At 41.4% G+C, this 124,859-nt stretch overlaps 1 protein-coding gene and 1 long non-coding RNA gene across 13 annotated transcripts; one reads left to right on the top strand and one right to left on the bottom strand.

The window, feature by feature from the left end:
* On the top strand, nucleotides 4,985-97,092 carry ZNF462 (zinc finger protein 462). 12 transcript variants are annotated; one of them, XM_021379549.1, is made up of 14 exons: nucleotides 4,985-6,026; nucleotides 44,708-44,959; nucleotides 45,529-51,011; nucleotides 51,937-52,101; nucleotides 53,662-53,933; nucleotides 57,265-57,383; nucleotides 61,157-61,348; nucleotides 73,321-73,401; nucleotides 80,106-80,367; nucleotides 82,487-82,623; nucleotides 88,088-88,311; nucleotides 90,699-90,831; nucleotides 95,572-95,686; nucleotides 96,844-97,092. In XM_021379549.1, exons 2-14 carry the CDS (start codon nucleotides 44,740-44,742, stop codon nucleotides 97,043-97,045), a joined length of 7,605 nt encoding a protein of 2,534 aa, XP_021235224.1. In that variant the 5' UTR covers nucleotides 4,985-6,026; nucleotides 44,708-44,739; the 3' UTR covers nucleotides 97,046-97,092. The 12 variants fall into 12 exon arrangements, 11 of the variants coding, with proteins under 11 accessions (XP_021235224.1, XP_021235232.1, XP_021235231.1 ...); XM_021379546.1 differs by lacking the exon at nucleotides 4,985-6,026 and adding an exon at nucleotides 6,312-10,936; XM_021379550.1 differs by lacking the exon at nucleotides 4,985-6,026 and adding an exon at nucleotides 6,312-10,936 and having other exon boundaries at nucleotides 53,665-53,933.
* On the bottom strand, nucleotides 30,365-44,701 carry LOC110389330. Its single transcript, XR_002433150.1, has 3 exons — nucleotides 42,470-44,701; nucleotides 38,824-42,298; nucleotides 30,365-31,911 (listed from the first exon to the last, which is right to left on the bottom strand). It is a non-coding gene; the product is annotated as an uncharacterized LOC110389330 (long non-coding RNA).

A 124,859-nucleotide genomic window follows, 5' to 3' on the forward strand; every position in this document is an offset into this window, starting at 1 on the left:
AGAAAGAAAGAAAGAAAGAAAGAAAGAAAGAAAGAAAGAAAGAAAGAAAGAAAGAAAGAAAGAAAGAAAGAAAGAAAGAAAAGGAAAAAGGAAAATCTGATATTTTTCAAGCACATGCAAGAAGGAATAGCTTTGTACTGAATTGCATATGCCTAGTAAAACATGTAGGGAGTGCACTGAAAAATGACCAGTAAACATAGCCAGAGACCATTTATATCTGATGGACAAATACAAAACTATTTCACAAATCTCTCAGTCTCTATTTCTTCTGAAGACAAAAACTGTTTCTTTCCTGAAGTCTTCCCTCCAGCGAGTGCAATATTATGTTGGGATATAATGTAGCTATAGTAATCACCAGGCAGCTGTCATCCAGAAGGTCAGATGCTGTAAAGTGACTGCAGTTTCAATCTCATTGACTCCATCTAAAATCACACAGAAGTTGAATGAAATCCAGTTGTGTATCTGGAAGAACTGAATTTCACAAAATTCAATCTGCCTTTATAGCAAAGAATATTTTGCATCTAAAGATTCCAAAAGTCCCAAGTGAAATTACTTCACCTTCATGTTCACTTTTTTTTTTTTTTTTTTTTTAAGTAAGAAATAAAATAGGTCAGAATACACCTTTGGTTTCTTAGGAAAGTCTTATCACTGTAATTATGGGAAAAAACTTTCCCCCAGATCAATTTGTTGCCTGTCCTCTGGTGATGTCTAGAACACTCTTCTGATTGACTGCTTTTTATTCTTCTTCTGCTAGATCAAGTTGATCATTTCAAAGAGAATAAACACCACCAAATTACTTACTATACATCTTGGGCCATTTGTGATTCATGTTTCAGTTGCTAAGTATGTGCTTTGTTTGGTTCCAGCCCTTAAGGAATTTTTTGTTGCCTCCAGTGGGAATTTGATTGGGCTCTAAATACAAGAATTTCTGCTGCCTGAACTCTTTAGACATGCTCTGAGGCTGGAGAAGTGATGTTCAGTAGCACTCAGCAAGTCCACCTGGATGTTTTATGTAGCCATCCACCACCATAAGTCCATTGCTCTTTGCTTATATCTAAATCAAAAGGTTTTGAAGCAAGGCTGGTTCTCTTTGTAAAGCAACTTACTGGCACTTTGTCCTGGTGTAGAGTTATTAAAATAAGCTGACAGTAGCCATAAAAAATGTCCATGAATTTACCTAAACATCTGACAACCGAAAATTCTATTTTCTCAAAGGAGCAAAAATTTCTGCTGTTGCAGCATACACATCTGTTAGATAATAAAGTAACTTCCAAAACCCACTGATACAAGTTCACCAGCACACTTCTCTGAAGTTTCCTGCCAACGTAAAGGTCTATCTTTCTACAAGTCTGCAATGTGCACTGTTTTCTGAGTTGGCCTTGCAGATAGCAAAGTGATCTTATAATGGGCAGCTTGCTCTTGGAGATTTCGGTCAGAGATCTGCCAGCAATAAAATGTTTCAAATTTTATTAGTAGGCTGAAAGTTTTAGGTTGAGATAGAAGAGTCTTCTGATGGGTACATGGTAGCTTGGATTTGGATTATTTGGCTGTAAACCCCCTCAAATGCACTGTCCTCTAAAAGACTGTTGGCTAAAAGAAAATTCACTGAGTAGATATCTCTTGTCTTTCATAGATTGGAGTAGGATTTCTCTGCTTCCAACCAAGCTGTTTCTCCTCAAAGTTCTTCACAATAAGGATACCCTTAGAGGTTAAATAAGTAAGTGAGTTGCCAAGCTAAAGGTCAGAACAGCACATTTCTAATCTTCTTAGATAGGAGAGCAAAATTCTCTCAATAGCTGCAGAACATAATATTCTAGAGAGAGTGATATTCAGTTCTCCAGTGAGCTGATACAATGCTTGCTTCTTGCATAAGGACTGCCTTGCTCTGGTAGGGTAAAATAGCCATGAAGAAGTGAAGAATAAGTAGGAAGTTCACTCAAACTTGCTGCAGGAAAAGGAAGAAAATCTTCCAAATCTGGGGAGAAAGAAAACAGCCACTTTCAGTTCTGTGAGAGGACATGAACAACAGTGCCTCGCTGTTAACTATGTATAAAGAAGTGTCCTTTCAGAGTCTTATTTTCCACATTGCTTTCCCGATGTCTCCTGCTCACTGAGGCTGTGTTCACTGTCCATGCTAAATGTACCACTTCCCCACCCTGAAGAACTAATTAGAGCCTAAGGATAAATGTGTTTTGGAAAAAAAAAAAAAAAAAAAAAAAAAAAAAAAAAAAAAAAAACCAAAAACCTGAAGGCATCATCTAGAGGTCTGTTTGCCAGTCTGCCAGGGGCCTTCCTGCTGCGGGGCAGCACCCATGGGCTCCCACTGCCCTGGAACTGGGATGAGGGTGTCACTGCTAACCCAAACCATTACACACTAGCAAAGACCTGGGCTGGGGATGAAACACTTGGACCCAGGTCGGTCAGGTTTCCTGGGTAGGCATGTGCAGTCTGACAGGCTGGAACCGCTTCCTCCTCCGCCTTCCCTGACCGCACAGTGGATCATCATCTACCAACCCCAGGTCGGGGGAGGAAGGGGGACTTCACTGTTTTGTACTACTGTTGTTTCCCAGAACATGTCTTCCTGCATCCTCAGCCAACACGGCACTGGGACATCAAGGCAGGCAGAGGCCGACATCCTCTCTCGACCCCCGCCCTGCCACGGGCTCCGTCCCGGCTTTCCCACCGAATCCCGCGGCGGGAGCCACCGCCGCCTTTGTCCTCACCCCGATGTCCCCCAGCCCCGCACGCCGGCACCGGCAGAGGGGCGAACCGTCCGCACGCACACGAGCGGGACTTTTAGCCCGCAGAGGCCATCAGGGCACCGGGGCGAGACGGGGTTCTGCCCGTAGCTCAACCTCCGCCCCGCGAGGGTCCCGCACACCCGCACTTCCCCTCCCCACCGCTCCAAGACCCGGCGGTCAATAGCCGCAAAACCCAAAAGTCCGTGGGCGCGGGGGGCTTCCCCGCTTTTTCCTTTTATTTCGGTGGGCTCTCCCAGCCCAGCGTGGCCACCTCGGGCAGCGCTCGGAGCGCGGGACGGGGGGAGGCAGAAAGTCGGCGGGAGGAAGTTATGGACTAGCAGACCCCTGGGGAGGAGCCCCCCGCCCCCTACTCCCCGCCGCTGCCCTCCGGCGCCGGGGTTCCTCGAGCCGCCGTGGCCTCCTCCAGCTCTCTCCCGCGTGGGTGGCCCGGGGTTGGGAGCCCCGGCACCCGCGCTGCCCGCCGGGCACAGAGCTCCCCGCGGGACCGGCGCAGCGGGGGACCGGCCGCCGCCAAAGGACGGGGGGAGAGAGAAGGGTATCGTTTCCAGGCTACCTCCGCGAAGATACATTTGTTTATTATTGATTTGTTTGTTTGTTTATATGATTTATTTCATTTTTATTTTATTTTACTTTATCCTCTTCTATTTCACATTTTATTATCTTTTTTTTTTTTTAATTTTAATTAATTTATTTATTTAATTTTTTCTCCCAGGTTTGATGCCCACTGTTTCCAAAGAATCCTCATTTTGAAATGAGATTGTTGTTTCCCTGGGGGTGGCTGGTCAGAAGTCAGGTGTTTGGGGGTTTGTGGTTGTGGGGTTGTTCTATTTCCTTTTTTTTAATTTAAAACGTAATGCTGGGAGACAAAGAGGTAAATTATCTGCCTCGGCGTTGATGGTTCGTCTAAGATTGCAAAGCCCAGGCGCTTTCTTCCTGCGAAGATGATGATTTATAGAAAATTGCAGGCAGAACACATGCACATTCTGGCAGCCGTAAAGACAGTCCCTCCCTTTTCCTTAATGTTCTTTTATCAGCTTCTTAGGAGGTGTCCGCTTCATTTGTCTGCATGAAACCAGTAGTCTTACTAGGAATCTCCAGTTCTGATGTTTTTTCCCCATTTCCTTAAGAAGGATTCTCTAAATCCAACAGTGCTCCTTCTGCCCAGATATTATCCTTCCTCCCATTTCTCACAGCACTTGTTTGGGGCGAAGGGGGAGCGGGGGGGAGGGGGGGGGAGCGGAAAGAGGAGAGGAGGAAGGAGAAGATCTTTCTCGTGTTTAGTGATTAACTTGCACGGCTCAAAGAAAGAGAAGGTTTAATGGGAGAGATCCTGCTTGTGTGCTTTGTGCTCACGGCAGTCTTGTGGATGGAAAGATCGGAGAGAGCATGAGTTTAATGTTTGACTAGTACCTGGGCGACCGATTTTTGTTATTTTATTTTATTGCTATCGTTAGCTTTTCTGCATTTGGTCTTCAGCTGAGCTGGGAGAGTTCAGACAATGAAGTTCTAACATGCCTGACCTCTCCCAGAGCCAGTAAAATCTGGACTCCTTTAAGAAGATCATCTCAGCTTCACCACTCATAAAACTTCCTCGGAGCAGGGGAGGGATCTCCCCCTCCATCTGAACCGGAGCTCTGTGGTTCTAGTCTCTCTTCCACCCATGCAAATTGCAGTGCTTGAGGGCTCGAGAAATCCCAGTGATGTTCCAATACCAGCCATGCCCTTGCGCTTAAATTGATTTTGCCTCACTCCCGTGCATTGATTTTCTGAGTCTGCACATAACTCCTAATCCTCCCACCCCTCCACCCCCCTTCGTGCTAAGCATAACCCTAGAAAGAATCTGACCTGGTGTGGTGGAGCTTGGAGGGCTGGGGGGGAGGGGGTCGCGCAAAAGAAGGAGCTAAGCACAAAGCTTAATAGAACGAGGCTAAATATAAATGCAGACTACAGCAGCTTTGTCTTTGCTGGCTTGCCTTCATCACCAAGATACCTTCCTTTGTGAGCCTTGATGGTTTCTTTCCTCTGCTTTAAATAATCTGTCACAAAAGAGCAGACAACTAGGTGCTGGAAGGCACAAAAGTTATTTTAAGTGGGATTATTTATTTTATTTTGCAGCCAGAAACGTCTCACCAATGTAGGAAGTGATTTTGGTGCTCGGTAGTACAAGCTCTCTTTTCTCCTAAATGCTTGTGAGAAATAAAAAACCTGGAGATGACTGTCTTTATTTCCGGGAGTAGACTTCAAAATACGTGCCAGAAATGGACAATTCGAGTCTCCTTTCTCCACATCAAATGCGAGCTGGAAGGGGGATTAAAAACCAACCACGTGGTAGATCTGGTTTTATACTTTGCAACCTCCAGCTCCATTTATGTTCTTTACCCTGCTCAGGGAAGATTAGTCTCTAGATGGATGTGTCTGAGGGATCACCTCAGGGGCAGATCTGCATGCAGAAACCGGTTTTTGCCATGGCTGGAAGAAAGCTATGACCCAGCAGAGCGCTCCATCCCAGCGGCTCCCCCAGCATCGCAGGAGCTGCTGAGCGCTCCTGGGCAGGAAGCTTTGTGAAGGCAACAGCTTGGAAGGGGAAGCTCTTCAGATCTTTCCCCCTCCTTCTCCTCCTCCCTGGCCCGTGAGTGATTCAGTGTCCCAAACCTTAACTTTTTGTTACCACCTTCCTCCTCTTAATCTCCTTCATCTTCAACACCGCCTCCTCTATCACTACCATCTTCTCCTCCATCTGTCTGCCTCCTGGATCTCTCTTGTTTGCTCGCTCTCCCCCCTCCTCTTCCACCTCCCTCCTTCTCTTTCTTCTTGCCTTTTCCTCCTCTCTTTTCTTCTCGTTTCTTTCTCCTTTTCCTCCTCTTCCCCTACACGTTGTTGTTGTTGTTAGAAAGGATTCTTGCACCCCCTGGTGCTCTTGCGTTTTGTGTGGTAGGAGAGGAGATTGTCTTCTTTCTCTCTCTCCCTCTGGTTGCTCATTATTCAGAGAGAGACACAGAGGGTGAGTGAGAGAGAGAGAGAGAGAGAGAGAGACGGACGGATATCTCAGGTCATCTGCAGCTGCAGCAAACCAGTGAAGGAGAGAGAGAGAGGGAGAGAGAGGGGGGGAAAGCAGGGAAAGATGGCGATCCTCCATTGCTGAGACCTGGCAAGGAGCACATGAGACTCACAAAACAACTTCCACAACAATAACAAGAAGAAGAGCTAGACAGAGAGGAAGAGGAGAGGAGACAGCAGCAAGAGCAGCAGTGCCGGGACGCTCCTGTAAGTTCTTGCAATTAAAACCCATCTCCGGTTTGGCATTGGAGAGATCATCTCTCATGTGTGTATCTATATACCTCTTTTTGTTTGGTCTTCTCTCTCTTTCTTTCTCTCCACCACCTTCCTCTGAAACCCATTCATTCGGCCAACGGAGGAAGGAGGAGGAAAGAAAGGAAGAAAAAAAAAGAGGAGAGGGAGCGAGAGAGCGGGGTGTTTTGTTTGAGAGAAGTCTCTTGCATGGAGGAGGAGAAGAGGAGGAGGTGCTGGTGGTGGTGGTGGTGGTGGTGGTGGTGGGAGGAGGAGGAAGGCGGTTAATTAATTTTTGTTCTTGCATTAAAGGGGGGGTATGGGGAGATAAGTGAGATATCAGCCGAGCTTTCGGGGCGGGGGGTGCCCGTGTGGATATGTGTGTGTGTGCGAGGTCTGGATGGTGCTGTGCGTGTGGACTTGGATCAGAGACGGGAGAGACACGGAGGAGAGAAAAGCTCCGTGCTGGCACGACCCAGGCAATCGGGTGACCTCTTTCTTCCTTTCTTTCTTTCTCTCCCTCTCTCCCCCTCTCCCTCTCCCCGTCCCCTCGCTGCCCCCGTCTCGCCGCTGGTCCCTCACCGGCGGTGCTGCCCCCGCCGCCGCGCTCCTGGAGTTGGGATGCGGGGGTCCCCGGCGGCGCGGGGCTGGGGGGCTGCTGTGCCCGCAGGAGGCTGCTCGCAGGAGGACAGCGTTCGGCTGGAGAGCAGGAGCCATTACACACGCTTCTGCTCTCCTTTGAGAGAAAGAGAGCGAGAAGGGAAGAAAGGAATGGGAAGGAGCCCACTTCTTCTCGCTCAGTTCTCCAACGTCCCTACCTTTAAACCAGGCAAGGGAGAAGGAGCTTTCTCCCCTGCCCCTTTCTCCACCACCCGGAGCAGCTTTCTCCCTATCTCTCCCCTTCTTTCCCTTTCTTTATCTCCCTGTCCTCCATTTGCAAGCTGTCTGCTTTGGTTCCAGTCCAGGCTCCACAACACAAAGCTTCTCCTTGCTCTCGCTCACATGCACACACACAGTCCACAGGCTCTTTATGTCTTCTGGAGTAACCTTCTTCTTCCCCCCCCCCCCCCCCCCCCTCCGTCCTCCTGGCTTTGTGGTTTCTATTCTCCACACAGAGAGATCCTCCTGGAGCTTCATGTGGTCGTGATCTGATAGGATTCCTCCCCCCCTCTCACACCCCTCTTTTGGGGGAGAAAAGGGAAAAGTTTCATTCGTTTTTCTGGTGTTTGGAAGGAGAAAGACCTTCAAGTTTGAGTGCTTTCTGCAGCTGCTTTTGTGTGTGTGTCTGTGGGGGTCTGTTTGTCTCATGAAGCTGCTTGCATGTCTAAGAGGAAGTGACTAGTTTGGCAGAGAGCTGTGATCTGAGTCAGGTAAGCCATGTCATGTTCTCTAGCTCCACCAGAAAATGGAGGAGAGAGAGAGTAGACAAAGCTGAGATGGGAACTGCTCCTAACATCGTGGATGCCTCTCCATGTTTTGAAGCTTTGCTGGCAGAAGCTGGCTTAATCATGATTTTTTCCCCTAGGGTTTCTTCAGTTTTTTCAATGTACAACATTGTGATGGGTCTTCTCTCTGACTTCATGCTATCAGGAAATGAGGATTGGAGGAAATTGTTCAGATTCTCCTTCACACAGAGAAACACATCCTTAGCTTTTTTGCTCTTATGCTTTCATGTGGAGGTCACCTTTCTAGACATTTTTCTTTGGTTAAAGACCACAGAATTTAGGAGGTTGATCGGTTGACCAAAGAAATTGTTTATATGTGCATATATTTATAGATTTTTGAAAGCATTTGGAGGTAAGTGCACGCAGCTTGAGGCTGCTCAGGTTCTTCCAGAGAATATCATGAAATGTCATTTTTTTTTCTAGGTGATGCTGTTGATGCCTGATTTATGGGATTTTTAACTTCTGATTTTCAAGAGAATTCCTTCTTTTGGATGTATTTTAAATTAAGATGGAATATTTCTCCCCACTCGCTAGGTTGCATTAAAATGATATTGGCAAGCTTTTAGTAGGTTCCTCAGAGCATCATAAAATACATAATTTCTCTTGGAAAATATGAAACAGTTTTCACAGCTGTCTATTTTGGTGTCTTAAATTCTATTTTCCTTTATTTTTTCCGAAAAGTTGTGGCCGCATTTTTGTTACGATTTTAATGCAGTTATGGAAACCTAAGATCTTTAAAGAGAGATACCACTTGAAAAGGAATTTGTTTGATTTTCTTAAGCCACCCATTTATCTGAAATCATTTGGAGTAGTCTCAGACCAGTCCTCACTCTCTTCCCACCAGCCTCGATTTGCACAACAGTTGCACAGTAGATACAGTTGCACATAAAATTCAAACTACAATGCTGAAATGCATGAAGGGGATACCAGGAAGAAGTGTGCTGAGTTTGAAGGCACAGCTCCATAGAAAGGTAATGTTCATATGTAGACTGTCCTGAAGCATTTAAGAAGGAATGTACAACATATAGGAAGTACAAGTGACAGGACAGGAAATTGGTGACTCTGAATCAAAACACACCCCAACATGGCCACCAAGAACTGAAATATTTGGTAATTGTTATGACTAGTGTTGGAGTTGGGATGCACCTCCTGCAAGGTTAAAATCAATTACTTTTTTTTCTGTGGAATAAATTCCTTAATATATAATTTAATGCAACTGGAAAGTATATTACATTATCAGATGCACATTGTGTTACTTCTGGTAGCTGGTATGTCACCTAAATTACTGAGATACCATGATAGTCTCCATCTTTCTGAAACACTTTCAGAAGTGGGCCATGGAACATACACTACTTCAGGTATGCTTCACCTTATGCTTTAACAAAGTAAGGAGTGGGGTCAACTATTCAATTTTTTTTTCTCCTTGAGGTGATGTCCACTGATGCACTTTACAGTTTCTGTGCAGGTCTAAATCTGCAGCCACTGAAGGTGATGAGAAAGTCCTCACTGATCTCTGGTGGTCTGATCAGATCCTAAGTATCCATCTCCTCTATTAGGGCTACAGTCTCCTTAGGTATCTGATTGTGTTACACAGTTCAAAATACGGACTTCCCTCTAACTTGAGAGGCCCACTCATTGTTTGCCTGCAGACACATTTTTCTTGAACGTGGCAATATAAGAAACAAGTTTGAGATTTAAGTTGGGGATCTTCATGGGAAGGCATCTTGGCTCTCTGCTGCAGTGGCAGGCACCCTACAGGAAACCAGACGTCATTGCAATGGTTTATGTTGGAGTGTGGCATAACTTCTGTGGGAGTTTTCTTTATTATCAGACTGAAATGTCATTAGAGTATACTATATTTTTAATGATGGTCCTTGTTGCAGTCTTCCCAGATTGATATCCACCTTGCTTTTAGAAGACCAGCTGAGTGACTTCTTCTATTTTTCAAAACGAGATAAATAAACAAATAAGAAGTAGCTCTAGAAAAATAATTTTAATTAATGAGATAGTGATGACTAGCACGCGTCTTGTCATAACGCACAAATTATCTTCATTCAGATAGTGACTTTCAGTTGCTTTTGATTTATGAGCAGTGAGCACCCAGAGCTTGTCTATGGTGCAGGCTCTAAGAGAAACCGCATTCTTAGGTTATTCTTAAGTATGTAGACTTGCTTTTCTTAATTGCTTTTCTTAACCCCATTAGACATAACCTATGGACTACTGCTTTAAAAATATTTAAACAACTAATCGATTTCCTTATACATTTTTATTAGGTTGATAGTGAACTACATTCTGGAGAAACTTAAAATATCATGTTTCCCTTTTTTTTCCCCCTTCCAATCTTTATTCCAAAAAGTATTCCAAACATTACCATGTTAAAATACAATTTTTTAGTTTACTTCTTGTATATGCTCAGGCAATGAAGAATATGAATACATAGTTGGATGGTGGAGATGGAAAGTAGAACAGCTGCAAACACAACTGGGAAAAAAAGATGGTCAATTTAATCCAGAAAAGTTTGTAACTATTTTTGGAGTATTGTGATTGACTTTTATGAAGATGTGAGTAACTGAAAAGATAGCTGATAAGGATTGAAGGAAAACTATGTTCAGCATAGATGTCTGGACATCTGGCAGACGTTACTCTGGGCCCCAAGGAATGGGCAAGTTTAATTTTAGTCTTAGAAAGGAAATGGGAAGAACCGAAGTCTTATAATAGTGCGAGTTACAGTTTAAGGAAGGTTACTTCAAAAAAAGCCCAAAGATGCCTCTTGAAATTTGGAACTCCCAGAAACAAGTGTGAATGAACTTTTCCAGTGAACTTTCTGATAATTCCAAACAACATGTGGATGTACAGTGTAAGCTGAGTTTGCTCCAGTTTGCTGTAACACTTTCTCTGCATGTTGTTTTGGATAATTACTTAAATTGAGCAGAATAACATTGCTTTGTAGTAGGAAATTGCAGAAAAGGAACTTCTGTCCGTGAAATTAGTGAAAAGCTATGTAGCATTCATTAATTAACATTGCCCCGCTATGAAGCTATCACTAACCAAACCTAGTGACAAAAGTCACAGAAGAATAATTGTCCAAAAACACCCAGTGAGATACTGAAATGAGTGACTGGAAGAAGCACACTGGTAGAGGAAAGAGATGCTCTTCTGACAGACCAGAAAAGGTGGTCCATGGAGACCTGTCTGACTCTTTTCAGGTATCATACTTCCCTATATTTTGCTGTGTTTTCTGTGCACTGTAGTAGAAAACCACATAAAGGCTTTTTTTTGTTTGTTTGTTTGTTTGTTTTGTGGATATTTCTCTATTTTGAACTGAAATCATGCCTTTTGTGAACTTCTTTCAGGTGAAAAAGGTCACCTTCTGCTTCTATATCAGGACTATATGATATCCTTGAAACTTAAAGGATATGATCAAGCATGAACTTCTAACTGGTAAAATGTCTTAACTTCACCAACATAAATGCTTGCTGTCTTTTCAAACAGTTGATTCCTTCTAGGGAAGTAACTAATAGACCTGGTCAGCAGGCACTGAAATAGGAATTGAGGAAGACTGCCACTTTACAAGGAGTGAGTAAATTTGAGGGGAGAGAGGAGAACAATAAGAATTAACGTTGTTTAAATATCTGCTAAACTGTGGATACTTAAGTTCCTCTGGGAGAGGGACTCAAAATTTTTAGTGAAAGAAGTGCTGGAGAAGGTGGTGTTGGTGCAAGTCTTCAGCTGCTGGCAGAGACACAGTTAACATTGTAAACGGTTGAACTTCAGCATGGCACTTCTCCAAATGAGTTGACTGTTGAAAATAAAATGTTCCAGAAGAACTGGGAGAACAGGAAAGAAGTTAAAATAGAATGGCTTGTATGCCAGTGCTGAAAGAAGAAAAGAGGGGAGGAAGGGAGATAGCTCAACTTATGATAATTATCTTGTTGGCTGTAGTGAAAAGGCTTTAGCAGAAGATTCCAAATGAGGAGACCAGATTTAATACAGTCTTAATTAATGTCCTGAGTTTTGGAAGTATTCTTCTACTTTCAGATTGTGTTTGGGAAGTTGAAAACACAGGTAAATAAAAAGTCACATGAGATTGCTTTGAGTTCTGTTCCTTTTTTTTTTCCACTTTGGGAACAATACAAAGATCTAAAGTGTGCCACTCATCTCTCAAGTTTCATGAAGCTGTGCCATATGTTGCAGTACAAACACAACTCTGGAGGGGTTTGAAAGAGGGGTTTTGAGATGGGGTAAGAGGAACCTTTATTTCTGGTGGGTCTTATAGTTGAAACATGCAGGCTTATGTACAACATTTATTCTTTAACCCGGGTTCTCTTCTGCTTTTCAGCAGTTGCATATTGTTGTACAGTTGCTTTGTTCAGCTTGAGTCAGTCTGTTACGGCTCTCATCTCAAAATGTCCTTACATAATCACCGCTTGAAGGAGCTTCCCTCCACCACTGGTTATGATTGTCTGTAGTACTTTTTGAGACACGCTCCTTATCAGAACATCAGTCCTAGTAATGCTGTGCCTTTTGTTTCTGCTTCATCTTCACCTCTTTGTTTTTGGCTAAGTGTTTTTGATACAATTACAGACCTCCATAACTGCTGTCTACAGTGCTTTTTTGGCTATGGCTAGGAATAGTTTTCTGGGTAGAAGATGGTTATGATCCCTCAAGAAAAACAATGTTTGTTTAGTAATTTAAAGAAGATGGAAATGAGACATCTCAGGACGTGCTGTCATTGTTCTTGAGTGGAGTCAAATACAGTCTCTTTAAGAATACATGTTTAATAATGCCAGCATAGAGCTGTAGGCACAGCGTCAATGTCATGAGTGATTAGGAAGGACTTACTGAGAGCTTATCAGGGCAGCAATCATTGCAAGGCCACTGTGTTGAGGACAAATAATTCTGAGAAAGCGCTGGATTCACTGGGCTACTGTTAGCTTTCATTGGTTAAATTCAATAATGTAGTTGAATTGTGTAGCTTGTTTTTCCATGGTGGAAGGTAAAACTATCTAATTGGGAATGTGCAGAAAACTGAGGAGTTATTTTACATCTAGCTTCTTCTCTCCCAAAGATGCTTGTGTTGTATGCCTTTGTTTTACTTTCTTCTTCCAGTGCCAAGAAAATGTAATTAACAACTTGCTGTTCAGTTACATAATGGGTGGTCAGCAGGACTGGACAGTGTATTTGTGGCACCTTTTTTTACAAGTACAGCTTCCATGCTGACCTGAAGATTAAGAAGTAGGGTGTTCAGCACTGGCATTATTGCTGCTATTAAAAAGCTCTGGAAAGGGGCCTGAGAATCCCAGCTGCTGCTGTGGTGGAGGAAGTTACGCCTTCAAAGGATACAAGGATTAGAGTGTCAGGAAAAGTAAATGGTAGTATCAGCACAAGTAGAAAATAGGCATAGCTATTCAGCAAACAGGAAAGTAGGGTAAGGCATGCCATAATTATGTGTAGTGGAAACTTGCTGCTAATAGAGCAATTGCGTGGGGTAGAGAGGCAGGAGACTGATTTTTCAAGACAAAACAAAGCAGACATTGCAGAGAATGGTATAGGAAGACTGAGGATTCAGTGTGCTCATGATAATGTGAAAGAGAAGACTTTGTTTTGGAAGATGCTAAAAATGGAATCTTCTGATGTACATGTGGTCACTGTTTCCGTGGCCTTGCAGGACAATAGGGGTTTCTTTGCACTGCCCGAATGAGCAAACTCTTCCTTCTTACTTTCAGCTCTTAAGGTTCAAATAGTGCTGCTTCAGGGTGGTACCATTAATTATGGAAAGAAGGCAACACAGGATATTCCTTTTGGGAAGAAGATGGGTCATACTGGGTTGGTTTGTTGTCATGCAAATATTTCAAAATAAGATAGCTACTTATCACAAGAGCCAGGCAAACACATACCTCCCACACATTGTTCCTAGATCTCTCATTGCTGGCAAGGAAAAGAGAAGACCAGGCAAATGTGACACCCAGAACCTGAGCTCCAGCAGCCCATATTTGGAGTTTTCTCCCAGTTTACAAATAAACAGTAGCTAAGGACTACATGTGCAGGAAAATTAGGGTTCAGCATGAGTTTGATGTGCAGGGCAGTGCATTTACCTTCTTAACAAACTTGATAGTTGGTTGACTTGCTGAAGACTTCAAATTATTGTCTCTCTGGAAAAGGGATCATTACTAAAGCGTTCACTGTAGATCAAATGCCAGAATTCAGATGTCTTATGATACTAAAAAGTATTTTTTCCTCTCCATTTCTCTTTTGTTGATCTGAAAGTGACAGCTCAGATAATTTCATAATTCCCAGCTCAGGCTGGGCAGAACTTTTAGCAGGATTGGTGGAGGTAACTTGCTTGTATCATTGGTAGCTACCCAACAACTCCCATTTCCCTTTTCCCTTTTCCCCTTCACTTGGATTTAACAGGGATATTTGAAATTAAGGTGCTGGTAATGGATTCTGGTGCTTTGTTGAAACAAAGCCATTTGTAGATAAGAAAAGGCTCCTTCTGGGAGAGGTTCTGGTGTGAGACTGGAGCAGATCTCTCCTGTTTGCAAACACAGGGAAATGGCAATTGGAGTTATCTTCCACTTTGCTACTGTGTCACTGCTCTTGTTCTGATTACTTTTTTTCTTAGGTATGTTGCTGCTTATGGTGAGTATGGAAGAAGGGATTGATTGTATATATACAGTATCTACTTAGTTTAGTTGCTACTGCACTAAAGTCTGAGAAGGAAATGGACATAAGAAGTCATCAAAGTTTCTTCTGCGTTGTATGAGAAATAGTTCTGTCAGAAACATAAATAAATGTCAACATGAACAACTTGGAAACGATTTATCTTTTTATTTGATTGGAAGCTCTGATCATGCATTTCAGTTTGCCCCTTCCTTCTCTGCATCTGGGTAGCTTTGGCTGCAGGGTACAGGACCTCCAGCACTGGTAGGCCCTGAAACTGTGCTTCTATCATGCCCAGATGAATAACTTGACAAGTGTAAAAATGGTAACAAATGGCTGATGGAAAACTGAGGGCAGCCAGACAGCTCTCAGCCCTGTTAATTAGCTTCCCGACTGCTGAATTGTCTCTGCCCTCTCATATGGTCATAGCTTGCAGCCTTACAAGAAATGGTTTGGGTTCCCAGCCAGGAGTGCATCCTTAAAGTTGAATTCATGTAACCTGAAGTCAGCCCAGACTAGTTCTTTTTGGTCTAAATGACCTTTTATCTTCGGGGGGGGAGGGCAGTGGGGAGAAAGCATATCAGCTTTCAACTATGTCAGGTCGTATAGAGGTCAAGTTCTCTTGTCTGTGATCGAGCATATGGTGTAAAACAGCCCTGTGCACGATAGCACCAGGACCTGAGGAGAGGAGGACCTTATCAGGCCTTCAGGAGTAAATATGACTGAAGGCCATTGTGTGAATCAGCGTATCTGATGGCTCTCTGCTTCGGGACTGCAGGATTCACGTTTGTAACTCTTTGGTGGTGCTGGACACTGGTGCATTTCCACTCTGTTAGGCTGAGGAGAAGCAGTTGTTTCTCAAGAGCATGCAAGTTTCTCCTGCCAGGTTATCTGCACCTGTGTGATACTGGATGAAATCCTTGGCTCCAAGGGCATAACTGCATTACTCACTGGAGCTGCTGAAAAAGCGAGTCAATATATTTGGGTCTCCCAGCTGTGTGAACAAATGAGTAAACTTGAATTATATTTAAATGATCAGATTACAAAGGTGATAACATACTACAACGAATTTTCCATTCCACATTGACTCCACAAATACTCTGCTCTCTTTCCTGGTCCTGGTGGAGGACACGAATAGGACAAGAATTTCTGCGTGTAGTGCTCCCAAGGAACCACATTAAAAAAAATGCTGAAGTTGCACTCAGAAAATGTCTTTGAGACCAAAAGCCTTGAGTCAGAAGTTGCTTGGCAGGATGACAGGCAGGTTGACCATGTAGTGCATGTAGAGTTCTCTTGCAAAATGAGCACAAAATGCTTGTTACCCTCCATAGTTCTTCAGAGCTTCCACTGGTTCACCCATGTTACTTCAGTGGTGCACAGAAATATAATTTGCTTACTGGTGTTATGGTCTTATCTCTGAAGATATTTATTTTAGGAATTTATGTCCACATAAGGTTTGTTAATACTGTACTGTAATATCAGATGGGCTGCTGAGACCTCAAGGGGGTGAGCAATCTATTTTTAGTGTGTTTGAAGGGTAGATGATGTTTCAGGTTGTGGAATGACTTTCTGGAGGGCCTGTTACCATACACTGAAGTTTTGTATGTCATGGCAGTGGAGAGCAGTCATATGATGATGAGGTAGTAACTTAAATGGGATATTAAAAAAATCCTGCTCTTTGGGGACATTTTAAAGATGGAGGTAAAATGCTGCATAGTCTATTCTTATGCTTGTTTCCTTAATATACTGAAGACATCTAATCCTCTTTACAGGTGAAATGAGCAGCCTGCTTAAGAGCTGAAGGCAGTGCTTGCTGATCTGTTGACATCCAGGTTGGAGAGTTATTCACGCCTAAATAAGAATTTCAGTACTGAATGACCAAAATACTGTTCAGTTGCCCAAGTGGTGTGAAAGAAGATGGTTTATGATCTCCTTCCACATTAGAAGTTACTGAAATGTGGGAAGCTGGATAGTAGTAGTGCTGCCCTATTTAAATATATTTGAGATCCCAGCCCTACAGAGGCTGGAGGTTTGGGTTGAGAAGACTGCCTCTGACAAATGTCTGCTCGCAGCAATCTGGGCAATGACCCCAGCCTTGCCTTGGAAGAACTGCACTGTAGTGGTAGCCCTGGAGAGCCAATCTTAATGATTTATTACGGTTAGATTTTTTGTGAATTGGCTTCCTATTTTCTTTGGAAGGCAGTAAAACTGCAGCTTCTACAAGATTCTTCTTACATTCCTGGAATTTTGTTTTGTGTGCAGGCATGTATGTTTTATTTATTTATTTGATAAAGCCTTGCTACCACTATTAGGAACATTAACAAAAGCTTTATTAATAGGTCAGACTTCATCTACCATTGAGTTCTCTTGTTACTGCAGTACCTTTGGCAGATAATAGAAGATGGGGGCTAAAGCCCTTTTCCTGTAAAAACCTATTCATTTGAATAGTCCCCGTGTTCTGATTTTGAAATTCACTGCAGTTACTCCTATGAATAAACATCTGAAGACTGAATCTTCAGCCACATAGACTAATTCTTTTGGAGTTCTGAGGAAAGCATTTGGAAATTGCATCTTACACAGAAGATGCCCTCAGCTTTCAACAACTACCACCTACATAGACAAGATGTTCATTTGTTGTTGTTTGCGATGGCGTGGTTGTAGCTGATTGGCAAGCACTAATGGGAGGTAATTCAGTAGGTTATTCTTTAACTCTCATTTATGTGCTCCTTTTCTTTTATTCTCACTTTTTAATATATTGACAGGGGGAGAAAGTGTGTTGTAGAATCTTAAATTTGACTTCAACTAATGCTGGCATGTACCTGAAGAAGGATTACATATGAAATTGGGGGGTGTTTTAATGATAAGAGTCGTGTTGCTGTGCTGCCTCTAGATGATCCTCAAGCATTTTGGATCCTCATCACTAACTCTGGTGTTTTTGGAAGCCATGACCTTTCAGATATTTTTGCCATTAAGGGAATTGTTTTAATAAATACTAATATGGTAATTGCTTGTTAAAGACAGAGGTGCTTTGGATCAGGGAAAATGTAACCTAGACCCTTTTACTATGACAGGAGTAAGTACATTTGCATATGTTTATATAATGCAAGTTGCTATCCATGTGGTTCATACTACTATGGTACTTTATCTGGCAGATCATTTAAATATTTACTCCAAAAGATCTTGTTCTCTGTTGGTTTGAAGCAGCACTTCCAGTTATTTTTAGGTCATTTTCATCTTAGCAACCCTGCTGGAGATAAACCAGACACAAGTGCAATAAACTGTTCCTGCGTTTTGGTAGAAATTAATAAAATAAAGTTTAATGATTTGGTCCCAAGGGAGGAACAGACCATCTGGTTAGCAGAAGGTTCAGCCAAGTAATACAGAGCTGAGAGTGCCACAAACCAACCTAGAATATCTGGTAATGTGTCCGGTTGCTGCATGTATTAAGCATTGAAATGGTGCTTTCAGATCTGCAGAGCCAGCAGTTCTGTTACCACTGCTGTGACGCAGGAGATAATTCTGTTGGGCAAGCATCAGCATGGGGGTGGATCTACAGTACAGGATGTGTAATGTCAACATGAAGCATGGGAGCTGGCAGTAAGAAGGAAAGCAGCCATTTCATGCCAGTGCAGGAAACCTAAATAGACCTTTTCTTTCTCTGCATCTTGTCCTTTTATGCTGTTTTCATACTTGGTATTAAATGATTACCTTCTACTTTGTCATCTAAAAACTCCAGCCCAGCAGGGTTTCATTTTGTTCTCTTTTTGAAGCTGTTTGTTGTTTGTCTGGTTTTTTTAAACAAGTGAAGTGCTCTCCAAAAGCATGTCTGATGGATTTTAAAAGGGGCAGGGGGGAGCTGAAGGGCTAAGCAGATCTGGAGAAAGAGAAGAGTTCAGTCATGTCAAAGTCCTAAGCTTCAAATGAAGTTTCATTGTAGATCCTTTTGGCTCTAGTGCAGAGACAGTTTGTTCAAAAGCTGTAACCATTTAAGAACACTGTACTGCAGCTGAGAAATGCATAAAGGTATGAAATACTACAAGTGATAATGCATAGCCTTCAAGACTGCAATTACCAGGAAACTATAGGAATCTATTGTAATTGTTTCTGCTTTCCTTTTTAGCAGAAATATCTTATTAGAATTTCATTTTCCCATTAGGTTAAAACTAGTGACAAATTATTGTCACGCTGTTTTTAAGTGCCAAACAGTTAAATTACTGTCCAGAAAAAGAATTTCTAAATATGCTTGCCAGGCATTCTATGGACTTTTGAATCTTAAAAATGTAGTGATTTGTCTTCTGTCAGTTCAGTCATAGACTGGTCTGCTGTGGTTTTTTTCCTTTTTGTTTTTGGCGGCGGTGGTTGATGTTTTTGTGTCCCCCTACCATCCAAATATTTGGAGACATCTTCCTGCAGAAGAAGAAGACCAGAGCTTGCTTCCTGACAGGGATGGCAGAGCTATACTTCATAATCAGAGCTTTCATGATTTCTATTGCCTGTTCAGCAGGATTTTCAAAGAATAATATTACAGCTCCCCTTGAATGAATCCTTGTCTTAGATGCTATTCTGTGGTAGCCCTGCGAAGGTATGACTTTCTTCATATGTTCCTAAGAACTGGAGTGGGAGTCTGGGAGTAGTCAGCCCACAGGTATGTTTTCCCAGTTGCAATTTAGTGATGGGAGGAGGGGATGCATATAAAACAAGTCTTGTGTGTGAAGACTGTTTGTTCTGTTATACGGTAACTTAATCCTTGAGTGGTATTCCTTGCTCCATTGGCCCCATTCAGCAGATTTTTAGGTTGAAGCTATGGAGGTCTAGTGCTTCTCCATAGTGTTCTTGCAAGGAAATACACCTGAAGAATTATGTGAAAGTTGAACACCAACTCTCAGGCAGAACTTTCTCTTGATTGCATAGATAACTCCATGTTGTAATGGCTGTTTAAGCACCAGAAATATTAAGGATGCAGTTAAAGTAATAAACTTCTTCAAAGATATAGTTGCTCTGTATATGTAATTTCTCTTGCAGGTTTTATTTTATGGAAACTGGAAATTATTTGGCTTCTCCAGTGACGCTGAACAATTTCTAGAGCATGCTGGAGAACATTCATCAGAAGTGTTTTTGCACAGACAAAAGAACAATTCTGCTAAATTTTGTCTACACCTTTTGTCACTACAACTAGAACATCTCTATAGTGCAAAGCAAATGCAGTGTCCTTGACTTTTTCATACCCCAAAAGGTGCTACTTGCTGAAGATAGTTTATTATAAATAACTACTAAGATGATAATCTCACCACAGCATGCTTGGCAGTCTTCCACTGAGTTAGCCTGTTTCAGCAAGGAGCTGTCGCTGAAGAAACAAAGCAATCTGCAGGGACATATGATCACACACACTGACTGTTCTCTCTGTCATCATGGATGCCTCATCATTTCCTGTGTCTAATGACTAGGAAATGGAATTATTGTCTGATTCTAGCAACCTCTAGCACCAGAAAGATGGATTTGAGTTCCTCTCTCATAAATACCATGTGATAGAGAAGTTTTCAATTTTGGAGACTCTGGTAGGAGAACGTTTGTTGGAGTTGGCTGTGGTTTTTTGTTTCTGTGGTTTTGTTTTGTTTTAGTTTGGTTTGTTGGTGTCACAAGGATGGACAAGAGTTTCTGGGGAAACTCTAGATATACAGATGTACACAATTTTCCTGTTACAAGTGGAGGAGGAACGTATGCCTACAACTGTCAGTGAAAATGGGGTAGAGATGGGGTTTTTTTGGGGGGGGGCTTTGATTAAATGACTTCTACTCTCCTGATTATTATTATTTTTATTTTTAAATACACAAAGACTATGGAGAATGAAATAAGACAACATATTCTTTTATTATTCTGAGGGTATCAGAAGACTAATATTAATACCCTCATAGGTTCAGTGTCAAGATTTGACTGTAGTCACACAGCTTGATGGTAACTTATTTTGAGTTAAAAGAGTTGACTGATAGTGCTTTGTGGTATGTGGGTGTGGACTCATTGCAAGAGTTGTTCAATGGGTATCACTGACTGTTTTAAGCAAAAACCTTTTTGAGTAGAGTGCTGGCAATTTTTGTGTTTTATTTGTTTAGGAATAATTTGATCAGACCATCTCTTCCGCTTTGTTAACAGAATAATATGAATCAGAACTTCGTCTAACCTCCATATTGAGGTTAGACATATTGATACCTCATGCTTTTCAGAGGCCTAGCAACTTATATCTCAGACCTATGCTTCTTTGATTCTTCAAAGATGTAGAAAGCAGTCTTTAGAAAGAAACTGGTAAGACTGAAATGGAACAAATGAAGGTACAATTATGTAATTTTTTTCCCCTTGATTTGATAGATCACGTTAAATACTGTGTGTATTTCAATAAGAACAAGGAAAAAAAAATGAGGAATTTAGTCAAACATTGACTTGGAAGCCTTAGTAATAGTCCTTTTTTTTTGCAAACCTGATACATGTTTGGAGTTGACTCTCATCTGGGAAGTAATTTGCTCTCCTCAGTTAAGAAAACATGGAAGAGGTAGAGAGAGGTTACTGCTCTTTATCTCACGATGGTATTCCACCCCATAAGCCCTACAAAGGCAAATTCTTGTGCTCTTTCCTGACATTGTGGGAATGGATTAATGATGAAATGGGTTCTGCTCACTCATAAGATAGAGAAAGGACTGGAACTGGCTCCTGATGTTCAGTGATTATGGAGCGTTCTTCATCTCTGAACATCTGACCTAGATAGCTGCCTTTATACTTAGAGATGGCCGCTCTGAATCTGTCATGTCCAAGAACTGCCTAACTTGGATGACCTTGCGGCTTTAAAGAAAATCCTGTGGAACTGTTAGTTGCAACCTTACTGAAGGACACATTCTGAAGAGCTAGCTCATTAAGCAAGCTTTGAAGGGTGTGCTCTGCAGAGCAGCTTCCTGTTATTTGGTTAATGGTTGACCTAGTTCTATTGCCATATGCTTCCTGGAACGCATTCTAATATAAAATATGTGCTAAAGCAAGACTGGGATAATAAAAGGAAAGTCAAAGCCTTTATGAAACAGAAATCATAGTAGTTGGCAGTTGTATTGATGATGATGAACCGTACTGAGACTGACTGCAAACTCGGCAGTGTTAAACAGACCAGTTTAGGTATTTTTTCAGATTTGTAAAGAAGGCTTGTATCAGTAATTCCCTTTGCTCTTTCTGTGAAGCTGAAGTTGGAGAGTGAAGCACTTGGAATGATATTATAATTGTGAGAAAAGATTAGATGAGATTTGGTTAAAGGCAGGAAGACTGTTTGTCCCCTCCATACAGCATCCATAGTTGCACTTAAGCATAAACACCAGATTTGGAGGTACTAGATGAAAGTTAAGCCTGCAACCTGACAGACTGATGCTCTGAAAAATCTACAGGCAAAACCTTCTGATTTTATGCCCTAGGAAAAAAAGGGTGTGCAGTAACAACAATTTCATTTGTAGTGTACATAATGGTAAAAGAGGGGGAAAGGAAAATTAAAGCCATGCTTTGTAACCTTTTGAGCGCTCATGACTGTATGAATATATGTGGTGATTTATTATTCTTTGATAGTCTGGGAATCTGAACTGCTTACCAGAGGTATTGCTTTGAGTATTTACTCATACAACCTGACAGTGGCTAACCTGTGTCTCTTCAGTTGCAGATGGTTTGTAAGCATTTCAGGTGTGAATTTCAGGCAAAGGTATGTCATGACAAGTAGTGGAGGTTGCTGTGGCCACCCCAGTAAGTCAGTGTAGGAAGAAATAAGGTGTAAGAACGTGTAAAGGCAGCTGTTGCTTATCAGCACAGGAATCATCAAACCTGCAGAGAAGTGGTGGGATGTCTTGGGATTCATAATTTTCTTCTGTCCCTAGAAATCTTATGACTCTGGGATCATTTGTAAGGATAAGAATATTTTGGCTTATTTGACTAGGATACATGTAGTGACAATGTTGCATGGTTTCCCCATCTTCCTTAGTGTATGAGGCTGAGTGGTATTTTTGTAGAACTACTGGATCTAGGCAAAAACAAACCACAACATCTTCAGGTGGACACCATGTGTTGTGTGAGATGTCATCATGCTGGTCATGAAAAAAATATCTGTTCTGGGGACTGACACAAGCGCAGCTATTTATGCAACCTGATCAGAACAAAGGATAATGCTTCTGCAAGATCAGACAGATCTGATGCTTCAGCAGGCTGAGCAAATGAATGGAGGGAGGTCTTCTCTTATCCACTGTCTTGAAGATGTGGGCTGGTAGGAAAGAAAGGGAGGTTGAATAGAGCTTCTGAAGGAATATGCTGCTTTGTGTTCTGTGGGAAGAGAGCAAGCAGGAGTTCTCGAAGTTCTCTGCATTGGCAGGCTGACAAGCTTGTAATAGAAGAGTGTGGCAATGGACTACTGGTATTGAAAAGTACTTTCTCCTTGGTAGCCTGCTTAAAAAATCTTAATCGTTATTAGGAAGCTGAGGAAATGTATCAGGCTCCAAATATGGGACCAAACCTAACATGAAAGAAGCTCAGAATAGACTAATTAATCCTGACCTGCTAGTAAAGGATGATAAAATACATTTTCACAAATGGAATTCAGAGTTTTCTGTCATTCCCCTTCCCTTTTTCTCTTTTTTTTTTCTCTCTCTTTCCCTGAACAACCCATCTATATGTTCTGGAATACCTCTCACTTGTGTTCCTGATGGGATTTTTATATAGGGAGAGCTTGGCTGATCAAATTAATGGGACAGTCAGAATCATCTTATGCTTGGGAGAATCCTTCTGCTTCTCTTGCTCCAGCTGTCAAGCTGTCATAGCCAAATTAGCCCAAGTCGGATTTTAGTACCAAGGCATAATGAGGCCAAAGAAATGTGAGAAGAGAGGGAGCAGAACAGGGATTTTTGATAAGCTGAGTAGAATTGAAGGTTACATCATGTTCCAGAGCTATAATATTTGACTTTCAGTGTCAAGGGGGATTTCAGCTGAGAAATGAATCCTTTAAAGGGAGGACTGTAGGAATTACACCAGTATTATGATTAGATCTCTGTTACCTTTTTGTTTGGTCACTGGGACTAGCAATTACTGGCAGTTATGTTTCTGGTTATTTGGAGACTTCATATGTAATCAGTTTTCTTTAAAACCATGCTTTATTCAGGGGCCCATAGCATCGTTTTTCCAGCAAGCATGCTATTTTTCCTTTCTTTAAGTTAATGGACCTGAGATTTGTATGTGTAATAACAAAATCTGCCTTGGTGATTCATGAGATCTCTTCCATCCTTTGTTCTTCAACATACTGTCTAGAAGGTTATATGAATTCTAAAGAAGTGTAATTACTTCCACAAGGTATAGATACAGTCCATCACTACTATGCACCGTGGATGAAGATGATGCTTTAGAAGCCCACTTAGAAAAGCACATCAGAAAGCCATCTGACCCCAAGAGGAAGCCTGTGTTGATATTTTTAAATATGTGGTCACAACATATTTAAGGCCACAACAAGGCCACAACAATCACCTTGAATGGAATCTAAAAGCAACTGTGAAAATTCTCTTATTCTAAGGAAGGACTTAAACACATTCCCAGTGGATGTGCCATGATGGATCTGACCCAGCATATCATTCAGTATAGGTTTCCAGCTGCTTTAACGTAGAGGAATTTCTGTTGGAGAGAGGAAGTGATGACACTGGTTGCTCAGTGGCTGAGCTTGTATGCCTCTGTTATTCAGTCACTGCTACACCACATCTATACTAAAGTGGTGTTGGGCATGGTGACCAAGAATGCATGTAGTTTGTTGGAAAAGAGTTAAATGAAGTTTCAAATAATAGCTGGGTGTGAGGACAACATAAAAGATTTCCTGAGCAGGCATAAATCTCAACAAATAAATCAAGGAGCGTTCTTCCAAATGGGTCTGAAAGTGAGCACTTTATGAACAGTGTAAGCTTGGTGGTAAGCCAAGACAAAAAGTCAATTGTCTATTGATGAAGGCTGCGAAAGAATTTCTTATTATCTTCTTCTTACCTTTTTGGTAACAGGAGACACAGCAGATGATCTTGATTAGTTTTGGAGATCCATTGAAACTGTTACATTTTCCTTATATTACATTTTAACCTTACATTATACATATTTAATCTTTGCTTTGGGGGACTTTTAAAATGTTTTCTTAACAGTAGAATTCCTTAGGATACAAGAAATGTATCCTAGAAAAGAAATACAAGAAATGATTCCTAGAAAGTAAGGACACCATACCAATCATAATTATGATAACATTTTCACAAAATATAATCTACGTTATGACTTAGATAACAGAGCAGACACAAAGGGTTGGCTTGTATGGGACTTTGAACTGTGCAATAGCAAGAGCGATGTGTCATCCATCACTTTAAAGAAGGCAAATATCTGAAGTTCCTGTGGCCAAGAGGTGATTTTTGGAATGCATCAATTCTTCTTAAAAGACAACAGGAATTTTTGGGGGGCTGTCCTCAAATATGCACAAGGGAGTCAAGCTGAAGAGGGGAAATTATCAGAACATGTATTTGAACAATCTTTAAATTCTCAGTCTAATATCTTTTGTGTCCCTTCAAGTAAGAGGGATTGAGAACTGAGTCATTTCCTCAGGGTTATCTAGACAGAAGTATCTGCTGTTGCATCTCCAAAAGAAGGGGACACTGGGATAAGAAAACCTCAGGCAGTTAGCATGAAGGAATCAAAGGTCTCATTGACCGTTGGCTTTCTAGTGTATTTAAAAAAGATTTGGGGGGCTTTTCATGACCAAAGCGAATACTGACCTTGCTTTAATAGATCAAATAGATAAAACCAGCATTGTGCTTTTGAGAGCTCTTGATCCCAGAAAGAAAAGAAAGGGTCTCCTTTTTCTTTCTTAGACCCGTTCCACTGCAAACAAAAGCATCCCACAAGTGAGACAAGAAGAGTATCTGACAGGATTTAAAGAAACTTTTCATTTTTCCTTCTGTTCTCTACACTGGTAAGAGGCTGGATATCAGGAAAAGATTCTCCACAGAGAGGGTGGTCAGGCAGTGGAACAGCCTCCCCGAGGAAGTGGCCATGGCACTAAGATTGCCAGAGTTCAAGAATCTTCTGGAGAATGCTCTCTGACATACGATCTGATTTTTGGGTGGTCCTGTGTGGAGGCAGGACTTCATGATCATTATGGGTCTCTTCCAACTTATGATATTCTATGATTCTAATTTATATTTAAAAATAAAACAGACCTAAAATCTCCTAATTTATTTATATCTGTAATAGAAAATATGGAACAGAAATTGCTCTGTGACTCGCATGAGAAATGTCTTGACTTTGAAGCCAGTGTGGGCTTCAAGAGTCTTGTCTTTTTCTTGAATTGTAAAACAGCAATCCTGCAAAGCAGGAGATATCATTCAAAATGGTTAGAATAGTTAATCAGACCAGTACAGCACTGAGATGTATACAACGGATATACTGTCATTCTGCTGCTGCTCTGTGTAAGTACTACTCTTGGAACACTAAATTCACTCCTGAAGTTGGCATGTCTTTAAAAATAAGGGTGGAAATGCTGAAGATAGCAATGATCTGAAGTCTGGAAAATTGTTCTTCACAGTGAGAACTTTCAGATAGTCCATTCTCCCCTTTCAGAGTTTTTCAGAAGTGACATTTACAGGGCTAAAAGCAGCTAATTTGCCAGGCTATGCTCGTAATTATAGGAATCTGGACTCTGTACCAAACTGTAACAAGATGCAGAGCCTGGAATCTAAGACTAGAAAATGTTTGCTATATAAATAGTTCTTTATTTCTAATTTAATAGTGGAAAAAGATTAGGTGCTATTGGAATAACTAATGGACTCAGTAGAAAGTCCTAATGCGTCAAGCCTGTAGTCTCTTCAGATGCTGTGCTGAGAGACAAGCTTTAGACCGTTACACCTGAGTTGGATAGGAACAACTGCCTAGTTGTACAAGGTAAACTTTGAGCAAGATGACTGCCCTTATCTCATGCCATGGCAGGGGTAAGTTCTCTTAAAGAACCGCTGATGAGAATTCTGGAACTTTGCTATGTAGTATGTCTCAAAGTGTTCTGAGTTTTTCTGGAACATGCAATGAGAATCTTTGTCACCCAGCATAGCAGAGAGAAGCAAATAACCAAGTTAAGTGAAAAATAAAGCAGACTGAGGGTTTGTAGTGTGAATTGATGCTTGGTTACCTCTCTCCCAGTTTTTCCTCCATTTCCCTGTTTTAGGCTTAAAACTATGAATGAATGATTTGCACTTAGTTCTCAAAGTGGAATCTGTGCACAAGGTTGGTGGGAAGCTGCCTTGCTCTTACAAATAGCTATATTTTCCTGTTGTCTCCATAGAGGAAAACAAGAAACAAAACAGGGTTTTTGTAGTCCTTGACAGAGCTGTGACAGACTCGCACATTGTGGTTTCTAAAGGACAGTAAATCCCCCAAACTAGAAGACCTCAAGTTGCCTCTGGACTCCACAACCCAGTTCTTTGGTCACTGAGAATTTTAGTCCTGGTTTTACAGGCAGGAACTAGTTACTTTGGTCCTGTCGTTACCACAGAGGTGATTGTGGCATGAAAACCTAAACAGAATTTGTGAACATGTCCATGTCCTAGGGCAACCTAACTTTGTATTAAAAATACACCACAATTATATTATGATTTCATAGTAACCAGTTTTCGTATTAATAATAATTTCACAAGAACTAATCCACAATACCTTTCAGTAGTAATCTATCAGAATTTTGTTAGACACCTCTCAAAATTATAGACTTCCATTAAGGATGATACATTTAGGAAACTTAAGAGATTAACTCTTTTGTCTTCTGTGCTAATCAAAAGGCTTTAACAATGAGCACTGTCATTATTTCTTCTGGGTTTCTTGGTAACTGATATACAAACAAGTCAATATTTGGAAAAAAGTGGTACATTAGCTTGGCTTTGAAGGTCACTCCACACAAAAGGCCTCACTGTAAATGCTTTTTAAACTAGTTTATAAACTAGTTACCTTTATAAACTAGTTACTGTAAGAGGATGAAGGAGTTTTGATTCCCTAATTGACAAAATATTTTCAGTCCTCAATTTGTAGTTTCCATTTTGAAAGACTGCTTTCAAGACCCATTGTATTGCAGCAATCTAATTGGAGGAGTTAGAAGACAATGGCAGAACAAGGAGCTCATGAATGAAGAAGGGGGAAGAGGTCTGAGCTGTTCTTTCTGCGTTACTTTGTTTGGGAATGGGTGATTATTTTGACTTGTAAGTAACAGCTGTCTTCCAACATGAAATGCAAGATAAGTTAATATAGAAGGTGACTTCCTCTATTCTAACTGTTCCCGCTCAATTTCTCTCCCATATTCTTTGTCAAACCTTTTTTTTTCTAGTCATGGCTGCAAAGGAGTCTTCTCGTCTTTAACATGAACATTTCCTTTCTTCTACTAATGAAGCCTACAGATATAGACCCTGTGTGCTCAGCTGAAAAGGAAACCACTTTTTTTTTTTTTTGACAGTGAAGCTTCACTGCCAAAATGATCTTGTACTGCAGGTGGCTAGAGGTATATGATACAAGTTAGTCTGTCAGCTTTGGAACACATCTGAAGGGCAAGCTCTTCAGGAAGGGTGAACCGTAGCACCAATTCTGTGATTAGCAAGTCTAGTTCTGCCTCCTTCAGCTTCTGAGTTCTTGAAGATCCATTGCAAGCTCTGCTTTCAGGTAAGGATAAACTTAATCCTATTTTGACCTCTGCTTCATAATAAAAGGCAGCAGTTAAGTACTGATTCACATAAAGATCTGATTCTCAGCTGGAGAATACTGGCAGAACTCCAGCAAATTTCTAGAAATAAAAAACTGGTGAAATCTCTGAAAGCCCAGCAAGTACTGGGACTTGCATAATATTCTGTAGGTCATAAGAATATGGGAACAGGAAGTTGGAATAATGGCTTAATCTTTTTTTTTTTTTTTTGGTAAGAGGGAAAGAAAATCTTTAGGAAGAACTCTGCTCCTTTTCTCTTGGTGGTATTGGCTTGCACAGCTTTGTTTTTCTTTGAAAACTGATATCAGAAGAGTATCCAACCTTCAGGAGTGGAGCCATTATATGTGGTGCGGTGGAATAGGAGCCAAAGTTTATAAATAAAATACCAGGCTGCCTTCCTCAGGATCCAGACATAGTGTACACACACACACGTATGCAATATTTTGACTGACCACAGTTGTATCAGTTACTGAGTTCAGAGCAACAGACAATGAGAACCAAAAAATGAGTCCTGTTCCTCAAAAAAGAAAGAGGAAGACATGTCAGACTTCTGCAGTCTCAGATACCAGATTGTGGAGTGCATGGGAGGCCCCTTATCACAAGCAGGTTTGAGACAGCAAAACCAGATGACTTTTTGGTCATTCCTGGTGGTGTCTGCTGCAGCTCCCTCCCAGCCCTCTTTTTTCTCTCTCATTTTCTCTGCCCTACAGAGTAGTGGTTCAGAGCAAATCAGTCTTCTTTGGAAAAAACTGTCTTAAGATGTGAAGGCAGTGTCTTTCATTTCATTCTGTGAGCTGAAGGATTAGCACACCAAACTTATTCAGAAGAAATGAAAGACCAACTCCTCCAACTTCAGAGCTACCTTAAAGTTTTACATCACCACCACTAGGCTGTGGAAATAGCAGTAGCAGATAACCTGCTTGCATCTTTCCAAAAGACCTGAAGAAGGTGTGGCCTAAAGAGGAGGTAGTAAGTAGACTGGAAAAAATTATCTCTGGCTGAAAAGCAGAAATTCAAGATTAAATGGTAGGAGTGCAGATAGGAAGGTAGACATCTTAAAATGGAATGATCTTTTGAAGGAAAAGATGACACTAATCAGAGGGGAAAGAAAGCTGGCAGGGATAATCCTTGATCTTGTGTGAAGCTAGACAGATGAAGAAAGTGAAAGATTTAACCTTTTTTTGTCTGCTTCCTTGAAATGCTGATGTCATCTCTACTTCCAGACTTTTCCTGGTAAATGTGAGCGGGATTGCTAGAGTTGCGAAGTTGGTTTTTTTTTTCAGTGCTTGATGAGAGATGCAGAACCTCTGCTACCTCACAACTGATGATGCGAGGGATGGAACACCTCCCCTGTGAGGACAGGCTGAGAGCTGGGGCTCTTCAGCCTGGAGAAGACTGAGGGGACCTTATAGTGGCCTTCCAGTACCTGTAGGGGGCCTACTGAAAAGCTAGAGAGGGACTTTTTATAAGGACATGTAGGACAAGGGGAAATGGCTTTAAACTGGAAGAGGGTAGAGTTAGACTAGACATTAGGATGACATTCTTTCCTGTGAGGATGGTGAGACACTGGCACAGGTTGCCCAGAGAGGTTGTGGATGCCCGCTCACTGGAGGCATTCAAGGCAAGGCTGGATGGGGCTGTGAGCAACCTGCTCTACAGGGAGGTGTCCCTACCTGTGGCGGGGGGGTTGGAACTAGATGATCTTAAAGGTCCCTTCCAACCCAAATTATTCTATGTTTCTATGAACTAATGTGACGGGAGAGGTGTGCAGACACCAGCTGTGCACAGACCATCTGCCTGTGTGCTGCCTAAAGCTTGGGTACCGACTTTTTTGACTCCATGGATAGATGCAGGTTCTAGAAAAACTTCTGTTCCTGAGACTCCCCTCAGTCAAGAATCACACTGGATTTTTAGCTAGGATTTTCCCAGCTGCAGCAAGCATGTTTGTATGTCTTGGTTGACAACTACAGGGGAAAAAAGAAAACAAAGATGAAGTGTTACTGCTATATATCTCTGCCCCAGCTAAGTAAGTCACAGCTGCCCATGACACAGTTGGCTTTTCGCAGAGCTCAGTCTGTCCGTGCTCTGCAGTAGTAGGAGAAAGTATGCTCAGTATGCTTCCTTCAGTAGGAATGCCAGCAGTATCTTGGATTACAACAGAGAATGTTCTGCATCTTTAAGCTCCTTCTGCAGAATTTAGGTGCTTGTTAAATGGGAGTAGGAGTTGTTGGTAGGTTGTATATGTACCGCACACAGGCTAATTGCCATTTTGGGGGAAATCCATGAAAACTTAGATATCCAGACTGACGAACTAGGATGCTTATTTTATTGAAGTTTTTCAGGAAGAACGTATTAATGGAACATACACTGAAGGAGATGCTGTAGACTAGAGGTTTTGAATAACTTGATTCTCTTACAACCTGAACTTAAAAAAAAAAATCCATAATTTTTTTTATTTTTTTTATTTTTTTTTTTATTTTTTTTGTGGTGATAACCTAACAACGAAGGGTAGGTGCAACTGTCAGTACATGAAAACTAATTGCCCGAGTTGTTCTCATAAATTTTATTAGCCAGGGTCAAGTGGTGGAAGTGTGCACAAGTTTTGTGGCTCCAACTAGCATGTGCAAAAGAGAGGTCTGATTAAATCATACTTCCCCTTCTTTGGTCATGAATATCTCCTGCTCACAGAATACATTGAGGAAGATCTAGAGTGTTCCTCTTATGGTATTTTTAAAAAGGTGCTATAAAGAATATTCCCTCTGTTGACTTCTACTAAGTTTTTTTTGTTGTTGTACCTTCCCTCTTGGTATTTGCTAGAACAGAACAATCATGAATATGTTGTCCAATATTTAGAAGAGTTTGGTAAGAGAGTAGGAGGATTTGGTGGTTTGGGTAAAGTCATCTCAAGAGAAATGCCTCACAGATGCTACAAGAATTTGACTTTTCCAGGTGTCGAACCTTGGAAACCAATATCCTTTCCCATCCTCTGTAAAGTTGAACTGCTCCCTTTTCTCAGTCTCCTTTCTCTTTTAATATGAGTTATTTCAAATCTCAAGCAAGATAGGGGTTAGACCATGACCACCATCCCTAACCTCCATCTTCCCTGGTATTCTCTTCCTCAGCCCTTCAGGCATTTTGCTGAGTTGGCCTAAATATTTCAGCAAAAGACCTGGATTCTATGCAGAGAGATGGAAATGGCAATCCAGAGACAAAAAAGTAAATACAAAGATGATTAATAAAGGGAGTCAGATATATCCTTGTGTGTGGTGTATGATACACCTGTGCTACCAAAATTTTAATTTCCGATGTTCTGGAGAACGTTGTACTTGCAGTTGCTGTGGAAAGTTAGCACTGGGATTTCAAAGCCAATGGCACAGAAGGCAGCATGGTGTAGCAGGGAGGGGCTGGAATCTGGGAACCTGCTTTCTTTCAGATCAACTACGCAACTTGGAGTCAAGCCACTTCACCTCCCTGTGTTTATTCATCCTAAAGTTAAAAAGGAAGGCTCTTCACAGTGAAGACTTACTCATCCTGCTCTTCACACAGGTAGAGTCTACCGCAGTGTGGCCTGAAAGTGAATGATTCAAATAAATACATAGCAACTGTGTGGATCAGAGTATCAGTACCGGTATTGCTACTTGACAATTTAATTCTGCCTTTGTGTCCCTTACATATTACAAGTTGTGAGTCTTCAGCTAATGTCCAGTAATTTGTAACTGCTTGAAAACCACAGAACTACTTCAGTCTTCAGTATCTTTGAGAGCACGTCACTTCTGCTGATTTATATGACTCGTTCATGATAAATGAATGGAAACCTAATACATATTATGTTGTCTTCCATCACTTTGGTGTTCCAAAAACAGAAGAAGTAAAAACGAAAGTTCTGCAGAGATGACTGTATACTTCTGTCATGGTCTCTTGTCAATGAAATCCTAAATGAATGTGAAAGTTTCACTCTGCATACATTCTTGTGAACAAGAGCCCACGCTTGAACAAATGCTTGCTGCAAGAAACAAATAAATGCGTATAAGTGCCTTTTACCTAAATGAGTTTTAAAGTAAAAAAAAAAAAAAAAGCCTAGAATGGACTACAAAACACATTACTTTTTTTCTTCCCCATAGTATTAAAGGATGTTGGCTAACATAAATTAAGTCCTTCAAAATATTCATTATATTTTAATGTCATATGGCTCGTGTGCATTGGATCATATACTTCTGTTAATATTTTATTAGTTTGAAAGTTCTGTTGGGTGCTAATACATCATCTTACAGCTTGGATCTTCTGGATTCTTTTAGTATTTCTTCATAGTATTTTTGCCATTTTTGTTAACGTAAAATGTATTTTTGACTATCTTTTCCACTTTGCACACAAAGTAAATGACACTGTTCATATATACGTGTAGTTATTCAGACAGAACTAATGCAGTTTTGATTAACTCTTAAGTCCAGAAGTGTGTTCTCAGACGCATGGTTTGCCATAATATATCAATGAGAGAACTGCTGTGCAGACTCCTTTTCTAGAGCAAAGGGTGAATGGGCTTCTGGTGGTAGCCAGAAGCAGAGTACCTATCCTGTACAACCACCATCCCATGTATTTTAGTGTATCTGGATTTGCATTGACCTAAGAGAGATTTTCTGAGGACAAAGCTCAGAAGACCTGAGAAGGCCATTTCTTGGCTTTTAGTATAATACTTCTCTCCATAGTTCTCTTTGTTGCTTCTTAGTATTTATGTGCAAAACCTAAATCCTGGTGAAATCATGGGTTCTCATACTGTTGGGGTCTCTGCCTTCTCCTGAATCTGTCTAAATATCTTCTGAGATTTTTTTTTTTTTTTTTGTCAGGGTATTTTTTCCTCTTTAATTAGGCACATCCATGAGAGCTGTCCAAAAAGCCCTTACTCCTTAAAGTTGCCCAAGAAGTCTCTTGAACCAGAGAAACTGAAAATCCCTTCTACACTTTACCTTGCTTTAGACAGCACTCTCTAAGGACCTGTGCAAAGTTTTTTATATCCTTCCTCTTACAAATAATTAATTTGTATTCAGATTACAGGTTACACAGATTTTCAAAGGTTATGGAATCTAAATTATCTTGAGCCTTTCTCTGAATTGGATTGTTCTATGCTTCTCTTTTTCAGTGATGAAAATATGCTATCCTCTGATGGAGTGTTTGAATAGAACATGATGGCAAATTTCAAATCTGTGGTGGTCCAAAGTAGCTGAAATCATTGATGATCTATTCATAAATTATGAGAAGCTATTGGTTTAATTAATTGCATTAAATGGAAAGAGAGAATGGCTGGAAAATATAAGAACAGGGTGTTCATGGTCTCACTTTAATTTCTTTTCAACTGAATACTTTTTATGTTCATAAACTAGCCTTGAACTGAACTCTCCTTGTAACAAGTAAGATTATTTTTATGTTATTTGGCATTTGTATGCATATTCTGGGCTAAAGTTTTGGAAATTGATTTCTCCTTTATCCGCTTTTACCCTGCATCCTTACGGTAAAACCAGAGTGGTCCCACTTTCTCCACAAAAAGGGTACTATTAGGACAATGGTTAACTATCTTTTTTAATTCTAAAATAAGATTTTGTTACCTTATTAGTTTAAAATGGTTGAGATTTTGCCAGCTTTAGATTCCTAAAGGTAAAGCATTTACAATAGCAGAAAAAACAAAATGTCTATTGGACTTATCGAAAAGAAAAAAGCCACAAAAGTTCTGTAGTGTCTACATAATTGCAAGGATTATAGCTTTTGAAAGATGTAGTTGGGTTATAATTTCAGCTCTCCTTCCCTGTGGGCCATATTACAAAGTCTTAGTTAATTTTCCTTTATGGTCCATTTCCTGTTTGGGCTTTTCTAAGGAGAAATAAAAAATAAATGTATTTTAGTTGTTGAGCATGAAACAACTTGTTTAAAGGAAAAGAGAACAGAGTAGAAGAACTTCATTAGAAGCTTCAACATCTTACTGCTTCTGATGTAACTTAGCTTTAAAAATAGTTTTCTTCTTAATTTGAACATGCTCAGTATAGCTAGTACAAAGGACTGCTTATTATTGGAAAGATGAAAAATAGGGTTAACAAGGGGTATTTTTTTCTTTTTGTGATTGTTCTTAATTATTACCCGTGTAACGAAGTGTGCATCTTTTGCAGACAGGCAATAACAACTTTTTCCTGTTTTTAAGGCAGTATTTTCTAATGCCTGTTTGATCCAAATACCATCTGGCTGGACAGATTCCATTAACCTTGGTCAATTCATAGATACTGTGAACCAGAATACTGGGATCACTCAGAATTATGCTGTTCTCCTTTGAAATAAACTGTAGCTGTTCCACTTAGTTCCTTCTAGATACTGATATCCACAGATATCCTTATTTAAAATACTTTGTATTTCATATTCAGGCTGTATATATTACACCATCTGCAAAAACTTGTTTCCTGGAAGGGCCAAGTGGGTGGAGGTGGAGGTTGAAGAGGGAGTAAAAGGAAGCAAATTTGGAATCAGGATACTGCATTCCAGTGTGTATATATTGCATCCCAACATGTAATCCAGTGGAGTATATACCCAGTTTAGAGGGCAAAGCATTCTGGACAGCATATAATTGTTAGCTGCATCTTGTTCCTTTTTTTCAGTGGTATCACTTTTCAGCAAATTCAGTGATGGGACCAGCACCTTTCTGCTACCATCCCAAATAGAGGATCTTCACTTGCACAGGTGAAAAAGATCTTGTAAGAAGGGTGGCAGAAAGAAGGGACACAGACAAGTTGTCACTAGTCTTAGAACTGTCAAATACTGGAAAAGTGTATATTCTTCTACCTGCAGCAAAGATGCTGGCTGCCATACTGTGCATGAGTTAGTGGGCAAATAAAACTATGAATTCTGTCTGGTATTATGAATGGGTCACTTATGGATTCGTATTACCTGAGGAAATGAACTGGCTGACAGAGGCTTCTGATGGCTGCCCAGCAAATGTCAGATACAGCAGGAAGCTTAGAAGGAGGAAATGGATAGCTGGAGACACAGGCAGTACTAAAGTAGCTATGTTGTTGGTGGAGCTCCTCAAATGAACGCATTTCTGAGGAGTTTACTGGGAATGCAAAACAATCTTTAAGCTCTGCTAATTAGTGTTTTCTCATCCTCCAGCAGAATTTCAACCATGGATCCTGCTTTATAATTAGAGAATAATGCATGAGATGGGTTTGGGTCTGCATGAGATGATGTGCTGGTCTTCTCAGCTTTGTTTGCTGGTAAAGAACAAGACCTCTGGTGCCTTGGTTTTGTAAAACCCATTCTTCTGACTGCCCTTTTTCATCCTGTCCACACACTGACTGCGTGGGTTTAACCCTTTGAAGGAGGACTCGTAAGATGCAGTACCTACAGAGCATGTAAGGTCTCAGGTCAGACTAAGAATGAGCTGCATCATCCCCAGGGTCCTTCCTAAGCTGAACCAATGTTAGTGACGAAATCAGACAATGGCCTTTCCCTGTCAGATCTGATCCATGCAGCTCTTCTTTGGTTCCCAACTGTTCTGTGAAAATTTTCTTACTTAGAGAGTCTTGTATTTCTACCAATTTGGGTGCTGGATTTTGGCAATCATCTCTGGAGTTTGAACCAGAGGCTGAAAGGTTACTCTTCCCATCAACCCAATTCAGTCTCTGTCACCACTGCTATCACAGAGGACCAGTCTGCCCTTCAAGCAGAACACGTGTCTAGCAAAGCAGCTTTTCACATCTGTCTTTCCAGATGGTGATCTCTCTTCATTTTAGCTTCTTGAAGTCAGTTTCCTGTAGCAGACCCAAAACAGAGCTTTACCCTTTTTGCAGATGCTTTCTGAGTGCTTGTGTCTAGGTGTCCACCTCTGTGACTTTGATGAGAATGGCTGCTTGTGTTTTAAACCAACTGTGTTGGCTGGTCTAACCTCAGACCTCTAAGATTAAAATTCTGTGACCTCTAAAACAATCTAGCAGTTAACGGTTTCCCATGGTTTAGCTCTGTCACCAGTTTTTAAGCTGTATTTACCCTTTGTAAAAACACCATGCTCCTTGCAAACTAAGATCTGTCCTCCCTAAAGCATGTTTGTAACTGACCAGCCATAGCACTGTAAGCCATCAGACCATTCAGTGCAGCAAGTATTTTGGGTGATCGGCAATATTGCTTTTAAAGGCACAAAAGGCTAGGAAGTCTGAGGGTTCATTTAAGGGCAGATGGCCATCAGGAGATGATCTTTTTGTCTTCAGCCACTGCTCTGCTCTTTTCCTCTTCAGTTCATGTTATAGCAGGGTACATAGTTGATTTTGTTGTATCTCATTCACTACTGTCAGGACCCCATTTCTCATGGGCCTGACTTTCCTTGGCAAGAAAGAGAACTTTGCTGGAGCTATGCCAGGCTGAGGAGTATGCTCCTCCCCTTGCTCCTGCCAGGATGCGGATAGTAATGAACCCTTTGTGTAAAGGGCTGCAAGAAGATGTTATTTCCAATGCATTAGAAGGAATTGGATTGCCTCTAGAGTACCCAGGGAGCATGCTGCTGTGTTCTTCAGCACCACCTACTGACATCTTCCTCTCCCAAGTCCATGCACAAGTGGGAGTGCACTTGTCTTCAGTCACAGGAACTGGATTTTTTGAGGTAATTGACAATACACTCTTAGCTGAAAATGAGTAACCCCAGATCCAGTGCTTTCAGTTGCATTATGCAGTGTGAGGACCAATGAGAAGCAGCCCACAAAAGCAAAGTTGCTTTGTTCTGGTATCTTGTTTTCCTAGTGGGCCAGCACAGTTTCCTCTTCAACACACATCTCTATACAAGAGTGTTTAGAGTTTGGGTTGTGTCACTGAGGTGAGCATCTTCACTTATTTCCTGTGATCATTCAGTACGGGAACCAAGTGGCAGATGTAACTTCTACTTTGCTCTGTGCTGTTGCATTTTCCCTTTTTTATCAGGTTAACTTCAGAATTTAAACACATCTTCTCTTTGAAAGTTTTGAGTGGAAAAATGGCTTAATGCCTTTTTGTGTATGTGTGTAGTCTTTCATTTTCTTCTTCTCTTCCTGGTAAAAAAGGAAGCTAAGTTTATTCTGTGGAAAAGAAGGAGCCTATCTCATAAGAATTACCCTCTTTCCTAGTACAGTTGTTACATCTTCTTGTAATACGTAGCCAGAGCAGTGCTTTATTTATTGAGTCCGGTGGACTAAAGGAGAAGTTGACAAAACTGTGTCTGTATTCACACCTCCACAACTAATTTTGTACAGCAAATGAAATAAGCAGTATACTTAATAAGGAAAAAATCCTACTCTGATCATTCAGTTGTTCAGCCTCTAAAGAGCCTTGATTTCTATAAGGATTAATAATTTGCCATGAAGGTAATTTAGAAGACAAGAAAAGCATATCCTAGTTTTGTTTACAGCAAAAGCACTTGATATTTGATAACCTTCCCACAGGTCTGAAGTTCTTCTTCCTACAACTCAGCTGATCATGCTATGTACCATAATGTCTGACAGATAACCTTCATGAAAGGAACATACACGATCAAAGATGCTTTCTTCATTTGTCTTTCCATTAAGTAGTGGCATCATATTTGCAATCTTTTATTTAAAAAGTTTGAAAGTATCCTTCAGGAATTTAGATTTTATTTTTAAGAATAAGTATATATTTATAGACTAATATACCAAAAAACTAACACACAAAACCCAAAACAAATTACTTGTGAGAACTAAAAATTAAGGTAACAATAGGTACCTTGTAACGATTATGCCCCTCCCCACCTCATGGCTCTTCGTATTTAAGTCACTTATATCTTGGTTTGAATTTATTGTAAGTAATACTTGGGTTTGAGATTAAATACTCCATCTTTGACCTTCCTTCTAGGAAAGTTTGCCTTTTTTTGCAGTGGGATAATCATCACTTGCTATGTCTTCCTGAGGCTGGGGTCTACAGTCTTTTTCCTCAATATACTGCTTAAACTGACACTGTGTTCCTGTATTTTATTTCATTTTTCTAAAATCATAGGCTTAAGGAACCAATAAAGCTAGTAGTGATGAATTTATCATTTAAAGCCATTTCAGGTTATTTTATGTATTTATTAATATTTGAAGGAAAAAAAAAAAGACAGAGGTTCTATAATTTTTTTTTTTCCTAGAACCGAAAAAGCCATCTATGTTTCTGGGTAGCTATTAGCACTGTGCAGCCACCTTCTACAAGCTTAAAGAGGAATGTTTATATTTCATTCAGCGCAGAAGGCTTTGAAAGCTATGCTGTAGCTTTGTAACAACCCAACCCGTAGTATGGTATCAGATATGTGAAATGAATACATGCATTGAAGTATGGAGATGCAACAAAAACAAATTATGACTGAACTGCTGCAGAGGGTTCAAGAAAGTTGGTCATCCAGTTTTCTGTGACAGAGAGATTTCTGACAAGTTTCTGGTCTTATGTATGAAAAAAGTATAGCAGGAAGTTTTCCTCTTGTGGAATCCAACCTGGAGCTCACTTGAGGTTCAGCATTCCAGGTATATATTTTAGGAAATATATATATATGTAATATATATAAAATATGTATATTTATAGATCAGTTTAGGTAATTGTTTTTATCATTGAGTTGTAACGCATCTCTAAAAGAAGTTTATTTCCTGAAAAGTTTGACAATCTTATATTTTAATGTGCTATGAATGTCCTTGTAGGTCAACAGAAACGAGAACAGACTGGTAAAATATTTACTGGAAGAAACTGGCAGCAGGATTAAGAATCACATATTACATATACTAACATATTACTCTCATGGGTGTAACTGTTGAGTTTCAAACTGTAATAAATGGTCCTAAACTCAACATCAGAATGGAAATTTTGACAGTAAAACCTATACCTGGTGACAATATTTTACTGTAAGTACTTTATATGAAAATAATAACTACAAATTTACCATATATGAGTGAATGGTTGCAACCCAATTCATGGAGTCTCATCAGTGTTAAGTTCTGTCAGATTCCTTATCCCTCTTCCCCATCTACCCTGGCAAAAAAAACAGAGTAGAAAAGAAAGAGTATTAGTTCAGTTTATGAGTTTGGACGAGCAACTCCAAAGTCAACCATCAGAGGACCAAGAATCTCCATAACTTGACTGGCACAGAACAATTGAAAAAGACCCATGAGTTTACGAGGTATGCCTGACTTGAGCTGAAAGCTGAATTTACTCTTGGAGTTTCTCACTAATTTATTCTTATAAGTTAAAGATGAAGCTGTCTTCCTGCACTTAGAAGGGCCTTCGGGTTTCCAGCTCCTCAAATTTTGCACTGTTCCTATGATTTTACTTGTTTTGCCTATTTCCTCCATTGCCATCTTGTTTTATAAAGAGTCTTATCCTAAATAAATAGATAAGGCAAGAGAAACTCAGTGAGACCATCAAACCAGCAGCCCCTCTGTATGTGAGTGGAACCAAGCACTGAGAGGAGCGCAGGTGGCACCGCTGGCAGGGGCCACCATAGCTGTAGGCCGAGGTGCCTTCTGAAACCCACACCTATGCAGGAGGGAGAATGCCTGGCCTGTCGTGTTATCCATGGGATTTCTTAACAGCTTTCGTCTTTGGTGAGCTGCTCATGAGTCACATTTCTGTAGTGTTTTGGTAGTTTGTTTCTGGTGGCTTAATCTCCAACAACAAAAAGAAAAAAAGAAAGTCAAAACCAACACTGAAGCTTCCAGTGAATCCAGTGTGATGTGCGACTCCAGTCTTGATGAGTGCGCTTCGTTCACACACTGACAAATCAGGGGCCAATGGGACTCCCAGAAGCCACAGCACAGGGCCTAGGCATTGACGCATCACCTTGGGGTCAGGGCTAAGGGCAGCTGTAGACACAGCTGGACATGACTGAGGACCTAACTGGAAACCCTGCACCTTGGGTGGAGTGATAAAGGCCTCAGTGGGGCTGGAATGGGTTTCTAGTACATGGACAGCCTGGCAGAGGCCCAGGGTGCTGGGCAGCAAAGCTAGTGGGTGCCTTCAGGGTTCTGACACATGCTGCGCCTCCTGGGGAGCCCTGTCAGGTGACAGCAGGCTTGGCGGTGTTCCTGCTTCCTTTGCTGTGTGGGTAGTGCTAAGATGGCTGTGTTTCAGCTCCACCTCAATAAGTGAAAACTCCTTGTGCAACATGCCTGTATGAAGTAGGGATGAAGAGGTGTCTGATCATCTGTCTGTAGGAAGGCTTGGAATTATGGAAATTTCTTTATTTTAAATGTAATGTTACTGATACTGAGCTGGATTCACACAGTGTGTGTGGTCTGAGTGACCTTTTCAGTTGTGGTTGTGCATGTGCATATTCTTAGCTTCTAGAAGCACTGCTGACTCCTTCTGAAAATACAACGGGTGGGTAGTCAACCACAGAAGCTCAATTTTGAGGTCAGCGCCTTAGGCTTCACAATTAATTTTGTATTTTGAAGCTTTAAAACCAAACTTAAACATAATGATTTGTACTACTTTGGCTGCTGCCAAATTCAGTAATGACTGTTGTTCAACAAGCACAATTATCTTTTGTTTTGGATTTTTAAAACCCTAGAAATGTAATGCAACTGTCTCTCGGATGTTCTCTTCACATATATAGGAGCGTAGAGAAGGATGTCGAAGACAATTTGATACCTCAACTCTGCTCTTTAAAATGAAAGCTACATGGCTTCCAGAATCTCTTGTGCTCAATGTTTTGGGAGCTTTTTCTCCTAAGGGAAATGAGTATACCTCTTCTCCACATTAAACATGAAAGCCATATATTTTAACAAGAGGTTCTAAATGCAAATTAATTCAGACAATGGCATTTTAAGAATCTGGTGAGGTTAGTATCATGTTAGTAAGAGTATTTTAGAAATCACATTATCTTTGGGCAATGTGGTCTCGAGATTGGTTGTGAATACGTTAGAGGGCTTGTAGGATCTATGGATTAATTTCATGGTGGTTGTGTTTGTTTGTTGTTGTTTAGTTTGTTTGTTTTCTCTCCAGGCTTCCTGTTCTGCTTTTGAGCTTATAGTTTTGGTAACTCTGTTCTCACCTACACCGCCATTCCTCAATTTTTTTTTATGCTGCTATTTGAAAATTTAAGGAATTATGGAATGTAGATTTTATTAAGCAAATTAAATACAGAAGGTAGTGTTGTTTGTATATATGGAAAGTATTGTCTTAGGCGGTAATGACCGAAAAACATGCAAATCTTGCTCTACCTCTTTTGCTTGGATTGTGTATCTTCCAGTGTATTAACATCTGCACTGACAATGCTCTTCCCTGGTGGGTAGGTGGATCTTTCTGTTCCGTGTTCCATGCAGACAATGAAGAAGAAAGACACATTGTGTTTCAGATTCTTTTGATATATGAGCTCAGAGTGGCAGTTTATGATTTTCTTAGTCTTTGTGAAATGCCCAAATTTTAAAGAAAAATGTGGGAACGGTAGGGCAGAATTCCTCACAAGACCGGTTCATCTTGCTTTCAGCACAATACTGGTGAAAACATAAAGCAGAAATTCATGGAGCTGTACCTGATGTTTGTTCCTCATAGCTGCAGTAATATTCACCTTGTCTATGACTTGGTGCTACCTTTGTGAGATAGCTCCTGCTGACATTACAAGCTAGAACCCATTAGAAAGTCCTCATTAGATTTTAATCAGCAGCTATTAGTGATTTCTCAACTGCTCCTTCTGATTTGTAGCAGAAGGGTACTGTTGTTGACCTAAGATTGTCTAGACAAAAGCCAGCATCCTTGAGGATACCTTCTCCAAGCGTCAGCGTATGAAAGAATTGTGGCTGCTGGAGATGGGGATGGTGATGTTTTTTTTTAATCTCTTGAAGCTCCCAGCATTCTATTTTTTTAGAACTTCAGGTTTGCTCTCCTGGTTTTCTATTTTGTAAGCTGTCCTGAAGTTTCCAAAAGAGACACAAAGCTGAAAGCACTTTGTGATGGTGTTTCTGAAGCTTTTCGGGGGCTGGGGAAGCGGAGGGAAGAGAGATTTGTGTGCGTGCGTGTTGTTTTTCCTCTCTTCCACACAATGGAGTTTTTAGAGAACCTCTCTTAAAAGGCATAGCTACAGCCTTTGTGTTGAAGGGTGTGTCTGCTGGCAGGGTTTGCTGATGCAGACGGGCTGGCTGGTGATTAACAAAGGTCATTAGACTTTGGAATCTGGCAGGGGACTGGGGTGGTGTGTCTTCTGCGCCGAGCAGGAGGGCTCCTCAGTTGCTGGAGGCACCCCCGTCCACTTCGCCCCCCCGAGCCCTCCTCCTGCTGGGAGGCTCGGCTCTGCCTTGCCTCTGCCTGTAGGACAGCTTGGACCGGAGTCTTGATGCTGTAATGCCGTGTTTCTGGATTGAACCGTCACATTTGTCATCCATGGGACAGGGAACCAACCCTGGGAGATACTTGCTGGCGCTCTGCTCAGGGAGAGAAGGTGCTGCTTGGGCAGTGCAGGGGAACAGCAGCGATGTGGTTCGGGGTGCAAGGCATGCAGGAGAAGGGCAGCTGTGTCTTGGAGATGCTGATTTTTCAAGCATCACTCAAGGAAGAGGAGGAAAAAAAAGGGGGAAAAAAAAAAAACAACAAACCTGGTGTGCTTGAGATGAAGCTGAGATAAGTGAGGCCATGTTGTGCACGGGTGAGAAGCTATGAGCCTCTCAGTGCTGGAGTTGTCTGAGCTAAAATGGCTGCTCCCAGAGCTCAGAGGACTAGGGCAGCTTAGTGAGTCTTAAAGCTTCAGTGACGCAGGGGCTCATATCTCTTGAAAGTGTGATAAACACATTCAGCAGAGCTGTGGCTTGTTTGGCTGAGATGAAAGGACTAAGCTTGGGGGGATGGGTAGTGAAAACTGGATGATCTGCTTTTCTGTGAAGTGCTCTAAATGCAGGAGTCGTCTGCTCCATGGAAAAATTTGTTTTCAGGTCTAATGGACTGTGCTAAAGGAGACGTGGGGTGGGGCTTCACTCACTGCTGTAATTTGATCCAGAGCAGATAGCAACCTCTTCCACACAATTTGGTTTGGTGCTTGCACATAAAGGCTCGAGTATCTCGATTATTTTAACTTTGTTAGCCGAAAAGAAGCTGGTACAGCGTTCATTTTCTTTATTGGTGGTGGGAGGGAGGGGCGTGGAGAGGAACGGAACGCAGTGCAGCCTGCAAAGTACCGTAGGTAAATATGTGGAGAGCCTATGTGCTCAGACTGTCCAGAATTTGACTTAGTAGAAGTTTATTTTAGCAGGCTATCAGAAGAAACATTCTTTCATATAAAATCCTGATGCAATATACTCTCTTATTTCAGTACATTAATGCTTTGGAGCCTTCTCACTGTAGAAGTAGCTCTGTACTCATCACAGAATAGACACGTGGAATTTTCAGTGTTTTGAGCTGCTCCTGCATCTTGGACCTCTGGAATGACCAGATTATCCCTAGCCCAGCAGAGCATGTGGAAACTTAAAAAGTAATTATTTTATTACTGGTGTCTAAATGCTGCATGAAGGAGGAGAGTCTAAGGCTTTTGTGTTGGTTGTGTTTTGTGTCTCCTCACCCTCATGGCAATGCATAAGTATACAACTCTGACACAGGATTAATTGGTTCACAAGCTAAACCTCTGTCCTTCATGTTGCCATGGCTTATATTACTTGGTACTTCAAGGTACCCAAGGCATTTGGGTAAATCAAAGAAGCTGGGGTGTTTCTGAGATAAGTCTTTGTTACACATTTGCATTGTACTTCAGCAATATTCTTATTCCCATTGCTGTCCCTGTTTTCCTCCAGTCCTCACCTTCTCGCAAATATCTCACAAAGGTGATGTCTCTAGAATATACTCAAAGCAGTAAACATTTTAACAAAGAACAGGGTCTGCAGAAGGGTGGGGGTTGGAAGGGACCTCTGGAGGTCATCGAGTCCAACCCTCTTCCCTACAGTAAGTTACACAGGAAAGTGTCCAGGTGGGTCTTGAATGTCTACAGAGAAGGAGACTCCACAACTCATCTGGGCAGCCTGTTCCAGTGCTCTGTTACATTCACAGTAAAGAAGTTTATTCTCACGATCAAGTTGGAACCTCCTGTGTTCCAGTTTCTGCCTATTGCCCCTTGTCCTGTCACTGAACACCACTGCAAAGAGCCTGGCCCTGTCCACTTCACTCTCACTCATTAGATATCTGTACACAGTGATGAGATTCCTTCTGTCATCTCTTAAAAAGCCTTGGTGGAGGTAAGGCTGAACAAAGCATTCTGCCTTGAGTTCACAAAGTAGCTGCATCTCACCTTGCAGTTATGTCTACGTTTTCCACCACCATCAGTACTATCAGAATGTTGATCAGAAAGGCGGTTGTCTTCCTGTGGAGGTGTTTAATCTCTTAATAGTAAAGCAGACAGTGCTTTTCATCTTCCAACATGTGTTAGAGTGGGACGTACAGATGCAGAAGCCACTGTTTTCTGATTGTAATTTTGAGTGTGTGATTGTTCAGGAGTAATTTGCTGTTTCTGTAGTGTACAGGTTCTGGTCTTTGAACAAGACAAACTTCAGAGCAGTGGCTCTGTCCAGTGTAATGGAAAAGCCAAGGGGACAAAGTCCATTGAATCAGTAGTCAATTGTCAGAAAGTTGACTATAGTGTTTAGTCAGCAACTTGTAAGCTACCTAGGTAGGACTTGATGCGAATCCAAACCAATGCCTCTTCTTGTAGTAATTACAGGTTGAGTTTTGCACTGCAGTAGTTACAGAATCTCTAGAAACGAATTTCTTTACAAATATGACTTTACCTATTCTTAGAATTACTTTAAATGGCATTACTGTAAAACAGTTCTTCTTCACCTCCTCTCTTGCAGAATTTTCTCATGTAAAAGATCATCCTTGAAGCATGGAGGTGCTGCAGTGTGATGGCTGTGATTTTCGAGCTCCATCTTATGAAGACCTAAAAGCTCACATCCAGGATGTTCACACTGCTTTCCTGCAGCCAACTGATGTCTCTGAGGAGAGTCCTAGCCAGCCAAGGTCTGGTTCCATGAATGCTAGCAACCAGACTGAAGTTGAATTTTCTTCTGTAAAGGATGAATTTACAATTGCAGATGAAATTGCAGGTAAATCTCAACTCTAACCTCTTATTTCACGTGTGGCTTACTTCAGTACATATTAGCTAATTCTTTTAATGTGACTGTAAAAATTATAGTATCCTTATTGCTGTGGCAACAAAACAGGTGTTTAGCTTTAGCTATATTGGTTCTGACCACAGCTTTTTCTGTAAGTACAAATATGGAGGGTGGTTTTATTTCTTAGCTGTTTTTCATCTGTTTCTTCAAAATGCTTTTGTTTGTCAGCTTTTCATTGTTCTTCGTCACCATGAAGCTTCTCAAAGTTTTCGATTCTGTTAGTATGCTAGATTTTTTATTTTCCCCATAAAAGATGATTTTGCAAATGGCCTATCCCAGTCTGTACGCAGTATCATGTATGTGTACATGTTGTGCCCAATGGTCATTTTTCTGAACATTGCCAGATACATAGATCTCACCATAAGTAAGTGAGAGAATCCTGGTGTGATTATTACTAGTACAGGGTGCAGCTGTATTCTTAAACATACAGGGTGGGTGGAGAGAAAGCCTCTCTATTATTTATTTGCTTATTTATATATTCACCTTGATTCTCATTTTAGGGCAAAATGCAACAAGTCAGATGGGGACTGGAAGTTACTATAGCCAGAGCCAGACTTTCTATGGTCAGCATATGGCTCCAAATCCTAAACCAACCAACAAATTTTTCCAGTGCAAGTTCTGTGTGCGTTACTTCCGTTCCAAAAACCTCCTTATAGAGCACACACGCAAGGTTCATGGAGCACAGGCTGGGGGGAGCTCAGTGGGGCCACCATCCGCTAGTTCCTTAAATTACAACATCATGATGCATGAAGGGTTTGGCAAAGTTTTCAGTTGCCAGTTCTGCACCTACAAGTCACCCAGGCGTGCAAGGATTATTAAGCACCAGAAAATGTATCACAAAAACAACCTGAAAGAGAGTTCAACTCCCCCCGCAGCTTCCACTGCTATATCTGAATCGACATCTGCTTCTGTGCCAGTGCAGGAACCCTGCAAGGAGCTGCCTGCAGAGGTGGTGGAACGGAGCATTTTGGAGTCCATGGTCAAGCCCCTGACAAAGTCTAGGGGCAACTTTTGCTGTGAATGGTGCAGCTACCAGACACCTCGAAGGGAGCGCTGGTGTGACCACATGATGAAGAAGCACCGCAGCATGGTGAAAATACTGTCAAGCCTGAGGCAGCAACAAGAAGGAACCAGTGCACCTGATGTACAGAATAAGAGTGCCCAGAATGCCTCCCCAAACTCTAATTATATTTCCATGAATACAACAGGACGTGAGATGTCTAATGCCAATGTCTCAAACTTCAGGAGCTCTATGGGCAATTCCCTTATCAGGCCCAACTCTTCTACATCTTCCAAGTTTTCTTCTGTGTCTTACCCTCAAATGAAGCCTAAGTCACCTCACAATTCGAGCATAGTTAATTTGTCTGACAGATCCCGCTATGGAATTGCTGATATGACAAATTCTTCTGCTGACCTGGAAACAAACAGTATGCTAAATGACTCCAGCTCAGATGAAGAGCTAAATGAAATGGACAGCGAGAATGGCTTGAACTCCATGGATCACCAGACCACAGGAATGTCTGCAGAGCAGCTGATGGGATCTGATGGCAACAAACTATTGGAGACAAAGGGAATTCCCTTTAGAAGGTATATGAACAGGTTCCAGTGTCCTTTTTGCCCTTTCCTGACAATGCACCGCCGAAGCATTTCACGTCACATTGAGAACATCCACCTGTCTGGGAAGACAGCTGTATACAAATGTGATGAATGTCCTTTCACTTGTAAGAGTTCATTAAAACTTGGTGCCCACAAGCAATGCCATACAGGTACAACGTCAGACTGGGACACTGTGAATTCTCAGGCTGAAAGCATTGCCTCTTCTTTGAACGACAGTGCAGTGTCATATGAGAGTGGAAATATAAACGGTAGGAAGTCTGCTGGGATGATGGAACCAGTGCAGCAGCAGCAACAGCAACAACAGCAATCACCCCAGCCCCACTCACAGCATCCACACAAGTGCACAATGTGCAACTATTCCACTACGACTTTGAAAGGCCTCAGAGTTCATCAGCAGCACAAGCACTCATTCTGTGACAACTTGCCAAAATACGATGGACCACCATCCAACACACCACAAGAGAGTGAGGCAGATGCTCACACTTCTGCCAGCACGGTGAAGAAGAGCCAGACCTCAATCCTTGGGCTCTCATCTAAAAATAATTTTGTTGCAAAGGCCCCTCGGAAGGTGTCAAACGATTTCCCTTTAGATCTCTCACCAGTGAAAAAGAGAACTAGAATTGATGAAATAGCGAGTAATCTGCAGAGCAAAATCAGCCAGAACAAACAGCAAGAAGATGCTGTGATTAACGTAGAGGATGATGAGGAAGAGGAGGAAGACAATGAGGTGGAGATAGAAGTGGAGTTAGACAGAGAAGAAGAGCAAACAGAACCAATGATAGAAGTTTCCAGTTCTTATGCACCACAGCAAATGTGGGGAAGAGAGGCTAATGATTCCCAGAAGGAGACGAACTTCAGAAGCTTGCAGCATGATTACAATTCTGCCAATGGAGCAGAGATTGAGCTCACTCTATCAGAAGATGAGGAAGATTATTATTCTTCCGTCAGCATGAAGGAACATCAGAGCCCTAATGCCTCTGTTCTGGGGGGCCAGTCAAACATGTATGGTACTGATCAGAACAATGAGAATGCAGAGTTTAACGACTCTGGCAGGCTTTACTATTGTAAACACTGTGATTTCAGCAACAAATCTGCCCGGAGTGTTAGCACCCACTACCAGCGAATGCATCCCTATATTAAATTCAGTTTTAGGTATATCTTGGATCCCAATGATCATAGTGCAGTATACAGATGTCTTGAGTGCTATATTGACTACACAAACTTTGAAGACCTGCAGCAGCATTATGGAGAGCATCACCCTGAAGCTATGAATGTACTGAACTTTGATCATTCTGATTTGATCTACCGCTGTCGCTTCTGCTCTTACACAAGCCCAAATGTTAGAAGCCTGATGCCACATTACCAAAGAATGCATCCCACAGTGAAAATTAACAATGCAATGATATTTTCAAGTTACGTTGTTGAACAGCAAGAAGGACTGAACACAGAGTCTCAAACACTAAGAGAGATCTTGAATTCTGCTCCAAAAACTATGGCAACCTCTACCCCTGTGGCTCGCGGGGCCGGTGTGCCAGCTGGCTTTAACAAAAGTGCTGCCAAGAGTTTTAGCCCCGAATGTGAAAATCAGAAGGAACCTTCAGTCAATAGCGTGGTTGTTTATGACTGTGATGTGTGTTCATTTGCAAGCCCTAACATGCATTCAGTTTTGGTTCATTACCAGAAAAAGCACCCTGAAGAAAAAGCATCATATTTCAGAATTCAGAAGACCATGCGTGTAGTTTCTGTTGATAGGGGCTCTGCCCTGGCTCAGATGTCTTTTGAGATGGGGACACCCGTCTCACCAAAATTGTCCAACTTGGCTTCTCCACCTCCCCCACCACCACCCCCAGACCTTGCTACTGAACTCTACTATTGCAAACACTGTTCATACAGCAACCGCTCAGTTGTGGGAGTGCTTGTCCACTACCAGAAAAGGCACCCAGAGATAAAGGTCACTGCCAAATATATCAGACAGGCACCTCCCACTGCAGCAATGATGAGGGCTGGTGAGCTGCCACCTGGTATACAGAGGCCACCAGTGTCAATGCAGCAGTTGAGCCGAGGTGGTTCTGATACCTCTGTTAATCCTCCTGAGAATGAAATGTTTTTCTGCCAACACTGTGATTATGGAAACCGAACCGTGAAAGGCGTGCTCATTCATTATCAAAAGAAGCATCGTGACTTCAAAGCTAATGCAGATGTGATTAGACAGCATACAGCCACCATTAGAAGCCTTTGTGATCGCAGCCAGAAGAAGTCATCTGGCAGCGTGTCTGCTCACACCTCTGGCACTGAACGGGACAAGTCCAAGCTGAGAGCCCTCAAGTGCAGGCAGTGTAGCTACACATCACCTTACTTCTATGCACTGAGGAAGCATATTAAGAAAGATCACCCAAATCTGAAGGCCACGGTTACATCCATTCTGAGATGGGCATTTTTGGATGGTTTGATAGAGGCTGGTTATCACTGTGAGTGGTGCATTTATTCACACACAGAGCCAAGTGGTTTGCTTGTGCATTACCAAAGGAGACATCCTGAGCATTACGTTGACTATACATATATGGCAACTAAACTCTGGGCAGGTCCTGATCCTTCCCCTCCTGCCCTAGTGTTGCCAACAGAGGCAAAGACCTATAAATGCAGAGACTGCATTTTTGAAGCATCTTCCATTTGGGATATTACTAATCACTACCAAGCTTTTCACCCTTGGGCCATGAATGGGGATGAATCTGTGCTGTTAGATATCATCAAGGAGAAAGATGCTGCTGAGAAATCTGGCACACAGCCTGATGAAGCTGGAGTCAGGATGGATTCTGAAGACCAGATAACGACCTCGCAAATGGACCAGGAATCAGAGTGCGCGGAGGATCCTAGCCTTTCCCAGGAGAAAACTGTACAGCTGGCTTCTGCAAACCCTGCCATCTCCTCTACTCCCTATCAGTGTACAGTCTGCCAGTCTGAATACAACAACTTGCATGGACTTCTGACACATTATGGCAAAAAACATCCTGGCATGAAAGTGAAAGCTGCAGACTTTGCTCAGGATATAGACATTAACCCAGGGGCTGTGTACAAGTGTAGACACTGCCCGTACATTAACACACGCATTCATGGCGTTCTCACACACTACCAGAAGCGGCACCCATCAATAAAGGTCACTGCTGAAGACTTTGTGCATGATGTGGAGCAGTCAACTGATATTGCTCAGAATGATGTGGAAGAGACAAGTAGGATTTTCAAGCAAGGCTATGGTGCTTATCGATGTAAACTGTGCCCTTATACTCATGGTACACTGGAGAAGCTCAAAATTCACTATGAGAAATACCACAATCAGCCTGAATTCGATGTTTTTGCCCAGTCACCACCAAAAGTGTCTGCTTCCCTGGAGCCAGACATGGTGACTGAAATCAAGGCCTCTCCAGAAATTGCTGCTGAGGATGTCGGAGAAATCTCTGTTGCAGCACCTCATTTCTCCAGTTCTCATTTAGTGTCTCACACAGTTTTCCGGTGTCAGCTCTGCAAATATTTTTGCTCTACCCGGAAGGGGATAGCCAGGCACTACCGCATCAAACATAACAATGTCCGGGCACAGCCAGAGGGCAAGAACAACCTCTTCAAATGTGCTTTGTGTTCGTACACCAACCCTATCCGCAAAGGGCTTGCGGCACACTACCAGAAAAGACATGACATTGATGCTTACTACACTCATTGCTTAGCAGCCTCCAGGACAGTAAGCGACAAACCCAATAAAGTGATCATTCCATCTCCTCCCAAAGATGACACTCCTCAGTTAAGTGAGGAACTGAGGAGAGCTGTAGAGAAGAAGAAATGCTCGCTTTGTTCCTTCCAGTCCTTCAGCAAAAAGGGTATTGTGTCCCACTACATGAAACGTCACCCTGGTGTTTTCCCGAAGAAGCAGCATGCAAGCAAACTGGGGGGTTACTTCACTGCCGTGTATGCTGATGAGCATGAAAAGCTGACTCCATCTGAGGAGAGGAATGACTTCGAGAAGCCTGAAGTGGAGAGTGAGGCTCAGGAAATTGAGTGGCTTCCCTTCAGGTGCATAAAATGTTTCAAGCTGTCCTTTAGCACAGCGGAGCTGCTGTGCATGCATTACACTGACCACCACAGCAAGGATTTGAAGAGAGACTTTACCATACTGGGAAGTGGCACCCGCTCTCAGAATGCTGTCTACCAGTGCAAGCACTGTGATATGAAATTGCATAGCACAGCAGAGCTGACTGCACACTTGAATGGTCACAATGAGGAGTTCCAGAAACGTGCCAAACGTCAGGAGAGGAGGAAGCAGCTTTTGAGCAAGCAGAAATACGCAGATGGTGCTTTTGCAGATTTCAAACAAGAGAGGGTAAGGAACTGTGTGTCTGGTCTCTGTTTTCTCTTCCCTGCCAATGGAGAAAAACAAAAACATTACCCTTCTGTACCTCAAGAGGCTGCCTGTTACTAATGCCCGCTTGCGTGTTCTGTTTGACAGCCAAATGACCACAGGCTAATGAATGACTCAGCTTACCAGTGAGCTCCATAAGTCAATTACACATTCTGCTTTAATTTCCTCATCCTTTCCTTCATCTTCCACCTCTCCCTAGATTACGTAGGAGGCCCTGTGCCTTCTGACGGCTTCCTTCAGCATTCTCCATATCTTGCCTTCCTCCTGCCCTTCTGGAAGGCTGTCTGGATCTGACAGTTCCTTGTTCTTTTGTTGCAAGGTGGCCATGTACTAGATTCTTTATAAAATGTCCCAGCCCCATTTTAAGAGTACCACTGAATAACACTTTAGTTTACTTCTCAGTCTTGTTTATTCTGGTACTTTCTCTTACAAAGCACTAGATAGATTCCTGTCATGTTACTACCTGATGACTGAAGCTTTGGACAAGTGCCCCATAACCAGAAAACCAAATTGTGTTCTTTTGTCCTGCTCACTCACCCCATTCTTTTTGCTTCAGTGTGGAATACAGTTGCTGCAGAAAAGATTCTCACAGCTGTTGGGGAAGCGCTGATGTTGTGGAAGAGCACAGTTGCAGGCCAGATTGCATAGTCTTCTGTAGTACCACTGTTACGCAGAAACTGAAAGTTTCTGTTGCACAGATGTCCTGCCCTCTTATTCTGGAGGCATAAGTAGACACCAACAAAAATTGACCTTGCTGTTCCTCAAAACATGACGTGTACATCAAGCAGAATTTCCCTCCAGCTGCAACATGTAGTCTGTTTTCCTAAAAATGAGATAGCAAAGCACACTTCAGTGTATGAATTGATTTATGCTTGTGTACTCGTAGGCTTTTGGACACCTGGAAGATGTTTCAAAGCTTAAAGAACGGAAAGTGGTTGGTTACAAGTGTAAATTTTGTGTGGAAGTCCATCCAACACTTCGAGCCATTTGTAATCACCTCCGCAAACATGTCCAGTATGGGAATGTCTCTTCTGTGTCAGCTACAGTAAAGGTGAGAATTTTAAAACTCCTGACTACAACTTTTTGCATTGTTTAAAATTAAGGGCTCATTGAAAACCTGAAAGAGCCTGGGGGCTCTTGTGTAGTTGAATGGATTTTGAATTGGATATTCCAGTTCAGCATGATTTTTTAATCTAACACTTTTTGCAGTGCACTTGGTTTATTTTAAGATGTTTTAACTTTTTTCCACTCTTGATCTAGGGGCACGAAGACTATTTAATTCTCATTTCTTCTCAGCCACAAAGGAGTTGATGTCGTTGATGACCGAAAGACTTGGTTTATGAGCAGGAGACTTTCTCTCAGCTATTCTGGGCTACTTTTCTACTTAGTTAAACCATAAAAGAGCTGCTTTCTTTCTTTCTTTTTTTTTTTTTAAAGAAGAGTAAGTGTGCACATTCAGATGGATGAAGTTGCTTATGGTTTACCTTTCCACAGGAAATTTCCTTTCTGGCTCCAAACAAAACGTTCAAATGGCCAGCTGAGCCAGTGGCATCATTCAGGTGATTAGCTGTAAGCATGTCGTTCTTTTCTCCTTGTGAAAGAAGATGTCTTCTAGGACATATCCAAGGATAGGCTGTGCTACACAGCTTGATTTCTACTGTATCGGCAGAGACAGAGCAAGTACAATAAGGCTGTAGGAAATAGCTGTGTATTCCTTCTCCTCGTGCTGCAGTTTGATAAAGATTCCTGCTGCAGGTCTCAATGCCTGACTTAGCATGCTTCCTTCGTGACATGAGCTGTGTTGTAAGGAAGCAGAGACCTTCAGGGCCTAGCTCATGCTCCCTCCAGAGAGCTTTCTTTGCCCTACAACTGCCCTTCCGAGACAGTATTGACATACTGGGAAGCTTCCCTCCTTTCAGACTATTTTCTCTCTTCCCTGCTTCTCATGTGAAGTTAATGTGGGATCAATGCCATCTTTGAATAAAAAGATACTATGCAGCTGGGAACAAAATCTGAAATCCAAGGCTAAAAGAACATGATACATACACTCTTACAGGTTTTTAAAGTTGCTACAAAAATACACGCTTTGTTTAGAAGAGGGAAAAGACAAGAGAGTTAAGAAAGTGAATAAGAAAATACTTCTTATGTTTAGTTTCTTTTTTCAAGGTTTCTAGAATCTTAGAGCTCCTGCTTCTTTCTTGTGAATTTGACACTGATGGGCAGCTACAAAGTAAAACAGAACAGGCTATTAGTTTGTAGAGTAGCTGCGCCGTAAGCTACAAGAAAATGAACTAAAGTGAACTTACTCTATATCTTAGCAAGTTTTCACTGATCAAGTATAGAAGATTCATATAAAGACTATTGAGAGAAAATTGATTCAGTTTCTTGTCTCTTTGCATTATTTTGACTATCAGGAGAGTTTTATTTTGACCTGTATGTATGTTACATTTTCCCCTCAAGAGTAGGCCCGTTTGTCAGGAAGCCATGAATAGGGATATATTTAGAAAAATAATGAAGTGGGAAACGTAGGTATTAAAAAGAACACGTGGGAAAGCCTGAGGGGCAGAAGGGAGAGAGAATTGATGGCTTTGGGGTGGTATGTGTTTTTTAGCAGGAAGCTGAAGATTCTTCAAACACAACTTTGGAGGGTTTTGAGGGAGCCAAAGACCCTGGCATTCTGGAATTTGCAGAAGCTGAATCTGGAGCATCCTTGGAAGATGAAACCAGGCCTGGGGGCTACCACTGCAGCCAGTGTGACCGGGTTTTGATGTCTATGCAGGGTCTGCGATCTCACGAGAGGAGTCATTTGGCTTTGGCCATGTTTACCCGGGAAGACAAGTACAGCTGCCAGTATTGCTCCTTTGTCTCTGCTTTCAGGCACAAGTAAGTTGTGGCTTTTAATTTTGTTTTCAAAAGAAGCACAGACTAAAACTACTGTTTCATAGGTTGACATTGAAGAGCACCCTCAAACTGATCTCGAGCAACACTTTTCTCAGCATTCAGGTGACTTCTGCACAGCAAAACCTGTGACCATCATTGCGTGTGATTGCTTATAAAAGGTCACATTTTTATATCCTGAATTTTTTTTGAGCCTCTTTTTGTTGCATGTAGAGGAAAAGCATGCAAGCAAATAATGCAGCTTCTTTCAGTAGGTAAACAGTGGATCCCACCACTTATGAAACCTTGCCAAATGCATGAGACTTGGCAACTCAATAAGAGTAAAGTATCTTTCTTTTTAATCTTTAATATATTGTGAACTTCTGATCTGCATAACTACATTGTTTATAATGACTACAACTTTTTGACAATTGAGTTTTCATTTCTCATGTTAAATAGCTATTATAAATTTTCCTAAAAAGTTGACACTTTTCTTTCTTAAACATGATGTGCAATTTCACCCTACAAACATTTCAATTTCATATCAGCATGGCATACATCTGCCTTCATCAGCCTGTTTCCTTGTCTCATGCATCATAATGAAAATATGAGGTCATCATAAATAGTCAAGCTCCTTATGATTTTCTTCCAAGTGATTGATGTTGCCATCATCTAGGTAGTTTTTTGAGTTCTTATATATATATCGCATGCCAAAAAAAAGGAGATTAAAGGATATTTTGTGGAGGCACCTTGAACTGACACAGAGAGTTTCCTTGGTGACATGTCATACACGTGACAAGCATTTTCTCTAGATCCTGGGAAGAGAGCTGCTTCCCTACTATCTTAACAAGAGATGATCCACGTGCTCATTCACTGTTGGTATTCATAACACTGTCAGGTACTGTCTAAAATTTGGTGAAGGCTGCAATCAAATGCATGGTAGCACAATAAAACGCATTTTTATACTCCTTATAGTAGAAAGCAAGATTTCTGTTGGTATCATGGCATGGCAAGCTGATGCCAGAGGTTGAAAAGATCCATGGGATTGATCAGTCAACAGCAAAAAAGAGGATGGGGGAAGGATGCATACTACTAAGTGTATCTCACCCTATTTTGGCAAGGCTGACACTGAAAATGCCCTTACCTCACTAGGCCTGCTGTTTGCCTAGTCAACTTGTTTGCTTTCAAAACCAGGCTTGTGTTTAGTCTGTTGTCACTCGTTTCCTACCTTGGAAATGAATAAAGTATTGTCCTGTAAGTAGAAGGGTTGGTAAGTCAGAAAGTGGTGAATGACTCCACAGTTGTCATCACTTGACTTGATAGTAAGTGTTGCTACTGTTGTTGGGGTGGTATTCTTCATCTTTTATTTCTGATGCACTTACTCTCTTGGGAGATAAAGTTTATGAAAGAAACCAAATCAGTATTTAACTCATCCACTGTTCTTCTGGAAAAAAAAAACAACAAAAAAAACAACTTAACCTGCCTTTGGAAGAATGGTACTGGCAATGCATGTGATCATGAATACAGTTTTAAGTATTACTATGACAAACACTGTAAGGTATGTATTATGGAATATTTTGAATATGTATTGTACACATCTTTTGTCAGACTGTTTAACTGTTCAATAAGATCATTCCATATCAGCTACTTAAAACATGTTTTTGATTTAAGCAATAGCAGGTAACAAAGCAGAAAAATTGGATCACCCCTTCCAACAAGTGACAGCTCAAGAGGAGTGTAGTCTCTTTCCAAAGAGATGCTGTTCCCTTGGCTGCTAACCCTTAAATGAGAGGGGTGAGAAGGGGTAGATTGAGGCTCCACCCCTCCCAGTCATTCAGGTGTATCACTTGCACCTGAGCTCCCTGGGTTAGCCATCCCTTCTCACCTGGTGTTCAACCATTGGTTCAGGCTGTGACCTGGCAATTCTGCTGCAACTGCAAATGTTCAGTGTCTTAGTATTTGGGAGATTTCTTTCCCCATTTACCTAGAAAAGCTGTACATTTTGTCTTCCTGCAAACTTTATCCTGGATTTTTTAAAAATTATATTTGTATAAAGTGGCCGTGAGAGGAGACATAAGTTTATTTCTAATTTTTTTTACTGCCATCAAATTTTTGAATACACAGACTGTAGTGCTAGCTCTCGTAAACAGGGATTTTCTGGCTCAAGCAGTACAGTGTGGGACTGAAAATCCCATGACAATCTGTAGTGAGAGAGGGCTGGAACAGCCTACACTTGACTTACATGTTGATGCTCCATAAAAACACGATGATCAAAGTAAAGCAGAAGGAAGTAAGCCTAAAATGTGTCTAGAATTAAATTGGTAGATGGGAGGGTAGTTTTTTCAAATCACCTGTTCTCCAGTCTGCGCTACATTTTCATTCCATCACCTTGTGTAAGGAGACTGAAATTAACCCTAATCACAAAACATTAGTGTTGCCATGGAGGAGACTGTACTGGAAAAGTTTAAAACACAAGCTGAACCTACCTGCCTAGCACCTTAAGACTGTGGACTGATGACTGTGATCCACAATAAGGGAGCTGCAGAGCTCTGCAGGGCTTAGAATGAATGTAATTTTTTGTTACAAACTCTGGAAAGTGTTCTTTTTTCCTTTCAAAATTTCACCAAGCTGTTACAAGAAGCTGTGGAGAGAGCAGGTTGAGATCACACCCCCATATTCAGGCTGTCAGTTTCCCTGAAGAAAGTAGAGGCTGCTCGTAGCCTCCCCTTCTTCTCTTGTTGAGCTTTGTGTAGGATCTCCCTCTCTGTTATTCCTGAAACTCTGTTGCCTTTTAATCCTGGAACTCATCAACTGCAGCCTGCTGGCACCCTCCCCAGAGTAGGATCGCTAATCTGCTTTTGCTGCTGTAACCAAAGGAAGGCTTCCTCATTAAACCTGGTCAAAAATATCTTTTTTTTTTTTTTTTTTTTTTTAAATATGGTCAAGAGAACAAAAAGAGGCATATTTTTGCAAAAATGTCTGCCAGGAAAAGAAATATCTGTAATGATAATTTTACTGTTCCTGTCTATTTCTTGTTTCTATCAACTGGTCTGGATCTTAAGTCTGCATTAGGTATAATTTAATTTATACTAATGTTGCCCTAGAAGTTTATTTAAGTGGCTTGCTTTCTGCATAACAGAATTGGTGTCAGCTCTGCTCCTTTTCCTCAGATTAGATTCTACTTTATTTTGTAGGCAGACCTGCTGAGTTTAAAGAGATAGCAGAAGAGCTTGGTTTGCCTCTTATTTAATTTATTGTTGCTGTGTTTTACTTTGCATTTAAAGGAATAGTTTAAATGATTTACTGTTTTATGTTTCCCTTTTCTGTCTTTTTCAAGTCTGGATCGTCATATGCAGACCCATCATGGACACCATAAGCCGTTCCGTTGCAAATTGTGCCCATTCAAGTCCTCTTACAATAGCCGCCTGAAAACCCATATACTCAAGGCTCATGCTGGTAAGTTTTCTCTCTTAGTTTTGCAGTGCAGCAACAGAAATAACAGTGTATTCTTGTTGCTCATCAGAGGTGCTGGTTTGAATCCTGTGTTTTGTCACCAAATTTGGGTAAGATTTTAATGGCAAATCAGGATTGGCCAGCCTATGCACTTATTGGAATCAGTGAAAGTTTGGATAATGAGTATTTCAAAAATTGCCCCTTCTGTTGTCATTGTTGTAAATGATTTCATTGTTGTCAGTGATAAATGAACTTATTCAATCTGCTTACACTAATGTCTTGATTTAGCTCTGCTATGTTTTTATTTATGTGTACGCTTCAGTTGGGAAAAGGACTGTGGATTGAAGTTTGTTTATGGTAGAGTCTCATGTGGCTTTCATGGTATAGTCAAAGACTGCAGGCTTCAGGTCTATGTACAGCAGATCATCATCTTTCTATTAACACACATGGAAATGTATCTTGCAGTTCTCTGTATTGCAGAGAATCAATGCATTGCAGAATACATAAATGCAAACATGCTTCTCATGAACCAGAATTGGGAAGGGGATGTGTCATGCAGGATAGGTCACCACAGAGTATTGCACCTTTGATTATTAAAAAGCTTGAGACTCAAAATTACCTGGTAGGTGTCTTGTCTCCATTCCTTGGCCCTAGACTCTTGGCATCATCATACATCATGTGCTGAAGGTTTATCAGAACATCGGAATCAAGAACTGCTGGCTGTATTCCCTTTTGCATCTTTCTGGTTAAAAAGGTGAAAAAACTATTCCCAAACCACATTTCAAACGTGCACTTTAATACAAATAACAGAATATTGACTGATCTAAAAAAAACATGAACTAGACCAGTTGTTAGCAGTTACTCAGAAATAGAAACTACCGGAACAGATGACAAAGAGCTAGACATATGTTCCTTGTCTTCTTATTTGTTTACGTTGCACTATATACAAGTTGGGGTGGAGGAGGAAGATGTGAAAATGGGGAGAAAAGGCAGGAAGAATTCATAACTGTCTGCTGATTTTTTTTTTTGTAAAAGTAATTATTGACCTTGATTTAAGGCACTTTTTGTCTACAAAATGTAGTAGAGATTGATGATCGTAGTTGTACTCAATTTCTGATACTGGTTTCAAATGTCACACAGCTTGTGGCAGGACCCTTTTCTGTACTTGAAAGGGTGTTGTTGATAAGCTGGACTGTGCCAGCCTCATAATGTATGGGACTATGGCATTCTCTGCTTTCTAGGCCATCCAACTGTGTGCAGCGGTTCTAGTTTATAGAATCCCACATCCTGTATGGAGATGACATGGATCTTCATACTCCCCAAATGTAATGTTTCCTGTATGCTGTTGTAAAGTTGGACTCCGTTGTGTTACCTTGTTTGAACCTGCCTGATTTTTAGAGCCAAAGTTTGCATGCAACTGTATTTACTTCATACTCCTCTTCATGCATTGATTTACTTATTATGAATTCATGTTATTGAACTTGACTAGTGGACAGTCCTTGAAGGACCATGTTTTGTATCATACGAGAACACAATTTCATGGTTGCTTGGATAGTGTTTTGCACAATTAGTTGTGTAACAGGGTTTTCAAAGACTTATGATCTGTTTCTGCCTCAGTCCATTTCTATCAAACAAATATTCACATCACAGAAAATTACTTGGATGTTTTTCAGTCAGAGTTTTGTTTTGTTGTGTTTTGAGTCAGTCCTTCAGAGATAGACACTACTGAATAAACACACAATGAAGAATTTTCCTCAGACTCCCCAGTTTTTCAGTGATGCAGTGGTTTTCTGACCCTTTTTTGTTACCATGTTTTCTCTTGTCAATCATCTAATTATCAGTTTATTTAGAAGTAGAAATTTCTATACTCCTTTATTTATTTGTCTAGAGTCTCCTGGAGATCTTTATATGAAGTTCAGTAAAATCCTAAAGTGCCAGAGTACTGTGACCCTGCTCACATTCTATGTAATCTGGAACTTGCTGTTCCAAGTACACATCAGGTGTTGATACTATCCCCTCCCCTCAAATTTCTACATGTATTTATTTGTGTGTGTATTAATATGATTATTTTATTAAGTGCAAAACTAGCAGTTGAAAATGTTCTCTAATGAGCCAAACTATAGTCTTGCCTCTAGAATAAAATGCATTCTTTCATGCTGATATCCTCCTGAGCTGTTTCTGATGAATAGTGGATACATGTATTAGTTGTGTCCAGACTTCATAATATGTAATGGTCCTGTGTTTCCTTTAATGTCTTCTGATGCTTTTAAGCTAATGGTTGGTGTCCATTGTTGTCCAGCCATTTCTTATTCTGACAAACTGTGAGGGTTTGTACCTGTATTTCACTGATACTGTATACTTTGGGAATTTCTTGTGGCCTTGTATTATCCTGTTCCATTAAGCAAATTTTTGTACATGGTATGCAAAACGTGATTTTTTTTTCTGTTTGTATAAAAGTAATACATAACTCTGATGTAATATGCAGGTGAGGAATACCATTTGAAAACACATGGGACAATTTCTCATCTCATCAATTTGGGCTCTTTCAGATGTACCAAAAGAGGCTTTCTGAGAGTTTGTGTTTTATCCCAACGATTAGCACAGTTTTTCTGGAAGAGAGGGTTGAGTATTATGTTTTTTGTAAAATGGTTGCTGATCTTTTCAGGTGTGCTTACTCTGACTTGCTTCAATAAGTATGTTTACACATTCCCTTTTGGTTCATATATTTGTGGTGTTGGAAATGATGCTGTTTGAGAACTACATTTGCTAAATTTATTGAGAGATGGAAAACATGTTCTGCCTCGTTCATTACCAGAGGTCTTGTTCTTCTGTTAATGTTCATGAGTATTTCACTCCAATATTAGTTTTGGCTCTTTGTGTACAACTCATATGTGGCCAGTGTTACTCTTGTACATGGAAGTGGCACTTCCAAAACAATAACTTGGCACCTGCATAATATCACGTTGTTTGTGTTGGGACAGTTTCACTTTGTGTTCCAATTGCCTCCATGCTTAATGCAAAACAAATCTTATCTATGGATTTGTTTCCCCTTGTTTGCTGTCTCTGTAGCTTGGAATGTGTTCAAAATTAAGTTCACTACTGTTCATTACTTCTGTTCTTTCACTTCTTTTGGTGCTTTTTCATAACACGCTTTCACGTAGCCTTGCAGATATGCGCTGTTCTTGGTATCGCCATGTTTGCCTCTTGTTGGAAACCAACCTTGACTTGGTTACCAGTTCTGTGCAGATTTTTCCTGCGTAGTGGCAAGTTTTTTGTAAGGAAAATGCGTCCTTCCCCAAATGTAAATGCCTTTTTTTTTGCACTTTTAAAAATTCTTTTGAGGGACCTTTGTTAGCATTTTCTAGAGTCCTTCCTGCTTCTTTAATAATGGCGCTGGATATGCTGCATGCAGAAACAGATGACTTCACCTTCTGTAGTTGCTGTGCTCCCCAAAATGTTTGAAAGGCTGTAGTTCAGTGACTCCATTTTCATCTCAGAGTCTGTTTTCTTCTCATTCCATGCAACACAGGCATGCTAATAGTCTGGTCTCTGTTTTTTGGCATCGATCACTTCACAAGGATCTACAGTTGTCTGAGAGATGGAGCAAACTCCAGATTGTTCCAGCAAGGAAATGCATATACCATGTTCTCATTGGGATCAGTCTGGTGCTGAAGGAGTCCATGGGAACTTTACTGCCAAGTTCAGTAGGAGAAGTATGGGGGCCCCATTTTGTTTCTTTTGTGAGCTGATGACTTGCCTGTATTTCGCTCACCCAGGTGAACATGCCTACAAATGTTCCTCCTGCTCATTTTCCACCATGACAATCAGCCAGCTGAAAGAGCATTCCTTGAAAGTGCATGGGAAAGCACTGACACTACCAAGACCCCGCATTGTCAACCTTGCAGCCTCACACGCCCACCACACCTCCAAGAACCACACTCCTGCTGAAGAAGTGGAGGACTCTAATGGTAAGAGGTGCCTCAGAGCAAGAATTTAATTTTCTAAGGTGCCACTTAATATATTGATTAAAAACAACAACCAAAAAACTCACCCCCAAAAACAACGAAGAGCAGGCAGCTTGTCCAAAAAGCAGCTTCGTTTGATCATTAATAAAAATCAGAAGTTGCATCAAAAACATAAGTATACATGGTATTTTAGGACGATTTTTAGATCCTCACTAGTGCATACCTCATTAACTTGTCCTGTCACCAGCTGAGTTTGGAATATGTCAGTGCTGGCTTTACTTCTTAGCAAGATACAAATTGCAGAAAATTTTCAAAGGCAAAACTTCTATTGATAGCCAGTGGGAAAAGGATCTTCTAATTCCATCCTCACTCCTGAAAAACAGCCCTTTGTCTTGTTAGAGAACTTCAGTGAAATCATAAAATTCAGCTTAAAATGTGAACATGTAATGATAATAAAAGTAATTATTCCTCTTGCTCTCAGTACAGAGGACAAAAAAAGTGCATCTAGATACTAAGCTGCATCTGCAAGAGGGAGAATTTGAGTACTGTTTTGTTTTGTATATTACATAATAATATTATTAACAGCTTCCTTGAAAGCTGTTAATCACTTAGTGCTACAGGAATACCCGGAATATACTTAGAAAGCAGCAGACAAAGGGTGCTGTTTACAGAGAAAATGCAAACTCATAGAAGAGATTTTGTGTGGTACCATCGAAAGTGTAAAGACTTTTTAAGTGGTAGATAATGAGGCATGTTTTGGATGTCAATTCCTGCCAATCAAGTAGACAGGAGGTCTTTAGGCAGAAAAATATTGATTCCATATGTGGAACTGTCAGACAGATCTGACCTCTCCAGGGAGGCTGGAGCACCTCTCCTATGAAGACAGGCTGAGGGAGCTGGGCTTCTGCAGCCTGGAGAACGCTCTGGGGTGACTTTATTGCAGCCTTCTGGTACTTAAAGAGAGCTTATAAATAGGGGGATCATGTTTTTACATGGCCTGGTAGTAAAAAGGGGATACTGTTTTAAACTGAAAGAGGGGAGATTTAGTTTAGATTTTAGGAGGAAATTCTTTACTCAGGGTGTGGTGAGGCCCTGGCACAGCTGCCCAGAGAAGCTGTGGTGCACCATTCCCGGAGGTGCTCAAGGCCAGGTTGGATGGGGCCCTGAGCAGCCCTGGCCAGAGCACGGGGTTGGGACTCGTTGGGCTTGGAGATCCCTTCCAACACAAGCTGTGCTAGGATTCTGTGATACATGGATGAGTTGCATTGATGCAGGTGGAGAATGCAGGTGAAGCTGAAAAAGCTTAGACCTGCCTATGTTTGCGGAACTGCGATGTGTTAAAGAGGGAGAAAACAGTTCTTCCCAGAAGTTTGAGAGAAGTTTTTGGTGGATTTTTTTGTTCATTTTGTTTCTTACTAAAAAACTTTCTTTGTTGTTTGTTTGTTTGTTTCTGGCAAAGTGAGGGAGTGCTTTAAAAACTATCAGTAGTTTTTTTGTGGCATTTTTGGTCTCCCATCTTCCCTTCTTTCCTATTTTGCCCAAAAAGTAAGTGTGAAATGAGAAAGAGTGAAAGATAATAAATAAGTTCAGAAAATGGTGGAAAAGAATTAAAAAAAAAACCCAACAAAACAGCATAGAAATACTTACTTGAAGAAAAAGACAGAAATTAATAGTATTTTTGTGGTTAAGCAAGTCATTTCTGGAATCAGAATCAAAATCTTATCAAAAGATTTTGACCAGTTGCTCTCAGACTGCCTTTTGTAAAGAGGTTGTCTGGAACAGTACGATGAAGACTTACTAACTGAGCTTTTATTTTTGCTAATGCTAGCTTAAGCTAATCCAACAAGCAGGGTACATCTTGTGATTGTATTCTACTTTTTATTGCTTAAAAAAAAAAAAAAGTTACACTGCTGACTTTCAAGAAGGGGAGAATAATTTTTAGCGTCTGTCCTAGTCTTTCCTATGCGTTAGCAATCTTTGGATAGTAATGGTGTTGAGACATACAGAAGTACTATATTTGAATTTGGTAACAGTGGTATACTTTTTTCTTTTTTTGCTTATCCCAGGAGCTCAAAGTCGTGATTATTAAAGTTCAAAATTCAAGTGTGGATCTCTGTAGAAGATAATTTTATGATCTTTAATGTAAATTATTTTTTCAAAAAAGAATCTGTTTACAAAAACATCTCAGGAGGTTGACTCAGTTACCTAGCTATGTATTGGAGCCAGAAGTGGAAGCAGAATTTGTCCCTATTAGTTTGATCATCTTTAAACAGGGTTAGTGGTTAAGACACTTCGACAATAATAGAAGCAACTTACTGGGGAACTAGTCAGATGAGGTGTTGTAATAGCACTGTTTCCAACATTGTTTGAGGAAGGCATAACCTGGTTTAAGGTTTTTTTTTTTTTTCATGAGGAAGTTGGCTTCAGGTTGTGTTAACGGTGGACGCTCTTATGACATAATTTATTCTGAATATCAGACTAGATAAAAGACTTGTCCCAGTAGTCGGAAATACACATCTGTTTGAGAAGCTCTTATGTACAGTTGGAGATTATTGGAAATGGGACTTAGAGCAGCGTAGTTGGATTTTGTTTGTATTGCTGTGAATAAACAAACTATAAATGGGTTCTGATCAAATTAATTCACTTGGGATGTGAACTTGAATTAGGGGTGGGTTGAGTGGCAGACGAAAGGCTGCATTGCATTGTTACGGGCCTTGTGTTGAAGGTTGGTAGTTATAAAGCTGCTAGTATAATTGAAATGGCTGTAGAAAAGATTTGGTTTTGTTTGTGGATGAATACTGTAATTGGAGTAAGAAACAGAGCAGGATGGCTTGGAGAGATTTGAGGAGATAGCAGAACTCATCTTGTCAGTTGTTTAATGTTATAAAAATGGAGACCAAAGTGGGTACCGAACTAACAGCAGAGTCCATGTCTGAATAAAACTGTTCTGGAGCAAGAGCCGAGTGCAACTTCTGCTGATACTTTTCTTCCTGCAAAATTTTTTTCCTGAAGGGCCTTTCTTAGAACAATCCTTTATTATTATTATTATTATTATTTTAAATATTAGATTTTTTTTTTAGATTGATTCATTCATTTAAAGATGCAAATATATTTATATATTTCTATACCTCAGTTCTCTGTTGGTAGCAGTAAGTGTATGCGAAGTATTTAACTGTATATCCTAGATATGTTTTGGGCAACACTGTCATTAGAAAGCATACCAGCCAGTTTAACACTTGTATACTTTTCTCAAGGCAGTAGTATAAAAAGGTGTATGTGTCCATCTCAGTAGCACATCACCTGTGAAGGCTTTTTTACAGAGGCACTGTTGGAAGATGATGTTTTTTGTATCCCACCTGGTGTTCTGCATGTTGTGTAATTATTATTTTATATGTAAGGCACCTTGTTTACATTTAGTCCTAATCTAGCTAGATGTAAAACAGTAAATTCTTTTTTTTTCTTTTTTTTTAAATAAATGCCATGAAAGATCAGCAAATGCAGGAATTGTTGATCACTAGTGCAAGTTCTCTCTGTTTTTGAATAGTGTAGTGGCATTGAATGGTTTGTGGTATCCAGTTATTATTGAAACTATGAGGTTGCTGTTGTGGTAAATTGTTCTTCTGCTCCCCTGATAATTTATGGGTATTTTTCCTCTCTCTCTCTCTCAAAAAAAAAGGGAATACTGATGTTCCAACTATTTGCAGTTGTTTGGTTGGCTTTTTTGTTTGGATTTACTTACATATTTACCATTTACACTGACGTGTGGCTTTACAGTTTTGCAATCTTAGGGAGGAAAAATTAGGTATAAATTGAAAAAGTGCAAACTATTAGGAGAAAGATTGAGTAAATCACCTAATAAGAACTGTTTGTGTGTTCTTTCACAGTCATTTTGAGAACCAGAGCTTATATTCTTGTATACTCTCTGCCCAGAAGAGTTTATAGATTTATTGATGGTAGTGTCATGTTGTGGGGCAATATATGTCACAGATAAGGGTTTCCAGTACTGTGCTGTGCAGGGTGAGCTCTGTTCTGTTGACTTGAGTGCAAGGCAGTGGGATCTCAGTGCCTGCATTGTCAAATCAAATTAAAAGACTACCATCAATTTCAGTAAGGAAGAAGTGAAAGCAAGGCAAACGAAAAAAAATGTTTAAGAAAGCAGAGTAACAAGTGTTATCTGCAATGTAATCATCACTAAGGAGAAAAGCACATGTGGGCAGACACAGTTTGTGTAAGCACTGAGGTTATCCATGTCTGCTTGTATTCAAGAGCTGTGTAGATGGTGGACTGCCTTCCTTGTAAAAACTGGAGAAATCCATGAGTGTAGCTGATTCTTATAAAGCAGAATGACTCGACAGATTGATAAATGGTTTCACGTTGTTACTGCACACCTAGCAAAAGCTTCTTGGGAAGATGTAAAAGAGTTGCCCTAATTAGCCCTCGCTAGTACTGTTCCTTTTTTGAGTAGCTCTTTATTTTTTTGGAAAAGAAACAACAAAACCCTTTGGCCTAGCTACTTTCTGGAGTACAGTACTTCTCTATGTTCATATGGCTAGCAGATCTGAAGCCTTGTAAATTTGTTTGTGTTATGACTGTGTGCAGTAGTTCAAAATAATAGGTTTTCAGTTTTACTGATGAAGAATACTAAGTTGCAGAAATGACACATAAGTGCAAGTGATAAATCAGGGAGATGTGGATGTGGCTTCTGGTGTCTCTCAGTCATGTTGCCGTTGCACCAGATTATTCCTTTTCACTAGTAACCAGCTTTTGTAATGTAGAAAGCAGTACACTGTATGTGTGCCATTGAAGTTCAGTACTTGCACTTTTCACAGTTATGTAAACCAAACACTATCTATCATTGATACCAGCACACATTGCAAAACACATGCAAGGTCAGAGCTGGAAATTTTTTTTAATTTCCTGGTGCATGCTATGTCAATATTTTCATTAAACTGAATTACTTGGAGCATCGAATGCATTGAAAATTGCTAAGTGGAACACCTATTGCACTGTTAAAGCTTTTCCTGAACTTTTGGCTTTGCCAGTGGAAAAAAAACTTTGCCTTATTTAGAGACTAGGATAGAAATATATCTGTTAGCTTTGATGGAGCTGGGTAGGGTACAAAACTGCTTGACTAAGTAGTGTCTCTGGAACTGTTGTATAAGAACTGTAAATCCCTTCCTATTCCTGTACACTTTTCCAAAATAGGTAATGGATAATCAGGATGTGTGTTTTCTATGCTGCTTGTCAGATGAAATCCTGAGGGGTGCAGAGGACCCTTAACAGATTTGCTAAAGCAATTTCATGTACTACTGGAAGGAGAGGATATATATGAGGAAGCAAGGAGGCTTTTTGACAAAATTCTCTCAGGTGGTACCAATGACGCAGAATTGTTACAGTGGTCCTCTGAGCCTAGAACCACTCAGCTCCCTCTTCCACCTTAAAGAAGAGGCAAGCTTTGCTTATCCTTAGACATGCTACTGCTATGTGTGTGTGTATATATGTATTAATATATATATAATAATTATTTTTTTAAATCCATAGCTTAGTTTATGTCAGCCTCACAGTTTTGTATTCATGTGCAGTGTTGCATTTCATAAGGGATGTTTTTCTAGCCTCCTAACCAGGGCAGAAGGTCCCTCTTCACCTTTGTTGCTGTTTCTGTCTTGTTGCTGTTGTGTCTTAGTTGTTTATGGCTACCATTGTTAGGGGAGACCACAGCATGTCATAATCCTCACATCCTGGAAGCTTAATCTTAGTTCAGAATGGCTTTTCCTTTGTTTTTAGGCTGGGATTTGTGGGGTTTTGTTTTGAGATGAGGGAGGTTGGATCCCATTCCTCTGAGTTCCTTCTGCTTGACTGTTGTTTGAGGAGATAGCCAGCCAGCAGTGACTTCAGGGTGAATTTACACAAAACTTTAGTGCCTAAACTTTTTAATTGCAAGATGAGTTGGAAGAATAGCATCCATGTTAAGTACGCAAGATGGTGGTCTGCATACTGCTGAAGAAATGCCTCTACTTTTGTAGTTATAATCAAGGTTAACTTGACTATAGGGGTTGTTTCCCTGTTCTGCCTTTTTCCCTGGTTTTGTGCCATGTAGTAGTAGTGCTGCATGCCCATCTTCTACCACTTCATGCCCATCCTACCACTGAGGATAAGGAAAAGGCTTAGGTTCTCAGTGCCTTCTTTTCATCTGTCTTTGAAAGTCAGGCCAGTTATCCTCAGGGTCCTCTACTCTCTGACCTGGAAGTCTCAGATGGGGAGTGAAATAAACCCCCCATGACTGAGGAGGAAACGGTCAGAGACCTACTACTCCACCTGAACTGCCACAAGTCCATGGGGCTGGACAAGATCCATCTGAGAGTGCTGAGAGTGCTCCATCTTCTATCAGCATTCCTGGTCAACTGGACGCTGGAGACTTGCCAGTGTGACTCCCATCTATAAGAAGGGTCATAAGGAGGATGCAGGGAACTACTGGTCTGTCAGCCTGACCTTGGTGCCGGGGAAGGTTATAGAGCAGATTGTCTTGAGGAAGATCACACGACATGTGCAGGGACATCCGGGGGACCAGGCCTAGCCAGCATAGGTGTGTGAAGGGCAGGACCTGCTTGACCAACCTGATCTTCTATGATTGAATGACCCACCTGGTGGATGAAGGAAAGGCTGTTGATGTGGTCCACCATGACTTCAGCAAAGCCTTCGACTCTGTCTCCCACAGTATTCTCCTGGAGAAGTTGATAGCCCATGGCTTGGACAGGTACACTCTTTGCTGGGTAAAGAACTGGCTGGAAGGCCGGGCCCAGACAGTGGTGATGAGTGGAGTTAAATGCAGCTGGCGACTGGTCACGAGAGGTATTCCTCAGGGGTCAGTGCTGGGGCCTGTCCTCTTCAGTATCTTTATTGATGACCTGGACGAGGGCATTGAGAGCACCCTCAGTAAGTTTGCAGATGACACCACGCTGGCAGGAAGTGTCGATCTGCCTGGGGGTAGCAAGGCCCTACAAAGGGATCTGGACAAGCTGGATCGCTGGGCTGAAGCCAATGGGATGAGGTTCAACAAGACCAAGTGCCGGGTCCTGTACTTTGGTCACAAGAACCCCAGGCAATGCTACAGTCTTGGGGCAGAGTCAGGAAGAATGTGTGGAGGAAATGGACCTGGGGGTATTGGTCAATGCTTGGCTGAACATGAGCCAGCAGTGTGCCCAGGTGGCCAAGAAGGCCAATGGCATCCTACCTTGTATCAGTAATAGTGTTGCCAGCAGGAGCAGGGATGTGATCGTCACCCTGTACTCAGCTCTGGTGAGGCTGCACCTCGAGTACTGTGTCCAGTTCTGGGCCCCTCACTGCAAGAAAGACAATGAGGCCCTGGAGTGTGTTCAGAGGAGGGCGACTAAGCTGTGAGGGGTCTGGAGCACAGGCCTTATGAGGAGCGGCTGAGGGAGGTGCGGTTGTTCAGTCTGGGGAAGACGAGGCTCAGGGGAGACCATGTTGCTCTCTAAAACCACCTGAAAAGAGGTTGTGGTGAGGTGGGAGTTGGCCTCTTCTCTCTTGTAACTTGCGACAAGATGAGAGGGAATGGCCTCAGGTTGCGCCAGGGTGGATTCAGGCTGGATGTTAGGAAATTCTACTTTTCTGAAAGAGTGGTCAGGTGCTGGAATGGGCAGCCCAGGGAGGTGGTGGAATTGACTGACCCTGGAAGTGTTCAAGGAGCATCTAGATGTTGTGTTGAGGGACATAGTCTAGTGAGAACTATTGTTGATAGTTGGCTGGTTGGACTGGATGATCTTGTAGGTCGTCTTCTTTTTTCTTCCAACCTTGGAGAATTCTATGATTCTATGATTCTCTCTCTTAATTATCAGATTAATGTTTCTTCCTTGCAGCCCGGTTCTTTTTCCAGCCATGTTCTTTCTTTGTCTGACCAAGAGCTAGTTTATTCTCTCTCCTCAGAGTTACTCTTTTCTCAGGGGTACTGTCAGTGGCCACACTGCTTTCCAGTGCTTGTTAAAACTCTCAAACACTCGTTGGTGCGTCTTTTTTCTTGTGATCAGCATTAAACTAGTTATCCGATGTGGGATCAGACAGGAGCTTTTCTCCTGCATCAGATTGGCTAGCACTGGTGGAATAAGTGAAGGGCTTGTTCACATCCAAGTTTGCCAAACAAACTCCCCACTATTTCAAGGACCTAGGATACTGGTGACGCCCTTATTCTAAGCTTTCTTCCACTGGTGTGTAGTTTTTTGGCTTTTCGCCTTTTCCTGCAGCATATTGAGAAGTTTTGTAACCAGCGGAGCAGACGATGATGTTTATTCTTCCATCAACTGTGTTTAGTGGGGATTGTCAACTTGCTGTTCGTTGTGCTCCTTTCTAGTCCTGAGCTTTTTGTGCAAAGGCTAAATTGAGGTTTAATAGGATGGATACAGGAACCAGACAGCTGGGTGAAGAAGGTTGCTGCCAGTCTTTGTATGGATTTGGCCAGTCTGCTGTTATAGAATTGATGTGATACTGAAAGACTTGCCCAGGGTAGAGAGAAGATGGAGTAAGTTGTTTGGATGGATTGGAGTAGTAAATGAAGGAATAAACATCTCTTGGATTTCTTAATGTTAGCCAGAAATAGACCTGTTTGCATATACAGGAAAAAGCAAGATACATATGTAGACCTTTGTATTTATTTCCTGAGGTTTTTCTTTTTTTCTGTGTTCTGATTTCTATGCTCAGAATAGAGACTGAAGTGGTAGGTGACACTCTTGTCTGCTGTCACGTTCTACTGTTGTCCCTGGAATTCGTGAAAATTCTGTGCAGAATAATTAGGATGCTGTTGCTCTGAAGGGATATGTGATATGACTTGACCAACGCTGTGCAAGACAGCATTTCTACAGGCTACCATTTCTACATGCTGGTAGCCTTCATGTGTAAGCTGACTGATATTCTCTCAGTCTCCTGAGACTTCTGTTGATCTAAAACCTGCTAGAGGGATTTGATACTTGATGGAGAGGTAAAATTCCTTTATCATTTTATCTGTTTTTAAATGGGCGTATGTTTTGGCATCAACATAGTTGGCGGCTCAAGGTTTGGCATTTAAATAGCTGGTTTTATTTTTTCTTTAAGGAACATCATTACTGTGTTGCAGCAGGAATGTTTGAAAATGCTGCCTGCAGTGACCTGAGATCACTCAGATATGGGATAGAGATGAGATATTCCTGCTGGCAGCAATAATAATGCTAATGTATATTAGTCTCCAGAACATTAGAACTTGCCAACCTCTATGATTTTAATATGATCTCTCTAGAATATTATTTATATATATACATCTGGTGTATATATATGTATATTACACAGAGTTGGAGCATGAGCTTATTAGCAGTTTATCAAAGAACTAGAACTTTAAGGTCTTGAATGGATCAACAGCACCCATATATTTTCACTGTTACAGTAGGATCAATTTTAAAGCAGAATGCAGAAATATAGCACTTGATGGAGCTAAACTTCTTTCCCTTTTCATTTTAAGCTGAAGTAAAGCATTTAGATGACAGCAGTATGCATGTTTCTGTCTATGTGTTTGTATTAATATTTAAGGCAACACGTTTGTGAGTGGAAAGTCAGGCCTTACAAACTCGGTAACCTTTTATGACAAGGTTACCCACCTAGTGGACAAAGGGAAGACAGTGGAGATGGTTGATTTTTTTTTTTAATTTGGATTTTAGCAAAGCTTCTGATATTGTCTCTCACTGTATCCTTCTGAACAAAATGTCCAGCATATGTCCATATAGCTATACATATACAAATTCAGCACTTGAAAAATTGTCTAAAGTTTCTGTCTCAAAAAATTGCAGTAAATGCGGTAATAGCAAGTCACTAGGGTGTTCCTGAGGGCACTTTTAGGGCCTCTTCTCTTCAGTGTTTTTATCAGTGACCTGGGAGTGGGAACTGAGTATGTTTACAGACAATACTAAATTAGGAGGTGCTGTTTACTCTCTTGAGAGTAAGAATGCCTGCAGAAAGATATTGATAAAATTACCCTGCTAGGCAATTTAATCAGTGCAAGTGCCAGATTCTGCACCTGGGATGGGGCAGTCTTGAATTATGCATAGATTGCAGGACAAATGGTTGGAGTGGAGTCCTGCAGAGTGTGGTATAGGGTATTCTGCTGATAGCAAGCTCAGTACGAGTTAACAATGCCTTTGGCAGCCAAAAGGGCCAACCATATTTTGGGGTGCATTAAGTGCAGTATAGCTAACAGGTCAAAAGGAATTGTCCCACTCTGCTCTGTGCTCATGTGGCCTCACCTTGAATACTGTGTTCAGTTTTGGGTGTCACAATTTAAGGACATAAAACTGCTAGAGGGTGTCCAAAGGAGAGCTATGAAGGTGGTGAAGAGGGCAAGGTGTATGAGGAGCAGCTGAGTTAGCTTGGTTTGTTCAGCCCAGAGAAGATGAGACTGAGGGGAGGCTTCACGGTGGCTGCAGCTCCACACAGGGAGTGGAGGGGCACTGAGCTCTGCTGTCTGGTGACAGTGACAGGGCCCGAGGGAATGCATGGAGCTGTGTCAGGGGAGAGTTGCACTGGGTATTAGGCTCAGAAGGTGCTCAGGAACCGGAACAGGCTCCCCAGGGAAGTTGTCATGACCACAAATCCATTGGTATTAAAGAAGTTTGGGCAGTTTGGACAGTGGTTTAATGTGGGTTGCACTGTGTGGAGTTGAGTGTTGGACTTGGTGATCCTCATGGTTCCCTTCCAACTGATATTTTATGATTCTGCATCGGAAGAGGCAGAGCAGTGGAGGAAGAAACTTGGAATGCTCCTGAAAAATGTCTAATGAATTGCCCTTAATAATACCCACAGAGTATAATACTGTGAAGCTGATTTGGTTACCAGTGACCCCCCCAAATAAATTGTTATAGATCATTGCCTGATTGTTTACAGAATCATTTCAGAAAAGAACCCGTGCACAAGTTGCTTAAATCAGCATGTTGCAAAGCTGTCTGTATTCCTTTCTTCTCTTAGAGCACTTCCATTTATGAGATGTAATTTATTTCAGTATAAGGAGCAGCTAGAAAACTTTTCAGTTTATGCGTTTTTGGAAATTGGTAAACACATTGAGATCCTGATGTTTGACAGGTAGACAGAAGACTCGATTTTCAGTGCCACCTTATATTTAGATTATGGAATTTTATTTTTTGAATAATACTTGATAAGAATAGGGGGTTGAAAGGTGACAAGTTGAACAGTTTGGTGGCAACAGAGTCTTGGCCTGCAACATTCTTACTTAAAACGGAAGGCAGTGGATAAATAGAGGTGGAAGAACATAAATGCCCACAGCAGGGAAACAATGCACACAACACATAGATAATCTCTACATTGTAGGGGAAAGCAATCGGTGGGGTTCAAATGCTATAGTTACTTGACAATATTGTTTAGAACATTTACAATCAGTAAATCAGCCACCAAAGCAGCGTGGGTTTTAAGAAGATTGTGTGTGTGACTAGTAAGTAACCAAATCACCTGAAGAACTGCAGAAAAATTAAACTTGAGTTGAAGCCAGCAAATAAATTCTACTGGTAGTGGTGAGAAGAAGGGATAAATATAAATTAAGTAGCTATATGATGGAGGGTTTCTTGACACCCAGAATGGATCCTTCCAAATCACAGCACTGGTTGAGTGTAGTAAGAATTCAGGCAGTGTTTGTAGCCATGTTATGCCTTTCCCATTATCTTTAAAGATAATAGGAACTGGTAGTGTTGGAAATTCAAAATCAGAATGACACAGACTGATTGAAAGGGACCTCTGGAGGCCATCTGGTCCAACGCCCCTGCTCAAGCAAGGCCAACTAGAGCAGGTGGCCCAGGGTCACATCCAGATGGCTTTTGAGTATTTCCAAGGAGGAAGACTACAACTTCTGTGGGCAGCCTGTGCCACTGCTCAGTCACCCGCACAGTAAAGATGTGCTTCCTGATGTTCAGACAAAACCTCCTGTGTTTCAGCTTGTGCCTATTGCCTCTCATCCTGTCACTGGACATCACTGAAAAGAGCCCAGCTCCAACTTCCTTGCACCTTCCCTTCAGGTATTTATATACATTAATATGGATATTAATTACTTCTCTAAAGAACCAAGTGTTAAGTAATGTTTTTAATTATGTGTGACATGTGACGCTCTTGGACTAGTCCCTCGTTTGAAGGAAGGAGCACGGTATAACTTATTTAATCAATTGCATTCTTCCTTCCTAAATCATATGTAATTCCTACCTCTTTTTCTTTGCTTCTTATTACACAGAGTATTATAATCTCCTTGATTTCAACTGTGAAACTTCAAGGTGCTTCAACAGGCAACACAGAATCTGTCTATGTGAAGGATTCTTAAGATAAAATTCTTTATTTCCTTCTTCTTAGGTCAAATTTTTGTCCCTTCTAAATGATTTTGACAGTAGCACAAGAAGCTGCATAGTATATATATCCTGTCTCAGTCCTGTTCAGATAAAGGTGTGTGCATAAAAACGAATTCAAAATTATAAAGAAGAATAGTTATAGTTTCTTAGCTCTTCTGAATAAGCAAGACTACATAGTCCATGTAGCTCTTCTGAAGCTTGGACATATACATATCTTTCTCTTAAATGCAAAAGATAGTCCAAAGTGACCCAAAAGAGGCTTTTACGTGTAGTACTGAAATAAATTCCTCCAACAAGGCTTTTTTAAAATTTAAAAACGCTTAAAATATGTAGCTAGAACATTAAGCGGGTTCTTTTCTTTCCCTTCTGATTAGTGTTTTATTCCATCTTTTGGAGTATGTGAATAAGGTTACAAAGTTTGTTTCCTCTCAGTCTCATTCATAACATCCCACCAATGTGAAGTTTTTTTTTGTAAAAATCAGATTTAAGTTCATATTCTGTTTGTAAACATAAAATGAATAAAAATTCCGTATACAGTTGGTACAAGACTTCCTTAACAGTAGATTGCCTAAGCTTCTTCATGAATGTTTTGTTGCATCCCTCGGAATCTTATTCCATCTTCCTCTCCCCTCAGTTAATGTATTGCCAGAACATTTCACCCTCCCACATATTCCTCCTTCCAGGTCAGTGCTGTATGGCATAAAGTGAACAAATGTGTGTAATCTCGACAATCTTTGTATGACACTTTACTTTGTCACCCTCCCACTTTTCAAGATGTTGCCATTCATGACTGTATGCTTTTCTGCCATTCCTGGAGCTAGTAATTTTGAATAGCATTATGTTTCAGAAAGAATTTTGTTCTTAAATCTCATAACCTTTACTCTTAGCCTCTATAGTACCATAGAATGGCTTGGGTTGGAAGAGACCTTAAAGAACATCTAGTTCCAATCCTTCTGCCATGGACAGGAGCACCTCCCACTAGACCAGGTTGCTCAAAGCTACATCCAACCCGACCTCGTACATTTCCAGGACTGATCATCCACAACTTCTCTGGGCAACCTGTTTCAGTGCTTCACCACTCTCATAGTGAAGAATTTCATCCTTATATGTAATCTAAGTATGTCCTCTTTCGGTTTAAAGCCATTACCCCCTAGTCTTATAACTACACTCTTGAGTCATTCCCCAGCTTTGCTGTAGGCCCCATTTTGATACTGGAAGGTTATTATAATGTCTCCCCAGAGCCTTCTCTTCTCTAGACTGAACTTACTAGCCATAACTTAATCCTTTTAAAATAATTATGACTAATAGTTTGATATTACTTACTTTTAAACATATGTTTTGTGGTTTTGCTGATTTTTTTTTTTTTGTGTGTGTAGTTTTGCATCTGTGTGGTTTTTCACAAATATGTTTCCATATGTCTGTTGTTTTTCTTAATTCCCTGGAATTTCTCTATCTTCCTTCATAGAAATCTTCCTTAGTGTGAATTAATTCAGAAGAAATTAAATAACGTTCCAAATGTGTTCCTTTTGGTCTGCTGAGGACTTCTTCACAGAGATCTATAATGTCTTAGGCCTATATTGTTATGCAATAACTTTTTTCTCCCATGGAGTTATTTTAGCTAGTTATACATTCTATGTCAAACATTACTTTCTGCAGTTTCATTTACCTCTCAGAAGCAGATCTCTTTTGACTTTGATGTTTCCATGTGAGTTTACTAGGAAAACATGATGTCCTCATTTTTATCTGCTTCTATCTTCTACTAAACATGCTTTCCAGTGTGCTTGAACAGTTACTTATCTTGAACAATGCTTCTCCCTTCATCCCTATCCCTGGTTGCACAAGCATATAAGTAGTTGCATTTAGATTTATCTAATTTTGTTCACCCTGAAAGGGTGAAGCAATGGTTGGATTTCTTGCCCTAAATAGACAGCTTTTCTTTCATTTCTCAATGGTTAGTCACTGTCTGTTGCTTAGACTTTTCCAAGTGGTGTTTTGGTCTGGTTTTTTTGTTTGCTGTAGTTGTCTGTTTTTTGTCTGTTTTATTGTTATGTTCATGGTTATTGATAATTCTGAAAATCCTTAAAAATAACTAAAACATCATTTTATTGCTAAGTAAACTTATGTAACTGGATCAGCATCTTTATTTTCTTTTCCTTTCTGAAAAAATCTCAGTTTTCTTTTTTTAGGTATCTGAAACACATTAGAAGCTGCAGAGGATCCATGAAAACTGGGTTTTCATTTTTTTTTGTGGTATGTTTTCATTGTATGTGTATTTCCCCTGTGTATGGTTTCAGGGTATGCTATGTGTATCAAGCTGAGTTTTCACCATTGCACTGCATTGTAGTGGGGCCTGTGAATGCCCTTTTGGACAAGGCAATGACTTTCAGGAGAACTGACAAGCACTTTGTGTCTGTACTTTGGGTAAAGTTTTTAGTATGGCATAATCACTTACCTGCCACTGAAGTGCTGTAGGCACTTCTGGAAATGCTGTCTTCTTCACTCCTTGCAGAGACAATAAAAGTTTCTTACACATTATAACTAGCACATGGCAGCAATTTAGATACGGCTGTGTTGATGGGACACCATGCGGACAGTCATTTCTTCTGCTTTTCTTTCAACTAGTCATTTTCCCATTTGGATATGAGAATGCCAATGTATTTGAACAGTGGTCTTTCAGATCCACGGGTGCTGGTACGAAGTAAAGTACTTGCTAACCTTGCTATTCTTCGTGTGCAGGTAATGTGTAGGTAGATGTGTTCAAAATTCTAGTCATGAGACTTGCGATATTGCCACTGTTCAGTTACTGTTAATTTGTGCCTCTTGACATGACTGTAGGTGTCTTTTCTTTTACTTCAGAACATCCCATGCTGTTAGCTTGCTTTCGGAGTTGTGCAGTAAGGTCTTTACCTTCACTTTGGATAAAATTATTTATAAAATGGGTTCAACATGGGTATGTTTTTTTTTCTTTCTAGTTATCAGGGCTAAGTATTCTGTCATTTATTTTCTTGTGGTAGTTTGAGGCTGTTCAATGAAAGAGAAAACATCATTCTTTTCGTTAACATGTAACCAGTACTTCCTGGTGTTTCATTTTTCTTAATTTTCTCTCCTTCTGTGTGTTCTTTTTGGCTTCATGTTTTACATTACTTAGTATAAATTCTTTACCTCTTCCTTTTGTTTACTTTAATGTCTTTCTTCTGTTTTCTGACTTTGATGTAGTCTTTTAAGGCCATTTTACTTTTCTCACACATGTATGCCTAGGCCCAATTTCTGCTTCCAGCCAAACTTGTTAATGATTTCCTGGAGTGCTTCCAACCCTTTGTGCTTGGGGTACAGGAAAAAGGCTGAGATGGGACAAACATGTATAGCCATGACTTGGTTACTGGGCATTCTGAGGGAAAAAATCTTCTCTCTTCCTCATTCGTTCTCCAGTCTTAAGATTCAGGCATCCTGTTGTTGTGGCAACACCATCAGAAGGTGTCCATCGGGTTGCTGTACACCAGCTCAAGGCCTGAGTAGATGAAAAAGTGCTTATAGGACTTGATTAACATCTAAGTCAGCTTTGCACCGAAGTACACACAGAGCAATTTGGAGCATCAGCCTACACTTCAAGCAGAAATGGAGTAGGTGCACACATAGAAGTGCTTTGCCAGTTTGAGAAAGTACTGCTGTGCTGCTTGTTAAAAATCACTGTACTGTTGTTCCTTGGCTGTTTGTTTGTTTTGTTTTTTATTTGCCTCCCTAGCCCTTTCTTCAGTTGCTGCTTTTGAAAATAAATAAATAAATAATCCCAAGGCCTCCATCACCTTGTCTGTTAATTGCTCACAGTCCCTTCTGTTGCTATGTGCTGAAAGGCACGATTGTAAGAAACTCAAGGCAGTTTCTGTCTCTCCCATGCCTTCACTCGTTTTCGAGTAGGCATGTGCAGTGTCATTCAGTGCTTGGTGAAGTTGGTGGGAAGCCTCCTATGCCTTTAGTTATATTTGAAATTTGGACGAATTTTTCCTTGTGGAGCTGAGTTTTACGTCCATACTAGGAGAGCTGTCTGGCAGGCTGATTCTGAGAAACCAACAGAAGTTCTATATATGTGTTAGTACTGGGTGTTTATCTTCAGGAAATGCTAATTCTTGCATATCAGAAGGATTGCAAAATAATGAAAGCTTTTGGCAAGGCAAAAGGGAAAGCATATACAGGCAGTCAGGGACATGTGTTCTGCCATGGTTTAAGTATTAGACTCTCCTTAAGAGCTCTTCAGTTGACTTTCTTCTGTAAATTTCATAACTACCTTTGTAAGAGAGCGATCTACTAAACACTGTAATGTGTGACAATTGTGAATCCACATTGAAGTAGAGCAAGAATTCACACACTGAAGGTAGAATTTGCTTTTGGCTATTCCTGATGAGAGAGGAGAGCTACCTTATACTTCTGTGTAGTCATATAGCTATCCCTGCAGTTTTCACGTACCAGATTCCATAGAAGTATGTACATGCTTATTGGCAAGTTGAAAGCTGGAATAATAGATACTGGACATCTTTTTTAAACCTGCAGCTTTCTTTGGAGTGGACGTCAGTGAGGCCTTGGGTGGGAACTTTGATGATGTGATGGAAGTTCTTGATGCCTTCTTTCTGAGGAACAGAAAATAAATTACTAACTAGACCTTAATCTGGTGGGGAGCCTGCTTCAAACAAAAGGGAAAAGAAAGGCTCGACATTTGAGTGGGTGGAGCTCACTCTGAGCCCTCCATGGTGGGGAAACCTACTGTATAAGTGGTGAAAACAAAAGTTGATAAATGTTGTATTGTAATCCAGCCTCTCTTTGTGAGCCTTGGATAGGAAAAACAAATAAGTATTTCATTTAGCAGAATCTTTCATGTCTGCTTTTGTTTCTGTTGTACACCTGGAGATGAAGCCAAGGGAGCTTGGAGACATTCATTTCTAACTTGTGTTTTGTTGGTGTGTTTGGATTTTCTGTTGCTGTTGGTTTGTTTTTTGTTTCTCAGGCATGTATAACTCTCTTTCCTGATAATGAGAAAAGAGAGTGAACATTTTACTCATCTGAAGACAGGTGGAGGAGTCCCCATGCTGAGTACTGTATAGGCTTTTTTGCCTTTTGTTTCTTCTTACTAATTGGTTATAATGGATAGTATATATATCTATTAGAGAATTCCCACATATCTAGCCTCAGGGAATTAAGCTTTGGAAAATGAAGTTCTCATCAAAGCAGGAGTTGGCTGGTACAGTTTGTATCCCAAATACTTTTCTTTTTTTCTCTCTTCTTTTTTTCCTTCCTCCAAAAAGCTTAAGAAAAGAGTCTTTTGTCTTCTTTGCAGGAAAGTTGCACTGAAATTCATCTGTACTTTATTCATCTGCTTTCATTTGTGCCATTCACAGGCAGCTGTGGGTTATATAGGACAAAGGAGATGAATTCCTAATCTCTATATTCAAGCATTGTGTTGGGAAAGGTTGAGCACACACCCTGCCCATTTTTGTGGGGTCCAACTAAAGTATTACAGCTTTTGGTTTCAGTACAGAGATATCTCTGGGCTGTATTTTTCCATGTGCCATTAAAGTGGTGTGACTGAGTTCTGCTTGGTTTTAGAAGGGATATGTCTGTACAGATGTATCCATAGGAAGAGGTCTTTTTCTTAGTTTAGCAAAACTTAGTAGTTTTTGAGGAAAAGTGGTTTAGAAGTTTGCTTTACTGGAATTTATGATTAAATATCTTTTTATTTTTAAATGATGACTTGACTTCATACATCCTGATGACGACTTGATTTCAAACATCCTGAACTGAAAGTATTTGAATTTACTTTTTGCGAAGATGTCTTCAAATGTGACAAAGTAAAATTTTATCATTTTGTGGGAGTTAATTTTTAATGTGGATTTCTCAATAATTCCATGAATGAGTAGGGAAGAGTGTCAATTTATTTTTCCCTTTATATATTTTTTTTCCCTTTTAGATAGGATACTCATGTGTATCCTATGCCAGATCTTCATCTAGTATTAACTGGCTTAAAATATTTAAGTGGATCTGATCAGATAGATGTATGAAATACGTAAACACTCAGCCATACGATTAATACGATTTACTTGCACGAATCAAAAAGTCTTAAGGGAAGACTTCTTTTTTAGACTACTTTTAACTTAAAGCTGTCATCTTTTCTCCCCCCTGTCTCCAATCAGATCTAAAAAACATAATTTATACTGACTTTCATACAGTAGAATTCACATTAGATTAGAAGAAGTGCTACACCTTTACTTCTTAATCTCTTTAGAAAGTTGTCAGTGGATTTCGATATCTTGGTCAAACACTTGTGAAAGTCAGTAAGTACTGGAGAAGATCTTTTCAGATTTGCTGATGCGCAACTTCTCTCTTTTTCTCTGCAGACTCTTCATACTCGGAGCCTCCTGATGTTCAACAGCAGCTGAACCACTACCAGTCTGCAGCTTTAGCCAGGAACAACAACGTCAGTCCAATCCCTCTTTCAGGGAGTGCTGCAGGAATGGAAAAAACGGAAGCCGTCCTTAACTGTGAATTTTGTGAATTCTCCTCGGGTTACATCCAGAGTATTCGGCGTCACTACCGTGACAAGCATGGAGGGAAAAAACTTTTCAAGTGCAAAGATTGTTCCTTTTATACGGGCTTTAAGTAAGTACTGTGGAAAACAGATAAACTGAACTCACAAGGGTGTTTTAGCTCTTGAAAAGACTTCTGAGATCTTTGAGAGCTGGCTGTAGCAGCAGAAACATGGCCACTGCTGACCAGAGAGTGGAACATAGGAAATGCCAAGCCAGATCACAGCAGCATCCATGTAATCCATTTTCCTCTCTCCTACAGCAGCTGGTACCATCTGCTGCAGATGAAAGCACTGCAGCAGCTTTTACTTGCTGAAGGAGATGGTGCAGGTAGTGCTTTTCTTTAACATAAGCAATTAGAGGGTTTTTCTTATCCTCACGTGTGAAAGTATTCTCTGCAAAAATAAGGTCATATTCTGGTGCAACTGGCTTGAAGCATAGGGTAAGTAAGGGACATGAGGAGATGGGAGAAATTGTACACCCTTTCTGTAGAAACTCCTCTCATGTAATTTTACTTCTTTTACTATTTATCTAGCTGGAATGCACTCTGCAGAGTAACTGATAGCATAGAAAGGCATTTTATCAAATTCAGTTAGATGTTGAAAAATTTAAAATCTCAGCTGTCTTTGTGCAAGTGTGTGTGTATTTTAGCTGCTGTTCTCTAAGGAAAAAAGGCTTATGCACATGTGCTGTTCATTGTTTCCCTCTGATATGCTGGACCCTTGGGCCTAGATCCCCTAGCTGCCATCAGAGGTCTCAGATATGTTAAGTTCTTAAGAGACTAGTGACAATATACAGTATGACTGGGTACAGGAGAGATATTCTGTTGAATAAAATCTTGAGCACAAACCTTCTCTCAGCTAAGTGAATCCACACAGGAGCAACTTCTAGCTACGCATCTGTAGACTTTGTTGCTTCAGACCCTCCCTGCCTCAGTGATATAATTTGCTGTTTATGCTTTATGTCCTGATTGCTCTCTGTCTTAGAGATTGCCAATGATCAACCCAGTTCAGTCTGTTCACATCTTATGCCTTTTACCAAGATGAAATAAAATCATCTTTAATCAAGTGCCTATTAATTAAGCTCATATTTACGAAAAAGATTTGTAGTCTTTCATGTGGTGTCTCAAACATGCAAGGATTGTGTCTTCTTTTGAAAGTACACCATGTTTTCTCTCTTAACAAAAGAAAAGGCAAAAAAGCCCTTACAAATCCCCTCTTCAGCTCACTGTGGAAACTTGAATGCATGAAAGAATTCACTGAAGTTGGTAGGAATACACCTGTACAAATTAGACGTCACTGGATTGTGCCCGGAGCAACTTGTGTTAATAAGCTGTTTTATGCTCAAGCTGACAGTCTCGCAGAACTTCAGTGGGACCTTCAGTGTGGCAAACTCTCCACTCTCCCTTTACCCCTACTTTAAGTAAAAAAAAATTGGCCATGTCTGCCAAGTTCACAGATATCTCTCATTTCAGTAGTTGAGCTAGAGATCAGATAAATGTGTAGTTAGTTTCTTTTGTATGGAGGAGTAGTTGCATGCCTCTTCCAACTTTTAAATATGCAGCTAAGGTAATGGCAGCGTGAGATTTTTTGTTCAGGGGTGCTGTAGGGTATTCATTAATTCCTTTTCCTTAATAAGTGGAGTCTTGGATTTTCAGGTCCTCATAGCTGATGCTTTAAACCTGATCTGCATAGTGACAAGCTCACTTTGAGCTCAAGTGTGTTTCATATCCCAAGTCCAAACATTTTAGCTGTTTTGGGACTTATCCCACAAAGATAGAGGTGGTTAAGGATAAAAATCTGTATTCACCTCTATAAGTTCAGAACTGTTAATAGATTTGATTCAAGTTACTAAAAGTTGAATGCACAGAATATTTCCACTTGAAGATAAATAATGAGCATGAAAGATGGGAATTGTTTAGTTATCTTAACTACAGCAATGTGACTATAGAGGAACCCATGCAAATGAGTATCTTGTCGGAATGTGTGTCAGTTACTTGAGGATATAAGCCTGCAAATTCTCATGTGTTACTCATGTGAGTAGCCCTGCTGAAATACCATGTGGCACTATGAAGACAAGGTTGAGTGGTATCTGTACTGTTTTACACAACACTTCCCTTATAGAGCTGTGACACTTCATCGTTCGCTGCACAAGTCTTCTGACTGCTCCCATCTCTCTCTCGTATTCCGCAGATCTGCTTTTACTATGCACGTGGAAGCTGGGCATTCGGCAGTTCCTGAGGAAGGACCCAAAGACCTTCGCTGCCCTCTTTGCCTATATCACACCAAATACAAACGCAACATGATTGACCATATAGTTCTGCACAGAGGTAATGATAGTACTGTATGTGTCTGATAAGAGAAATGCTGAACAATGCCCTTGTTTTTCAGATTGGTTTCATTAAATTTTCTCCTCTCTGCATATGCACAAGTATGTTAAATCGGCCATCAGCCCTTCATTATCTTTTGTTCCTTTCTGATTGATACATCTTTCTAGTTTCCTGTAGAGTTCAAAGTCAACTGGTGCTGAAACAGGGCAGATTTAACCTCTCCAGAGGAAAAGCTTAAAAACAATTTAAACAGTCTTCAAGCACGCATTTACTGAGAGTTTCCATAATATGCAGCTTTGATCTAAGCCAAAATTGTTTCCTGCTTTTGTCTTTGTTATTGTAAAGTCCTTGCTATCATAAACTCTGGAGCACAGTGTATCAGCTAGCTATAGAGGTCGCAGAGTATCTCCTGATTGCTTGCTTGAATTTTTTCTCTTTATGATGTGTTTTACTGTTCTTAGGATCAAACCAAGAATTAGCTTATTCTAGTGTTTCTTTAAGACTCCAATTCCATCTTCCCTTCTCCCTTCTTTTTTCAACCCAACTAAATGTGGAATTAGGGATTTCTACACTGTATTAACTGCAGGCTTTCTAGCTCCGAGGAGACAGCTATTTGGGCTCTGTGGGCTGGGATTCCTGCCCATAGCTATCACATTTGATGCTTGTAGATAGTCTTTTGGCTGCCAAAATCCCAACCCATGTGGTGGGATGGCACTCTGCCTGCTTGCAGGTTGGGCAGAGTTTCACAGTAGGATACTGGTGGTGTACAAATACAAGTTTTGCATGCCATCTTTTGCTGGAGGGGATCCTGGCATGACAAGTGCTAACGTAATTCCTTGTAACATACAATTTCCCAGTGTTGGTTACTTAAAGTCCTTCTTGTACCAAAAGAGTGAGGTTGGCAGACTTGATACAGATTTCTATCTGCTGGCAGATAGAAAAACATCTGGGAAATAGTGACCAGCCAGTGATTAAAAATGCACATTACAAAGCTGCTTTCTTTGGTTGTAGAAGTTTGGCAGATGTATTCATTTCCTGTCCTTGAAGGTGTTGCAGTGTCAGATTTTGCCCAGCTTAAGGACATATTCCAGAAGTAACTCACTTCGGAGGAGAAGAGGGTTTAGTTAGGCCCTGTGCAGTGAACCCTGTGGTACCAAGTGATGTCAGGGTGTGCTGGTTTGTTACTTGCCAGAGCACCAGTGAACACTGCTTTTTAAATTATAGATCAAATGAGGGAGAAAATGATGGACTTAGTTAGGAGAGTTTCCATCAAACATAGACTTTACGCGGGAGTGTCTCATTGCAGTAGTGGAAGAGCACTTCATGAGCTTAAGAGGCTGTGCTACCTTTACGGAGATGTTTCTGGTCAGTTGCAGGGAGTTGTTTACCTCCTGAGTAAGTGACATCGGATCTGTTCTTTTGTTTAGCTGTTGCTTCACCTGCACAAACCAGCCTTGAGTCCTTGCACTGCTGAAACAACTGGTAGCAAATGGTATGATTATACACCCACTGCACTGGAAGAGGTAAAACAGTAAAATAAGTTTTAATGCAAATGGGAGCTTAGCTGCTAAAGAATCTACTGAAGGAAGCACAAGGATCTTCTCAGGCTTTAGAAGTGATGGTAGTGAAGTTAGTATGGTCATCCTTTGAAGTTATTTCCAGTGCATGTATCCAGATTAAAAATAAAACAAAAAATAACCTTTCAGTTGTGTTTACTGCTTGGCATATGAAGCAGATGATTTTGACAAGATTTAACATGCACTGTTAAATCCCTCTCATGGGAGAGAGGCTGAGAGACGCTGAACACAGTCTGAGATATCCTTCCTCTTATTGGCATTGTATTTATCAAATGAGCATGGTGCTGAACTGTGGTCCAAAAAAAATTAATTTTTTAGGTAGATGGAGTAGTGCAGCATGTAAAATCAAGAGTGAAGCATTTGATCTATTTAATATTTAATTTTCATCCAGTGTAAAAAGACACGTTCACAGATGCATAATTCTTATATTCTTTCCAAATTGTTGCAGCTGTAGCCCTTGATGAAACAGCATGTGTTTGAAGTGGAGAGTATATGTGTCTCTTAATAGGTGGCTGTGGAAGTTGACTCATACAGGGCTAAAGCTTATAAGCTATAAGGCTGAATGGCTTATAAGAAAGAATTACATGAGGAATTTGCTTCCTGCTAAGGATGTGGGGAAACAGGATGCATCCAAGAGTCTTCCTACAGGTGTAACCTATTCTGTTCAATCAGTTCTTTATCAGTGTAGAAGCTGTTCAGTGTCCCTTCTGTAGGCACATGTAAAGCACAGGCTCCTTGCCTTTTGGTGAGCTGTATCAAAGGATTGACACAGCTGGAAGGTTTGGTCCTCTGCTGTGCAGGCATGTGAAGAGATGAAGTGTGGCTAGGCAAGCATGGGGACCTTCTATGGAGAAGAAAGTGAAATCTTGCTCCACAGCCAGCAGAGCAACTGGGGTTTAACTTAGTCTGGACAGTGCAGTTCAGTTTCATTATCCTTTTTGGTACCATTCCCATCACACATTTTGAAACACAATAAATGTCTAGGTCTGATGCAACTTACCAGGATCGGTATTAGGTCTACTTTGAAGTCCTTGGGGTTTTATATTTTCTTCTTTTTGAGATCATTTTACTCTCTTGCTGGTACAGATAGGGTTTTTTCTTTCATTGAATAGAAATCCCATCCATTTCTATTGACTGGTAAATTCAAGACAAAAAAGTGAAATTTTCAACTTAATATACCTCCCCAAAGGCTTCAATGCTAAATATCCTGTTTCCATGCACATGGTTGTTTCTGCTGTTATCCCTTGTAGACACATCTTCATTCATACGTACGCCTGTGCTCTGCTTGCTTTTGGCTAATGGAGCACGAAATGCTATGTGTTAAGTGATTGTAATTACGATTTACATTGATTATGGCAAAAATACATATGGACAAACACCTGACATACCAAATAATTTGTCTGTAGGACTGTTTGTGCTTGGTCTATGTTTAAGGGAAGGAACTGAGTCACATATAGTATGGTGTGTTGCTGGGTAAAGATTTTTCCTTATATTGAAGGACTGATAAAGCCAGTCTTTATCTATACCTTGAGGGAAAAAGTACATGTCTGCTTTGTGTTGCTGTACTGCAAGTACCTCGTGCATTGGTGATCTTTCAGTGTGTTCTCTGATCTGCACTGGAATTAACCTGGATATTTCTGTCTAAGATTAAATTTCTTAAACTGAGATTATGCTGTTTAGGTGTTTGTTTTGATATTTTTATTTTTTCCTTATACTTCTTGCTACGGTTACACAATTTGTGACATCTTTTTTATGAGGCATACACTGGAGTCCTTTTTTAGATGTTGTTAAATCTGAAGAAGTCTACATCTGGAAAAAAAAAAAACCTAAATCTTTCAATTTGTGTAGGAACTTCTATGGTTTGCTGGAGTTTTGCCAGTTGTTCATGTATGATAAATGCAGTCTGAATGAATAATTAAATACAAACAGCTTTGTAGAGGCAAAACAGGTCTGGGAACATCACCTTACAAAATGTGAAGTTCTGGGTTCAGATGACCCTGGAAGTTCCAAGACATTGCCTGGAGGAAACTCACTATGAATACTCATGTAAAGCTTCTAAATCATCCCTTAAAAGTAAAATCCTTCAGGCTATAATTGGTGTTTACTTTTATCTCGTTTTTTCTCATGTTACTGTGCTGCTTTTCATTTGATGAGCATATGTGTGATTGTCTGTGAGATAATAGGTTTCCTTGATGTGAGTTGGGAGATGCTGCATTGCTTCATAGTGGTAGATAAAATGTTTCTGTGGTGTTTGTTTTTAAATCTATGCCATATGCTAGAGGAAAGGTGAATCTTCAGTTATTTTAGTTGGTGTTTCTTTTTTTGAACACTTAACTTGGCTTTTCCACTTTTGAAACCAGCTGCTTCGCTTCCTTCAGGAAGTCCAAAAGCACACAGTGGCAACAACCTTCTAAAAAAGTCTTTCTCTGGCCACAGAATCACAACGTCAGATTCTGTTGTCTTTTAGACTATTTTCCCTTCCCTGCTTCCCACATTGAAAGGCCACAAGTCAGCATCTGTATAGCTAGAGACGTTGTTAGTATAGAAAAGAACCACAAGACCTCAGCATTTTTCGAAGGCATAGCTTTGGGAAAAGTTTTACTTTTTGAAGTGGCCAAAGAGGAAGCCAAGAGGTAGGAAAGCTTCAGTGTACAGGGAGAAGCTGAGGAGGATGGAGTATTTTGATGGGCTGTGGAACAGGTCTCGTGAGCAGTGGTAGTGTGTGAGTTGGCTACAGATGAGAGAATAGTGGAGCTTTTGCCACCTTCCAGAAAAGCCATAAAGCAGTCTGTATTTCTTTAGTTGTCTTTGGAAGCGATGTTACCCACCTCACTAAAGGGAAGGGACCATTAGCTCAGATCCATATGAGGATTGCCCTTACCCCTCATGTTAACTGAGTTTCTGGCCTACGGTTTTTTGCTCATTTGTTTTTACCTGTTGTTCAGGATGACCTGTATGAGGAGGATCCTCCTCTAATCTGCAGTCCGTAAGGGATAGCGGCACTAAAGTTCAGTGTTAATTAAAAAGCCCAGTTGAGTAACAGAAGCTCATAATTGGTCTGTAAGGGATTTTTTGGTGACCTTCAGCTGAAAGGTTAAACTTGGGATTTCCCTCATGCACACAGCTTGTGGAAACACAGTGGATGAGTGTTACACACATCCAATTCTTACTCTGTAAAAAGACTGAAATTAATTACTACTTTGTTAAATGTACGTTATTTGAGAGGCGAAGAGTTTAGAAACTCAGTGACACCATTTGCAGTACATGCCTATGTCCCTGACCTGAACTGTGGGATGCGTGACATGATGTGTGCACAGATTTTGAGTCTGAGCTTTCTGAAAGTTATGGGTGCATTGGGAGTTTCGGCTGCTGGCTGGACTGCATGGCCTCTTCCAGGAAAAGGCACTGCCTTACTTGCCCCCTCAGTCACCACTGAGGGGCTTTGAATATGACATTGAGAATACCAGCTTTGATTTTTACAGCACTCTGCACCTTCCATTTTTATTAGATTTCTAGCAGCCATTTCTGGACAAAAATGGTCTATTGATTTGCCTGATTTATGACTGCTTTTGTATTCGCAGGCTCTGCATCTTGGTCACAGATTGAGTCTCATTCATCCCCCAGATTTCCATTCCTATCATTGTTACCCAAAGAGCAGTTGCATTTGTAGCCTTGAAGGATTGACCCTGTTGTTGCAGAGAAGTTATTTTGTGGGCTTTTGTGTGTGTGTGTGTGTTAGTCGAGTTTGGTTCCCACTCCTATGCAGGCAGACTTGCATACCCCTAAAGGAGGTTCTGTTCCTTGTGTAGGTGGTAGTTTCCACACTGTTGAAACATGGCCTGATACTTAGTAAAATTTGTTAAGTGAACCTTGTCCTGTTCCTACAGAAGAGCGGGTCGTTCCCATTGAAGTCTGCCGTTCCAAACTATCAAAGTACTTGCAGGGAGTTGTTTTCCGCTGTGATAAGTGTACCTTTACCTGCTCCAGCGATGAGAGCTTGCAGCAGCACATAGAGAAGCACAATGAACTGAAACCTTACAAATGCCAACTCTGCTATTATGAGACCAAACACACAGAGGAACTGGATGCTCACCTTCGAGATGAGCACAAGGTAAGCTTCAAATGGTTTTAATTTCTAATGATCTCCTTGTAAATGCTGCATTTAAGCTATGCTTGCATGTACCCTAAATTACTCTGTACACTCTGATTAGCCAACCTGCTTTCCTTCCCTCTATCTGAAAACAAATTCCACACTGACCTTAAACTCCTGTTTTCTATTATTCTTTTTTTTTTTTCCTCAGAAGCTCAAAATTGATGGTTTCCGAAACTGTTCAGGATGACCAGAACTGGCAGACTATTTTATGCAGAACATGATCATCATGAAAAGGCACTTGTGAATGCTAGTTTTATTTAAAGGGGAAAAAAAAAAGCATTATGACACAACATTAAGGCTATGTAATTCAGCCTGTCTAAAAGGCAGGAGATTCCAAGCATCAGATTGCTCTAGAAACTTCAGTAGCATGTCATACCATGCATATTTTAATAACAAAGAGGGCAATACATCCCTATTTACATCTAACAAGGGAAAGATAAACAGCAAATATAATCAGGTCCTAGCTTAAGACTGCTTTGGTGTTTTTGTGGAGCCTCTGAGTGCAGACCTAATCCAGTCTCTGAGAATCAGTCTCTGAGAATCCGCTAGAAGGCTTTCCACAGACTCTTGTTAGCTTTGAATTTCTGTTTCTGTGATACTTCAGTTCTTGAACTGAAATATATTTTGGAGTACTTATCAGAGTATTTTCTTGTCACCATTCCAGAGAGTCAGCTATTTGCCTCTGCCTGTTAAGAGGCAGATTCCTCACTAAAACTCCCACTCAGGTCTTCACTGAAATTCGCTCCCACTTATTTGACTGAACAACACTTTTCTTATCACCAGACGTATTTATATTGACAGTATTAGCAGATAAGTAGTCCCAACAAAACTCTACACGCTTAAAAAAAAAAAACAACAAAAATCTTGTAGAAGCAAACTCTGTGAACTTAAGTTAGCCTGCTATGTGTATTTGCCCTCTTCTTTATTATTCTTTGAGAATCTTCTGCAGTTCACGTGGTATGTGAGATGTTCTGCATCTTCTGTTCGGGCCATATGCAGGAGGCATTGGTCCTCATTCTTTTTAAAGTGGATCAGCCTGGGAAGACTATTCCCATACCTAGTTTTCTCCTCCGGTTTGGACCTGCAGTAATGTTCCCGGTAGTGTAGGGTACCTTTTCACCATCTCTCTTTTGTAATTTATGTCTTACTAATTCTTGTCTGTGTTCAGGGCTTAGATACACAAGTGATATATTGTGCCTTAAAGAGTTCCTGTGCATGAGCGGAATTGAACTGAGTGTCTTGCATGTGGTCTTGTCTGTTTGAGTCTCCATGGGTAACAAGTCAAGTCAGGGAGCCTCATCCTGGCTATCTATATGTAGTAGCTCTAGGAACCGGATTACCTGCACTCCACTGCATTTAGGAGAGTTGCTATTTGGAGATACACTACAGTTGAATTCACATGCTCCTTTGGTTCCTTCACATTTCCTTTTCTGTAGAAGTATATAAGTTAGTCAGTGGGGGTTGATATTCCATTCAGCATCTTGCAAGGGGTGCTGTACTGCACTCATTCCTCTCTCTCCATCCTCTCTGCCTCTGTGGTTCAGTGCCTGTGCTGCTGGAGGGCTGTCTTTTTGCATGAAAGATGAATCCAAAATCCTTCTCAGCAGTGATCAACGAGCTCAGAGGGCACTTGTCATCCAACAAGTATTAGCTGTGGTATCCTGGTCATGCTCCCACAGTCTGCCTTCACTGTAAATCTGGACTGTTCCTCTGCTTTTTCTGGTGTATGCGGAAGAGTTCCCGACTTCTGTGCCCTAAGCTGCTGCTTTCATACTGCTGCTCTGAGCTGTTTAGTAGCTGTTGCATTTCACCCTAGGCATAGCTGAGTTTGACTGCTGAATGAAGTGTTTCCATTATGGCCTATATATCAGTTTGCAAAGCACTTTGCAGCTGTTTGTAATGAGAACTAATCTGTTATTAATGAATGAAAGTGTATGTGGCATGAAGCAGCCATGTGCTTAGTAAAGGACCCATTCTTTCATGCATGAAGCTGAATGAATCGTTTTCCTTCAGTGTGGATGTGCAATAGCCGTGTTTGATCATAGTGGTTGAATGGTCCAGTTAGGATACAACTTAAAGAGTTTTTCATTTCCTGGACTTTTTTACTTTTAATACCTCAAAAACAGGAAGAAATTAGGAGAATTTACTGAGTGGCATTATTTTTGAATATCAAAATGACAAATGCTGATTAAGTGGTGAAAAACTAATCATGGAAAATAAATGACTGTTAAATTGATGAGGTCTGCATGTCAACTCTGGCTGAGCAGGCTTTGGCCGTATGTGTTTTTTTTCTCTTGAGTAGCTAATGGTTGTGCTGATCGCTGACAAAAGTGTTTCTGTTAAAGGTGAGCCGTAATTTTGAGCTGGTTGGACGGGTTAACTTGGACCAGTTGGAACAAATGAAGGGAAAAACAGAGAGCTCCAGCAGTGATGAGGAAGAAAAAGAAGAAGAGTTAAGCCCCAAGACTGAAGAGAGAGGTCAGTACAGCTTTTTTTTTTTTTTGCACAGTGACATGCTGCACCAGTCCCACCAAGCAAGATCAGCTGTTCACTCTACACTACATTCCTGTAGACTCATGCAGGCATGACAGCAGGAGCAGAATGGAGCTTTTGTGAAGAGACACCAATCCTGGGGAAATCTTATTTTTCTAATCCTTATTACAAGTTTTCTGACTGTTAAGAAAATACGTACTGTGAGAAAACACAGATAGGATCTTCGCCTTCTCTGCCCATACAGATAACATTTATAAGGGCTTGATGCTATGCAAGCGTAGTATTTTAGTGGTCTGACAGATTTTCTGTGTTAGTAACCAGCTTTTAGTTTCACATTCATCATTTCCCCCTCAAACAGGGGACGAAGAGGTCATGCCCAAACTTTCTAGTTGGCTATTATTAACTCTGGGCCCAGCATTCCTTCCTTGTCAGAGAATCATTCTTGTTGTAGATGTTACAGCTGGCAGCTCTAGAGGTGGGGTAGAACCATGCCCAACCTATTCCATTGTGTTTTTTAAATATGTGCCTAAGTTTGTGTCAGTAGTTAATCTCACAGACTTCAGCAAGGCTGGGTCATGTGCTTACTAACACACAAACTTTTGGTCAAAGTTATGAAAAGCAAGTCCTCCTGTAAATCAAACTACGTTGTCCTTCTCCTCTCCACTATGAAAACTAGCTTATGGCCAGTATCTGGTCTAAACTGTTGTCTAGTCTACTTTGGTGTTCAGTTCATCAGTTAAATGCAGTATGTTCACAACTCTTTAATGAGTCCCGTGATGGGGACTGGGATGCCTCACCCTCCTGGTGCTGATAACTGCAGTTAGGCAGTTTCTACATACTTCATTAAAAATATGCCGAGATGTTTGCCTTTTTCCTCCAGAATTTTCAGCTATCAATAGAAGATTCATTTTTAATTCAGGAGTCATTCACAAAAGAAAAGGTGTCTCCCCAAATCCTCCATACCTTGAAAACTAAACTTTCTCAATTTAAAGGATGTTTTCAGAACAAAAGGGACTTAGATCATTTCACCTTTTTAATAGCTAGACCCCAGTGTCTTGGCTTTTGTTTAGTGTCCCTACAGCATCAGTTCAGTCTGTGCGTATCACTAGCACTTCACTTCAAGTGCAGTTAATGATAGCTTTTATTTAAATGAGAAGGGAGAAGGTAGTTGGATAGGAAACAATTTACATTTTAATGTAAAGTGTCCTTCACAAAATCGTAGATAGCAACAGTAGAAAAATCAGGTGATCTGCTAAAGGGATATGCATTTCAAGGTTCTTGGATACTAAGTTGTTAGGAAACACACTGGGATGTCACTTCAGGGAGAGCTTCAACCCTCAGAGCTTCATGGCTGGAACGCTGACTGCATAATACTTTGAGTACAGGACCACCCCACCTCACCCTCCGTTGCAGATGTAGTGTGCTGATTAATGTTTTGTATAGACCCACAGCTAGCAAGGGATGAAGAGTCACGCTGTCCTTGTGAGGATTACCTTAGCATTACATCCAAGCACAGGTGCTGAAGTGACCTTGGAAACCATGGTATTCAGAGCAAGGGAAAGAAGGTGCTGTCTGCCAAGCCTTGCACATTCCAGTAAATGGGAGGGAGGGAGGGAGGGAGACAGCCCAAGGTGAAGTTCCTTGTTAAAATTAGGATACTTGATTTTGTGACATTTATTGTGCAAACATAAAAATATCACCTTATATACTGGAGTTGTACATTCACAGGGAAAAGAGATGTGTTACCTCTGTGTTTCATGTGATTAATAGTTAAGCAAGTGTCTTAATTCTGTTTTTATTTCATATTTTTTCACATGGTGGTGTTTTTCTTGACAGTGACTTGTACGTGATCATTTATTTAAAACGAAATCATGCATATTTTCTGGCTTGTTGTGCAGATGTTCTTTCCTGACCAGATCATAGGGACAATGTTTAACCTGCTTATGTTTAATTTTTCTCCCTTGAATCTATGCCACTTGCATTACTTTGTACTACAGTAGATAAAAAATGCAGAAGACATTTTTGTGTACTGCAAGGAGTTGTATTTGCTGTGTTTTTCTTCTTGGGATGAGTATTACCACTTTAAGGTTCAAGATATAAAGTACACTTTTGAAAAACATCCTGGTGAGATAGGTGAAGGTGTGCTTGGATGCAGATGTTTGCTGACATCTTCTCCGAGTGGATTTATAGAAGTTACTTCTACCCTAGAAAGGTTTGCTTTGTTAGCAGAGGACCAGCTCTGTGCTTTTAAATATTGCGTGTCATAGTGGCTAGTGGTGTCACAGCTTTCAAACCACATCTAATTATGTAATCTCATATTCCACTTGGGTGCATTTAACAATTGCAGTCTTTGTGGAGTTAGCAGGAAGTGTGATTTGCTGAGTGTTTCTTTGTGTCTCTGAGTATCTGGAAAGAAATGTTGCCTGAACCCTCTGAAGTCTGTGACTTTGGCAGAACTAGGATTTCTTTCCATAAGTCAAAAGAGCACCCTAGATTCACCACTTCAGCTTCAGGCTGATATGTGCAGCACTGAAGGTGCAAGAAAGAGAGCGTTGCTTCTCCCAAGAGGTTGCTGGGGCAGTGGACCAAAGAAGGACTATTGCCCACGTGAGCTGGCAGAGATGGGTATGTCCTGTCAGGAGAGATGAACAGCTATCTTAGATGGGAAAGGAAAGGAGTGTTTGGCTGCTGGTGAAGGAAAGCAAAAAATACAGTGACCTGGGGTGAAGAAGGTGTCTGGGGCTGGAAAAGAGAGTGTCTGGCATACACCCCAGAACAAAAAGCTTACCCCTGCTAGGAACTGTCTCAGATGTCCTCTATCTCAACCTTCATTCTCTGTTCTTAACAGAAACCAGATTCCAGTTCCACAGTAGAGGAAAGAAGTGAGGTCCAGAAGTGCTTGTACATGTTACTCAAAAAAAACTGAAGAGAGTTCAGGTGTCTGTGCAGATTATTTTCTGTCAGCTGTAGGCCCCAGAAAACAGGTTCTGATACACCTCTGTGGAAACAGTCCAAATTTGTAGCCCTAGGGATGAAAACTATCAGGGAGTGAACAATACAGTGTATTCTGAAGATCTGGTGGATTTACTGGTGTAACAGTTGCTATTCTTAATGGAATTGCAGATATAAATCCTCCCTATTTATTTCAGCAAAATATCCTCTATAGTGTATATCTCTTCTCTGCAGAGGCCCAGAATAAAATTCCTTTTATGTACTATATGGAAAGCAGGTTCTTGTGGAGAAGAGCTTTTTTGCATTCCAGAACTTCTACCCTCCACAAATAACTGTCCCTGTACTATACTTATCTGTGTATTGCAGTGTACTAATGAATTTGAACCACACACTTGCTAGTAAAATTCAAATGGGTGCCCCATCCCTGGAGGCGAGGGCGCTCAAGGCCAGGTTGGATGGGGCCCTGGACAGCCTGAGCTGGTGGGGGGCAGCCCTGCCCATGGCATGGGGCTGGAACTGGCTGGGCTTTGTGGTCCCTTTCAACCCAACCCATTCTGTGGTTCTACGTATGATTCTTTGTAAACTGAACTAATTGTATTGACTCCCTTTCTGGAGTTCTAGTGACACTGCATCTGGCTTTATTATACATAACCACATCATAAATTACTGACAAGAAGAAATACAAAGTGAGGGTTTTCCTTTCGGGGGGAAGAGGCAAAAAGTGATGTTAAGGATGATTCCATGTAGAACTTTAGTAAAGGCTAACTAGTGACAAATATGTAATAAAAACACCTTTGCAGGACTTTACACACAGATAGTAGTGAATGTGTGGACAATTTTAAGATTGTGGACTGATCTTGAACATAGCAAATCTGAGAGTGAAGAAATCAAGTGAGCAGAGATCAGAACCAGAATGAAGCAAAATCCCTTTTATTATGTAGTTTGGAAGGAGTCAGAAAGACATTCTGTTGATTTCTTGGTTAAGATAATCCCTGCTAAGGAAATAATGCTCTGAGCAGATGGTGCTGTCTCATATCCAGCAAAAGAATCAAGTGAGACGGTCCATGCAATTATTTTTAATGGCTTGTGTGGTGATCTTCTTAATTTGTGAGAAAATGTTTCATCTTTTGTTAAAGCTGACTGTGTTCATGTGGGTGCTGGTTTTCAGAAATACCACTCCAAGCTGCCAGAGACTTCACTTGTATGCTTGACACTCCTGTAAATGAGGCACCAAGCACTTTGTGTGAAATCTTAGAATGGGATGAAAAACCTGTGCAGTTAAAATGCAGGACTTTTTAGAGATACTCTAGCTTCCAAGACTTCACAGTGAAGAGCCTCTTTATTTTGAGGGTCACATGTTAACTGTACAACGTGTTTGCTACCTAGAGTTTGTACAACCAGGCTAAAAAGGCTTTAGTGCTTTATTTCATATTGCTTTCAAGCCATTTTTTACCATTAACTTAGCGTTGATTTTGAATCAAAACTCCATGATCTCTTCAGTTATTGAAACACGAGGACAGGAAGTAAGTAGTAGCTTTGTTATGCTTATTTCCAGAGACATTTTAAGATTTAGGATGTGATTTGTTACTTACAGTGTCATTTTGATTTGAAGCAATTGCATTTCCACAAACTCAGTAGTCAATGGGTAAGTCTTTTTGCTTCCTGGGGATACATAGTCCAATTTTGAGCCACAGGACGAATCGGAGCAGGATGAGAGCGGTCCCTTCTTGCCCTGGCACTTAAAAATTCAAAGGCTGTGCTTGCCTTTTCCAGATTCCATGATGTTTCCTGACAGTGGTCCTCCAGAGAAACGCTTCCCGTGTGAGTTCTGTGGCCGATCATTTACAGAAGGCTCTGAGTGGGAGCGACATGTGCTGAGACATGGAATGTAAGTTCGTTTACACTCCTTTGCCATAAAGCCAAAGGTGACAGTAGATCTTGTGTATTCCCCCATCATATTCATCACCTCCCTAAAAGCCCTGTGTTGAAGGCAAATGCAACTACATGAAGGAAGAATTCTATCTTAAGCGTGGCTGCAGTTATTGGATATCTCAGGATGAGGTCACCCTTTGTAACCCTGCAGCCCTTGGTGGCTGTGGACTCTAGGACTGTCCCCATAAGAATACCACTTAGATGGCTCAGGATTAACTAGTGAGGTGTGCTGTTGACTTTGCTTGCCAGCTGACGGGCGTAAACGTAGCAGAAAATTATGAATAATGTTCTAGGAATGTCTTGGGCCTTTTTCTGCTTGTACTGTTGTGTTTCTTTGGTGTGTTTGCAGTTAAACTTGTAGAGCAGTACAAAGAATTAGGTGCAAATAAATACTAAGTTCTTAAATAAAGTCAATCATTTTGAACTCCTTCTAAAATGCACCTAGTGAAACTTACAGCAAAAATCTTTGTCTTTTTGTAACAGTTTGCGTGCTGTAGGGTGATAAGCATCACAGATAAGATAGCTGTCTCTGGAATACTTAATTTTCCTTCTCTTGATGAAGATCACGTCTGTAGCTGAGATGTCTTTGCTGACAGGAGTTTGTTCAAAGAGCAGATCTCATTCAGGGTTTGCTGTCCTGCAGAAGGCATTTGAATACAATATTGTGGTTTAACTGTTGCAGGATGAAAAATACTACTTATACTTAATCTTGCCTACTTAGATGAGCACACTTGAAGTGTTGGAAGCTATAAAAAGTTTTACTGGATTGTTGCTCTTTGGGAAAGGTACTCTTTTCTTGCGCCTTTGTTTGGTGCCTAGTGGGTCTCATTTACAGGGGAAGGGGGAGAGGGGAATAAAGCGAGGTTCTTCCTTCTCATTCCATATCTGCCCCAGCTTAGAGGGAGCAAAGGGTTTATTTCAAAGCTGGAATTGTCCCACTGGCAGCTTCATTCCACTGTCTCTCCTCATCAGCATGAGGTGGCAATGGTGTGGCAGCTTGTGGCTACTTTTTCAGGAAGTGGTCTGTTTGTCCCCTGTGTGTGATACACATGGATTGGCTTTGTTGTTCTCTGTATTGACTGTGTTTCTGCATTCTGCTGCTTGGCTTTGCAGGGCATTGAATGAAAGCAAGCACGGGACGAGCGAGGACAGCCAGCCAAAGGAGGACGTGGAGGAGACTGTTAGCACACTGCCAGAAGAAAAAGAAGGCATTGAAAAAATGGTGCTGGACTATTCCCACAACAGTGAAACCATAGTCAGTGTGGTAACTCCTGACAAACCTCTCCAAGAGAACTCGGAGGCCAAAAATGAATAAGCATTTGGTGTGATTTTAATCAACGTACTTGAACAGTGATGAATGGGATAGGGTGGGTGGGCGGGGCGGGCAGAAGGAAGAAATAAAGCTGCTTTTAGGACTGAATGATCTATTTTCAAAGCACTGGTACCTGTGTGAGTGTGTGTATATTAAAGTTAAATATTTAAGTGATGGAATAAGTGGCTCCATTACATTGCTGCATCCTTTCTTCTGGATCTTGACAATGGGAAGTTACATTCATCTTGGACTAATGAAGAAACTCCCCATGTTCCAACATTACACAACGTGCTTTGCAATGGAGATTTGGATTGTTTATGAATGGAAGCATCGTGAGCGTGGAAAAAGTTAAGGGGGATAACTTTTCAACGCACAAATTTTGGTGCGTTTTTCTAGTTTTAATACATATTGCTTTTCCAGACTGAATGCAACTGCTTTAGAAAAGAAAAAAAAAAAAGAAAAAAAAAAAAGAAAACAAAAACAGAAACTGCTTTGCTTAAAACAGTCACCTGTTTCCTAGTACCTCAGAATTAACCAAGGGAGATCTCTGCATTTGTCAGTACTACCTGTTGTCATTGTGGTTAAATGTAGAGAGACTGCTGGGCAAGGTGGTGAATGGAGGAAGAAAAACGTTTTAAAGAAAGAAAAACAAATTGTGCTTAAAATCCCAGTGTGGGTTTTATTTCTTAAAATACTGTGATTTTTTTAATTATTTTAGTAAAAAAAAAAACAAAAAAAAGAGAGAGACTTTAATTCCTAGATAACTGTTTGTGAATTGTCATCCTTTATTCCAGGTAAGCTGTTTGTTAGTATTCAGTTATAATTTTAGGATTTGATAGATTTCACGTGACTGATTGTGCGGTTTTGTTTGCCGCATTTATTTTCTGTCAGCCTGAGGTGTTACAAATACAGCACAATTAAGTTTCTCATGTAAAATGAATTATTTCTTTTCAAGGGGGGACAGGGAAAGGAGACTAGATCTTGTGAATAGAACTTTTTGTTGCTGTTGTTGTTGTTGTTGCTGTTAATTTTAAACATACGGAAATAACAAAGACGTTTTAACTTTTTTTAAAAAACTAAAGAACCAAACTTACAGCACAGCTATGCAGCTTGCGGGCCAAACATGTAGGTCCTCATAACCGTTCTGTTGCTTGTCATATTAACATCTATCAGTCTCACACTAGTAACTTTCTGTTAAGATTGGCTGCCTTTTTTCTTCTGTCTGTGGTGTGCGTGCTTTCTTTTTTGTTTTGGTGTAGTGGGAGGGAGGGGTGTTTGTTAACACATCTTTTTGCAAGCAGAGGTGAAATAGTTACTTACGATATTGAGCCTGGAGAACTACTTTTACTTGATTCAAGGTGGAGTTGCTGAATTTTTTTCCCTCCTCCTTAGCTTTTAGTGTGAGGGGAGCAGCGTAGAATGAATAGGAACCTGCATACCTAAGTGGCTGATCCTGCACTTTTCCTTGGGTGGAAAGCCTACCCAACTCAAGGGGAATTTTGCCTGAGCAAGGAATACAGGATCTGGTGCCCATGGTATGTTCTGATTGTGAACAAAAAGAGTTTCTTTCCAAAAAGTAGAAAGTACTTGACTGAAACCTAGTTTTAGAAATGCATGTGTCTTTGTTTGTTTTTTTGTTTGTTTTGGGGGGGGGTCTATGGGAGGGGGAGGGGGGACAAGAGGAAGCTGCTGGGGAAATGATGTCCCAGAGAGCTTCAGGTGAAATTGATGGCAAAAATGTTGCATTTGTGGAATAAGTGCTACTTGAGAAGCATGGTGTTTTGCTTTTGGGGATTCATCAGTTGTGGGGTTGGGGGATTCCTTTGATTATTTTTTTTATTATTGTTTTTTTTTTTTTTTTTTTTTTTTTTTTTTTTTTTTGAGGTAGGGAGGGATTGTCATGTGAAAAACACATTGGAGGGACAAGTATAAATACACATTTTGTGTCTGTATTTGTTTTCTAATTGGCCTCATTTCAAATGTATTTAAACAGTTCCATACCTGGATTGGGTGTTTGTAATGGCTACCAAAAATGAAAAAGAAAAAAAAAAAGAAAGAAATGATTGTGACATGCTTTTATCACTACTTTATTTTTCAAATAACATGTAAATATTGTAATCCATTGGATTTTGTTTTGCTAACCTGTTAATAAAACATATGGGACCATTATCCTTTTAACAAGCCTAGAATGTCATATTGTTTTCCTTTTTTTTTCTTTTCCCAAAAAAATGTATACCTGATATATTGTGGACACACATGTTAGATGCATTATTATGATTCTGTTGACTGTAATGACATAGAATTGAAAATAACATTTTTTTCATTGTTTAATTTATACAGAGGACTTTTTCAGAGTTTGACAGAAGGAATTAAATAGCAAAATGCTAACCCATTGGCTTCAGCACTCGGTATTTCCTGATTTTAAAATTACTGCTTACTGATGGGGGATAGGAAGGGGATACTGAACTGTTGCACTGACGGGTTTGTTTTTTTTAAAAAAAGAAAAAAAAAACAACAATGAAATTAATAAAAACTTTTTAAGAGTGTTTTGCCTTTGTGTGTTGCGTTCTGTGTTGGCTACTCTGATGATAGGCTGTAGAAGTGTCTCTGTGACTGATTCTCCATTTAGCATCTCTAGGAGTGAGTGAAGCACCCTTTTTCCTCTCTGCACCCTTTCTTCTTGTACTTCACAGACACGGAATTTGGGATTTAGAGATCGTGTAGGGCAGTTCCTAGCTCACACAGGTCTAGAGCCTACCACGATGTCCCTCAAAGATGCCTTGAATACCCACCAGCCCAACATCCATTAGAGGCCAAGGGCTTGTTGCCAAAGTTGGCTGACTGCTCCTGAACCCAAACAAATGAAGGAATTTTGCAGTCTTGAAGTATCAAAATAGACAGAGTCAGGCTGAGTATCTGGACTGTCTACTCAGTTTTCATTAGTTGGGATACTGTATGTTTCAGTATCAGATGACCTACTGGATCCAGTGCTGAGATTGTGCTTAACTGGTGTTGAACGCACACCTAGTAAACTGAGGCAGGGGTGTTATTTTTTTCCTTTTTATCCATTGAAAACTTAAAAATGTGCTTTTGGTGTTGTCTTGGAATCTTTATTTTTTATTTGCTGAATACAGATTTTTTAAAAGAACATTTAAAAGATGTCAGACATTTTTTTTCTGGATGTATTTTAATTAGATCCTGTTTCAAGCTGCTATTTGATTTTACTAGAATTGAGCACACGGGATGTTAAATAGTTTGAAAACTAATCACCTGATGGCTTTACAAGCCTCCACCTTTCTTTTCGGTCTCCCTACGAGTCAAAATATTTTGCTAAAAGAGTTACTTCCTTATTCTCTGTTTAAAAAAAATGGGGAAAATTATGTGTTTTAGTCTGTTAGACATTGCCTTTTTTTTTCAGCAGCCTCTAGAAATAGTTGTTCATAAGGAAGACCTGCAAATAGTTTGCAGGTCTGTTATCTTCTACCCCAGAGCTAACCTGCACTTCCAACATGTTAAAAAAGAGTGGCTCAGTGATCAGCCACTATCAAGAACTACATAACTGACGGAGTCATAGAATGACAGAATCATTAATGTTGGAAATGACATCTAAGACCACCACGTCCAATCACCAGCACATCCCCACCATGCCTACTGACCACATCCACACGGTTCTTGAACACCTCCAGGGATGGCAGCTCAACCACCTCCCTAGGCAGCCAGAGCCTCGCCATGCTTTCTGAAAATAAGTTTTCCTTAACATCTGACCTGAACCTTCCCTGGCACAACTTGAGGCCATTTGCTCTCGTCCTATTGCTGTTGCCTGGGAGAAGAAGCCAACCCCCACCTCACCACAACCTCCCTTCAGGCAGTTGTAGGGAGCGATAAGGTCACCCTTGAGCCTCCTCTTCTCCAGACTGAACAACCCCAGTTCCCTCAGCTGCTCCTCATAAGGCCTGTGCTCCAGACGTCTCACAGCTTCATTGCCCTTCTCTGGGCACATACCAGGCCCTCAGTATCTTTCTTGTAGCGAGGGGCCCAAAACTGGATGCAGTACTTGAGGTGCAGCCTCACCAGTGCTGAGTATAGGGGGACAATCATCTCCCTTGCTTCTGCTGGCTACACTAATTCTGATACAAGTCAGGATTTTGTTGGCATTGGCCACCTGGGCACACCTTGTGATGATTTATAGAGCATTACACTTCTGTTATTCCACCCCAGTGACAAGAGAATTTGTAACAAAGTCTCCCATCTTCCCAGCTGCAGATTTCTGGCTGAACATGACCATCTCACCTGTCTTGGGATCCCTGATCTGTATTAAAATACAACTTAAGGATCTGGGAGGAAGAAGAGGCAAAGGAAGTAGTTAACTATCATGAGACATTGCTCAAATTATCTTACTCCCTTGCCAGACAGTTCCCTTTCTTGTAACTGGGAGCCCTGGGTTTCATGCCATTGGAGAACTGGTGCTCTGCATACAGTGCTCCCAGGCTCATTGTTCTTCCTTTTCTTAGGAAGTCTGGGTAAATGTTTGCTCCCTTATTGCAAGCTGACTGCTGGCATTTCTTTTGGCATTGAGTGCAGTGCTGGAGTTCCCTCCATGCAACAATCTTGCTTTCCTATTCATTCCGATGAGACGGTTTTGCTGGAGTTGCAGTGGGAAGGGAGACCACAACCTCCCTACAGCATTGCTGAGCGACCTAGGCCACAGATGACCTGAAGCCTCAGGAACCAAAACTGACAGATTGGCAAGGTCACAGTAAGGATTATAAATCCAGAACTGTAGGGTTTCCTGTGGAAAGTCTACCCTCTGCAAAGTGAGAGGGACAATGTGAAATGATACTTGTGGCCCAGTTATCTTGGAAACTGGTACTACAGAAGAATTTATGTGCGCTTAAAAAGCAAAAGTCATTCTCCTGACTTCAAGAAAATGTCTCAATACAATTGCTCGTGTTCAGTACATTTCAGTGAAGACTTCCCCAAGTTTCTCCACTCCTCTGTGCTCTTAAGTGTGTTTCATTCACTATTTTTTTGATAACACTGAACTTTTCTACCATGAGAGCCAACAGTTGGGCTTCAAAGCAACTGGAGTACTGAATAGGAAATGACTCTGGGTAAGAAGACTTTGGAAAAAGGGAATATGTAATCCAAGATAGGCTTAAGATGTTACAGAAACCTCTCTTTATTTTTGGAGTGGTTAATTCCATTCCCCCCATACCAAACACCACTGGAAATGGGATTTCGGCGGCCTTCTGATATAATTTTATCTGTCACTTAACAAACTGCCATAAGATAAACAGATGAACAGAGAAACTGTATGAACCAAACCCGGGGCTGGGTGGCATAAGTAAGCATTCTGGCCAAAGTCTTGGTAAAGAAGGCTGGTGCCTGCTTGGATGAACAGATATTTGGAGAACCAAGCTGAAGGGATTTCCTTCCTGCTGTATTTGCTGTCACTTAACAGTGTGTGGAAATACAGTACATATCTTTCAAGGGTGGAGGGAGAGAAGGAACATCATCAGTCATCAGTCATGCAGGTTGTATGTGCGTGGAAATAAAGGGAGAAGAGGTTTGGACAGCATCACAGTGCAGCTTTCCTAATGACAGAGTGGAGCAGCATTGGAGTAGACCACTCAGTGAACACGTGGTGTCTTCTCCCTTCTTGATTTTTCAGGTCCATACAAACCCATGACTGACCCACTCTAGTTTTGGCAATAATTCTGCTCTTGGCAAGAGGTTGGATCTGAGACCTTCAGAAGTTCCCCTCAGACTTATTTCTTATTTCAAGATAAACTTCCCCACTGTCCTCTTAATCTGTCCCCAGCTTTTTGCAAGTCCATGCTTTTGGTGTGATCTACTTTAAGGATTTGCTCCTCACCTCTTCTCTGACTTCAGCTTTTCTATCTGTCCCCTCCTTTTTTTAACAAAAGATGTGCCTTTCACATGAATATATGTTTAGTGAGAGGTAATGAGCCTATGGCAATGATCTTCTGGCAGGATCAGCCAATTTTTAACTGACTTTCTCTGTGAGTTCATATGTATCATTAGCACTGAACAGCTCTTAGATGTAGAAAACAGCTATCAAGTAGGAGAAGATATCTATCTGTGTTTCTGGGTTTCGTCTTGCCCAAACTATTTAATTAGTTCTGACTTGAATCTTACAATTCTCTTTCTCCAGCACTCCTACAATATGATACAAATCAAGAGAAATACTCCAAAAAAACAGCATCATTGTGGTAAGGCTTTGTATTTGGTTTTGCTTTGGTTTTGCGATTTAGCCAGTAGTTTAACTTGTTAGAAGTGGAGAAAAACTGTCCAAAGTTCTGTGTACATAAAAAAAAAAAAAAGAAAGAAAAAGAAAAGAAAAAGGAGGAAAACAGCAAGAAAAATAAGAGAAAATAACTTATCAGGCAACGTATTCCATTGTGTAGCAACAGATGGACTCTGCAGCTAATAGTCAGGTAGCGCTACTGGCCTTTTTATTTTTTTACTGCATTTGAGATCTATTGTGTTCTAGTAAAATACGGGAGCTGATCAGATCGTGTCCCCTGTCTAGATAAGGTTCCCCTAAACCCTCCTCCTAAAGCAGGTTCCTCACAGCAGGTCGCACAGGAAAGTGTCCAGGCAGGTTTTGAATATCTCCAGAGAAGGAGACTCCACAACCTCTCTGGGCAGCCTGTTGCAGTGCTCTGTCACCTTCACAGTAAAGAACCGCTTCCTCATGTTCACACAGAACTTTCTTTCCAGTTCATGCCCATTGTCCCTTGTCCTGCTGCTGGGCACCATTGAGAAGAGCTTGGCCCCATATTATTATTTTGTTGCTAATAGAATACATTTTTCATATATTTAAAATAATCTGTTAAGAATTCCAGTTAATTAATTTCAGCTGGGATGCTTAAGAAAAAATGAAATCAACTGCAGGAATAATAAGAGACGTGCCTCTCTTCTCAAATAATTTGCCTCTCTGAATAGTCTGGTATAAAAGCAAATATGGCTCAGCTTGAATCTTGAATTATCTATTATGTTTACACTTCCATTAATGAAGAGCTTAGCTTAGCCTAGCCCACTGCACATGCATGACTTCCAAATCTCTGCAAAATGTGTTTCTTCTGCTGTGCTCTCAGTAGTGTCTAAAGAGAGAAATATGTTTACCAGGTATGACTCAAATGAATTTAGCTTCTGTTGAAAACGCTGGATTGAAATTTTTTCTCTCCAACTGAAATCATATTAAGCTACTGGGCCAAATAATGCTTTGAGTCTTTGTGGAGTCATTTAGACTGCAGATACCAAGACTTCTATCAGAGATGCTGCAGCAAGAGAAGTGGTAGATTTTGTCTGTATGAAACAGTGGATAATTAGACAGCAGGATCTGTAAAGCTATGAATGTTCTATGTTATTTCCAGAGAATGTTTTCTTCTGCTTAGGCTCTTCAGGCCTCAGGCATGTGATTGCTGAAACCACATGATTTAAGTAATAATAATAATTCAGAAGCAGAAAGGAGTTGGCTTCCCATAGGTAAATAAATATATGTCATTAAAAGGATGTTGCCCGCAGAAAAGATAGTAATGTCTTTGAGGCACTTTGCTGCAAGTACAGAGTATTTCTTGCTGTTGCTATAGGAGTATCCTACTGGAAAACAAGCAGAAAATGACATTTGTTTTCCGCTTTGTTGCAGCCACTCCTGAAAATACCTGTCCCACCTTCCTTTGCAGAATTACTCCTAGTGACCAGATGGTAAACCTGGCCACACTGGAGCTTGCAGAAATTGTGCAATTGGAGAGTGAAAAGCCCATCACAGTTGCTGCAGGAAGTCCAGATCAGTCTATGGGCACAGCAGACCATACAGACCCCATCCCTGCCTGGAAGGGTGGAGGATGTAGCGAGGATCGAAAGCAGAGCTGCCTCCTAGGCTCTGGCTGGGGTCAGACACAACACATGTGGCAATCGAAAGAGTTTCTTTGTAGTTGCCTCCATCAGTCCTTCTGATCTTTTCCAGAGCGGACATGCAGACAGGACGTATGCTGCTTCAGCTCACCCACAGAAAAAAAGATCTGAAGGAGTCAGTGAATTTAAACGTGCCTGATCCTGCTCTGAGGAATTATTTGGTCTTCTGTCCCGTCCACAAAAAGTAGGAGGACAGGCAGTCAGCTTTCAGTATCATATCCCATGTAACTGACTAACAGCAACAACAAAAGTGTAATTACATTTTTATTATCATATTAAATGCATGTTGTTGTTTAAGATTAGCAGTTATGACCTCGTTCATTTCCTCATGAAGGCATTCATGCTGTAACTTAGACTTATTTCAATATAATGGAATTGGAAAATTGGGAAGGAAATGCTCTTCACATCAGTGAATGCTGACCCTGAGTGGGTGGCTCCTCACAGGGACACTGTGCACACTGGGAGAGTCTACGAGTGAGATGGAAAACAGGAGTAAGGCTCTCCAAACAATGCACCAATTACACACAAAAAGGCAAAAGGAAGAAAATGCATTACTCCCATGTCAGCCTCCTTGTCTTTCATAAGCTGAAATGTCAGGGTGGGGTTTTTAAAAGTTTCAGGGGGCCTGTGGGCACCTGTGTGGCTTTGAAAAACAAGGTGAGTGGTTTTGAAATTTGAAATGAGTGGCTTTGAAATCTGGAGACGAGCAGGGCACACTCCTGTTCTCATCCTAGGTTGCTATGGGAAAGCTCTCTGTTAGTACCAACATGGTGACCACCGTTGCGGCAGACAGGCAGAGGCAGAAACTCATACGAGCGGCCCATAACATCTCTGGGCTGACACGTGCACCCAGATGGACCTCCTGAGGAGTGAGAAGGATGCCCAGAACTTTGACCTTGGGGAGCTCTGGAATCTAGAAGTCACCCGTGGAATTGAGGTAGTTGAGGGACGGCACGTGTGCAGATGTGCCCAACTTGATGATCTTCTTGAGAGCTGACCAGGCTGAGAGAGTAGATGGCCAGGCTGAGATGCATTCAGCAGTTTGAGAGGTGAATTGATGCCTGGTGTCATGCAGTTGCTCCAAGACAGCCTTGTCTTGGAGCCCAGCCAGGGGAGTGCGATAAGCAGGCTTCCAACCAGACAGAGGATAAACATGAGTAGGGAGACGGGGGCTAGACCCCTGTCTGTGCCCGGCGCAAAAGGAGAAGCTTCCCCCTTGCCACTGAAGTCCTGATAGCTAATAGATTTCCGGCTCTGGTGTGGGAGAAAGAAAAAGTTATGGATAGTGGATTGGAACTGGAAAGGGGTGATGACACTAAGAAAGTCCAACAGAGGACCTGAATCACGACCAAGGGTCGTGGACCAAGGGTCCAGGACTAAGACCTCAAGGGTCTTAGTAACTGGGGAGTCTTGACTGAGGGGCACTGAGGCACCCATCTTCTACTCAGATGACTTCTCTGGAAAGGTTTTCTGGCTGCTGGGGGCCCGCATTAGGGACATCAAGAAGGCAATATCTGGTATGATGAAGTTGGATGGCTACTATCCTCGCCTCATCTTTCAAGCCAGGTCACATGGGGCTGTGACCAGGAAATCAAAAAATATCAAAAAGGACTTGGCGTGCCTTTGGAAGGTGTTGAAGGGGTCAGGAGTGCTGGTGGTGTTTTCAGTCCTCCCAGTTGGAGACAGGGATCCGGGCAGAAGGAGGAGAACTAACCAGTTGAACGACTGGTTGCGTGAGTGACATCATGCCCAAGGCTATGTCTTCTATGCTCCAGGTAGCACCTTTGACAAACTGGGAATGATGATGTGAGATGGAATGCAACTGACCACAATGAGCAAGAATATACTAGGCAGCAAGCTGGCTGGGCTCATTGTGTGGACTTTAAACTAGAGCTGCTGGGGGAAGGGGATGTACTGATGAGTGAGAGGAAAGAGCCAGGGAACACTGTCACTCAAGGAAGCAGCAGGGAAATACCTCAGATTTGTCCAGGAGGTATGTGGGAGAGCTCCTCTAGGATGGCAGTGTGTCCAAAAGTCCAGCTGAAGTGCCTCTATACCAATGCATGCAGCATGGGAAATAAGCAAGGGGAACTGGAAACTGGGGCGCACTTGGAAAACTTTGACCTTATTGCCATCACAGAAACATGATGGGATGATTCACATAACTGGAACTCCATCACTGAGGGCTATAAGCTTTTATAAGTGATAGGCAAGGTAGGAGGGGTGGGGGAGTTGCCCTCTGTGTTAAGGAGTGGATAGACTGCAACAAACTCCCTCGAGAAACAGTCAGGAACAGGTGGAGAGTGTGGATTAAAATTAGGGATGGAACCAGTAAAGGACAGCTGGTGGTCTGGGTCTGCTAGATGCCACCTGGCCAAGAGGAGCCTGTTGATGAGGCTTTTCTGTGTCAGCTACAAGAAGTTTCATTCTCACAGGTTCTCATCCTGATGGTGGATTTCAGCCACCCAGATATCTGCTGGTAAGACAACATGGTGAGCTGTAAGCAATCCAGGAAACTCCAGGAGTCCATTGATGATAATTTTCTGGTTCAAGTATTGGACAGACCAACCAGAGGTGAAAAGTTGCTGGAGCTGGTGCTCACCAATGAGGAGGAGATTGTTTAAGATAAGATTGGAGGCAGCCTGGGCTGCAGTGGCCGTGCTGTGATTGAATCTGTGATCTTGAGGAACATGGGCCTGGGAAAGAGCGGAGTCAGGACCATGAACTTCAGGAGAGCAAACTTCAAGTTGCTTAAGGAATTGTTGGATGCTATCTCCTGGGAAAAAGTCCTTAGAGACGAAGGAGTGGAGCAAAGCTGGCTATTCTTTAAGGATGCCTTTCTGAGACTGCAAGAGCTTTCAGAATAAGAAAGTGGGCAGGGGAGGCAGGAAACTGACATGACTTGGCAAAGACCTGCTGGTCAAACTGTGGGAAAAGAAAGGCAGTGGAAGCAAGGATGTGTCATCTGGGGAGAATACAGGGATGCTGTCTGGACTTGAGGAGATGGGAATAGGAAAGCCAAGACACAGATGGAACCAAACTTGGCAAGGGATGTTAAAAACAACAAGAAGGGATTCTACAGGTACATAGGTCAGAAGAGATGCCCCATCCCTGGAGGTGTTCAAGGCTTGGTTGGATGGGGCCCTGGGCAACCTGATCAAGTACTTTATCTAGACATTGGCAGCCCTGCCTACGGCAGGGGTGTTGGCACCTGATGATCCTTGAGGTCCCTTGCAATGCAAGCCATTCTATGATTCAGTGAAAACTTCTAAAAATTGTACTTTCCATTGCGGGAGATGTGCGTTCCAGAGTACATATGGGAGTTTGTATTCTAGATGTGCTGGAGAGTGACAGGACCTTGTGGTACTTCTTGCTAGTTGCAGGCAGGAAGGAGTCTGCTTTTCATGTATGTCTTCATTTCACATATGTCACCTGGAACAAATATTTTGGCCTAAGGAAAAGAAGGTACTTCCTCCTCAGTGTAATACTTGAGAACAAACTCTTTGATTACATGCCCCACGTTCAGGTAGGAGCATGATCAGACAGAGATGGCCATCAGACAGTGAATCAGACAGCATATTTACAAGTGATCATCTGGGATTTCATACAAAAGCTGAACCTTGAAAAAGATGGGCCTCCAAGATTTCTCAGTTAAAATGATTGTATTTGGAGAACTCTTATCCTGGTAAGAACACTGGCAAAAGCTGTAAGTGGCACAGCAAACATGCAGTACACATGAGCTGTTCTCCAGCACTCAGATGTTTTTCTGCCTTTTTGAAGTTTTAGTCACACTTTCTGCAAATAACAAGAACACCATTTCATGGTCAGATCTGATGCATTTGTAGATTGTCTACCTTTTTATCATAGCTTAAGTATCTCAAGTCTGACCATTATGCTTATATCTTCCAGGTGTTTAATATCATCTAAAAGCTAATGATGGAAAAAAGAAAATATAAACCATGCTATAAACTTGCTACTTAATTTTTGCCTGTTAATTTTTGCCTGTCTCTGTTGTTACCTGTGACTGCCATCTACACCAACACGGTGCTTTTCCTCACTGATCACAAAGCAGCAGAGGAAGTAAGGTGCAGGTGCTTCTTTTCAGCCCTGAGGCACCTGATCCCTTGGAGCTGAAGCTGGACGTAAATTATCCAATGAGATCCAAATTCTGCATAAGCTTCTGGGGAGTCACAAGCTGAATACCGCCCATCCCTGTGACAGATCAGACTGAAAAATCACAGCATGTCCGAATCCTGATCAAAGTTCTGAGGCTTGAATCCATCTCTAATCTGAACAACTACATGGATGGCTCCTAAATAACCTGCCTGTGCTGATGTTTCATTGTTGTTCTCCACTGTTCAGCACAGTGTTTTCCAGGCATCTTTAGCTCCTGTGTGTCACGGTATTATCTAAGGGTCTGCGTCCGTGACAAGGGGGACAGGCCCGAAAGACAAAAAAACGAGAAAAGAGGAAGGAAAAAAATAAAAAAATTAAAAAAATTGCCGGCGAGTAGGGGCCAGCCCCTGGGGGGTCCAGCAGCTAAAGCGGCAGAGAAGCTGCGGAGCCACAACCTGGGAAAACAAAGGGAAGAGGGGAAAGTAGGGGACTCGTATGCGGATCTAACACAAAAACAGCGGCACCCATCTGAGGAGGAACAACTAATTTTACTAAATATATCAAAACGAGGCTAGTAGAATTATAATAGAGGGTTTACAGGCTGAAAATCTTACACAGTAAACTGCAAAAGGACCACGTGCTTTCTCCGAGGGGCAGGAAGGAACAGACCCCGCTTCTCCCACGCGGCTTCACCCCCTCCCCTCCAACGCAAAAAACCCCTGGTGCGTGCATCTCCTCCCTCCCCCTCAGAGGGCCACACCAAAAAAGGCAGTTTGCAGTAACCAGGGAATTAACTCTTTAACTGCCCGTACCTTACATGATGTAATGATGTGGAATACCGACAACAAAAATCACAAAACCATAACACTGTCAACAGGAGAAAACTTGTTTGCTTCTTCAGCAGGATGTTTCCAGCACAACTTTAGTTAGTCCAGATTATGTCCAATTTCAAACTGGGACTTCCGTCTTTTAATGGTAGTGACACTGCGCTCTTGCCTAACTTTCATGTGCTGTGAATAACATTCACTAAATCTCTAATATTTAGATTTTGAGTCTTCTCAAAGAACTAGAGCAGGAAGAGCTGTACAAACTTGCATTCTGAATTTCTAAACCTTAATTCCTGTTTATACTCCAACGACAGACAAGGGCTTAAAACTATTTATAAGTGTTTCATATCACCACTTCAAAGTCTGCTTTATGGAGAATCCACAGCACTGGGAAGACTTCTGTTGTCAATGAAGTGTTTCACTTATTTTAATTTTTATGTTTCTTTACAGCAATGGTAGTTGTAATTTCAGCAAAAGCCCTTATTTTTTGCTAGTATCCTCTGCCACTTGAGCGCTTTCAAAGAGAGTAATTTATACTTAGAGGATGGAATAAAAAAATGAAACAAGACACTCATCTTTCTGTACATGGCAGCAGTGTACAGATGTCATGCCACTGAAGTACTTTTCTAGCACTTGCTGGAGAACGAACTGAGCACAAACCCTTCTATTACTGTCCAAGGGACAAACAAGCTGTGATGCTGAAGAAGGAGCAGATTTCAACAGCTGCATTTACTAGGTGGAGAACTGGTATAGGAGGAAGATGAAATAATATTGTCTTGAGAAAGCCTATCATAACTGGGACGTAAACTTTTATAAGCTGGGTACTTGTCTGTGGCCTTATGCTGTTAACTTTCTCCTCTTTTTTTTTTTTTTTCTTTTCTTTTCCTTTTTTTTTTTTTTCCTTTTCCAGACTAAGTATGTAAAAGCAGAAGAGTCTGTCTGCATCATGAAACAAAGTCCTGCCAAACTAAGCAGCACCATCAAAGTGGTTCAGCCCCAAAAGAAGCACTGAACATCTGCAGAGAGAAGGATAATAAATCCACCTCAGGGCTAGGCAACAAATGCTGGGCCAACAATAAGCCCTCTGGGTGAAGATAATAGACCAAATTCATTGCTCTATGGTGTAAAAAGAAACAGTTCATTCCAAGTACTTGCAAAATATGTTCAGCTACAGGGGAAGGAAGTAATATGTTACTTCCTTGAACTCTTTGTTTTCTTTCAACGGCATTATATTGGCCAAACACTTAATAAGGACCCAAATTTGTAATTTTGCAGTTTACATGATATCAGGGACTAATTATGCTTTTGCTGGTGGTTATGAAGACATGAGTTGGTTTGACAGGAATTAGGAGCTATCTACCTCTTGGTCCAACAGCTGCTCACATTTAAAATTTTTTCTTGGTAAATGCATGAAATATAGTTAGTTGCTTTAAGGTAAACCTTTGTACACTAAATGCACAACTTTGTATTATTTGTATACCATAACTTCAGAGCCAGCATGGTGCCATGTATTTACGTTTGCTACCAAGTTGAATAAAAATCCAATCTAATACAGGCAAAGAATTTACTCAGAATTAGAGTCCTGCCCTTTTTCTGAAGGGGAACAGATCTGCACACTTGCATGAGGTCTGCTAATGGCATCACTGCAGAAAGGGGTACTTTCCTATCCAACTCAGGTGAGAAACACCAGGGATTTGCATGGCTGAGAGACCACCTTCACTTGTGGGATTTTCACCTTGGCCAGACACTTTCATACCTGCCCTGCAGAAGTCAGGGAGCTGGCTGGATGTCATAGAATCATAGGGTGGCTTCGGAAAGGATATTAAAGCCCGTCTATTTTCTCCCCCAAAGCAGGGCTGCCATGCACCTGATCAGGCTGCCCAGGGCCCCATCCAACCTGGCCTTGAGCACCTCCAGGGATGGGGCACCCACAGCTTCTCTGGGCAGCTATGCCAGGGCCTCACTGCGCTCTGAATGAAGAATTTCTGTCTAACATCTAGCTTAAATCTCTCCTTTTAGTTTAAAGCCATTCCTCCTTGTCCTGTCACTATTCGGCCATGTAAGAAGTTGGTCTCCCTTTAGATACTGGAAGGCTGCAATGAGGTCTTCCTGCAGCCTTCTCTTCTCCAGGCTGAACAAGCCCAGCTCCCTCAGTCTTTCTTCATAGGAGAGGTGCTGCAGCCCTCTGAGCATCTTTGTGGCCCTTCTCTGTCCTTCATCTGTCCTTCTATCCTTCTGCAAGTGGAGAAATACAAGAGCACAACTTCCCCTGCAGTAACCCATCCTGTTTACTAGTAGCTCTGCCTTCCTCTGTGTTACCATTAGCAATTCCTCTTCTTCTCTGAAACTCAGACACAAGTCCATGGCCCTCTGCAAACCCACAAGCGTGATGAACCATACTGGCTGCATACAATCACCTTCCACACTTGTGCCTTTTCTAGGAGTTTTCAGGAAAACACTGAGAGCTTCCATGAAGAAACCAGTCTCTTGATTGCACTTGGCAGCTTTGAGCTGTGCTGCTGAAGTGAGTATGTTATCTCATTTGAAAAATGGAATTCATCCTTCCCAAACTCGTTGTGATGAGAAGGACAGTAACATTGGTTTGGGCAGCAGATGGCTTTTTCAGGAAGACATTCTGGGAACATGTTCAGGTTTCTCCTTTCATGTGGTGTATGTGCATACTGGCAGCTGATTCAGACTAAACAAAGAGAAATCCTATGTTGTGGCTTCTTTCTGTTAACACGCTGTGCGATTGGTTGAAGTTCCCCAAAACACATATCAGCGATTATTTTCCTCTCTCTGGGATCCCTAGGAAATGCTTTTCTTGACTTCAAGTCAAGTGTAAGGTGTTCCTGTTTCCTGCTTTGTCAAACACCTGTTGCAGTATCTAGTCACCTGCTCTCCTGGTGATGCTGGAGACCTCTCTGGTTTCAGCCCCCTCTGCCTGTCTGCCAGTTCTACCGGCCTTGATGTTTACCACCAATCTTCTACTCTTCTCTGTGTGGGCTTCTGCTGCAGACTGATCCTGCTCTCTTTCCTCATGTGCTTGTAGCTACTGATGAAATTCTCCTTATCAGGATTCACAGTACTGTATCTTTTCCTATCTGTATTTTTAAACACAACTTTGAGAAGAAGCACTGGAACAGGTTGCCCAGAGAGACGGTGGATGTTCAATCCTGCAGAAACGCAAGGTCAGGCTGAACGGGGCTCTAGCCACCTGATCTAGTGTAGGTGTCCCTGTTTACTGCAGGGGAGTTGGACCAGATGGCCTTTACAGGTCCCTTCCAACTCAAACGATTCTATGATTCTATGAGCTGAAAGCTGAACATCTTAGGAGCATCTCTTCCTGCTATCCCTTCTGGATACAGTGAAACTGGACCATATGTCATTGCTTCTGACAGAGCATGAGACACGGCTGACATACAGTTACTGAGGAGGTTGAAAGAAACTAACTGCTAGAATGACTTGAGCTCTGCTTGTTCGGGGGTTGTTTCCCATGGTTAATGAAGAGCTCAACAGTATTTTAGTGATAATTTTGTACTTAACTTTTAGCCTGCTATATAAGTGCTAATTAAATGTTTTAACATGCTGTACATGTTTTATGTATTAATAAGCAATGAGTGTACAAGTTACACTTTTTATGTGATTTAGAATTAATTGCAGGGTGGTGAAATTTCCTCCGTTATATACCTATTAAACCCACATAACTGCTGTTTTTACAGTTGATTGGTGTTCAGTTAACATACAGTAATTGCTCTTTAAAGGCTTTAGTAAGTGCATATTTGAGACAATTTACAGTGCTAGCAATTTCCTGGTGATATTCCTCAGAGGTATGGGGAAGCTAATCACGTTCAATGCTGGAATTCTCCTGGAGCCTGCCACGCGTTTCCCACTGCACTCTCTGCAAGCAGCATCCAGCCATGAGGGACTCCACTTTCGGAGATGATAAACACACAAGAAGAATCACTTTATTGGCTATAAAATGATCCTACTGCAGTGAGGCGAGCAACTGGGAGGCCGAGACATATTGTTAGCAAAACAAATCAGGAGGGGCATAGTGCTTTCTGCTTTATTCTGTGAAGCCACGGAGGAAAACAACAAGCTGTCATCTTTTCTCTTGGTAGATCACACACTCTCTCTGTGTCTGTCTCCAGCTTAAAGGTATGGAAACGGTAAGCCTGAGCCCCTGCGTCTCCACACAATGGTGATGTGACCTCAGGCAAATCACTGAGTGCCTCTATGCCTCACTTACCCCTCTGTGGACGTAACACTCTGCCCGACTTTACTCACAGGGAATACTCTTCATCCCAGATCATATCTCCTCAAGGAGTAAAGAGATCAAATGCACAGTTAAGATAGATTTATAAACAGACAACCAGCACCACCCTTCTTCCCCATGAATTTGGAAATTCTGAGAGCAGCAGAAAACTAATTGCTGCTTCCTCACAGATTGAGACAGCAAAGTGCAGAGAGTGCTGCCACTTAATTGACAGAGCTATCTGAAATCCAATCTGCCAGACACAGCAAAGAAAGAATATTATTTGAAATCTGTATGCCAGTGAGAGAGAGTGCATAGAAAAGAAAGCAATTTTTGTTCCACATCGTTCTTTTTGCATAATGTTGTATTCTTTTGACAAGGCAGCATAATAAAGCTTAACTCCCTCTTTGCTCCAAACCCTCCAATCTCTGACTTAAAACAGCAGAGCCCTATCTTTAGCGTCAAATTAACAATGGGCACTCTTCCAGCAAGAAGAAATGAGCTGCTTTTGAAAGAGTTGTGGAGGAAAGTGCAAAATGTTCTAACTTCCCATGAAATAAATATTTGAATGATAGTCGCTTGGCTCGTCCTCTAAGATGTCAGTGTAGGATTTGCACTCCAGGTTTATATGAAATATTGGCAAGGGTAGTTAAGGGGGCTTGAAATCTCATACTGAAGATAAGAAGAGAGATACAATGAGATGAATGATTTTCACGTTCAAGACACTTCAGAAACAGAAACTAATTAATATTTCCACAAAAAGATGGTATATTTCATTCTATTTTACTGATGATGCATGGCCAAAACTTTCCAGGCAGCCTGGAGGATATTGAGACATTGATTTTAACAAGACTTGGGAAACAGTCCCCTAGGACTGTGTATTTCAGCTGAGGGTTGGGCCATTGTCTCCAGCCTGCAGGATGTAAGACACTCAGCACCACATGGTGGGAGAAATGCTTCATCCACCCAGGTGCTGAAGTCCTAACACAGGCTTATGAACCGTGTTATTCCCTACATAGCCCTGGAGATTTAATATTTATTAAGTAATGTCTTTCTCCAACCAAGTTTAGAGAGTTTGGAAGAGGCTCCATCAGTTTTTCTTCCCCTTCCAAAAAAAAAAAAAAAGTCACGAGTGAGATGCAACTTTCAGTATTTTCCCCGCAAAATTATTATAATGAGAACAGTCCTCAGTAGCCTGTGCTGGTTCTTGTGTCCATAAGAACATATATATATGAATGATAATTTATGTGGATGTGCATAGTGTGAAGCCTTAAAGTTGCCTTCAGCAACTGTTGTGCATCATCTCAGTTACCTACATGTCTCCTGTAACTGTCCTTTTTTGGCAGGCAACCAGATGAGGGAAAATAGTCTTAAAGTAGTCTTTACCCCAGGCTTGAGGGTAAAGTTCAGATAAACTGTGTTTGCTCTTTTACACCACACAATGTGTTATCTTTAATTCAGTGGGATCTTGCAGTCTTGCAGAACTGGAATATGTTGAAAGTAAATTCCTTAACATCCCTTAACAGTTTGAAGTAGGCAAGGGAGGCAAGGGGTGACTTTTGAAAAGCAGGCTATTGCCAAATGAGCTGTGTAAACCTGATCTATGATGTGGCCTGGTACTTTAGGCCACTCATAAAATCACAGAATTGTAGAATTGTTTAGGTTAGAACAGATACCTATGATCATCTATCCAACCACCAGCTCATCCCCACCATGCCCAGTAACCGTGTCCCTCAGTGCCACATCCACTCGGTTCTTGAACACCTCCAGGGACGGTGACTCCACCACCTCCCTGGGCAGCCTGTACCAGTGCATCACCACTCTTTTCTGAGAAGAAATTCTTTTAATATCCAACCTGAACCTTCCATGGTGCAGCCTAAGGCATCTCATCCTATCACTAATTAGAATGATGTCTGACAGAGCAACAAAGTATGTGCTCAAAGTGAGATGATTTTACAAAACCGGGAAGTGTCTGAAATCCTAGCATTTTCACAAAATTTTCAATTTAATCTTATTTGTCAGAGTAGAGCTATTCACTGGAATAATAGTTAAATCTAATCATTTATCCTGGTTTCTTTCAGCATTTCTAGGATTGCTTCTTGCAAGTAATTAGCTATACCCAGATATCCCAATCAGGTGAGAATTAATACGCAGGATCAGGTTAGTCTGGCAGAAAGCAGCATTGCAAACACAACAATATTTATTGCTTTTTGCAAGAACTGGAAGTGGAAAAAAGATTTTGCATTAGGGGTGTGGTGAAACAACTTGCTCTGGAAATCCTCTGGGCTTCTCTTTCCCTCTGAACTGTGTGATTCAGCGTTGATGTGGCAGTGTGATTTGCCCCAAGCACTGTCTCCACAGCAGAGGTGGTGGGAAACTTTCCAAAGGCAAGGTTTTCTGCTGGGAGGTGCCAATTCAAAGAATGCAAAACCTGCCATGCAAGAGGGTTGCTCCAGCTGAAGTCTCCCTGTGAATCAAAACAATAGGTTTCAACTGTCCTGAAAGGGAGGGGCTTTATTGCTTTTTAGAGATAACATGCCACTGGAAATCCAATTTGAAAGGAAAGGTTTAAATGTGGGTTGAAACATGCCACTTCCTTCCTTGCCTTGGGGGGGGACCCACTTGCCTTCTGCCTGGTGCTGGACACCTGCATCAGCCCACTGTCTCCTGAGGAGCCAAAGCCTGAGGGGGCAGCGGACGGAGAGAGACCCCAGGCTTCCTGCCATGGCTGCACCCTGACTGTGCAGGCCTGATCCCAGCTCAGCCACAGCTACCAGGGCTTTGGCTGGGAGAGCTCGCTCCTCTGGCCTGCTGCAGGGCCTGTGCCACAGCCTTTCCATGGGGTTTTGGCATAAGACTCCTATTTCTCCTTCCCACTGCCTGCCCTAGAGGCCTCTGGGCTCCATTGTGGGGAGCGCTGGAAAGGCACTGCAGGCTTTTGGGGTCTGACTGTAAGTTTTGGACCACAGCCATGATCCAAAAGCCTACCTTCCCTCCCCAAAGCATCCCTCCAGGTGCCACTGCAAAGCACCCCTGCTTGAGCATCCCTGCTCAAGAAGCTATCATCTGCTGATGCAGGTCCCCTCTCCAGCTGTGCTTGGAGAAGATACTGTCACCTGTCCTGTACCAAGCAGCCTGTTTTATTCCTTCTGCATTCCTGTTTCACCAGGTCCCACATATTTGCCTGCCTTGGTGCAGGCGACACCTGACACCCATTTACAAATGGAATCTTAACTAAAGTGAAACTGATGCTCTGCAGTAGGATTCCATCTTCTCCAATTTCTATTAAAACTAGTGCAGCAGTCAGGAGCAGAGTGAACAGGATGGATTAAAGCTGCATCCTCTCACCTCTGTGGTCCTGGAGCAGAGGGGCAGGGAGAAGGGAGCTTTAAATCTTGGTGGCATTTCCACTCCAATGACAGAGTAGGCAGAGAGCCATCACCTTCACAGCAACTACTTTTCTGAGGTAAAGGCTTGGTAAAGTGTTGGGCAACCGAGATGACAAGCTTCAGTTACCATCTCTGGATCCAGGCTGGACACCAGAGAAAGGGATGAGGTCAGGATTACAGAAACAGCACAGGCTGAGGAAAGGCAGAGCATGTTAAGCAGTGCTTCTCTGGTGTTTTTCCATGACTTCATTAGGCTCAGTTTCTCACCTTCTGGAGCCCAGGGAGGGTGTGACAGAGTCACACAAACAATGGATCCTGATGAAGTGCATGCACTTCGCAGTGTCTTGCCGAAAAATGCCAATGTGTCAGGGAGCTAGAGCATGCCTGAAGACATTGAAACATCCTGCTGTAGTTGTTTCCCTTCCTCATGCCACCTACTATCAGCTTCCACCTGAAAAGTGGCATCGTTTCCTCTCTCTGTGCCTTGTCAATGGCTGTGCAGAACCAGAAAATTTGGTGCAGTAAAGTGGAGATAACCAAAGGCAATAAACAAAGTTTTCAGCTGTCAGCAGGCTTGCTCTTCTGAACATTACATCTTCTTTCTTGTTGCACAGAAGTTTCCTTAGCTCAGGAAAGGCTGAGAAACACACAGTGCCCAGGACTGTAACACTCCCTTACAACGACACTTGCTCACCTCCACACCTACGGCTTGTTTCTTTCAGTGAAGAAACCTACAAAAAACCAACAGAAGTTTTGTCAGCATCTCCTTCTTATCCCATACTGTTAAGCTCTTGCCTCCTCTATTAATTCAGGCTGATGCAGAAAAAGGTGAGTACTGTCAAACTATCTCCAGGAAGATGCATTAAGTACGGTAAGACTCTGAGTACTATTAAAAGGGTTTTGCAATGGAAGGTCACTTTATGGATGATATTGCCTAAGTAATGCAGTGGCAGTGGAGCTGCTGACCTTTCACGGCATCAGGTATTTGTTCCACACAATGCCCTGGTGCCTGAGGTATGATGGCAAGTGCTGTATGACAGGGATGTGTCATACAGGTGGTGCAGAATATAAGGTGAAGAAGGTTCAGTGAGCAAGGGAAAATGGAGGATACATGGTGGCATGAAGTCGTAGAGAGTGCAGGCTTCCAGGGAAAGGTAATGGCCCAGTAAATGCAGATTTAGTAGGGAGCATGAACATGGGAAGAGGGGGTTTGACAGAGCTTGGACCTAGCATGGGGGTTAGGGAGGACCGAGTGGTTGAAAACCCAGGATGCAGTCCTGCTTATGCAGCCTGGATAATGCTATTCCCACCTAGAAGCAACCTTTCTGTAAAACACTGATGAGAGCTTCACATGCACATGCACACAGATTTTGCACTGTCTCTGCAAAAGAAATTTCCTGAAGAACTGGAATGTGTGACTAAAGCACTTGTGAAGTTCCCCCAAGGGAGGGGCTCTTCCACTGGCATAAATCAGCATCTCTCCATTGATGCTGATAGATTTACTTCCTTTTGCCCTTCCCAGAATCAGGCCAGAGGCACATGTTACCCTTTGTTGCTCTGTGGGTATGCAGGGGTGCAGATCTGCACGGTCAGGAACTTTGAAATTCCACCCCTTGGTTCCAGTGACAAAATGAGTCATCGCTGAGCTTTTCCAGTGGCTTGGAAAGTGCTCAGATGTCACTCTATAAATAGCAAGTTAGATTGAGCTCTTTAATGTTTCTGGTGGTGACTGCAGTAGAGTGAACTGTGCCTCATAAATCTGCGGTGGTCTGTGAGTCGTTGCTCCCACCATTTGGAGCGCAAAAACAGAGGATTTTTTGTGAGTGAGATCCATATGTCATTTCAAAAGCAAAGACTGCTGCTGGAACTTCTGCTAAGCTGAGGGGTCTCCTGTAGTGTGCTGAACATCTGTACAAGAAACGGAATGAGTAGCACAGACTCAGCTGAGAGTGTTGCCTTTAGAGGTTGAGTATTACTTGACACAAACTATTCAATGTATGGCAGGACAATAATAGCACTTGCATCATGTTCTGCTTCTCCCTGGTGTGAAAATAAGGAATATCCACTTCTTGTCAAAGAGAAGTACCTGAACAAGGCTCAGCCCTATGCTGTTGAAGTACAGCTCTGCTCTCGAAGGAGCCTGGAGAAGTGCTCTGAGGAAGCTGCATGCTCAGTTTGAGAGTGACCTCTCCATCCACTGCATCTCCTTGTTTCTCACCTGCAAGCCTTGCCTGCTCTACTTGAAGTGCTGAGACCACGTGAGATACATTCATCCACTTTTGCAAGCAACAGCAGTGAATGGTCTGAGAGTAAAGCTGCTTTTGATTCCAATTACATTCATCTTTACAGGCAACAGGATATCAAGAAAAATAGTGGGGATGATACAGAGTCACAGATGAGACCTGCTTTGTGTTGTCCCTGGGATGTCATCTCTGTGGTGCCTAGGGGAGTAAAAAATCTACCAAGTACTCGGTAGATTTACAGAACCATATGATCAGAGAACGACTTGGGTTGGAAGGGACACCAAAGCCCAGCCAGTTCCAGCCCTTTGCCGTGGGGAGGGCTAACCCCCACCAGCCCATGCTGCCCACGGCCCCATCCAACCTGGCCTTGAGCACCTCCAGGGATGGAGCACCCACAGCTTCTCTGGGCAGATGTGCCGGTGCCTTAGTGCCCTCTGATTAAAGAATTTCTGTGTAACATAAATCTAAACCTCCCTTCTTTCAGTTTAAAACCATTCCCCCTTTTCCTATTACAATCAGACTTTGCAAAAAGTCAGTCACTATCTTCTTTTGTAAACTCCCTTTAGGTACAGGAAGGCCACAATAAGGTGTCCCTGGAGTCTCCTCCAGGCTGAACAAGCCCAGTTCCCTAAGCCTGTCTTCACAGGAGAGGTGCTCCAGCCCTCTGAGCATTTTCATGGTCATTTCTGGACTTGTTCCCAATAGCTTCACATCTTTCTTCTGCTGGGGCCTGGACACAGTACTGCAGATGGGGCCTCACGAGAGCAGAGCAGAGGGGGACAATCCCCTGCTGCCACCTCTCTGTTGATGTAGCCTGGGATACAACTGTCCTTCTGGGCTGCAAGCACACACAGCTGGTTCATGCCCAGCTTTTCACTCGCCGGGACCCCCAAGCTCTTCTTTGCAGGGCTGCTCTAAATGAGTTCTTCTCCAAGTCTGTACTCATATCTGGGATTACCCCAACACCTTGCACTTGCCCTTGTCAAATCTCATTATCACGCAGTCATAGATTTCTAGGGCTGACCTCCAGAGATCAAGTCCAATCGCCCTGCTAAAGGAGGTTCCCTACAGCAGATTGCACAGGTAAGCGTCCAGACAGATCTTGAATATCTCCAGAGAAGGAGACTCTACAACCACTCTTCCAGTGCTGCATCTCTCTGACTGTCAGTAAGTTCTTCCTTGTATTAGTATGGAACTGCCTGTGTTCCAGTTTATGCCTGTTGCCCCTTGTTCTATTGTTGATTTTTCTATTACACTGATATGAGCACACTTTTCAACCCTGTTTAGGTCTCTTTTGATGACATCCCCTCTTTCCATCGTATCAACTGCACTACAGCTTAGTGTCATTTGCAAATTTGCTGAGGGTGCACTCAACCCCACTACCTACGATGTTGATAAATATGTTAAAGAGCACCAGTCCGAAGAGAGACCCTTGGAGATCGCCACTTGTCACTGGTCTTCATCTGGAGGTAGAACAGCTGACTACAACCCTTTGGCTGAGACCTGCCAACCAATTCCTTATCCACTGAATAGTCCAACCTGTCAAATCCATCTCTCTCCAATTTAGAGATAAAGATTTCATGCGGGACTGTGTCAAAGGCCTTACAGAAATCCACGCAGATTACATCAATCAGAAAACCATTCATAAGTGCCTTTTGTTTAGAATTCTCATCAGACAGGTGTATTGATGTCATGTTCTGACACTGCCTATTGTCTGCATAACACCTCAAAAATCAGCCCTCTTTACCTACTCCTGGAAATAAAATCATTTTGCATATAAATTACTATCAAAACATTTATCTGATCTTAAAAACCACAACATTGTTTTACTCTTTCCTGTTCAGACGATCAATGCAGTGACTGCTCAGCTGTTTAGCTGTCTGCATTTTTTCATTAAGTGCTTTTTCTCTTCAGCATTGGATACAAGACTGTTGCTTTCTCTGGCTCCCAGGTTGCTGAAAATCTCGTTCAGCCCACACTCCTGCTTGGGAGCCATTTAAACAAGCACCTTAATGCCTTCTCCCACGCCTTCCTGTGTTGAACTGCCTACACTGCCATCTCCTCTTATCTAAATCCTTTTTAAAGACACATTTGCCATGGAGTCCTCTAAACCTATCTCCACGGTTGCTGGGTTTCTGGTGTGCTGAGATCACAGGTTGACCTACCTTGGACATGGATTTGTTGTTTCTGTACTCTCCCTCATATATATGTGCCTTTCTTATGCCAAGTATCTATGCCTTCTGCAGAAGGAACTATTTGCAGCGTTCTGACAGTATGGAGGATGGTGGGATCCAGGACCCTGGGCTAGGCTCCAGATGCCAAATACAATGCAGTACAATTTCTAGAAGTTAAGGATTTTATCAAGACATCAATATTGTTGTCTATGCTTTCTAGAAGTGGTAGCTGAGTTTTATACAGAGGGAATGATAAGTCCAAGGTCATTCTTTGTGCCTGAGGCTTTGAGTTTCTATACTCCCAAGCCTCTGTTACTGTACTCCCACAGCACTCAAAACCTGGTGAGAAATGTGATTTGGAGTTTTTCCCTCAAAATCGTATAGTGCTTCTTTCTGTTAATTTAAATTTTGTAAAAATAGATCTCAAGTTAAAAGTGGCTTTGATATGCTCCCATGATTGTCTCTGTAGCTGGAGCTCTCAGGCCTCATATCTTTATCTTAGTGAGACAGCAAAGTAGTGGGTGACATTTGAGAATTTCACCACCATTTCCTTGTCATAAAAAAATATGCCCAAAATCACACTATGCATGTACAAAATTAAAATAAAAAATAAAATAAATAAAAGAAAAACATACCTTCCACCTCCTAGCCCACTGCATTTGAAACCATTGTTCTCCACATTGTTTTGTTTTTAACCTGGATGCTGTTTGATCCCAGCAGTGGACTGATGGCATTGTGTGAGACCATATGGGTTGGCTCTCAGGAGATTAGTAGGCAGGCTGGGAGCAATCTTTTGTTTTGCATTTGCTCTATTGTGTTACACTTGGAAATAAGAAAAGCAAAAGATTTGTTCTGATTTTACAGAGGTGCCAAATGATCTCATGTGGCTTTGATTTATGGGAATTGGTAGCTTTCAAAAAATCAGGTCAGGCTTCTTTTTTTTTTGATTGAAAGGAAAAAAGATCTTTTCTTACCAAAATTAACCTGTATGTAGGGCTTGCAATCATCTGCACCTTGCTACTTTGTTGATGGGATGACTGCAGAGGGTTTTGCTGCATGTTTTTGGCTGGTAATCTGAAAGTTGTCTCCAGAAGTGCGGCAAAAAGTTGCGGAGACAACTTTTGCTGCAAGGGACTGAACACCAAGTTCAGCTCTTGAGAACAGTTTAGCATAGTGGCTTGCAACTCTGAAATGATTTCAGTGGAATCAGAGGGGATTTTATCTACACCAGAGGGTAGGCAAGGTGAGAATTTAAGTCCATGGCTTCAGTGGCTGAGCACAGTTGACCATAACGTGGGTACTCCTGCAGCAGTTCCATTTACAAAGTGCTTGCAATTCCCCTGGTTGTGTCAGCCTGGATATGACACTGATAGAGCTATTCTGATGCCAGAGCAAGATTAGTTGGCACAGGCTTGAACAGCATTGAACTGCTCCCAACAGCACGATTTGACAGCTGAGCATCTCTCATGCAACTGGTTACAGTGCAACAGGCCAGCTAACATCAAGAGGGACAAGAAGTTTGGCCCAGTAACAGGAATGGGCCTTTTCTTCCCCAGCTGTAGATCCTTAGACTTGCACCAAGATACACCTGTTTGCCTCAGTTGACCATCAAAACGTGACAGGATGCCCATTGCTGGAGATGCTCTGAGCATTGTTTCACAATGTTTTAACTGTATTGAACACAGAGCCATATCATCCTTCTACTACTTTCACTCAATTCTTGGATTTATGGAGTAGGAACAATTTCAGCCAACAAATACCAGTCACTGTACGTGACATTTCAGCTACTGGAAGCTGAGGGTGTGATGTGGCACTGGGTGCTCAGAGCCTGATGGTAAACAGGTGGGAGATCCACCTACCTTTGTTCTTCCTCAACAGAAAGGCAGAACAAGACTAATCCATTTTAATCAGAAATCTCCCCACTTTCTTCAAAAATCAGGCTTATTACACCAAAGTCTAATACTTCCGGTGGCCACTGTGCCAAACAAAACTCCCCTGCCCTTCTACATTTGAAGTGTGATAGGGGCTGCTCCTTGAGGCTTAAGATATTGATATTGATGGTAGCGCTGCAGAGAATGAGTTACGTGTTCTGGAGGAATGTGATATTTAGTTAGGATTTTTTTTTTAATCTGAGCAGATAGAACAGTATCAACACTAAGGACAAAGATGAAATTAATTGGCTTGGAAATATCATATGTCAAGTTTTGGAAGGGAGTGGAAACAAGTAAAAGGAATGGAAATGGGAGACCTGTAATGGGGTTAAAGTAAATCGTTCCTTAGTTCCTTGTAGTACAAGAGTGAAAATAAGGATACAAAGTTTTCCAATGATTGTGCTGGTAAGGAACATGCTGGAGAAACATATCCACTTGTCAGAATTTAAGATCCACAGATTTTGTGTATCCTTCTTTACCTACTTTGCATGTGGCGCAGTCTCAGCTGAGATTTTACAGTAGGACATTTGGCATACATGGGTACCTTTTGCATGAGTGTGTAGGTGAGAATTGGATCTCCTGGTGCTGTTAGAAAATACAGCAACATGTGATAACCATAGAGTCCTGGCAAGATGCTCTCTCTCCAAAGCACATTTCTGAAGGCGCAGTCAGTGCTGTTACAAACCCTCAGGCAGCCTCATGTGTGTGCAGGGTAACTGGTTGCTGTTAAGCACTGAAAACCTTAGTGAGCCACGCTGGGGTAGTGCAAACAGAGCCATCTAAAGATGGCTGCTCTTCTCCTTTCAGTTCTAAATGATTTGGGTAATAGATGAAGATTTCTGGACAGATAAGTGTGACTCACCCAGCTTGATGTACAGAAGGGAGAGGAAATGAAGTAAGGGGCCAAAAATAATCATAGAGACATTAGCTTAGAAGGA

The sequence above is a fragment of the Numida meleagris genome, chromosome Z (assembly GCF_002078875.1).
Source record: "Numida meleagris isolate 19003 breed g44 Domestic line chromosome Z, NumMel1.0, whole genome shotgun sequence".
Classification (NCBI taxonomy): domain Eukaryota; kingdom Metazoa; phylum Chordata; class Aves; order Galliformes; family Numididae; genus Numida; species Numida meleagris.

What these genes read in the sequence shown, in the direction of transcription:
- ZNF462 (XM_021379549.1), top strand. Translation starts at nt 44,740, where the DNA reads ATGGAGGTGCTGCAGTGTGATGGCTGTGATTTTCGAGCTCCATCTTAT. An exon ending in CAGATTTCAAACAAGAGAGG is followed by an intron (nt 51,012 to 51,936) that starts GTAAGGAACTGT and finishes GTGTACTCGTAG; the next exon opens with GCTTTTGGACACCTGGAAGA. An exon ending in GTCTCTGCTTTCAGGCACAA is followed by an intron (nt 53,934 to 57,264) that starts GTAAGTTGTGGC and finishes GTCTTTTTCAAG; the next exon opens with TCTGGATCGTCATATGCAGA.